At 46.1% G+C, this 121,300-nt stretch overlaps 3 protein-coding genes and 1 long non-coding RNA gene across 6 annotated transcripts; 2 read left to right on the forward strand and 2 right to left on the reverse strand.

Moving 5' to 3' along the window:
- The first annotated feature begins 10,547 nt into the window (after nucleotides 1-10,547).
- Nucleotides 10,548-45,302, forward strand: UBE2M (ubiquitin conjugating enzyme E2 M). Its single transcript, XM_030197656.1, has 6 exons — nucleotides 10,548-10,922; nucleotides 33,946-34,040; nucleotides 37,735-37,773; nucleotides 42,208-42,311; nucleotides 42,819-42,882; nucleotides 43,382-45,302. The coding sequence occupies exons 1-6, from the start codon at nucleotides 10,814-10,816 to the stop codon at nucleotides 43,520-43,522; spliced, it is 552 nt and encodes a 183-aa protein (XP_030053516.1). The 5' UTR covers nucleotides 10,548-10,813; the 3' UTR covers nucleotides 43,523-45,302.
- Nucleotides 45,303-56,010: 10,708 nt separating this feature from the next.
- On the forward strand, nucleotides 56,011-70,358 carry CHMP2A (charged multivesicular body protein 2A). Of its 3 annotated transcripts, none has more exons than XM_030197658.1 (7): nucleotides 56,011-56,146; nucleotides 58,482-58,513; nucleotides 62,140-62,322; nucleotides 63,194-63,373; nucleotides 64,638-64,768; nucleotides 65,237-65,298; nucleotides 68,296-70,358. In XM_030197658.1, exons 3-7 carry the CDS (start codon nucleotides 62,155-62,157, stop codon nucleotides 68,415-68,417), a joined length of 663 nt encoding a protein of 220 aa, XP_030053518.1. In that variant the 5' UTR covers nucleotides 56,011-56,146; nucleotides 58,482-58,513; nucleotides 62,140-62,154; the 3' UTR covers nucleotides 68,418-70,358. The 3 variants fall into 3 exon arrangements, with proteins under 3 accessions (XP_030053518.1, XP_030053519.1, XP_030053517.1); XM_030197657.1 differs by having other exon boundaries at nucleotides 56,012-56,146; nucleotides 58,482-58,521; XM_030197659.1 differs by lacking the exon at nucleotides 58,482-58,513.
- An 11,269-nt stretch (nucleotides 70,359-81,627) lies between these two features.
- On the reverse strand, nucleotides 81,628-83,396 carry LOC115464999 (CD9 antigen-like). The gene has a single exon (XM_030195396.1). The coding sequence runs from the start codon at nucleotides 82,765-82,767 to the stop codon at nucleotides 81,892-81,894; it is 876 nt and encodes a 291-aa protein (XP_030051256.1). The 5' UTR covers nucleotides 82,768-83,396; the 3' UTR covers nucleotides 81,628-81,891.
- A 4,199-nt stretch (nucleotides 83,397-87,595) lies between these two features.
- On the reverse strand, nucleotides 87,596-116,142 carry LOC115466445. Its single transcript, XR_003941554.1, has 3 exons — nucleotides 115,830-116,142; nucleotides 88,102-88,208; nucleotides 87,596-87,795 (listed from the first exon to the last, which is right to left on the reverse strand). It is a non-coding gene; the product is annotated as an uncharacterized LOC115466445 (long non-coding RNA).
- Nucleotides 116,143-121,300: the final 5,158 nt, after the last annotated feature.

Here is a 121,300-nt window from a genome sequence, read left to right on the forward strand (position 1 = left end):
AATCTCAGCGTCTTCCAGAGGATAGACCAAAGTCTACTTCCAGGCAGGGAGCCTCGAGGTCACGTTTCAGAAAGACGCGCCGGTATCACCCGGGGCAGTCCTATGCAACCTTTCAGCGTCCTCGTTTTGGGCAGCATTCTTCCTTTCGCAACGAGAAGCATCCGGCTGGACCCCCCCCCCCCCCCTCTCGTCAGGGGGCTCCTTCTCGGGCCTCCCAACGATGGGGCGCAGGTCCACTCGGGAGGAGAGCAGATCGGTAGTCGGCTTTCTCTGTTTCTTCCAGAGTGGGCCAGAATTACTTCGGACCAGTGGGTCCTCGATATGGTGCGAGAAGTTTACAAGCTAGAATTCTTATCTCCCGTCAGACTTTTTTCTGGAGTCCCACTGTGTATCACGGGCCAAGAGGACAGCGGTTCTGCAGTGTTTGCGAGACCTGCTAAGGATAGGGGCTATTGTGCCTGTTCCTCCTCTTGAAAGGCACACAGGCCGGTACTCCATCTTCTTTGTGGTTCCAAAGAAGGGAGGGGCTTTTCGGCCTAGTCTCGATCTCAGAAAAGTAAACCAGTTTTTGAGGGTTCGTCACTTCCGCATGGAGACATTAGGGGCAGTTATTGCTGCTATTCAACCAGGCGAGTTTTTGACGGCTCTCGATTTGAGGGAAGCTTACCTGCACATTCCCATTTGGCAGCTCCATCAGAGATTTCTCAGATTTGCGGTGCTGGGTCAGCACGTTTTCCAAGGTCATGGTGGTGGTGGCGGCATTACTGCGGAAGGAGGGGATTCGAGTGCATCCATATCTCGACGACTGGCTGATTCGGGCGACGACAGCAGAGGAGAGTCGAGTGGTCACCGACCGAGTGATTGCTGTGTTGCAATCCTTAGGTTACAGTTAGGAGTTATGGACTAAGAAAGGGATCTGGGTGTCGTTGTCAATAATACACTGAAACCTTCTCAGTGTGCTGTTGCAGCTAGGAAAGCGAATAGAATGTTGGGTATTATTAGGAAAGGTATGGAAAACAGGTGTGAGGATGTTATAATGCTGTTGTATCGCTCCATGGTGCAACCGCACCTTGAGTATTGTGTTCAATTCTGGTCGCCGCATCTCAAGAAAGATATAGTAGAATTGGAAAAGGTGCAGCGAAGGGCGACTAAAATGATAGCAGGGATGGGACGACTTCCCTATGAAGAAAGACTAAGGAGGCTAGGGCTATTCAGCTTGGAGAAGAGACAGCTGAGGGGAGACATGATAGAGGTATATAAAATAATGAGTGGAGTGGAACAGGTGGATGTGAAGCGTCTGTTCACGCTTTCCAAAAATACTAGGACTAGGGGGCATGCAATGAAACTACAGTGTAGTAAATTTAAAACAAATCGGAGAAAATTTTTCTTCACCCAATGCATAATTAAACTCTGGAATTCGTTGCCAGAGAACATGAAGGCGGTTAGCTTGGCAGAGTTTAAAAAGGGGTTAGACCGTTTCCTAAAGGACAAGTCCATAAACCACTACTAAATGGACTTGGGAAAAATCCACAATTCCAGGAATAACAGGTATAGAATGTTTGTACATTTGGGAAGCTTGCCAGGTGCCCTTGGCCAGGATTGGCCACTGTCGTGGACAGGATGCTGGGCTCGATGGACCCTTAGTATTTTCCCAGTGTGGCATTACTTATGTAATATGAACAAGAGTCATCTGGTTCCTACTCAGTCTGGAGTATCTTGGAGTGCAATTCGATACGAAGCGGGAGAAGGTGTTTCTCCCTGAGGGGCGAAGGATCAAATTGCTTTCTCAGGTACGGACCTTATTGAGTCGTCGCGCTCCCTGAGTGTGGGACTATGTTCAGCTCCTCGGTTCCATGACGGCAACCTTGGAGGTCATTCCATGGGCAAGGGCTCGCATGTGGCCTCTTCAGAATTTCCTTTTGAGCAGAGGGTCGCCGACGTCGCTGGATTATCAACGATGCCTTCCTTGGTCGAGCTGGGCCAGGGACAGTCTCGCGGAGTGGCAGAAGGATGATTCTCTGGCGTCTCCTAATTGGGTGGTAGTTGTGACGGATGCCAGGCTTGCGGGCTGGGGAGCCCATTGTCTTCATCGAGTAGCCCAGGGATCGTGGACCCCTCTCGAAGCGACTTGGCCGATAAATAGTCTGGAGTTGCGAGTAGTCGTGAATGCGCTGCGGAGTTTTCAGGACCTTCTTCAGGGGCAGGCAGTTTGTGTATTCTCGGACAACACCACGACGGTGGCCTACATCAATCGGCAGGGGGGCACTCGCAGTCTTCCCTTGGCAATGGAAGCGTCTTGTCTTCTAGTATGGGCGGAAGCGCATGTTCAGAATCTGTCGGCAGCGCACATTGCGGGTCAAGACAATGTTCAAGCGGATTTTCTCAGCCGGACTCTTTTGGACGCAGCGGAATGGACGCTGTCAGACTTGGCTTTTTGGCTGATCTGTCAACGTTAGGGAAGACCAGTAATGGATCTCATGGCCATTGCTTGCAATGCCAAAGTTCCCCAGTTCTTCATCCGCAAACGGCAGCCAGGATCCGCAGGATTGGACGCTCTTCTCCTGCCATGGCCGGAACAACAGCTACTATATGTTTTTCCTCCGTGGCCTCTGATAAGAAGAGTTCTTTGCTGCATTGGGCAGCATCGGGGGCCGGTTGTTCTAGTGGCCCCAGACTGGCCCCGACGGCCGTGGTATGCGGATCTCGTTCGAGCACTCTGAGCCACCATTGCGACTTCCGGTGACTCCCGATCTGCTGCATCAAGGGCCAGTTCAGATGGAAAATCCCTCCCGCTTTGGTCTTACGGCCTGGCTATTGAGAGGTGGCAGCTGAGGAAGAATGGTCTTGAAAATCCTGTCATTGCCACTCTTTTAGGGGCATGGAAGCAGTCTACTTCAGCAGCATACGCGCGAGTGTGGAAAGCTTTCTCGGCGTGGTGTGCTTTGCGTGCTGAATCGCCTTTTCGGGCGGACATTCCGGTTATTCTGGAGTTCCTTCAGGATGGTCTTCTAAAGGGATTGGCATATAATTCCCTTCGAGTGCAGGTGGCCGCGCTAGCTTGTTTTAGGGGCAAATTTGACGGTTCCTCTTTAGCAGCTCACTCTGATGTGGTCCGTTTCCTGCGCGGGGCTCTTCGGCCTCCTCTGCGTCCGTCGTGCCCGGCGTGGCATTTGAGTGTGGTACTGCGAGCCCTCCAGGCCCCCACCATTTGAGCCGTTCAATAAGGTTTCTGAGAAGGACAGTGTTTTTGGTGGCCATTGCTTCGGCTAGGAGGATTTCTGAAATTCAGGCTTTGTCTTCCAGAGATCCTTTTTTGCAGTTTTCTGAAGCAGGGGTGTCGATCCGGATGGTGCCGTGGTTTCGGCTTTCCATGTCAATTAGGCGGTTTATCTTCCATCATTTTGAAGAGAGGATTATCCGGGGGAGTTTGCCTCGCTACGTTTCCTGGACGTGCGGAGAGCTTTGTTTTGGTACTTGTAGATCTCTAACAAGTTTCGACACTCGGATCATCTCTTTGTGCTCTTGTCAGGATCGAAAAGAGGTGAGGCGGCTTCTAAGGCTTCCATTGCTCGCTGGATTAGGGAAGCCATTGGAGCGGCTTATCTGCTACAAGGGCGGGCGTCTCCAGTGGCCCTGAAGGCGCATTCTACTCGGGCACAGGCGGCTACTTGGGTGGAGGCGTCGGCCTTATCTCTGGAAGAGATTTGTCGGAAGGCTACTTGGGCGTCCCGTCATACTTTTGCAAAGCATTACAGGCTAGACGTGTCTGCTTGGGAGGATGCGAGGTTTGGGGCAGGAGTGTTGGCGTGGGAGCATCGGCTTCCCACCCTACTTAATTCCTTAAGTACTAGTGGGATGTGCTTTGGTACATCCCACTAGTTCCTGGATTCATCTGCTGCAAGTGACAAGGAAGGTAAAATTATGTCTTACCTGATAATTTTCTTCCTTTAACGCAACAGATGAATCCAGGATCCCTCCCTAGTTCAGCTGACGTTTTTTTCATTTTCTGCGCAGTGTGGCTATTTTTTCCTTCTGGGTTCTCTTTTGCAGAGTTCAGACAGATATGGGAACACGGAATGGATTCCGATTTCTGGATCAAGTTGCAGTTATTTCAAAGTTCTTATTTGGTTCTCTGTTTTTCATAGTGAGGATGGTTTCTGGTTGTTATTGGTTTCATATTTTTGGCCTTGGCAAATGCTTACGAATGACATACTACCTGAGGAAGGAGCTGGCTGTCTGCCATCACTACCTTTAGTTTGTTTATCTCTATCTCCACCTGCTGGTAGGCGGACTTAACCCACTAGTTCCTGGATTCATCTGCTGCGTTAAAGGAAAGAAAATGATCAAGTAAGACATAATTTTACGTTCTTTCTCTCTTTTAGGATAGCGTCCATGGGATGGGGATGGTGTGGGATGAGTTTTGTAGTATTGCAGATGTGTTTCTAAGGATGTTTGTAACATAGTAAGTGATAGCAGATAAAGACCTGAATTGTTCATCCAGTCTCCTAACACAGTCATTCTCAATTCAAGATTAAATCAACAGTGAATGTGATATTATATACTTGACCATGGTCTTCCTTGTTTCTGGAACATAGACCGTAGAAGTCATCACGGCTCTGTCGTATGTTCCAATTACTGGAGTTGCCGTCAAAGCCCACTCCAGCCTATCTGAATCCGTGTTGTAATTGGCGGGACACAAGCTGTAAAATTCTGGCCGGCACTGTCCTTATGTTCCAAATTACTGGAGTTTCTGTTGAAGCTCTCTACAGCCCATCCTAATCAGGATTGCTATATGCGGGACTTGGACGTTTGCTAAAGTCTCCAATGATCTGTTCCTGGCCAGATCCAAAGGTCTCTATTCTATCCTCATCCTTCTTGATCTATCTGCTGCTTTTGACACTGTTGATCACAGCATACTTCTTGATACGCTGTCCTCACTTGGATTTCAGGGCTCTGTTCATTCCTGGTTTTCTTATCTCTCCCAGCGTACCTTTAGTGTATTCTCTAGTGGATCCTCCTCTACTTCTATCCCACTGTCAGTTAGTGTACCTCAGGGATCTGTCCTGGGACCTCTTCTTTTCTCCATCTATACTTCTTCCCTTGGTACTTTGATCTCATTCCATGGTTTCCAGTATCATCTTTATGCTGATGACTCCCAGATCTACCTCTCCACTCCAGAAATCTCAGCTGAAATCCAGGCCAAAGTATCAGCCTGCCTGTCTGACATTGCTGCCTGGATGTCTCAGCGCCATCTGAAACTAAACATGACCAAGACTGAACTTCTCATCTTTCCCCCTAAACCAACCTCTCCTCCTCCCCCATTCTCTATTTCTGTGGATAACGCTCTCATCCTTCCTGTCTCATCAGCTCGTAACCTTGGGGTCATCTTTGACTCCTCCCTCTCCTTCTCTGCACATATTCAGCAGACTGCTAAAACATGTCGTTTCTTTCTTTATAATATCAGCAAAATTCACCCTTTCCTTTCTGAGCACACTGCCAGAACCCTCATTCACACTCATATCACTTCTCGCTTAGACTATTGCAACTTGCTTCTCACAGGTCTCTCACTTAGCCATCTCTCTCCTCTTCAATCTGTTCAAAATTCTGCTGCACGACTAATATTCCGACAGGGTCATTATGCTCATATTAGCCCTCTCTTCAAGTCACTTCACTGGCTTCCTATCCATTTCCACAAACAGTTCAGACTCCTCTTATTGACCTATAAGTGCATTCATTCTGCAGCTCCTCAGTACCTCTCCACTCTCATCTCTCCCTACATTCCTCCCCGGGAACTCCGTTCACTGGGTAAATCTCTCTTATCTGCATCCTTCTCGTCCACTGCTGACTCCATTCCTTTTATCTTGCTGCATCATATGCCTGGAATAGACTTCCTGAGCCGGTATGTCAAGCTCCATCTCTGGCCATCTTCAAATCTAGGCTAAAAGCCCACCTTTATGATGCTGCTTTTAACTCCTAACCCTTACTCACTTGTTCAGAACCCTTATTTTATCATCCTCACTTTAATATTCCCTTATTTCATGTTTGTCCTGTTTGTCTTTCCTAATTAGATTGTAAGCTCTGTCGAGCAGGGACTGTCTCTTCATGTTCAAGTGTACAGCGCTGCGTACGCCTAGTAGCACTTTAGAAATGATAAGTAGTAGTAGTAGTAGTACAAGCCAACCCAGCACCAGCTTTAGTTGATACAGCCATAGTTGCCATTTAGGCACCACTTGACATGCAAACACATATGCAACCCTTTAAGTTTTGTTTTTTATACCATTCATTTTCTAATTAGAGATCTTCTATGTTCATCCCATGCCTTTTTGAGTTCTACCAGTTTTTTTTTTCTCCACCACCTTCCTTGGAAGGGCATTTTTTAGGCATTAACCACCCTCTCTGTGAAAAAGAATTTTCTGACATTACTCCTACTGTTATACTGTTGCCATACCTATGTGTGTATGTTAATTAATTGATAAAAATGAAAATTTGAAAAACAAAATCCAGACCTTACTTGAGTTACTCAAGAGGGGCAGAAAACATTTGGGGGGCGGGATTGAGACTTATGGTTCAGCAGCGAGGGTTTGGTAGCATAGAATGTTGTTACTAATTGGGTTTCTGCCAGGTACTTGTGACCTAGATTGGCCACTGTTGGAAGCAGGATACCAGGTTAGATAGACCATTGGTCTGATCAAGTATGGCTGTTCTTATTTTGGTTTAATTTTCCTTGTAAATGTGTAGTTAAGGGACCCTCTTACCAGTGGCGTAGCAGCGGGGGGGGGGGGGCGGTCCGCCCCGGGTGTCAGCACAAGGGGGGGGGGTGATCCGCCACTCCCAGGCACCCCCTGCACCCAAAATCCCCCCCATAGGCGCCTCGTATAACAGTCCTTCCTTCCCGCCCAGAGCAGCCCTCCTCCTCCTCTCCGCACCCCCCCTCCCCGTGTCATAACCCTTTTACTTCCCGTGGTGGCAGCGACGTCAATTAGCTTATGAAGAAGACACCACAAGCTCCCCTCCGGCTCCAGCTTCTCCCTTCGCTAGTTCGCTCTTCACACAGTGAGTGCCCCGCCTTCGCGATGATGTATTTCCTGTTTCCGCGAAGGCGGGACACTCACTGTGTGCAGAGCGAACTAGCGAAGGGAGAAGCTGGAGCCGGAGGGGAGCTTGTGGTGTCTTCTTCGTAAGCTAATTGACGTCGCTGCCACCACGGGAAGTAAAAGGGTTATGACACGGGGAGGGGGGGTGCGGAGAGGAGGAGGAGGGCTGCCATGGGCGTGAAGGAAGGACTCAGAGGGATAGGGACCGTTAAAGAGAGCAGAGCTGCTTTGCTGCAGCAGCGCTACCCTGCGTTTTGTGGGGGCAGCTGTCAGGTGATAGGAAGGAAGGAAGGAACGGAGAGGGCAGGGGAGAGAGGAGAATGTTGGACATGGATGGAGGGGGAAGGGGCAGGAAGGAACGGAGAGGAGGGCTCTGGGGAGCTGAGGGAGGGCAGGGAGAATCGCTGGACATGGATGGGAGGAGAGGGCAGGGGGAGAGAACAGATTGCTGGACATGGAGAGAAGGGGAGGGCATGGGGGAGAGAAGAGAATTGCTGGACTTGGGTGGGTGGATGGATGGAGGGGAGGGCAGGAATGAACAGAGAGGAGGGCTGTCGGGGAGCAGAGGGAGGGCAGGGAGAATCGCTGGACATGGAGGGGAGGGCAGGGGGAGAGAACAGATTGCTGAACATGGAGAGAAGGAGAGGGCATGGGGAGAGAAGAGATCGCTGGAGGGGAGGGCAGGGGAGAGAGGAGAATTGCTGGACGTGGATGGATGGAGGGGGCAGGGGAGAGGAAATTTGCTGGATATGGATGGATGGAGGAGAGGGCAGGGAGAGGAGAATTGCTGGACATGGATGAATGAATGGGGGCAGGGGAGAGAGGAAATTTTCAGGATATGGGTGGATGGAGGAGACGGCAGGGGAGAATGGAGAGTTGTTGGACATAGATGGATGGAGGGGAGGAAAGTCAGGAAGGAAATGCACATGGATGGAAGAGAGGAGAAATGTTGGACAAGGATGGAGGGAAGGAAAGACAAAGGAAGGAGATGCACATGGAGAGAGGGCAGATCCTAGATGGAAGGGGCAGGGAGAGAGGGCAGACATTGGATGGAGGGGACAGGAGAGAGAGGGCAGACACTGGATGGCAGGGAGAGAGAAGGCAGATGCTGGATGGAAGGAAGACAGTGAAAAGAAGATGAGGAAAGCAGAAACCAGAGACAATAATCTGTAAATATATATTTTTATTATTTTGCTTTAGGATATAGTATTGTAGCTGTGTTAATACATGTTTATAAATAGAACATGTAAATAAGGTAATCTATATTGGACTAATTTTAATATATATTTTGACTAACTTTCGGAGAACAAAACCCCCTTCCTTAGGTCAGGATAGGATATTGTAAAAGCACTATACTGATCTGAGGAAGGAGGTTTTGGCCTCTGAAAGCTAAATGTATTAGTCCAATAAAATGGTATTATTTTATTTTCTGTTTCTGTGGTGTTGCATTGTATGCTCAGTCTGGTCTCTTGGGGGTTCAGTTTAATTTTTGTCTAAATAGAAAGTTTGATTACTTATTCTATTATCTGTGTTTGTGAAAAAGACGGCTTTCAGTTGGCATTGACTGTGCAGGATCGACGATCTGTACTATTCTGTCTGGTTATGTTTTACAATAGGTGAATTGATGTTCTAGTGCTCATTGTAGTGTTTAAGATGCTTTCCTTTTCTTTATGTGACTTGTAGAAATTACTGCTTATGGTATGGTAAAATTGTTCTAGAGATCCTGAGTGTTTTGTATTCTCGGTATGCCTAGTACTGGATTTTGGAGGGGGGTGTTAAAAAATGACCGGCCCTGGGTGTCAACTACCCTAGCTACGCCACTGCCTCTTACTAAAGCTTAGCATGCACTAATGGACAGAAAGTTATGCTGCTTTTGGACTTGTTTTTGTTACAAGTGGGTCTTGGACTGTATATTTATTTGTTACATTTGTATCCCACATTTTCCCACCTATTTACATAGTAACATACATAGTAGATGACGGCAGAAAAAGACATGCACGGTCCATCCAGTCTGCCCAAGAAGATAAATTCATATGTGCTACTTTTTTATTTGTACTGTCCTCTTCAGTGTACAGACTGTATAAGTCTGGCCAGCCCTATCCCCGCCTCCCACCACCAGCTCTGGCACAGACCGTATAAGTCTGCCCAGCACTATCCCTGCCTCCCACCACCGGCTGTGGCCCAGACCGTATAAGTCTGCCCAGTACTATCCCCGTCCCCCCCCCCCCCCCCCAACCACCAGCCCCAGCACAGACTATATGTCTGCCCTGCCTCCCAACCACCAGCTCTGCCACCCATTCTAGGATAAGCTCCTGAGGATCCCTTCCTTCTGCACAGGATTCCTTTATGTTTATCCCACGCTTGTTTGAATTCTGTTACCGTTTTCATCTCTACCACCTCCCGTGGGAGGGCATTCCAAGCATCCACCACCCTCCGTGAAAAATACTTCCTGACATTCTTCTTGAGTCTGCCCCCCTTCAATCTCATTTCAGGCTCAATGTGGCTTGCATAGTACTGGAGACGTGTTTGCAGACTCCGGTGTAAACAAATACAAAGTGATGTTGTGGTAAGATAAAGTTCATGTAGCACAGCCACATTTGGGAATCGTTCAATAGAAGAGTTGTATGTTATGTTCATTTCATACTTTAGGTTTGTTGTGTTGCAGAGATCAGGCACTTATGATGGATTGGTAGGGTGTGCCTTTTTAAACGGATTAGTTTTTTCCCCCCCAGAAGTTTAGGTGGTTGAATGTGGTTTAATAATAATATACTTATACCATAATTTCCACAGTATCTCTTATTGGCTGTATTGGTAGTAGCAGTTCTCTGCTGAGCATGGAAGATCCTGGATCAGGAAACAAATGTACAAACTCATGCAGAAGGACATGAAATGAAAGAGCCACCTCTGTTTTCTTTCCCATGCAAGAAAGAGCTTTGTTATTCCCAACGGGACTCAGGATTACCAGACCTCTCGCTGTAACCTATAACTCTGAAGGGGGGGGGGGGGGGCGTGAATGTGTGCACTCAGAGTAGTAGAACTGGGCTGTGAGACGAGAGTAGGTGTAGACAGTGTACTTAAGTACGAGATTTACGGTGTGACAACAGCGTAACTTTACTGGTGAGGTGACGAAGTGCTAGTAACGAGGACAGTAAGAGCTGTATCCGGGCACTTTTGCCAAGCCCAAGATGGTGGCCGGGCAGCAGCGGATATAGGGAAAGAAGCAGGTAGCCATCATTGGTGCGGGCGAAGCTAGGGCCGGATCGAGGAGAACGGGCGGAGCCAGACCTAGACAGTGCGGACGGCCATCTTGGACGCGGGAGAAGAGAAAGGGCGGAGCCTAGCCGCCAACGCGCCAGCGGCCATATTTGATACGGGTCAGTTAAAGAGACGGGGCCTGGTTTGAAAATGGCGGACGGCCATCTTTGACGCGGGCAAAGCCCCGGAAGAGGCGGAGCCTGGCCTAGAAAGCGCGGGCGGCCATCTTTGATGCGGGCCAAGCCGGGGCCGGGACGCGCTTTTGGCTGCAGCTTGGGAGAAAGTTCCGGCCCGGTGACGAGCTCAGCGTCTTGTTCTGTCCTTCCCGGTACCAAATCCAAAGAGCGGACGCTGTTCCCCCGCAGCGCCATCCAGAACCCCATAGAGAGAGGGAGAAAGAGAGCAGGATCGGGGGCTCAGGCCTCAGCCGCGGCTCCAGGCCTCCCCCCGGGGCTCTGGGAAAGATGATCAAGCTATTCTCGCTCAAGCAGCAGAAGAAGGACGAGGAATCGGCCGGGGGCACCAAGGGCAGCAGTAAAAAGGCGTCCGCCGCCCAGCTCCGCATCCAGAAAGGTAACCACCGGCAGGGTGGGCGCAGAATCTCTTCCCCCCCCCCCCCAACACCGCGCCCCTCCCTCGCTCTCCTACATCGCCGAAACGGTCCCCCTCTCTACCCTTGCGGCACCCAGCCTGGGCCTAGCTTTACCGTCCTTTCACCCAGCTCCGACTCCCAAACCCGGCTCTAACCTCGTCATATCCAGCCCTGGACCCAACTGAGCCCAGATGTGTAACTATATAGCTCCTAACATAACTTCTTTAAAACATCCCAAATAATACAACAGGTGACATATATATCATTAATAATAATAAGCCTAAAATTAGGTCTTGGTCCAAAGAGGAAATTCTGACCTCAGCATGTGGTTAATCCTAAAGATTTGTGTAGAAGGGACCTAGGATTATCATTATACCTCTATATTGATCCATACTGTGACTGCATCTTAAGTATCCTATGCAGTTTTGTTTGCTCCTTCTCAAAAAGAATGTGGAGTGACTGGAAGGGGAACCAAACGTTAAAGGGGAAGGAATAATTCATTTCTGAGGAAAGGCTGAAGCTTAGAGAAGAGATGACTGATAGGGTTTTCCAGAGCAGTTTGGAAAATCATGGTGGTGTAGAACAAGTTACTAGGATATAGTAATTAGTCAAGTAGAGTTGGAGAAAACCCATCACTTATCCCTGGGAATGAGTAACAAAGAATGCGTCCACTTTTTGGGGATCTTATGGGTACTTTGGGTGATCTGGATTGGTCACTCTCTAGAGATTGAATGCTAGGCTTGAGAACTTGTGGTCTGACACAGCATGAAAGAGCTTATGTTTTTCACTTGATTCCCGGACCCTCAAGTACTCAATTTGCCATCAGCAGGGGAAGTCCCTAGTTTCTCAGGGTCTAAGCCCTTTGCTCTGTAGCCAGTTCCAGCTGTATCCTTATTACATATGCTCTTAGCCCATAGATTTAACTGTTACCTATTTATACACAGATGTGACTCCAAAATTCAACTCTAATCATCCTATAGATGGTCATGACCCCTAAATGTAACTGTATGCTCCCTACACCTAGCTGTAGCCCCAAAGCCAATTTCTACCTTTCTGCCACCAAGTGTAGTGCTTAAGAGAACTTTGCCCTCTTTATTCACTTGCCATGTTCCGTTCAAGTGTAATCTTTCACACCGAAGCATAACTACGCAAACCTTAGAACCATTCAAATTTAGACTTCTGCACTGCAAACCTAGCTGTGAACCTTCCCATACCTTTGCATCCAAAACCCTAGCTTCCCAGAGTATTTCACCCAGGATCTAGCAGACTTTAGAATCCAGTTCATGGCGGTTTCTACAATGTACAGCATTAAGCATAAAATGTAATACCTCGTCTTCCCCCCCCCCCCCCCCACATCTCGCTATGTTGACTAACCTTCCTCAAACCCTGCTGTAGTGTACTCTCGAGTCCTGTCGTAACCTTGGTTCCTCCTCAGCGTGTTTCATTGTAGTCTGAACTGAGCTTATTTCTTTCTCAAACCCAAGCTCTTGTTTCCCAGCTTCTCCAGTCAAGGCTTAAGTTTTCCGTTAGGTAAATCTGTCAGTTTGGCTCTTGACTTGAAATGCGAGTGAAAAAGCCTGAACAGGCTAGATGGACCATTGGTCTGACCCAGTATGGCTACTCTTATGTTCTTAGCCTTCTGTCTCAGCTCAACATTTGCGTATACTCTGCTACTTCAGCCAATTACACCATCATCGGCTCAGAATGTATCCCAGTCACTGAATTCAATTTTTGAAAAACTTTTCTGTCCTAAAAAAAAAATTAAGTTCTGAAAACTCTTGTTTGTCTTAGTTCTCTCAAATTAAATAAAATGCACTTATCTTCAGTAATGCCAAAATAAGCGGAAGTTTTGCCTATTTTCCTTTATGGATTGTCTTAGGCTGAAATCCAACCATCCTCGACTCAAGACCGTAAATTTCGTTGCATCTTCAACTTCTTCCATGATGTAGAGTTTATGATGCTGTTAGGCCCTCAAATCAGTTGATAAGTCAATGAAACTTGAGGTCTTGAGTTGGCCATAGTTGGGGTTCAGCCAGAGAAGACTCATAAAGGAAGATGAGAAAACACTAGAGCGTCTGTTTCAGCATTATTGAAGGTAAGTGCACCTCATTTAATTTGTCAGAGCATTTTGAGTTTCTCAAGAACTGAATTCATTGATCTTGGGATAAGTTTACTTTATGGAAAACTTTTGAGTGGTCAAGACACTGATGATGGCATAATTGGCTGAAGGCAGCGACTCTTTTCACATAAGCAATCTACCCATGACTCGCCTGGCCTTTTCATCATTCCAAAATCTTTTATTTCAACTATTACTACTTCTGTATCTTTTATCGTTACTAACTAATGATCTTAAACGTAAATATAGATAGCTTCAACTTAGTTTTTCTGTTGTCCAGATCCACCACCTACACGGCGAATGAAGCTCTGCCTAGCTAAGCATGGTCTTTGTAGGTGGATCTGGATAAGAGAAACAAGCTACGTTGAAACTATTTGTATTTATGTTTAAGATAATTAGTAATTATAAAATGTATATAAGTAAGTAATAGTTGAAATAAAAGATTTTGGACCAGTGAGGAAGTAAGTGAGTCATGGGTAGATTGCCCATGTGAAGAGTCACAGCTGAGGTCCATGATAACATGTAGCAGTGGAATGCTGAGCGAGTCAGTGTATTTTTGTGGCCCCCACTCTTAAATAATAAATCTGATTAGTTAAAGGGATAATTGGCTGAAGGAGCAGTATGTGTGGTTGAGTATTTTTGCTTACTCTGATTTGTTCAATGCCATATTTCCTCTGGAATCGGGAGGAATTCTTCAGGGCCTGCTCGGCTTTTTTTCCATTCCTATGTAACACCACAGATCCTACCCAATCCCCAGTTTTAGCCGTTATATCTCTCTTGCTCCAACGTCCCCCTTGGCCTGTGATTTTGGCGCCTGCACCCCACTGCCCCCAAATTTACCAGAAGCATACCTGGTCATACTGAACCCCTCTTAGTTGAAGAACACCCTTTTTTATTAGAAATTGGGGATGAGGGAGAAACATTTAATAATAAAAAAAAAAATCATCCATATAAAGTCTTGAGGCTGACACTATCCACAACTGTAGGTGGGTAACAAACGTACACAAATACATAACCATATTAATGGTTAAAAACAACAATTAAGGAGATCCAAGATGGCGGCGTCCTGATAAGACGCAGTGAGTCGCGCTCTTCCTGAATTCAGCATGCCTAAATGAAGAGGGAAGATAATGGCCAGAGCCTCCCCACTGTCTTCCCCGTTACCTGGTCCAATTGATCGTTTTTTGCATCCACTGGGTGCTGGTCAAATTGGCGGAACGCCTCCGGTAGGGAACGCTGGCAGTCGGGAGATTTCAGCTTCCCCCGGCTTTGAAACAACTTTGAGCCCCACCATGCGCACTCCACCTCCTCAACCGATAGGCGCTAGCTCCTTCCTGTCGGAACCGACAGGGTCGCCCCAAGTGGGAGTTAAGGGCCCAGAAGAATGTCTGTTGGAGATGCCTGTAATAACAACGGAAGGAGCGGAGGGCAGTTTGCCTGAGGTGTCGCCACGGAATGAGGGGAGAGAAACTGAGGGACAAAGCGAGATTCATGGTCAGATCTCTGAAAGGTACGAACTTCCTAAAGAGTTTAGTCAAACCAAAGGAAGTAACAGATGCATTATGGGATCTTATGTCCACCTTGGGGCAAACATTTATTAAGCAGACTAATTAATTAGCACCGAGAGTAAAATCCTTGGAATTTGCTTTACAGAAGAGAGGGGAAGATATTAAGACTTTGGAAATTAAAATGGATAAAATAGATGAAAGAATTGTGAACTTAGAAACACTACAGCCAATGATGGCAAAAGATTTGACGAATCTCAGACAGAGAATGGAAGCGTTTGACAATTATACAAATAATCACAATCTGAGATTCGTTAATTTTCCCTGAGTATTAAATGTTGCTCCTCTTGATATGTTGAAACGTTACCTGCATGATGTTTTGAATATACCGGATCAGAATATGCCACCATTTTCCTATGCATACTATATCCCAGGAAAGGACACAAACTCTGTAAATGAACAACCTATAGACGTTTCTCTTTTGCTTGAAACTTCTGACTCTGAAATGGCAACTGCCGCCACCTTAGTGGCGACGGTTGCCTTATTGCCCGACAAAGATTGGATCTTCCGTTTGTTTTTTTTTGAAATAGGGACAAACCTTTTCTAGGGTTTAAAATATTACTTTTTCCTGTTGTCTCTAAGGAGACTAGACGACGGAGGAAACAATTTTTGCTCCTCAAGCCTCAAATCCTACACTTGGGGGGTACCTTTTTTTTAAGATACCCATGCAAGTACATAGTAAGGCTTGAGAGGGAAAAATATGTATTTACAGAGCCTGCTCATGTCTCAGCGCTAGTAAACTCAGTGAAAAAGGATAAGCGCTGAGATAAGATATCAACACCACTTTCCAGAGACACCATTATTTTGTCTTATGTTATGATTATTAACTAGCCGTTAAGCCCATTAAAACGGGCAAGATTTTTTTTTTTTTTTTTGCAAAATGTGATAATTCTCACCTCACAGAGACAGATCGTGTGTATGTGTGTAAGTGAGGGGGGTAACTGGGAGTGTGGGATCGAGTGTGTGAGTCAGAATGACAGGGGTGGGGTTGACCTGCATCAGTGTGTGTGTGAGAGTGACTGGGGCGGGAGTGGCAAAGTTGTAGAGATTGTGTGTATGTGTCAGAATGAGAGGGGGGCGGGGTGGTGAAGTGGTAGGGGTTGTGGTGTGTGGTTTATAGGTGTGCTGTATCAGTGTGACATTGACAGAGGGGTGGCAGGGCTGGCAAACTGGAAGGCTGCATGAGTGTGTGTCACACAGATAGATCTTGTGTATGTGTGTGAGAGAGGGGGTGGTAACTGGGAGTGTGGGAGCGAGCGTGTGTCAAAATGACAGAGGGGGGGTTGCAAAGTCGTAGAGGGGGTGTTCCTTGCCTCTGTCGGAGGGGGGGAGGTTAGCAGACAGAGCTAATGTGTCAGCTTGTGTGTGTGTGAACGATTGTGTCTGTGAATGACGGGGGGGGAGGGGGGTGTAGACGAAGGGGTACTCCTCTCTCTCTCTTTAACTGGTGTCCTCCCCTTGCTGTGCTGGTGAATGATTTTTGTCCTATGGCAATTTCTCTCCAACCCTCCCTCCCCTTTAGTTACACCTCCTTCAGATATGCAGAAAAGAAAAAATAATCTTTCCCCCTTGTTCTGCTGCCCTGTGAATAAAAAAATTAACCTGACAGGCTGGAAAAAACTCAGAGACCGGTTTTCTCCTTCCCCGAGCTTTCTTTTCAGTTTTTCGCTGGGGGGGGGGGGGGGGAACGGTACCACCGTTGTTGTTGGCTTCTCTTGTGGTTGGGTTCCCTGAGGATGAGGGGCGGGTCGGACGTTCTTCGGCGGTGCTGGCATCGGAGGGGGGGCAGGGTTGCGTCGGCATCGTGTTACTTTGTTTTGGGTGTTGCGGCCCTCATGGGGAGGGGGAGGGTAGCGGCGTCTCGTCTTGTGGGTGTGCCTCCTTGTGAAAGCGCTGATGCCTGCTCTCATGTCAGTGCTGGGGGCCCGATACAGAGGGGGGCGGGAGCAGCAGCGACGACGACATCCGGGATGGGTGGGTTGGAGGTTGGTGCGCTGGCGATGTTTGTTCTTTTTAACTTCCCAGGCTCCAGCGGCAATGGCAGTGTGCCCGACTCAGTTTCCCTCTCTGTTCCGCCCTCTGACGTCATCACGTCGACGTGAGGGCGGGACAGAGAGGGAAGTCTCTACTGCGCATTTGCAGGTGAGTCGGTCACTTGCCATTTATATGTTTGATTGTTCTCCCTATATTTTCCGAATTCTTGGATTCCAATTTATGGACTTGAGTGTCAGATTTCCATTGCTGAGTTAAATTTTTTTTTCCTTTAATTTTTATTCAAATACATAGTAACATAGTAGATGACGGCAGAAGAAGACCTGCACGGTCCATCCAGTCTGCCCAACAAGATAAACTCATATGTGCTACTTTTTGTGTATACCTTACCTTGATTTGTACCTGTCTTTTTCAGGACATAGACCGTATAAGTCCGCCCAGTACTATCCCCGCCTCCCAACCACCAGCCCCGCCTCCCACCACCGGCTCTGGCACAGACCGTATAAGTCTGTCCAGCACTAGCCCCGCCTCCCAACCACCGGCTCTGCTACCCATTCTAGGCTAAGCTCCTGAGGATCCCTTCCTTCTGAACAGGATTCCTTTATGTTTATCCCACGCATGTTTGAATTCCGTTACCGTTTTCATCTCCACCACCTCCCACGGGAGGGCATTCCAAGCACCCACCACCCTCTCCGTGAAAAAATACTTCCTGACATTTTTCTTGAGTCTGCCCCCTTCAATCTCATTTCATGCCTTCTCGTTCTACCGCCTTCCCATCTCCGGAAAAGGTTCGTTTGCGGATTAATATCTTTCAAATATTTGAACGTCTGTATCATATCACCCCTGTTTCTCCTTTCCTCCAGGGTATACGTGTTCAGGTCAGCAAGTCTCTCCTCATACGTCTTGTAACGCAAATCCCATACCATCCTCGTAGCTTTTCTTTGCACCTTGTGACTTGCTTATTGTCATAGCAAAAGCCAATTTTACTGGAAATTGTCTTCGACATAGTGTAAGTGGGAGGTCAGTGTTTGATGTGGCTAGTCAATATCTGTATGTAAGTAGGGCCTTGAAGGTCAAACAGGTTTAAAATTGGTTCTGTACTGTACTAGTAGCCAGTGAAGTTTATGCAAAAATGTGGTCCCATTGCTTACAACTTTCTATTCCTTAGCGTCCCTCCGGACCGGACCAGGATTGGACTGTTGGGTTGTGCCCGCCTACCAGCAGGTGGAGACTGAGAAAAACTCTGACTCTAGAGAGCCAATAGGAGCCCTGGCCATGTGACCTTAGCCCCAGTATTTTCTCAGTCTCTCAGCAGGTAGGAAGTGAGCCCATTAGTCTCTCTCTCTCTCTTTTTCTCTATAAGATATTACAGATATATTTATAATACTTCTTCTGTGCCTGGAATCGTAATTAGAGGCTTGACAGGGTTTCTTTTCTTTCTTTGACAGCCTCTGGGGTGTTAAACTCGGGTGTCTCGAGTCCACCCCCCTTCCTCCCCATCTCCCTGGCTTAGCAGGGAAGGGCCGTCCCTTTCTCTGGAAAGGTGTACCGTCTTTGGGAGAGGCAGCCACTTTTAATAGGCAGCTGTTTTTAAAGAATTAAATCAAGTAAAAGAAAATTAAAAGAATTAATTCAATTGAAAGGAATTTAAAGGAAGTAGTTTTTGCTTTCCCCAGGCTTATAATGAGCAGGTAGCTCTTCTATCTTATTCTGTTTGAATAATCTTTATTTTCTTTTCTGGCGGAGCTATTTAAAAAAAAAGAAAAAAAAGTGATAAGTCAGCGTCTGTGACTTTAATCGGCGTTTTTTTTGTTATCTTCATTATTTTTCCTCTGCTATCCGGCGTTGTTAGCGGCGGTAGTTGTAAAAAAAAAAAAAAAAGAGGCGCGAACTGTTAAGCGCGTGCTCGCTCTTGGATGGGTCTGTATAGCTTGGAAGCTGTATTGACGGTTCCTGTTCGGGCCAGAGGCTAAACCATGTTTTGTGCGGCATCGGAGGCTATCTGTTTTTCGGCGGCACGGATTTCCTGCTTCTTCGTCGGTCCGGTCAGTGGTTTTCTCCCCCGAACTTTATTCTTCTCATTTTGGTGCGCTTGGCCGCCATTGTTTTGCTTGCAGCTGCAATTTCCCTTGACGCGGCAGCATTTTTCTGCTTTTACTGTGTTTGGCTGTTTGTGCAATGGAAAGGAGATATTTTTTCTCCAGTAGTTGGGGCAATTGGTAGTATATTTGCCCCAAAATTAATTTTTACATGTATTTTTCAAGCTATTAAAAAAAAAAAAGAAATGCTACGATACGAATGGCGCTCATTTTGTTTTTCCCTCTGTTTTTTCTCCGTCGGGGACTTTTTGGTTGCTAGCAATGTTGTGAATTAAAGTGCAGCTCAGTCGGAAATTCTCTGTTTTTGACAATGGGGCGAATTAAATTGTATCTCAGCTCCAAAATAACCATTTTCCTATTCCTTTCCCTTGTGTGTGATGTTTGGAGGAAAGGTCTTCGCTATTGTCTAGCGCAGTTTTTATGGGGGTCCAGTGTACGTCACTCTGTGTCTTTCTCATTTCCTGGTGAATAGGACTACATTGTCTAATAGTCAATTGATTAGTACTTTACAAATCTGGCCATAATATCTTAGTTCCTTTCAAGCATTTCCCTTCATGGCTATGATGTTATACAGTGTTTTTAAGAACTTAACAAACATTTTCTATGGCATAGGCTATCTGGTTCAGGTGCCATGTGGATAGAACTACATTGCCGGATAGTCTATTGTTTGGTACTTTACAATGCTGGATATAAGATCTTAATTCCTTTCAGGAAATTTTCCTCCGTGGCTATGTTCTTATACAGTGTTTTAAGATCTTAACAAACGTTCTCTAGAGTGTAGGCTGTATGGTTCAGATGCCATGTGCAATGAAATACATTGTCTGATACTCAGTTGTTGCGTACTTTGCAATTCTGGAAATAAGGTCTTACTTCCTTTCAGCAATTTTCTTTCATGGCTATGCGTTTTCTTTGGCATAGCAGATGACAGCTGCATAGGCTACATGGTTCAGATGGTTCTCATATTCTAGGAGACTTAGTCCTGTCTACCGAGCACCCAGTTTTCTCAGCTGCTTTAGAAGGCATGTTTTATTCACGTCTTCTCTACTTTCCAACTGTCTTGGAGTTTCTCATGTGTTATCTTAGTTTTTTTCTAGGACTTACAAGATATATGTCCACTTAGGGAGTAAAGTTATCCGGTCAATTTGCATTTTCTCCCACTTAAGGATAGTGGGAGGTCCTCATGCCATCTTCTTGTATTTTTGTTTCCTCTATCTATTCAGCCTGGGCACATGGTAAACATTCTGGTTTTGTCCAGTATGACCATCCATAACATCTGCTATCCCTTTCTCTTCCTTACAGATTTTAGGGTCTTGTTTCAAGCTTTCTTGACGTCAGGTACAGTCTTGTCTCCTGTGGCACAAATTCACCACCTTTTCCGTAATAGATATTTTCCAAGTCTATTCCTTTTCATTTTCATTTTATTCTTCCTCTCTCCAGAGTTTTTTTTTTTCTCTTGGAAGGAGATTCACTCATTTTCTGTGCATTTTTTGCCATAAGGGCATAAGTGTTGCCATAATGGGAAAGGCCAAGAGTCCCCATCCTGTTTTCAGATGGTGTCAATCCAGATTACAAATACCACATTCATATCTCGTGAGTGTGCATCTGTTCATCTCTGTACATCTCATTGAGGAAGGAGGCATGACATGATACGAGGTTTGGGGAGATCCGGTAAAATTAAAGGCCAGTGTGTCTCAGTCCACGCTCAACATATGGTGATCCTTTCATTTTCATTCTATACGTCCTCACTCCAGACCTTCCTTTCAATTGGAAGGGGATTCTTTCACTTCCTGTGCATTTTTGCTATTAGTATACGAGTATTGTCATACGGGGAAAGTCTAAGAGTCCATTAAGCCCAGCATCCTGTCCTCAGTTGTGGTCAATCCAGGTTGCAAGTACCACATTCATTTCTTATGGGTGTGGGTTAGTACATCTCAGTATAGGAGGAGTAATGTCCACGATACGAGGATGATGAGAAGGTCCTCATTACCAGTTTTCTTGCCCTGCTCTTCGGTCTTGCGTCGGCTCCGCGCACTTTTTTCTTAAGTTATGGTCGTAGTAGCAGCAGCGCTCATGAAACAACGTTTCCTCGTTTCATCCTTTCCTAGATGTCTGGTTCATTACAGACAGTCTTATTGGCAGAGTTGTCAGGTCCAGCAACGGGTGGTGCATTTCGGGCACACTCTAGGTTGTTACGGGGTGCATGTAGCCAGGTCTCTCATTTGATCTCTCTTTTGAGCTCTCATGTGATCTCATTAGATTTTGTAGCATGTCTCTATTTTTTCTCTCTTTGTTTAGTCAAGTTGGCGCAGACTGTTTTTGTCTTCTCTACAAGCGTCCCACTTTCTGTTTTCTCTGGATGTTCTTGGGCCTTCAGCCATTACCTTGCTCTATTTTGCAGAGTAAAATTTTACTTTCTAGCTCCCAAGAAGGAATTTTTTCTTCATTCTCTTTGGAGTCTCGGTAGTCTTTTTTGGCAGCTTTTCACTCCGTCAATTTCGTGACCATTGGAAAAAAAAAAAAAAAAAAAACTTCTGCGAGTTCTCAGTGGATAGTACCTTAAGGGGAGGTCCCAGTTCTAGAACTGTTTCTTTTCGATCTGAGCTTCCATGTGCCTCGCTTACTCTCTTGCTAAAAAGACTTGTCAGCGGCAGAGATAGATGCCCTCTCGTATCCAGATATTTATCTCGGATGGAATTCCCTCCGCTCAGTTGGCCTCTGTATTCTCACTAGTGCAGCACTTGGGTCTGGTGGTTGAGATTGAGCATTCTTCCTGCAAGTATGCCGGGAGCATATACACAGTGAGCAGTTTTTTGATGGCTGCATCTGTGAAAATATATATGTATATTTATAGTTCTACTACATAAGTACATATTTAATTCCACACTGGGAAAAGCTCAAAGGTCCTATCGAGCCCACCTATCGGTCCACGGCCAATCCAGACCATGAGCACCTGGCTAGATTCCTAAACGTACAAACATTCTATACATGTTATTCCTGGAACTGTGTAGTGTTTTATGGACTTCTATATGTATCTAACAGATGAAAGGTACTAACAAGTGTCTACTGTTGATTTATTCCCGTTTTCACTAATTGGGGTCTATGACAAGAGTCTCAGGTGATCTGCTTGCAGAGGCAACAGCTACAGATGATTCTTTCTCTCTCATTTGAATTGCGCTCTGAGATATGTTTTCTTCATGTTGGGTAACTGCAGCGGCTGTCAGTTTATTTGGACCTTCAGTGTAGTTTGCAGCAGGGATTTAGGTACCTTCTTCTTTTGCATAGTATTTAACTGCATTCTTGTTTTTACCTATTTAGCTTCTAGTGATCAGGTACTTTCTCACTGACAGGCTTTACATACTTCCAATCTGTTGCTAGGTCAGCAACAGTCTACGATATCTGGAGTATTGTACTTCAGGATCTCGGTTTCCACTTTCTCAGCTGAGGTAGATTCATTGCAGTTTTTTGTTTCCAGGCGGTTCTGCTTCTACCTTTGCCATCTTTCTTTCAGTTGTTTTTTTTTTTTTTCTTGAGTCTCTCTGTCCTTTGCGCTGCACTGATAGTGCGATAGGGGACATTATATAGCGGCCACTTGGTAGGGGACAATGTTCAGCGTCGCTTGGACTTTTCAGCTTTTTTTGCTTTGTAGTCATTCTATTTAGTTTATTGGCGGTTCTTGGATCGTCAAGCTTTTGGCTTCGTATTCATCCTAGTTTGGGTGTTTTCAGGAACTCTACCGCATTCTCAATGTCTGTCCCTCCCGTAAGATTACTGCTTTGGTACTTCCCAACAGTCCAATCCTGGTCCGGTCCGGAGGGACGCTAAGGAAGGAGAAATTAGATCTTACCTGCTAATTTGCTTTCCTTTAGTCCCTCCGGACCGGACCAGGCCCCTCCCATGTTCTATCAACTCTTTAGATTCTTTTATTAAGTTTGGAAGTGGAATGTTTCAAAAAACAAACCAAAACAGATGATACTGTATATATATTTAAAAAAAAAAAAAAAGACTTTGCGTGGTCCATACCACTTCTCTGGTGGTTGCTGGTGAGCTCGGTTGCTGGAATATATATAAAACCTTAAATATGTCATACCACTTCTCTGGTGAGGGTTGCTGGTGAGCTCGGTTGCTGGAATATATATAAAACCTTAAATATGTCATACCACTTCTCTGGTGAGGGTTGCTGGTGAGCTCGGTTGCTGGAATATATATAAAACCTTAAATATGTCATACCACTTCTCTGGTGAGAGTTGCTGGTGAGCTCAGTTGCTGGAATATATATAAAGCCTTAAATATGTCATACCACTTCTCTGTTGAGAGTTGCTGGTGAGCTCAGTTGCTGGAATATATATAAAGCCTTGAATATGTTATACCACTTCTCTGTTGAGAGTTGCTGGTGAGCTCAGTTCATGGAATATATATGAAACCTTAAGTGAGTCATACTACTTCTCTGGTGAGAGTTGCTGGTGAGCTCTAATATGAATGGGCCATGCCACTTCTCTGGTGAGAGTTGCTGGCGAGCTCTAATACAAATGGGCCATGCCACTTCTCTGGTGAGAGTTGCTGGCGAGCTCTAATACAAATGGGCCATGCCACTTCTCTGGTGAGAGTTGCTGGTGAGCTCTAGTACTCGGTTTTGCCAAGGAATTTGTGGCTGCTAGGATTCCATACGGCACAGAAGTTCTTTCTTTCTTTCCTGCTTTGTTATTCAAATACTGAGGCTAAGGTCACATGGCCAGGGCTCCTATTGGCTCTCTAGAGTCAGAGTTTTTCTCAGTCTCCACCTGCTGGTAGGCGGGCACAACCCAACAGTCCAATCCTGGTCCGGTCCGGAGGGACTAAAGGAAAGCAAATTAGCAGGTAAGATCTAATTTCTCCTTAGTTTTGCTGCAGCATTCTGAATCAATTGGAGCTGGTGCAAACTCTTTGTAGTAAGACCAGTGGCTAGTTTGTACCACTGTGCACTATCAGGGAGCTGAAGGAGTTCTTTAATATCATTAGCTGTCCAATACAATTAAAAAGGTACAAAAGTGCAATAGAAGCATTTAGAGATATGAATGGATACAGCTGGTGGTGCTGCTTACAGTAGTGGCTGGAGCTGGTATGCAACAGTTTTGACCTGTGTCAATGCACAATACCAGAATGCGTTTCCCACACAAGATGTTTCTTGTACAATAAAGTTGAAATAAATAAATAAAAACAACAATTAAGCTTTAAAATAATGAATAATCTTTTTTTAACTTTCTCCCTGTTGGCTGTGCTTTTAGGTGTAAATCCAGCCCTGCAGAAGGAGCTGTTGCTTCAGTAACATTAGTGATGCCCAGTGGCACATCTTCTTTGTAGAAATCGAATCAATTGTTGTATACCGCTAGCAACCCCTTTCCAGGGTTCAGTGCGATTTACATTCTAGGTGAGGCAAAAGCTGATAATGTTAGTGTGAGAACAATTAGAGACCATTGGTGTAATGCATGAGACCAAAAACGTTATAGGAAAGGATAACGGATGATACTAGGAGGTAGAAGTCAGTGGATTGTTACGAAGCAGTCTTTGGGAAGAGAGGTATTTAGTTCTTCCTGAAGTTAAGGTTGCTGTTTTTTGTTCTGATGGTAATAGGTAGAGAGTTCCATATTTTAACTCCAAGTGCAGGGAATAGAGAGCTGAAAATCTTCTGATTTCGAATTGTCTTTTGAAACGGTGACACTGGCATCAGTTGTTCTTTTAGTCTGTTAGACTGGACCAAAGGTAGTAAAGTGGTCTTAGCAGTTCAGAGGTGAACCCCTGTAAGATTTGAAAAAACTAAACAAGAAACCAGAGCTGCGGAGTCGGTACACCAAATCTTTGACTCTGATGCCTCTATTTTTCTACTGTCTTGACTCTAAGAGAAATTTGATTAATTACAGAAACATAGGATATTTATGTACAAAATTAGGATTAATACATATATTTTAAGTTTGAACAAAGTGCACGAACAAAAAAATGCTGTCATAAAAATATGCAATACAGTTCTACACACTTAATATTTTTTATTTATAAGCAATTCAAAATAATAAACAAGCAAAAATGAACAACTTATACAGAAAAGCTGGTATTCAAGGCAAAATGGCTTGACTTCTACATTTTTTACTTGTGTGTTTTTTTGTTCAAAAATAGCCTGAAAAGATAAACGCACAGAGAACAAAACCTTGTTCCAAATGGTATTTTTGAAAACAGAGATAGATGTTTTGCTTTTTTGAAAATGGTTACATTTACTTTTCGGATTTGGGACGTTTAGCGCAAAACGTCAAAAGTCCAACTTAGACGTCATATGGAAACTTCCCCTCCACGTAACGTATATCTTCATAATAATCAAAAGTTTTACACTATTGTAATATATCCAACTGAAGCCCACAAATTGGGGAATCCAGTAGCGCACAGGAAAAAATTTGTAATAAATCTTTGTTGAATGTGTCCCCGGAAGAAGAATCTCCTCAGTCAGATCCTTCTTCATGGATACCTTCAAATTTGATTTAATTATTCTCAGAGCAGAGAACAACCTCTCAGCGCTAACTTGGGTCAGTGGTAAAGCAGTAACCACCAGAGCAACATCTCTAAGAATGTCGGAATGAAGGGATGGCTTTTTGCACTGTTAGTTTTGATGAACGATCACATATTTCAACTTTAGTGCAAGTGAGACATTCAGTTGAAATGTACTCAATTTGTTCTCTGTGTTTGGAAGAATCCTTTTCTATGTGGAGATGCTTTGCATGCTTTTTCTTACTCAGGTATTTATCAAAATCAAATTCATCCTTAGCTGATGTTAGTGCCGCATTGTCTTCAGTCTCCTCAACTTCTTCCTCCTGACACTCCTGCATCCCATTTATCCTCACACACAGCACCTTTTTCTGTAGTCAGCTGTTCATCATCCAGAAGAATCTGGTGCATTGAGTCTATATAAACAGCTACCAAAAGAATCTTATTTTTCTAATAATTATGCCTCTCTTCGTTTCATTGAAGCAAAAATGCCATCTGCAGTTAACCCTCCTTTTTGAGACAGATGGCACATCGGGTTATGTTGTCAGTTCAAGGCGGGTTACAAAAACTAAGAGATCAGGTCCAAGCTTTCTGGGAATTACCGTAAGAAATTCAAACACTAAAAAACATACACCCTGCAGATACAATTAAAGTTCGGTTCGCGGAAACAAAAGTTCTTTCACTCCTTCAACAGTATACCTGGAGTTAAATCCTCAGCTTGTAATTTTTTAGTTACTGTAAATAACTGTCACCCTTGTCCACTGACTCACTTAGCATCACTTTAGGGTTGGCCATGTCCACAAGAAAGAGTTTTGGATCAAGCAAGCGCTGATTAAGTAGGTACTGCCCCAGCGTATGGTTTGATCAAAAATTGCCACTTTTCTGGCTCATCTCTTCAAATTAGAATCAACTTTACGTGTTCCAAGAGCAATAACTACTTTCCTTACATTGGCATCGTAGCATCTGGGTCCTGTGTCATACACTGATACTCAGAACATTTTCTATAATGCTCAAATACAGCTGACTTTGTGGGAAGCTTCTTTGACATTATGAATTTTATACTTTAAAAGATCGTGCAATAAAATTCCAAGTATGTCGTCTCCTGTTCCTTTCATTTACAAGCTGAAGAAGCTAATGACTGATTGTGGTAGGTGATGGTCTTACATACGTCATCAATCAATCAGAGAACGTGTTACATCGGATTGGTGAATTCCTATTGATTAACGGCCCTGGAAAAAGTGAATTGATATTAGACTTCAACAGGACAAAATAATATGTAAGGATTAAAATGATAACTTTAACTGTACATTATACATTTTTTATTTTGAAGATGGAGTCAGTACATTTTTACAGACTCCACCCAAAATTGATTCAGACTCTACAGCGCTGGTAGAAACACTTAGAACCTATAGGATTTGACCCACTTCAGTATTCTGCACAGTTTTAGTTCGCGGGAAGCCTTGTGCAAGAGCATGAAAGGGTGTGTGAATGCTGGTTGGCTGGCAGTAAGACATGATTTCATTGGTGATCACTGTTTAACAAAATGGCTGTCTGGCACATGCAAGGGTCAAGCTGGGTCTGTATAGTTCTGTTTCTTGCTGGAACTGCCTTCCATGGTCCTCATACCACAGACTTGGGTTTAAATAGCAGACGACATCCTTGTAGCCCCTGTTTTATAATGTACTTCATAGTCCTTTTCTGCAGGGCTCTGAATGGATCTCAGCCTTTAAATCAAGGCCAGGTTTATACAGATATGGGGTAAGTTTCTTCTAGAATTTCCCTGCTTCTTCCTTCCTGTTCCTTGACTGCTGAGGGTGTTTGCTGTTGCAGCATACCTGGTTCTTCCCTTCCTGGATTGTAAACCACTTTGACACTTCATTAACCACATTTATGAAGTGAGTCATCCAAGGCGGTGTATAGAAGGTACAGCTTTGACTTAAAAACTACCTGCTTTGTTAACTGCATAATGGTGAAATGATCAAAACATAAATCAATGAGGTAAACTTTAAATTGAATCTTAGAAATAGGAGTACTGTAGCAGAAATATACACATTGAACGGCACAGCAGAACAATCATATAATAAATGACAGCAGAGCATAAAGGATACCTGGAAAGAACATTCAGATTACATGTAAGTAATCGAGCAGATAGTTATCATTCTCCGAGGACAAGCAGGCTGCTTGTTCTCACGACTGGGTGACGTCCGCGGCAGCCCCCACCAACCGGAAATAAGCTTCGCGGGACGGTCGACACGCAGGGCACGCCCACCGCGCATGCGCGGCCGTCTTCCCGCCCGTGCGCGACCGCTCCCGCCAGTTACTTTTTTTCCGCGACTGAGAGAGTTGTGTTTTCCCCTCTCTCTCGTTTCAGCCGCCGGATTTTTTCGACCGCGTTTACGCGGATCGTCGCTTTTGGCCTGTTCGGCCTCTTCTTCTTCTTCTTTCTCTTTTATTAAAAAAAAAAAAAAAAAAAAAAAAAAAAAGAGAGAATTTTGCGCGTGTGGAGCACGCGCTCCTTCTTTTCCCTCGCTTTCTAGCGGGGACGCCTCGTTGCGGCCTAGTGGCCGCTCGGTCGGTTTCAGTTTTCGTGGTGTGATTTTAGCCACCATTGCCGACTTTGACTTCGCCGACGCGATTTTTCCGTCGATGTCCTCGAAGGTCCCGAGTGGATTTAAAAAGTGTGGTCGCTGCGGCCGGCCGATCTCGCAGACCGACACCCACGCTTGGTGCCTCCAGTGCCTCGGGCCGGAGCACAATCTCAAGTCGTGCGTTTTGTGTCTCGGTCTCCGGAAACGGACTCAGGTTGCGAGGCAAGTTCTGCGGGACCGTCTTTTTGGAACTTGCGCCGGCCCCTCGACGTCGACCTCGACGGCATCGGTATCGAAGACCGGTTCTTCGGTACCGGTATCGATGCCCGAGACATCGGCACCGATGGCAGCGACCCCAGGAGAACAGGTCCCGTCGGCCCGCCGGTCCGCCGGCGAGAGTGGGGTAGAGAGACCGCGTGGGCAGTCGGCCCCGGTCACTCCCTCAACTCGTGAGCCACGGGACCGAACCCTGTCGGACCCGGTACCTCGAGACCGAGGGGGATCGACCTCCTCCTCCTCCATGCCCTCCGGCGCCGGTGACGTGCACCGGAAAAAGGACAAGAAGCGCCGTCACCGGAGCCCTCGGTGCACCCTGAAGGGGAGTCGACGCCGAAGCGTCATCGTAGAGAGGAGAGATCTCCGTCGGTGGTGGAGGTACCGACGCGTCGGGGTTCCGGCACCTCGGTGCCGTCTCCTGGCCCCCAGCAGCTTCCGGCACCGACACCCTTACCGGCCCCACCGCCTTTCCCGGCAGCGGGCCTGGACGAGTGCCTCAGAGCCATCCTTCCGGGGATCCTGGAAGGGCTGATGCGCCAGGCTGTGCCGGCGCCGGGGTGCTTGCGCCCTCGGCGCCGATGACTGTGGCGCCGGCGAGCTCTAGCCCGGCGCCGGGGCAGTCGACACCGCCGCCGCTTGCGGTGCCGGTCTCGACAGCCACGCAGGTGGAGTCCCCGTCGACGTCGATGGAGGGAGCTCCGTCCCCGCCGGCGCGGGAGTCCACCGCTCGACGACACCGAGACCTCGGTGCCTCGACGTCGAGCCGGGCCCGGTACCGGACGCAGCTACATGAGCTAATGTCCGATACCGAGGATGAGGACTCGTGGGGGGAAGAGGAGGACCCGAGATATTTCTCCTCAGAGGAGTCTACGGGCCTTCCCTCGGACCCCACGCCGTCACCGGAGAGGAAGCTCTCACCTCCTGAGAGTCTCTCCTTTGCCTCCTTTGTGCGGGATATGTCTATAAGCATTCCCTTTCCCGTGGTCTCTGTGGAAGAGCCGAGGGCCGAGATGCTCGAGGTCCTCGACTATCCATCACCACCTAGAGAGTCCTCCACGGTACCGCTGCACAATGTCCTGAAGGAGACGCTGCTCCGGAACTGGGTGCGACCACTAACTAATCCCACCATTCCCAAGAAAGCAGAGTCCCAGTACAGGATCCACTCTGACCCAGAGCTCATGCGGCCCCAGTTGCCCCATGACTCAGCGGTCGTGGATTCTGCTCTCAAGAGGGCACGGAGTTCGAGGGATACCGCCTCGGCGCCCCCGGGGCGGGAGTCTCGCACTCTGGACTCATTTGGGAGGAAGGCCTACCAATCCTCCATGCTCGTGACCCGCATCCAATCTTACCTGCTCTATATGAGCATCCACATGCGGACCAATGTGCAACAGCTGGCGGACCTGGTCGATAAGCTCCCGCCGGAGCAGTCCAGGCCTTATCAGGAGGTGGTCAGGCAGCTGAAGGCGTGCAGAAAGTTCCTGTCCAGGGGGATTTTTGACACCTGTGACGTGGCATCTCGTGCTGCGGCCCAAGGTATAGTGATGCGCAGGCTCTCATGGCTGCGTGCCTCTGACCTGGACAACCGCACCCAGCAGAGACTGGCTGACGTCCCTTGCCGGGGGGATAACATTTTCGGTGAGAAGGTCGAGCAGATGGTGGACCAACTGCATCAGCGGGAAACCGCTCTCGACAAGCTCTCCCACCGGGCGCCTTCAGCACCCGCCCCCACGGGTGGGCGTTTTTCCCGGGCACGGCAGGCTGCACCCTATTCTTTTGCGAAGCGTAGGTACAACCAGCCGGCCCGAAGGCCTCGTCAGGCACAGGGACAGCCCCAGCGCGCTCGTTCTCGTCAACAGCGTGCGCCTAAGCAGCCCCCTGCGCCTCCACAGCAAAAGCCGGGGACGGGCTTTTGACTGGATCCACGGGAACATAGCCGCCCTACAAGTGTCCGTACCGGACGATCTGCCGGTCGGAGGGAGGTTAAAATTTTTTCACCAAAGGTGGCCTCTCATAACCTCCGACCAGTGGGTTCTCCAAATAGTGCGGTGCGGATACGCCCTGAATTTGGCCTCCCTGCCTCCAAATTGTCCTTCGGGAGCTCAGTCTTTCAGCTCCCTTCACAAGCAGGTACTTGCAGAGGAACTCTCCGCCCTTCTCAGCGCCAATGCGGTCGAGCCCGTACCACCCGGGCAGGAAGGGCAGGGATTCTATTCCAGGTACTTCCTTGTGGAAAAGAAAACAGGGGGGATGCGTCCCATCCTAGACCTGAGAGGCCTGAACAAATTCCTGGTCAAAGAAAAGTTCAGGATGCTTTCCTTGGGCACCCTTCTGCCAATGATTCAGAAAAACGATTGGCTATGTTCCCTGGATTTAAAGGACGCATACACTCACATCCCGATACTGCCAGCTCACAGACAGTATCTCAGATTCCGCCTGGGCGCACGGCACTTTCAGTATTGTGTGCTGCCCTTTGGGCTCGCCTCTGCCCCACGAGTGTTCACAAAGTGCCTCGTGGTGGTGGCGGCGTATCTCCGCAAGCTGGGAGTGCACGTGTTCCCATATCTCGACGATTGGCTGGTCAAGAGCACCTCGGAGGCAGGAGCCCTCCGGTCCATGCAGTGCACTATTCAACTTCTGGAGCTGCTGGGGTTTGTGATAAATTACCCAAAGTCCCATCTCCAGCCTACTCAGTCTCTGGAATTCATAGGAGCGCTGCTGAATACCCAGACGGCTCAGGCCTACCTTCCCGAAGCGAGGGCTACCAATCTCTTGGCCCTGGCTTCGCAGACCAGAGCGTCTCAGCAGATCACAGCTCGGCAGATGTTGAGACTTCTGGGTCATATGGCCTCCACAGTTCATGTGACTCCCATGGCTCGTCTTCACATGAGATCTGCTCAATGGACCCTAGCTTCCCAGTGGTTTCAAGCCACCGGGAATCTAGAAGATGTCATCCGCCTCTCCACCAGTTGCCGCACTTCACTGCTCTGGTGGACCATCCGGACCAATTTGACCCTGGGACGTCCATTCCAAATTCCGCAGCCCACGAAAGTGCTGACGACGGATGCATCTCGCCTGGGGTGGGGAGCCCATGTCGATGGGCTCCACACTCAGGGTCTGTGGTCCCTCCAGGAAAAGGATCTGCAGATCAACCTCCTGGAGCTCCGAGCGATCTGGAACGCACTGAAGGCTTTCAGAGATCGGCTGTCCTGTCAAATTATCCAAATTCGGACAGACAATCAGGTTGCAATGTATTACGTCAACAAGCAGGGGGGCACCGGATCTCGCCCCCTGTGCCAGGAGGCCGTCGGGATGTGGCGTTGGGCGTGTCGGTTCGGCATGCTCCTCCAAGCCACGTACCTGGCAGGCGTAAACAACAGTCTGGCCGACAGACTGAGCAGAGTCATGCAACCGCACGAGTGGTCGCTCCATGCCAGAGTGGTACGCAAGATCTTCCGAGCGTGGGGCACCCCCTCGGTGGACCTTTTCGCCTCTCAGACCAACCACAAGCTGCCTCTGTTCTGTTCCAGACTTCAGGCACACGGCAGGCTAGCGTCGGATGCCTTTCTCCTCCATTGGGGGACCGGCCTCCTGTATGCTTATCCTCCCATACCTTTGGTGGGGAAGACCTTACTGAAGCTCAAGCAAGACCGCGGCACCATGATTCTGATCGCGCCCTTTTGGCCCCGTCAGATCTGGTTCCCTCTTCTTCTGGAGTTGTCCTCCGAAGAACCGTGGAGATTGGAGTGTTTTCCGACTCTCATTTCGCAGAACGACGGAGCGTTGCTGCACCCCAACCTCCAGTCTCTGGCTCTCACGGCCTGGATGTTGAGGGCGTAGACTTCACTGCGTTGGGTCTGTCTGAGGGTGTCTCCCGGGTCTTGCTTGCCTCTAGGAAGGATTCCACTAAAAAGAGTTACTTTTTCAAGTGGAGGAGGTTTGTCGTGTGGTGTGAGAGCATGGCCCTAGAACCTCGTTCTTGCCCTGCACAGAACCTGCTTGAATACCTTCTGCACTTATCAGAGTCTGGCCTCAAGACCAACTCAGTAAGGAATCACCTTAGTGCGATTAGTGCTTACCATTATCGTGTGGAAGGAAAAGCCATCTCTGGAGAGCCTTTAGTCGTTCGATTCATGAGAGGCTTGCTTTTGTCAAAGCCCCCTGTCAAGCCTCCTACTGTGTCATGGGATCTCAACGTCGTCCTCACCCAGCTGATGAAACCTCCTTTTGAGCCACTGAATACCTGCCATCTGAAGTACTTGACCTGGAAGGTCATTTTCTTGGTGGCAGTTACTTCAGCTCGTAGGGTCAGTGAGCTTCAAGCCCTAGTAGCTCATGCTCCATATACCAAATTTCATCACAACAGAGTAGTGCTCCGCACCCACCCAAAGTTCCTGCCGAAGGTGGTGTCGGAGTTCCATCTTAACCAGTCAATTGTCTTGCCAACATTCTTCCCCAGGCCGCATACCCGCCCTGCTGAACGTCAGTTGCACACATTGGACTGCAAGAGAGCATTGGCCTTCTACTTGGAGCGGACACAGCCCCACAGACAGTCCGCCCAATTGTTTGTTTCTTTCGACCCTAACAGGCTAGGGGTCGCTGTCGGGAAACGCACCATCTCCAATTGGCTAGCAGATTGCATTTCCTTCACTTACGCCCAGGCTGGGCTGACTCTTGAGGGTCATGTCACGGCTCATAGTGTTAGAGCCATGGCAGCGTCAGTGGCCCACTTGAAGTCAGCCACTATTGAAGAGATTTGCAAGGCTGCGACGTGGTCATCTGTCCACACATTCACATCACATTACTGCCTCCAGCAGGATACCCGACGCGACAGTCGGTTCGGGCAGTCGGTGCTGCAGAATCTGTTTGGGGTGTAAATCCAACTCCACCCTCCAGGACCCGAATTTATTCTGGTCAGGCTGCACTCTCAGTTAGTTGTTCTTCGTAGGTCAATTTCTGTTGTTTCCTCGCCGTTGCGAGGTTCAATTGACCTGGGTTCTTGTTTTGAGTGAGCCTGAGAGCTAGGGATACCCCAGTCGTGAGAACAAGCAGCCTGCTTGTCCTCGGAGAAAGGGTATGATACATACCTGTAGCAGTTGTTCTCCGAGGACAGCAGGCTGATTGTTCTCACCTTCCCTCCCTCCTCCCCTTTGGAGTTGTGTATTTCATATTTTTTGCTAGTCATTCAACTGGCGGGAGCGGTCGCGCACGGGCGGGAAGACGGCCGCGCATGCGCGGTGGGCGTGCCCTGCGTGTCGACCGTCCCGCGAAGCTTATTTCCGGTTGGTGGGGGCTGCCGCGGACGTCACCCAGTCGTGAGAACAATCAGCCTGCTGTCCTCGGAGAACAACTGCTACAGGTATGTATCATACCCTTTCTTTGGGCTTATAACATATCATTGTAATATAGTAAATGATATAGTACGCGAATTTCGGCATCCTGGCAGCAGTGGGATTCAAGCCCATGTCCCCAGAGACTGGAGATGGCCTATTAGGAGGATTCAAGGAAAGGAAAATAACAGGTAAGCTGAAATTTCACCATCTTAAAGTGCTTGGCCACGCATCAGTAAAGTTTGTAGAGCTGAGAAATATAAATCTGATTTTTATTTTTATTGAATGTTTTACTTTTGTGTTTTTGTTTTTAAAATGCTCTTTGTCTAGCTGGTCCTCATACCTGGTATTACTTTCTGTGGTTAATTGAGCAGCCCACTCCAAACAATAAAGAGGGTAGGGGGCGCATGTAGCCTTTCACAGACAGGCACAGCAATGGTTTCTTGACAATGCTTGTGAGCAGAGGGAGAGAAGTTGTGAACTTGGTCAAGGGACGTGGATGGATGCTCACCTTTCTCCTGTGTCCTTTTTTTCCAGATATTAACGAATTGAATTTGCCGAAAACATGTGAAATAGACTTCTCCGACCATGATGACCTCCTTAACTTCAAACTAGTCATCTGCCCTGATGAGGTGAGTGGCGTGCGCAGGTCACCCATAAATTTATTATTTATTAGGATTTATTTACTGCCTTTTTTGAAGGAATTCACTCAAGGCGGTGTACAGTAAAATTGGCAAGTCTGCATTACCTGGGAGGAGTGGAGTTTGGGGATCCTTGGATGGGACTATAAGCTGGGCGGAGAGAAACAAGGTTGATCCTGCTCGCTTTGCCAGTGAGAGGAGATGGTGTGCTGGGAGCAACTTTTTCACCCCTTCACAATTGTGCTGTGTAACATAATTGCTTGCACAACCCTTGGTATGGAGCTGCCCATGATCATGTCTGCACACTTCCCTCTATACCACTGACCCACAGAAAGCGTACTGCGCTTTTCCCCCTTACTCTTTAGAAAGGTAAAGTTGGGGACGGAGTTATGGGTGAGACGGTGGTTAGAGTCCATGATTAGTTGAAGTTTATATGGGGATAAGTTGAATCCCCAGGGAATTGTTGGAGGGCTTAAAGCCTGTCACAGCTTAGAATGGATGGCTTGAGGATAATAACAGAGAAAACAGAACCTGTCACATCCTTGACTAGATGACTGAGGGGGTGAGTTCCTAGATCTAGAGCTTGTTACCTTTAGGTGTGGATGATTTAAATGAAGATCCCCAACCGGTGTGCTGAAAAGCTTAGGGACAGCTGGCTGAAAACAGCACAGGCTGTAGTGTGCACTCTTTCCCCCCCCCCCCCCCCCCCCCCCCCCCCCGACGATAGCCAACAGGAGTCGTCAACGTTCAGCACTTCTTACCTGCTGCCGCCGCCTCCTTTTCCAGCCGCCTTATGACTTTGGAACCATACGGGGGCCTGTGCATTTCTTGAGACTATAAGAGGTCCTGTGTGGTTCTGACTTGGTAGACCTCAATTTTTGGGTGGGCAACTGACCCCCCCCCCCCCCCACCCAATCAAACTTAAAATATTAAATTCCTCAGCTGGTGAGGGTTTCCAAGCCCCGCCAGCTGAAGACATTCTTGATAGCACCCTAAATTCTACTACTACTTGACATTTCTAAAGCACTACTAGGGTTACGCAGCACTGTACAATTTAACATAGAAGGACAGTCCCTGCTCAAAGGAGCTTACAATCTAAAGGACAAATGTACAGTCAGTCAAATAGGGGCAGTCTAGATTTCCTGAAAGGTATAAAGGTTAGGTGCCGAAAGCAACATTGAAGAGGTGGGCTTTGAGCAAGGATTTGAAGATGGGTAGGGAGGGGGCTTGGCGTAAGGGCTCAAGAAGTTTATTCCAAGCATAGGGTGAGGCGAGGCAGAATGAGCGGAGCCTGGAGTTGGCGATGGTGGAGAAGGGTACTGAGAGGAGGGATTTGTTCTGTGAGCGGAGGTTACGGCCGGGAACGTAAGGGGAAAAGAGGGTAGAGAGGTAATGAGGGGCTGCAGACTGAGTGCATTTGTAGGTAAGAAGGAGAAGCTTGAACTGTATGCGGTATCTGATTGGAAGCCAGTGAAGTGACCTGAGAAGAGGGGTGATATGAGTATATCGGTTCAGGCGGAATATAAGACGTGCAGCAGAGTTCTGAACAGATTGAAGGGGGGATAGATGGCTAAGTGGGAGGCCAGTAAGGAGTAGGTTGCAGTAGTCAAGGTGAGAGGTAATGAGAGCGTGGACGAGAGTACGGGTGGTGTGCTCAGAGAGGAAAGGGCTAATTTTGCTGATGTTAAAGAGAGAGAAGCGACAGGTTTTGGCTATCTGCTGGATATGCGCAGAGAAGGAGAGGGAGGAGTCGAAGATGACTCCGAGGTTGCGGGCAGATGAAACGGGGAGGATGAGGGTGCCATCAACTGAGATAGAGAGTGGAGGAAGAGGAGAAGTGGGTTTTGGTGGAAAGACGATAAGCTCGGTCTTGGACATGTTCAGTTTCAGGTGGCGGTTGGACATCCAGGCAGCAATGTCGGATAAGCAGGCTGATACCTTGGCCTGGGTCTCCGCGGTGATGTCTGGTGTGGAGAGATACAGCTGGGTGTCATCAGCATAAAGATGATACTGGAAACCATGAGATGAGATCAGTGAGCCCAGGGAAGAGGTGTAGATTGAAAAAAGAAGGGGTCCAAGGACAGATCCCTGGGGAACTCCAACAGAGAGCGGGATGGGGGTGGAGAAAGATCCATGAGAGTGTACTCTGAAGGTGCGGTGGGAGAGATAGGAGGAGAACCAGGAGGACAGAACCCTGGAACCCAAATGAGGACAGTGTGGCAAGAAGTAAATCATGATTGACAGTATCAAAAGCAGCGGATAGATCAAGGAGGATGAGGATGAAGTAGTGGCCTCTGGATTTGGCAAGGAACAGGTCATGGGAAAGAAAGCCAGCAGATCAATGTCACAACAAAAAGATTTTATTGAAGATACCGTGTATGAACAAATCGCCCGACACAGGCCGTGTTTCGCCCACCTAGGGCTGCGTCAGGGGCTAATTTGAAACCTTTGTAAAGGGGCAAAGTCAAGAAAAAACCAGCTAAAACGGGAATCCCTAATTTGAAACCTTCGTAAAGGGGCAAATATGGTGCATAAAAGTCAAGAAAAAACCAGCTTCAATAATGGTGTGTCCATTTGTATATGCTAGAGACCACAGGATTCCCGTTTTAGCTGGTTTTTTCTTGACTTTTATGCACCATATTTGCCCCTTTACGAAGGTTTCAAATTAGGGATTCCCGTTTTAGCTGGTTTTTTCTTGACTTTTATGCACCATATTTGCCCCTTTACGAAGGTTTCAAATTTTCCCCTGACGCAGCCCTAGGTGGGCGAAACACGGCCTGTGTCGGGCGATTTGTTCATACACGGTATCTTCAATAAAATCTTTTTGTTGTGACATTGATCTGCTGGCTTTCTTTCCCATATTGGATTTTGCAGATCGTTTGCCTTGTTGTTTTTAAGGAACAGGTCATTACAGACTTTAGAGAGTGCCGTTTCTGTCGAGTGTAGAGGGCGAAAACCGGATTGAAGTGGATCGAGGATGGCATGAGAGGAGAGAAAATCAAGGCAGCGGCTGTGAACAGCACGCTCAAGTATTTTGGAGAGGAAGGGTAGGAGGGAGATGGGGCGGTAGTTGGAGGGACTGGTAGGGTCAAGTGATGTTTTTTGAGGAGAGGTGTGACTACGGCGTGCTTGAAAGTGTCAGGGACAGTTGCAGTTCCTCCAGTGCATCTCGGCAATCGGCAGCAGTTTTTCCGGTCTGTCAGAAAACTCTGCGTGTGTGAAGACAGAGCATGCGCTGAGTGCCAGGTAGTACGGGAAAGCTACTGCCAAATGCCAAGCTGCGCTGAGCTCCTTCGAAGATCTCTTCAGCGGGCGGGGCTTGGGGATCCCCACCTGGTGCAGTAAGGTAAGGGTTGTGCCACTGCTGAGTGGGCCTGGACCCCCTGTGGCTATATGCTACTGCTGGACAGGGAAGCTAGCAGAAGAAGTGGTGGCAGCAGCAGTAGTTAAATACTGGTAGCTCGAAACCTCCCACCTGCCTTGCAGAATGAGTTAATCTCATTACAGCAAGCTTCCTCACTATCACTTCTCATTATCTTGCTAATCTTGTGTCCTCCTGCACTGGCTTCTATTGCGGTGTCTTGATACCCAACGGACAGAGCTTTCTGGTTCACCCAGAGCTCGCTCGCTCACTGGTAATCTGGGACACAAGTCCAACTTTCTCTCTGTTTTGTCTCTCTTGCAGGGCTTCTACAAAGCTGGCAAGTTTGTCTTCAGTTTTAAGGTAAGTTTTGGACCCGGGTTTTAAAGTAATCATCCCCATGCGAGCATAACTTTTTGTTTTAGTATTGTAAACCATGCAGTAGCCTTGTTGGATACCATGTGGTATATCAAACACCTGGAAATAAATAGTTGCAGTCTGGTGTGGGGGGTGGGGCAGAAGGAAACAGTTATTTAGCATTTATGTTGGAACCGGCCCTTACCCCCACTCATGTTGCTTCACAAAGCGCCAGGTGCTCTGTATTTATGAAATCTGTGATAATTTAAACAATGTTTAGCCTACACTATCAGCTCCAAACCATCTGCCGTTCCAGGTAGGTAACAATAAAAGCCATAATGCAAAACGTACAACAATGTCATACGTGCTGCAACAATATACCAAGAATCAATCGTGCTTTTATCATAATCATAAAACAAAACTTGTGGCAGGAGCGACTTTTTTCTGTTTCAGGGATGTTTGGTTTGTTTTGGGGTTTTTTTTTTTTTGTTCATTTCTTCTTCTCTCCTGCCACAGATCCAGCACCTCTCCCTTACCACTACCCCCACCCTCCCTCCCAAGCGTAGCACATAGTCCTTGTCCTCTATCAGTGCCTCCCCGGGCCACAAAAGCCTGAGTCTTTTGTGGGTCCCAGCAGTGGCAAGCTGTCTGGACTAACCCAGATCTTTCCCTGTTCAGCATACTACCTGTGCATAAACAGGAATTTACATCAGAGGAGCAGGACACTTTAGAGGGAACGATTCGGTTCAGCCCAAAACAGCCTGTTACCACTGCCAGCACCCACAAAGGACTCGCAGGTTTTTGTTGACCAGGGAGGGGCTGAGGGAGGATTTGCTAGACTCATGGGAGGGGAGAAAGGTGGCATGTTAGATTGTGGGGACTGGGGGAAACGTCAGACCATGGGGAGAGGGAAAGAGTATGAGAGAAAAATGCTGGATTGCAGGGGAAGGAGAGGGGAGATTCTGCTACACAAACCCCAATGCTGTGCTGCATCATAGAGGGAAAGGGGACAGGGGATTGCTGGATCATAAGGGAGAGGAGACAGGGAGGGAATTGTTGGACCACAGGAGTGGAGAAAAGGAACAGAGCCCTGGACCATAGGGGTGGAGGGGAGGGAGAGGGACAAGGAAACACTGGACCATAGGGGGGGGTAGAGGAGAGAGAAGAGTGGGCAGACAGAAAAGAAAGAAAGAGGAAATATGTCAGAGATGGATGTATTGAGGGAATGGAAGAAGATAGGAAGACAATGGAAAAAGGACAAATGACAGTACATAGTGGAAAGAGAGCAGAAGGCAAAGCAGAAAAGAGAAACTAGGACCAACATGCTTGGGAAAAATAAAATGCCCAGACAGCAAAGGTAGGAAAAACGTGTCAGCTTTAGGAAATGTGCATCATGGATAATTTTTGTTAAGTTGGAAATACATTTCTGTTTCTCTTATGATACATGACTTCTTTGGCTTCCCAGTTCAATTTTTGACTTCATATTTTGTATTTCAAATCTGTGATTTCTTGTTCTGTGTTTGTCACATACAACACAGACAGACCTTAACCAGAGGTGTGGTATTTTGTTTGCATGTAGTTTCTTGTAGAACTCTGTAGCAGTTCCACTTATTCTATTTTACTAGTAGATATAGTGGTGTTCTAGGACCCCGTGTAATGTTTGTAGTGCTGCCTATTTATAGGTAGAGTTAATGTTGTTTAAATTATGGGAATTAATGCTACTGTTATCTGGTAGGTTTGCTACATGTATGTTTTCAGGTTTTGTATTTCTCAGTGTGCCTAGTACTATTTATATACCACCTGCAAGGCTGAAAGCAATCGAAACGGTGTAAATTCAGTAGGGGAGAGATTTACCATATTTTCACAAAAATAACACACGTTATACACTTTTTTTTTTTTTTTTTTACAAAGCGCAAGACAGCTGTGGGGTATCTGTGTGTGCTCTATGCATTCTTTTTTTCTTAAATTTCAAACAAATGAAATAAGAAGCTGTAGCTTGTAATGTGCGAGCTATTTATTTAATAAATCTTTAAATTTAACCAGGGTTGATTGAATATAGGCCTGGGTATTTCAGTTCAATTGTTATAAAGTCTTTTGGAAGCAATCGTGAAAGTTTTTAAATAAATGTAAGCCACTTTGAGCCTGCAAAGAGGTGGGATAAGGTGGGATACAAATGCAACAAATGAATAAAATAAAAATAAATAAATATAGACCATTTCCAGTCCAAGCTTCATCAATCGTCATCATCTGACTTCTCGAACCCTTTAAAGTCCGTTCCCTTACCGCTGTTGTCGTTGAAGTATCTAAGAACTGCCTGTAGATGTTCTGTAATTTCTGAAGTGATAATCAAAATACATAATGGACATAACACAGCTCTCCCGATGTACAATTCCCAAATGTGGCTGTGCCACATTAACTTTATCTTATCACAATATCACTTTGTATTTGTTTACACTAGAATCGGCAAACGCCGCTCCGGCACTATGTAAGCCAAATTGAGCCTACAAATAGGTGGGAAAATATGTGGTACAAATGTAACAAATAAATATCATCGTTACTTCTATTGCATCGGTATCCGAATGTGTCTGGATCCAGTTGGCAGCCTTAAGTTAAATACCTATGCAGCAGGAATACTGTGGATCCTCTTTGGAGGCAGGGGATGGACTAGATGGGGTTTTTCTCAGCCTTCTCTTGCCAGTTGGGTTTTCAGAATTACTACAGTGAATACACTTGAGATGGAGTTTGCATAGAGTTGCTTCCCAAATTGTGGATCATCCAATGGAGCACATATGGGACCCAACCTTGGAAGTACATAGCCACCTCATTTTGATGTGCCTCGGTGGGGGTCACTACAATGGCTGCGATCATGGGATTGTAGCCTGAAAAGGTTTGGTAAGCTCCGATACAGTAGATCTTGGCTCTGTGCAGATTTTTCTCATGTACATATTCATTGTGGTAATCCTGACAACCTGATCAGCAAGGTGTGCTTCCAGGAGAGGGTTGAGGCCTTGTGAGATCCCTTCCAGCTTCATGGTTTTTGTGACCGAAAAGGCCAGTTCTAATGTTGCTGTGCTGAATGCTCTCCCTACACCCTCCCCCCCCCCCCCCCCCCCCCCCAATTCCCAGGATTTTATCACCTTTAGCATAAATAGACTGACCATACTGTATTATGTTTGTGGTAGGAATGATTGACCTTCTGGTGTATATCTGGTAGGTCTTTCCTATACTAATGAGTTCTTTTATTCTAGATTTAAATGTTTGAATTTGTTTGTAAACCGCCTAGATCTGAAAAGGTGTCAGTTATATCAAGTTTTAAATTATGACAAAGACTAGGTTTTCTAGCTGGCTCCTGCTCCAATTTGTTGCAGACCTACAGTTGTATCTGTAACTTCCTGATCGTGAAGTCCTCGGGGCACCCCTAGCCAGTCAGGATTTCAGGATATCCCCAAGGTGTACGCAGGAGACTTGCAATCACTCTCTCTCTCTCATGTAAGCAAATTTATTTAATAGTTTCGCTAACATTTCCTATACCGCCTTGTCCGACCAAATGGGTTTAGGCTGTTACAAAGTAAAATTTCGGTTTTTAGAAAGGAATTAACAATATCTTGCTAAAAAAGAAAGTAAGCGTACACATACGCTAAATCATTCATACCACAAGCATTAAACCAGAAAAGAAAAAAATGTAAAGTAAAACAAAAGTACAATAAAATGAATCTTATTACAATAAGACAAATGAAACATAAGTACGTAAATATTGCCACACTGGGACAGACCAAAGGTCCATCAAGCTCAGCATCCTGTTTCCAACAGTGGCCAATCCAGGTCACAAGTACCTGGCAAGATCCCAAAAAGTGCAAAACATTTATGCTGCTTATCCCAAAAATAAGCAGTGGATTTTCCCCAAGTTCATTTTAATAATGGTCTATGGACTTTTCCTTTAGGAAGCCGTCCAAACCTTTTCTTTTTCTTTTTTTTTTTAAACCCAGCTAAGCTAACCGCCTTTACCACATTCCCTGGCAACGAATTCCAGAGTTTAATTACACATTGAGTGAAGAAAAAGTTTCTCCGCTTCATTTTAAATGTACTACTTTGGATTAAATTACTTCCGCAACTTAAACAGCAGGTCACAATCAGATCTAGTTTCTCCGCTCCAAATGCCAGTGTGAAAAAAAAAAAATTCAGTCCAACCTTACAATTCTATCCTGAAGACCTGACTAGCTGAGCGTGCCCCGAGGACTGGATTAGGAACCACTGCTTTACGACACCGAACCTGGTACCCACCATGCTCAAATCCAGCCACCCAGATAGAGGAGCTAAAAGTCTGGTCACAAACAGGTTGATTGTGGACCTTGGGGTGGGGATGGGAGGTTTTTATTGTCGCCTCATGAAGGTTTCTGTCAGTTACCATATGCCAACAACCTTCTTTTTGTGCACTTATAGGTGGGACAGGGTTATCCGCACGACCCCCCGAAGGTGAAATGCGAGACCATGGTTTATCACCCGAACATAGACCTAGAGGGCAATGTCTGTCTTAATATCCTCAGGTAAGACGCCATGTGGCCAGAAGAGGTAGAAGGGATAATCCTACAGCAGCTCTCTCCCATGTGTGGGTGGAAAAGATGATCTACTGGGCAGTAAAAACCATTTCTCTGCACCTAAAAACATAAGCAAAACTGTGGCCAGTCAGACCAAGGTGCATCAAACCCATCATCTTGTCTCCAGCGGTGGCTAGTCTGGAGCACCCGACAGTTCCCTAATATTAAAAAAAAAAACAGATCTGCTCATAGTTAATTTCCAGGGACGAACTATGGCTCTTTCGAGTTTTTTTTTTAATGGATTTGTCCACACTTCCTCTTTAGAATCCCACTAGTTAAGTCGCCTTGACCACATCCTCCGACAGCAGGTTTCTGTGGCTTAATTACGCACGGAGAGGTGGCAAAGGCAGCCAAGTCTCTTCACCTAGAACAGAACTTGTCCTTTCACATAGCAAGTGCACCACCACCATTGGTCTAATTTTCTTCTTTTTTTTGTGTGTGTGTTTCAATCCACAGAGAGGACTGGAAGCCTGTACTCACGATAAATTCTATAATTTATGGTCTTCAATATCTGTTTTTGGTGAGTATTGGTGGGCTGATTGGCAATTATAGCGACAACATGGCTGTGTTAAGGTGGGATATCTTTGCATCATATTGTGGCTTCCGGTAGTTTCTCCGGCCCTATTCAAAGCCAGGCTAAAAGCTCACTTTTTTTGAGGCTGCTTAACTCTTTATTCACCTGTTCAGTCCTCATGTTTGTTTAATCATTCCCAGAATAAATAAAACTCCCTAAACTATTATTTCTCAGTTGAGCAGAGACCATCTCTTATGTGTTTGTGTACAGGCAGTGATTGCCAAGCCTGTCAGGTTTTCAGGATATCCACAGTGAATATGCATGAGAGAAGTGTGTGTGTAATGGAGGCAGTGTATGGATCGCGTGGATATCCTGAATACTAGGATAGCTTTGGGAATTGCTTCTGCACAGCGCTGTGTTCATCTTACAGGATTATTCTTAAATCATGCTCTTCAGTCATTTGCTGTGTTCTTTGTCCTTCCCTCCTCTCTCCTCATAATGATAGGAGCCAAATCCCGAGGACCCGTTAAACAAGGAGGCGGCCGAGGTCCTGCAAAACAACAGGCGTCTGTTTGAGCAGAACGTCCAGCGTTCCATGCGGGGCGGCTACATCGGATCCACCTACTTTGAACGTTGCCTAAAATAGAACTGAACAGCTCCGGAGCGTGGGAGACCACCACCCTTTACCCTCTCTCGCCCGTCCACCTCCCCTTGCCCTATCTTCGAGAGACTGTTCAATGCCTTTGCTAGTCCTGGTGGGGTGGGCCGGAGCAGCTGGGGCAGCTCTGCTCTTTTTTCGCAGGTCGTATCCTTAGCATGTCTGGAAATTCCCCCTCCCCCGGATCTCTCCAATTGTTTGGTCTGTCTCCAAACTCCCCTCCCCCGCCCTTACTTATTTTCATGCAGAGTGAGAGTTTAACTGAAACTTTTTGAAGTATTTGTTTTTCCTTTTAAGTGGCTTTTTGCTTTGTTTTATCTGGGGTGAGGGTGGTTAAATGCTGACTTTCCCACCTTCTTTCCCCTCACCTAGATAGCACCTGTCCTAGACTTTTGTTGCAGAGAAGGGGACGGATCCTGAGGCAGGATCAACATTCCTTGAATCTGGAATTTTCTACCATCCCTCCCCCCCCACATTGTTACCACTGAAATGTTCTTGATGGCTACTAGTCCCTGCCTGTGTGTGAAGACCAACCTCAGGAAGATGTCTAGGCTGCTAACACCTTTATTTATTGTTCCAAGTTCCTGGCTCTTAGCTGAACAGATTACATTTAGTAAGTAAGAGGGGGGTGGGGGATGGCAGCCGGGCCCGAGGCTAAACTCGCAAGCAGTGAGAACTGTCCTTGGATGCCAGTCCTGTCAGTAGCTGTCTAGTGCTGCCGTACCTTATTTAACAAGCACAGTATGGCTCCCACTCCCACCCTGAGGAAGGGCAGCAGCTCCTTTTCTTCTTCTAGCTTTCAGTTGGGGCCAAAAGTGACCAGTTGGAAAGTGACCTGCATATTGCTTGCCGAAGAAGCCATCGCAATGAGCAAAACGGGCTTCTCTCTCCTCTAAAAGCACATGCTTTAGGTGTTGCTTATGTCTTTAAACTGAGAAAAGCATTTTGGGAATACCTGGTGTGCCATTGGGTAGCACTAGCCATCTTCACTGGCAGAGTGTCGGCCATGGACTATCTGCTTTGGGTGGGTAATGCTGCTTCCCCAGCAGAGAGAAGCTCCTGAAGAGTTCCTGTGGCTTACACTTTTGCTTGCAGAGGGCTCTTGTAGCATGTGCTGAGAAACCAGCCTCATCTTTCAGTCCCCCTCTTGGGTAGGGGTCTGCAGGTTTCAGGGTTGTCGGTCCTCTAGTCATGGGGAGGGGGGAGCTTATTTTCAGTCATTGCCTGTTTACTTACCCCCTTTTCTTTTACACCTCCCCCCCCTCTTGTTTTGTTTTTGGTTGGTCACCCAGACTTGGGTTAAAGGCACATATTTATTAACGAGCAATTTCAGCTGTTGTACAGGCAATGTAAAAACTATACTAGGGACAGCTTTACCCCACCGGAGCAGAGCAGGGAAGCGAGAGCACAGAGGGGGAGGTGACATCACTCGCTACTAGTGATGATTACAGCCTGTGGCGGCTCGTTAGCCAACCTTGCCTGCTGGCTTCGCGTCCATGTCTTTCCCATCTGTGCCAGAGATGCCCGGAAGGGACAGGGGAAGAGACTCGACTGAGCCCGTTTCAGTTTTAGAGTCAACACGTATACTGATGTGTCTGGTTTTAAAAGAATAAATAAATACATTGTAAGTGAATCTGAATCTCACAGGCCCTGATGATGTATGTTTGTTGGGTTTTTTTCATTAATACTGCAGGATGGGAAAGGATGTTGGAGGGTAAATTTGCTGTAGTTCTCTCAATGTCAGGTTATTAAAGGGGGAACATCGTCACTGTCTGCATTCTGGCGTGTTGCTTTATCTTTCAATATGCCTCATACTCTCAGGTTATGTAGAAGATCAACGGATTGGTATGTCCTGTCTTGGAGACATATCAGGATCAGTAAAATGAAAATTCCATATCATCAAGTAGATCAATCCATAGACTGGTGGGTTGTGTCCATCTACCAGCAGGTGGAGATAGAGAGCAATCTTTTGCCTCTCTATATGTGGTCATGTGCTACCAGGAAATCCTCAGTATTCTCTCTAGCAGGTGTGTGGTCACACGCAGCAGCTCTGGCTTGGTCTCCACGCCTATTTACTTAGGCTTTGTTGAGTACCTGGGGTTGAGGGCTCTTCGTGAACAAGTGCAAACCTGGTGGTGCCAGGTCCCTCCTTTTCTCCCCCCTCCCACTGGCTCCGTTAAAAAAAAAAAAAAAAAGAATCTTGAAGCAGAAAACATTTTCCTTGCAGCTGCTCACTGGGACACAATTTGTTGTAGCACGGAGCAAGAAGCAGGTAATTTTACCTTTTCCTAGCAGGCAGGGGGTTCCCCCGAACGTTTCCCTTGTGGATCATGGTGTCGGATGGTAAAGGCGTGAAAAAGCGCTCCCCGGACCGCGATCGCGCGGCTAGTGGGGAGGCGCGGGGATTGGAGGCAGGGAAGCCCTTTTTGGGCGCCCTTCCGGACTTTGCTGATTTAGCCGGTTTTTCCTCTGCTGGGGCGTTGGCGGCTTTTCCTGCCTTAGGCGCCCATCCCCCAATGTCTGCCCTTCCGACTTCAGCCGCCCATGCCGCTCGGACTGCCTCTGGTATGGCCGCCTTTGAGTTGGGCGGCGGTAAGAAGATGTCGAAGTTTAAGCGCCGTGCTTCCTGCGCGGCTCCTTTGCAGAGTGATGCGCCCGGACGCCATTTTGGATGTGCAGCGCGCCTCTCCCCCGCTGTATGGCGTGGAGGTTGAGAGAGTTCCTCTAGGGCAGTGGCCCAGGTTACAGAGGTGCACAAACAAGGGTTTCTCTCCCGAGTTTATTTTGTTGCTGCATCAGGCCTTTCAACTGCAAAATGCTGCTCCTGCTCCCCTGTCAGATATGGGGGAAGAGGCTTCCCTGATCAAGCGCCCTCGGGTGGATCCTTGGGGGACTCTGTCTCCTCTGATGTAGATGAGGGCAGCGTTTCTGAGTTCTCCCAAAGGTCCCTTGGGGATTCTTTTGAGGAGGCTGATCCTCGCCCTGATGGGGGTGATGACCCCTCTTCAGCGCGGCTTTTTCGCTCAGAGGAATTGCCTAACCTGTTAGTTCAGGCTATGAGCATCTTGAGTATTTCCTCTCCGGAGGAAGGCCCTCCTTCAGCCTCGGCGGGTTCCGCTATTATGTTGGGAACCAAGCGCCCTTCCAGGACCTGCCACATCCATGAAGCCATGAAAACTCTATTTTCGGCTCAATGAGATTCTCCAGAGGCGAGCCTCAAGGTAGCAAGGGCCATGACTCGTCTGTACCCTCTGCCAGAGCGTGAACAGGAGGCCTTGCGCTGGCTGGCAGTGGACTCTCTAATCACTGCGGTGACGAAAAAGACGGCTTTACCGGTGGAAGGTGGCTCTGCCCTTAAGGATTCACAGGACAGGAAATTGTAAGCGGCCTTAAAGTTAGCCTTTGAAGGAGCTGCATTGAGTTTGCAGGCCTCGGTTTGTGGCTCCTATGTGGCCAGGGCATGCCTGATGGTGATGCAGCGGGCCTCCCCCTCGGATCCTTCCTTGAGGGCAGATTGGCCGGTCCTGGAGTTGGGCTTGGCTTACTTGGCAGACTTGCTGTATGATGTTTTGAGAGCCTCGGCTAAAGGTATGTCTCTCAGACAGTCTCTGTCCGTCGATGGCTATGGCTTCAGCATTGGTCAGCTGACCATGCCTCCAAATCCCACTTAGCCAAGTTGCCTTTTAAGGGCAAGCTGCTCTTCGGGGATGAGCTGGACAAGATCGTGACATCTCGGCAGTTCTAAAGGCAAGAGGTTGCCAGAGGTCAAGGCAAGGGCCAGTGGTGCTCGTCCTGGTTCCTCTAAGGGCCGTTTTCAAGAGGCCCGTCAGTATCGCCCAGGCAAGTCGGGCTTCTCCTCCTCCTTCAAGCAGAGGTTCTCCCCGAAGCAGCATTCCTTTCGCAGAGACCGCCGCTCAGGAGGTTCTTCCTCCGGTCCTCCCCCAGGGTCTCGTACCCAATGACGGGGCCCTGGTCCATGGCCCAGAGCAGATAGGAGGAAGGCTGTCCTCTTTTCTGGGCGAGTGGACCAGGGTAACTTCAGACGCTTGGGTTCTAGAAGTCATCAGAGACGGCTACAAATTGGAGTTCTGCCGGCCCCTGAGAGACTGGTTCGTGAACTCTACCTGCAAGTCTCCCCTCAAAGTGGCAGCAGTTCAGCAGACTCTGGGCAACTTGCTCCGCCTTGGGCCCAGTGCCCGTAGAGCAGCATGGCACAGGACATTACGCCATTTACTTTGTGGTGCCAAAGAAAGGAGGCTCTTCTCTGCCTATTCTCGACCTCAAGGGAGTCAATCGGGCCTTGCGAATACGGCATTTCCGTATGGAGACTCTCCGCTCCGTGATTGCTGCGGTACAAGAAGGAGAATTCCTGGCATCCTTGGACATCAAGGAAGCTTATCTGCACATTCCCATCTGGCCGCCTCATCAGCGCTTCCTGCGCTTTGCAGTGCTGGGCCGGCACTTCCAGTTCAAAGTCCTCCCGTTCGGGTTGGCTGTGGCTCCGTGGACCTTCTACAAAGTGATGGTGGTCATTGTGGCTTATCTCCGCAAGGAAGGAGTGCAAGTCCATCCCTACCTGGACAACTGGCTGATTCGAGCTCCCTCCTTTGCGGAGTGTGGGAGAGCGACGGACAGGGTCTTTGCTCTTCTGAGCTCCCTGGGATGGATCATCAACCAGGAGAAAAGTCAGCTGTGCCCGTCTCAGTCCCTGGAGTATCTGGGTGTTCGGTTCGACACCAAAGTGGGCAGAGTGTTCCTGCCGGACAGCCGGAGCCTCAAGCTTCAGGCCCAGGTGGGCCTGTTCCTAGACTCCTCAACTCCTCGGTCTTGGGATTATGTGCAACTGTTGGGCTCCATGACGGCCACGATGGAGGTGGTGCCCTTGGCCATGGCCCATATGAGACCACTATAGCACTCTCTTCTGCGGCACTGGACTCCGGTTTTGGAGGATTACGCAGTTCGCCATCCCCTGGACCCGGCGGTGAGAAGGGCGCTAAGTTGGTGGCTGATGTCAGACAAGTTGTCAGTCGGTATGCCTCTCATGTCCCCAGAGTGGATTGTCGTTACGACGGACGCCTGCTTGACGGGCTGGGGAGCCCACTGCCCAGGAAGGACAGCGCAGGGGATATGGTCGCCGGTGGAGGCGAAGTGGTCCATCAACCTCTTGGAACTTCGGGCCATTTGGTTGGCGCTTCAAGCGTTTCTTCAGGTACTGATACTGAAGCCAGTTCGAATCCTGTCGGACAGTGCCACAGCCGTGGTCTATGTCAATCGCCAGGGAGGTGCCAGTGAGGCCATGAAGTTAAGCCAGTGGGCAGAGGCGAATCTGGACCAGCTGTCGGCGGCTCACATTGCAGGAGTGCTGAATGTTGAGGCGGACTTTCTCAGTCGCCATACCTTGGATCCCGGAGAGTGGCAACTGTCTGTTCAGGTGTTCTTGGAGATTATGAAGCGCTGGGGCATGCCGACCTTGGATCTGATGGCGACCTCAGCCAATTGCCAAGTGCAGCGGTTCTTCAGTAGAAGACGGGACCCTCGATCTCTGGGGGTCGATGCTCTTCTCCAGCAGTGGCCGGTACAGGAGCTTCTCTATGTGTTCCCGCCTTGGCCTATGCTGGGCAGAATTCTCGGCCAGGTGGTGAAACACCCAGGCCAGGTGATCCTGGTGGGTCCAGACTGGCCCAGATGCCCTTGGTATGCGGACCTGATCCGGCTTTCCGTAGACAGTCCTCTGCGGCTTCCAGCGGAGCGGGGCCTCTTACATCGGGGTCCCGTGGTGATGGAGGATCCGTCCCCCTTTGGTCTTACGGCCTGGCTCTTGAGCGGAAGCGGCTGAAGAAGAAGAACTTCTCGGACAAGGTCATCGTCACTATGCTGAGAGCACGAAAGCGCTGTACTTCTACGTATGCCAGGGTATGGCGTACCTTTGTATCATGGTGCGAGGCAGAATCCCTGTCTCCCTTCACGGCGCCAATTTCTTCAGTGTTGGCGTTCCTGCAAGAAGGTCTGGAGAAAAGCCTGTCGCTCAGCTCTCTTAAGGTCCAGGTAGCAGCTGTAGCTTGCTTCAGGAGTCGCCTGAAGGGTGCTTCCCTGGCTTCTCAGCCAGATGTGGTGCGTTTTCTTAAAGGGGTTAATCACCTACGCCCTCCTCTGCACTCGATAGTGCCTACGTGGAATCTCAATCTGGTGCTGCAGGCCTTGCAGAAGCTGCCCTTTGAGCCATTATCGCGGCTGTCTCTGAAGGACCTGACGTTGAAAGCGGTCTTTTTGGTGGCAATCGCTCCAGCCAGGAGGGTTTCCGAGCTCCAGGTGCTCTCGTGTAGAGAGCCATTCCTGCGGTTCTCGGAGGCAGGAGTGTCTCTTCGCCCAGTGCCTTCCTTCCTGCCCAAGATTGTTTCTCGCTTCCATGTGAATCAGCAGCTTTGTCTACCCTCCTTCCATAGGGAGGATTATCCAGAGGAGTATCGTGCTTTCAGATGCCTGGATGTTAGACGAGTTATCTTCAGATACTTGGAAGTGACAAACGATTTCCGGAAGTCGGATCACCTGTTAGTGCTGTTCGCGGGCCCCCGTAGGGGTCTGCAGGTATCTAACCTACCGTGGCACGATGGGTCGAGGAAACTATTGCGGCAGCTTATGTGGCCGCAGGGAAGGTGCCGCCTATCCAGCTGAAGGCTCATTCTACTAGAGCACAGGCGGCTTCGATGGCAGAGTCTAGGTCCGTTTCCTTGGAGGAGATTTGCAGATCGGCGACTTGGGTATCGGCACATACCTTCTCACGGTATTATCGCTTGGACGTGGCAGCACGGGCCGAGGCCCAGTTTGGGGCTTCAGTGTTGCGTTCTGGGATTTCCATGTCCCACCCTGGGTGAGTACTGCTTGGGTACATCCCACCAGTCTATGGATTGATCTGCTGCTTGATATGAAAGGTAAAATTATGTATCATACCTGATAATTTTCTTTCCATTAATCATAGCAGTTCATTCCATAGTCCCTCCTGGATATCTGTGCTGTTTGTTGTAGTTCAGTTATATTTCAGGTTCAAGTTTAGACTTCAGTTCCTGTTCAGGAGGACTTCGAGTTCAAGTTCTTCCACTTGGATTTCCCTGGAGTTGGGACAACTTTGTGTTACAGTGAGCTGCTGCATCTTTCCCCCCGTTTCGACGGTGGTTGGATTCATAACTAAATTATGCCAGTGCTCCCTCCCGCTTCGTGCGGCAGCAGGGTAGCTTTGTTTCCCTCTCGCTTTGGGGGTGATGGGTTAAGCCAGCTCCTCCCGCGGTTGCAGTGGCAGGATATGCCAGTCCGTCTCCCCCCCCCGCTTCGGCGGAGGTTGGGTGGCAAGAGTGTCCCTTTTGGGGTGTAATTCTCTTATGTTTGGTGATTCCTGCGGATGGAGCTTTGATATCGATTATACTGAGGATTTCCTGGTAGCAAATGACCACATATAGAGAGGCAAAAGATTGCTCTCTATCGCCACCTGCTGGTAGATGGACACAACCCACCAGTCTATGGATTGATCTGCTATGATTAATGGAAAGAAAATTATCAGGTATGATATATAATTTTACCTTGTCATATGCGTGTACAAGCAGCACCACAAACATCAAGGCTATTCTCAGTTACCTGCAGCCAAAGTTTGGCATAGCTGTAACAATTCAAAATGGACCTGAAATTTCCACGTGTTGGTTGCTAAATAAACCGGTGTACCAACTTTATCAGTTGAGGCTTTATTCTGAGTTACATGGATTATATTGGCAAGCAATGAGAAGTCACAGGTAAGGGAGACGGTGTACAGCAAAAATGAGTTCTCAAAAAATCCAATACAATTAGGCCTTGTGATAGCTGCTTTACCCTGCCCCCCCCCCCCCCAATACCGCTACTGTTTTATATTTATTTTTATTTAAAAACTGTATTCTGCCTTAGAACTAAGCGGAGTACAAAATTTACATTCACAACTATGAGTTATGTTGCTTTGCTCACAGTGCAGTGTGCTCCTCTGACGCTGTCCCAGATTTAAGTGTGAAAACAGACGGTGCTTGGTTTCATATTTAAACCTGCGGGGCTGATGGCCATGCAGGAAGAGCCCACCGACAGCAAAACACACGCTTGTTAAAAGGCAGCCTTGAATGGTTCATGTATTTATAGACCTAACCCTGCAAATCATACTGGCTAAACTAAGCAATAGAGATGGATGTGGGGTACAGAAATGAATGATGATCAGACTGTTCTGGGAACCCCTCATGGCAAAGCCAAGGGTTTATTGGAACCTCTGTCTCATATTCATGTTCTCCACTATCCTTATCACAGATAGAGACATCTGACAGTGTTAAAAGAGCTAAGTGAAGTGTATTTAAGATCATGTAATGACTACATCATAACAACACTCTAAGCCACATTGAGCCTGCAAAAAGGTGGGATAATGTGGGGTACAAATGCAATAAATAATAATAATAAATATTGCATGAATAGGCTGGTGGTTACTATAAGCTTAAATTTGAGCTGCATTGTCTTAAATATTAACTGTCTCTTCAAGTAATCCAGTCCTTTGGTTGTGCTTTACTAGTTAGGTTTTCATGATACTACTACTGGGTTTGTTTGAGAGAGATTTGCATGCACTGTGTCCACTGTATGCAAGTTTATCTCATGTTGGATATCCTGAAACAAGCCTGTGTGTCCTGAAGACTGGGTTGAGAACCCCTGGGCTAAGGGTAAGAAGCTGATAAAATCAATCCAGCCACATTACCTTAACTATAATTTGCTGATCACCTGGTCAAAATTTGATCTGATGTTTGGGACTTAATATGGTAATAAAAAAAGCATGCTGTTTTAGGTCCAGCAGTCCACTAACTTCATGTCCAGTTATTTTTTTTTCACAAGCAAGGAATGACACCCATCCCCTCTTTGTGTGCGCTCAGTGTCTGGAACAAATGGGACGACTTAACGTAGTTTCAAAATACTTTGCAATTGTTTAACTTAGGTTAGCATAAGAAGGGTTTTTTCCTCCTAATTTGTGTACAAAGTGATCTCCGTTAATCTTGGCAAATTCATAAAGTCTGTGATGCCACTGAGCTGTTGGCTCAATGAAGTCTGGGGTGCCATTAATTAAGGGGGTCTTTTAATAAAGCTTAGCTCGAGTTACCTGCAGCAAGGCCCATAGGAATCAAATGGGCCATGCTGTAGATAACTTGAGCTAAGCTTGTAAAACACCCCTTAAAAGCGCAAACTGTTTTGCAAGCTTGATGGGCTGGAGCTCCATCCTATTGAAAAATAAAAGTACTCAAAAACATCTCGACTTTCAAGCAGACGTTTCTGCTGCAGTAGAACATTTTTGGGTTGTTTTTTTTTCTAGATAACCATGTAGTGTACCAATTTGGAAAATAATCTCTATACTACAACGGCGGTTGTATGCTAAAATGGGGGTGAAACTGCAGATACATGCCCAAGTGCATGGCAGCTATACACTAGAACTTTTAGCTGCCAACATAACAGGAGTAGCCACACTGGGTCAGACCAATGGTCCATGTAGCCCAGTAGCCTGTTTCCAAGAGTGGCCAAGCCAGGTCGCAAGTACCTGGCAGAAACCCAACTCATGACATCATTCCATGTTACTAATCCCAGGGCAAGCGGTTGGTTCTCCATGTCCATCTCAATAGCAGACTATGAACTTTTCCTCCATTGAGTGAAAAAAAATATTTCCTCCTATTTGTTTTAAAAGTATTTCCATGTAACTTTGAGTGTCCCCTAGTCTTTGTACTTTTGGAACAAGTAAAAAATCGATTTACTTCTCGTTCTACACCGCTCAGGATTTGTAGACCTCAATCATATCTCCCTTTGTCTGTCTCTTCCAAATGCTGAAGAGCCCTAACCTCTGGCCTTTCCTCATATGAGAGGAGTTCCATGCAAGGGGGCATGGGTGGGCTATGGATGTGTCACCAAACAATGTTCACAACTCAGTACTGTCAGTTGTGCATGCAGGATGCTCTGGATGTTGCAAAATGTTGGCATGTAACTGCTAGCTTACACACTAGTATTCTGTAAAGCACAGATGCTGTGCAACATGTCTGTTACAGAATAATAGCTTAGGGCTCAGATTTTTGGCACAAAACATTTAGCAATCTTTATCAAATTGCACTCTATCTGATGTTTTCCATCATCCTGTCTGTTATGCCTTTATAAAGAAGGCCTGTATCTACCCTTGGTACTCTAGGTCAGGACCTGGGAATAGCATCCAAAGTGGCAGAATTTTTTGTTCTGGCAAATCAAATAATTACCTTTTTGCTGTATGCTGAAATGAAAGTGTAGCTGTCAGCATCTCTTATAGTTTATTAGAACTTTATATACTGCCTGAGCTAATGTGCAGATCTCGGCGGTTTACAATTAAAAGTAACAAAATTCCAAAAGCAGGAAACTACAATGGAAACAAGAAAGAGTAGCATGTATAACTTCAGGGAAAGGGAATGGGACTTGACATACCGCCTTTCTGTGGTTTTTGCAACTACACTCAAAGCGGTTTACATAGTATATACAGGTACTGATTTGTACCATGGCCAATAGAAGGTTAAGTGGCAAAAATGGGGCTGGCACGCGCCCAAAATATACGCTTATGCAGCTGTGGGACACTTTTTACTGTGGCTTAGTAAAAGAACCTCTGAATTTTCTGGCAGAGTTACTCAAAATTGTTAAATCGCAAGAGGATTGTGAAGTTTTACAAGAGGACCTTACAAGACTGGGCGTCTAAATGGCAGATGATGTTTAATGTGAGCAAGTGCAAAGTGAAGCATGTGGGAAAGAGGAACCCGCATTATAGTTATGTAATGCAGGGTTCCACAGGAGTCACCAACCAAGAAAAGGATCTAGGTGTCATCGATACATTAAAACATTTTGCTCACTGTGCAGCGGTAGCTAAGAAAACAAATGGAATGTTAGGGTTTATTAGGAAAGGAATGGAAAACAAAAATGACGTTATAATGCCTTTGTATCGTTCCATGGTGTGACCGCACCTTGAATACTGTGTGCAAGTCTGGTCCCCGCATTTCTGATATAGTGGAATTAAAAAAAGGTACAGAGAAGGGTGACAAAAATGATAAAGGGGATGGGACGACTGCCCTATGAGGAAAGGCTAAAGCGGCTAGGGCTCTTCAGCTTGGAGAAAAGATGGCTGAGGGGAGATATGATAGAGGTCTATAAAATAATGGAGTTGAGCCGGTAGACGTGAATCGCTTGTATACTCTCCAAAAATACTAGAACTAGGGGGCACACAATGAAGCTACAAAATAGTTCTTTGCTAGAGTGTGGTGGAAGCTAGTGGGTTTTAAAAAAGGTTTGGATAGCTTCCTAAAGTCCATAAGCCATTATTAAAATGGACTTGGGGAAAAATCCACTTCTTATTTCAAGATAGGCAGCATAGAATGTATTGTACTGTAAAAGTGACAATATCAGAATAATACTCTAATCCCAGAATGACTCGGGTTTGTTGAGCGTTTCGTGATTTTTGATACTTATGGGGATTTGCTGAACGTTTATATAAAGCTGGGGTTTACTAAGTTGCTAGCATGGCTGGCTGTGCACTGGTGCGACTTAGCACAGACCCCTAAATGTTTTTTGAAATTTTAGCTTTAATGTTACTTGAGTTTGAAATAAGGGATATTTAGTAGCAACAAATATTATAGTGCGATTTAGCTTGATTGTTGATCTCTTAGAATAAGCAGTCCTATATGGCGGACACAACGAATATACACGAGATGGATCTGCATATAATGAAAGCAGTGTGTGCATATTCATTGAAAATATCCTGGAAACCTGACTGGCTAGGATTGGGTTGAGAACCTTTGTTGTAATATTTTTCTGTCACCTTCTTCTCTAGCTTCCAAATGGCAATCATCAGTTTGAGAACAGGACTCATCACCCTTCCCTTCGCCCCCAAACTGTGAAACGCAATTTTAAAATATTTGAAAAAAAAATATTTAATTGTTGGCAAGAATTGTTTATCAACGACTATGAAGTTCACATTTCAAACCTCAACAAAGAATTGCAAAAACAGAAACAGCAAAAATAGGTGGGGTAGCAAGAAGAATGAGTCTTAGAACGCACAGATAAGACTCCATTGGAGCACCAGAATGAGGCTCGGAACACAGAGCGAGAGGGGCTATTGCAGCACCAAAAATCCAAAATGAGGCTTGAAATATCCCGGGGGGGGGGGGGGGACGCTATTGCAGCACCAGAATAAGGCTTGAGATATCCTGGAGGGGAAACCATTGGAATTCCAGAAAGTCCAGCAATGACTCACCACCCACAAAAAATTTCCCGCAGCCTAACTTGCCGACAAATCCGATGAACTCGCAGTTCCTGTGACACTGTGTCAGTCAGTCAACCTATCCTGTCGCCTGACCGTTTATTGTGAGGTCACGGTGGTACTGGTACTAAGATAGTGGCGCGTGACGCGATGATGCTTCCGAACTCCGCCCTCTCTACGCTGATGGACGGCGCGTTGACGTCACCGACAAGGCAAGGGGGAAACAGGAAGCGAATTAGCGAAGGAAAATAGACCAGGAAGCAAAACACGGAAAGGAGTAAGAAGAGCAAGAAGAATAGAAGAGACGTGGAGAAAGGGTGAGACCCCGGCACTGAAGGGAGGAGGAAGGAAAGAGACCTTGAGATTTATGGGCGAGGGGGTGAGGGAAGGGGGAGCCCCCCTAGGGCAAAGCTGCCTAGGTACTTGGTTCCAGCAAGGTGCTGTTCAGCCAGTTGGGGATTTCTGATGACTTCTACTGGCTGGACTTGTTTCAGTGGGTAGAATCGGGAACTACAACGTATACTGTTTTGGGATGTAAGTTCAAAACCAGAACTGATCAAAAAGTCCACCTTGGAAACTTGAAAGGGGTGGGGTATTTCTGTGGATAACACTCTCATCCTTCCTGTCTCATCAGCTCATAACCTTGGGGTCATCTTCGACTCCTCCCTCTCCTTCTCTGTACATATTCAGCAGACTGCTAAAACCTGTCGTTTCTTTCTCTATATCACTAAAATTCGCCCTTTCCTTTCTGAGCATACTACCAGAACCCTCATCCACACTCTTATCACCTCTCGCTTAGACTATTGCAACTTGCTTCTCACAAGTCTCCCACTTAGCCATCTCGCTGCTCTTCAATCTGTTCAAAATTCTGCTGCACGACTAATATTCTACCAGTGTTGTTATGCTCGTATTAGCCCTCTCCTCAAGCCTATCTGTTTCCGCATACAGTTCAAACTCCTCTTATTGACCTATAAGTGCATTCACTCTGCAGCTCCTCAGTATCTCTCCACTCTCATCTCTCCCTACATTCCTCCCCGGGAACTCCGTTCACTGGGTAAATCTCTCTTATCTGCACCCTTCTCCTCCATTGCTAACTCCAGACTCCATTCCTTTTATCTTGCTGCACCATATGCCTGGAATAGACTTCCTGAGCCAGTACGTCAAGCTCCATCTCTGGCCGTATTCAAATCTAGGCTAAAAGCCCACCTTTTTGATGCTGCTTTTAACTTCTAACCCTTATTCACTTGTTCAGAACCTTTATTTTATCATCCTCACTTTAATATTCCCTTATCTCTCGTTTGTCCTGTTTGTCTGTCCTAATTAAATTGTAAGCTCTGTCGAGCAGGGACTGTCTCTTCATGTTCAAGTGTACAACGCTGTGCACGTCTAGTAGCATCATAGAAATGATAAGTAATAGTAGTAGTAGGGTTGGGTGGAAGAAGATACAGAAGGAAGGAAGGGACGGTGGGTGGGGGGAAGAAGACATACAAGGTTCCATCTTTGCTTATACCCTTCACTGTCAATTAAATGTTCTATTGTGTATTGTGTTGACATTGTACATGGTATACTACGAAGAGCAAGAAAGGAGTGGGAACAGAACCAGGCTGTTCAAAAAAACAGACCGGAGACAGTCAAAGTTTGAAATACAATTTATTGAAGACTCTACAAGGTACCCTGTTTCGGCACTACAAGTGCCCTCCTCAGGAGTCTTATTGCTTTATCTCTAATAAAGGTATCTGACAAAGCGTAACAGAGTCACTGGGTGTAAATATCTTGGTCTTGAGAAAGACCATTTGGAATGCTGTGAGTCGTTTAAAAAAAAAATGCTGCTGGTGCGCTTTGAAAAGGTGCCGAAACAGGGTATCTTGTAGAGTCTTCAAGAAATTGTATTTCGAACTTTGACCGTCTCCGGTCTGTTTTTTTTTTTAAGAGCCTGGTTCTGTTCCCACTTCTTTCTTGCTCTTGAGATTATTCGTGGGACACCGTGGTTCTTTGCCCACTCCGATGGTCTTGTCTCAAGTAGTACATTATGCCATACTTTGTATTGTTATTTGAATACTTTTACTGCTGTAATTGCCTATTGCTCATGCTTGATCTATTCTTATTGTACGCTTTGAGTGAATTCCTTAAAAAAGGCGGTAAATAAATCTTAATAAATAAATAAAAGGGGGGGGGAGAAGATGCAGAAGGAGAGAGAGGGGGAAGGGAAAGGAAGACCCAGAGAGATAGGGGGAAGGGGAGGACCTGGAAGGATAGGAGAGAAAACACCAGGAGAGGGGTAAGGGGAAAAACATGTTGCCAATCAATTAACATGTCTTTGCCGAGGTTAACAATTCTAATCTTATAGGAGATCAGTGAAATCATAAGTGGTGCATTAATACCACCCACTCCTTAGATCAAAGTGTCTGAGTATGACCTGTTACATGTATGAGTGTGTGTGTGTGTATATATATATATATTTTTAAATGCATTGTTTTCAAATATATATATTCTTTGATATCTCACAGAGATGAGAAGAGGCAAAAAGGCTTGAGCTAATATTACAATTATTTTATTTTGCTTTAGAACTTGTTTCTAGTGCTTATACGTCTTAGCCTTTTGGTCGCTGATTGCATTGACCAACTTTGTTTTTGTTTTTTCTTTTTGTTTCAGAAGCAAGAGAACGAGTCTTTGGTTGTCTCAAAGTGAGTAGGTAGGTCTTAAATCTAAACACTGTATTTAATTAAAAGATTTATTGTCTTCGCTTTCATCCAGCAGATGTATAAGGTGAATTTCCATCTCTGGGGTATGGCAACAGAGGCAAACAGTCACAATTCTAGTAGAATAGGAAGTGTTTAAAGTGCTGTTTAAGAACAATTGTGTTGTCATTGCATGAGTTAGTCTAGCAAACTCATTTGGTGGTTAATTTTAGAAGCAGATGAGCTGTGTGACAAACTGTGTTGTTTTTGTTTTTAATTTTTTGCAGTACTCCATTTTTGCTATTGTAAACTGCTATGATGGAGTTCTCCCTTGGCAGGATATCAAAGGACAAACTTGAAACAGGCACAAAGTTGTTTTAGCTTGATTACCTATAGATAAATAATCTTATAAAGAATCTGACTGTATGTCTGTTCCCTATTACCCCATCCAATTAATTTTGAACCCTTCATCTAGTTTAATGTAATTTTGTCATAGATATTAGAACAGTGCGCCCAAATCTTTTTGTGGCTGTGACCCCATTATTGTTGCCCAATAAAATTGTGTGACCCCACTGGAGGTGCAGAATAATGATGAACGTATGAAGAGCCCACATAGGTTATAATGAGAGCATAAGTATTGCCATAGTAAAACATACCGAAGTCCCATCAAGCCCAGCATCCCAACTGTGGCCAGTCCGGGTTACAAGTAACTGGCAAGATCCCAAAACAGTACAATACATTTCATGCTGCTTATCCTAGAAATAAGCAGTGGATTTTTCACAAGTCCATTTTAATAATGGCTTATGGACTTTTTTGAAGGAAGCTATCCAAACTTTTTAAAAACCCTGCTAAGCAAACTGCTTTTACTACATTCTCTGGCAATGAATTCCAGAGTTTAATTACACGTTGAGTGAAGAAATATTTTCTCAGATTTGTTTTAAATGTACTACTTTGTAGCTTCATTGCGTGCCCCCCTAGTCCTAGTATATTTGGAAAGAGTAAACAGGCGATTCACGTCTACCTGTTCCATTCCACTCATTATTTTATAGACCGCTATCAAATCTCCCGTTAGCTGTTGTTTCTTCAAGCTGAAGAGCCCTAGCCACTTTAGTCTTTCCTCATAGGGAAGTCGTCCCTTCCCCTTCATCATTTTGTCGCCCTTCTCTATAACTTTTCTAATTCTACTATACCTTTTTTGAGATGCGGTGACCAGACTTTTACACAGTATTCGAGGTGCGGTCGCACCATGGAATGATACAAAGGCATTATAACGTCCTCATTTTTGTTTTCCATTCCTTTCCTAATAATCCATAACATTCTATTTGCTTTCTTAGCTGCTGCCGCACACTGAGCAGAGGGTGTCAGTGTGTCATCAATGATACCTAGATCCCTTTCCTGGTCAGTGACTCCTAGTGTGGAACCTTGCATCACGTAGCTATTGTCTTTCCCACATGTATCACTTTGCACTTTCTCACATTAAACGTCATCTGCCATTTGGATGGGAGTCTCCCATTCTTGTAAGGTCCTCTTGTAACTTTTCACAATCCTCTTGTGATTTAACAACTTTGAACAACTTTGTGTTATCAGCAAATTTAATTACCTCACTAGTTATTCCCATCTCGAGATCATTTATAAATATGTTAAAAGGCAGGTTTTATGATCCCATTTGCGGTCCTGATCCACAGTTTGGGAAGCTCTGTATTATAGCATCTTGTGAATGACACCACCACCACCTTCACCATCACCACCCTTCAAAAGTTTCCCATGTTTTCAGTACCTCTAACACTTACCAGCATATTTTCAAAGCATTTAGCCTTCCAAAGTTCCATAGGTTTCTATGGAACTTTGGAAGGCTAAGTGCTTTGAAAATATGCCTCTGCGCATCCTTATTTCTCTTTCTCTAGAGAAATGACCCGATTCAGTTCAGCTGAGTTGACATCTCAGAAAGGTTAGAGCACATTGGGTTGCTGCTGAGTATTTTTGAAGCTGCCTTGCCGTTGATTAGTGCATGTAGTTGTCATCTTGTGTTGGGAAAACACATTTCCTAATGTTTGATGAAAGAGAAAGGGGTACTTGCCATGCCCCCACCTTGAAATCAGTGATAAAAACTTGGAATATCTCTCAATCAAGAGTGCGATCTCATTGCTTAGCTTTAAACCTCCATTAGGGGGATGGAAGGAGGAGGGCAGTGGTTTCTCCTCTTACCTGTTGCACAGAATAAACATCATAACAAACTGCAAATGTTTGTAGTAAAGAAAGAAGTGAGGTGTCATTTTCTTACTACTTTCTAATCTGGAAGACCGTGGGCCTGATTATGGAGCGAGCAGTTTTGATATTATTTTCAGGGTTGGATTGAAGAGTTTGGGCCAAAAAAATCAAAACCCTGCAAATTGTTTTGCCTGTGTGGCTTTGAAAGGCAGCTTCCTTATTGTCCCACCAGACCAGTCCAGACACTTGGATTATGCTATTCTTCCAGCAGGTGGAGACTCAGAACTGCTAACTGTGATGTCATAGTTTAAGAGTCCTGTGCAGTCCTCTGGTAAATCAGCCTCCAGCAGGTGGTAGGTCAGCTCCCTGTGCAGCCTGGAGTGCTCTGGTAGGATTGAGCCTTATTTGTTTGTTGTCTGTTTGGCCATTAAAATAATAAATACATTAGTATGCTGAGTTGATCAGAGGGAACTTTACTTGGCCAGAACAGGTCTGCTGTGACAACCCAGGCTGGGGTGTTACACCTGGGAGTACCCCAGGTTCCCTCCCTCCCTCCCTCCGACCACACAGATTGTTGAGTCAAAGGTTGGTGTTTTTGTTTCTTGGCCACCACTATATGTAAGCAGAAAGCATTATGTACCCAGGACAAAAACAATTCTCCATAACAGCTTTCAGCCCATATATATGTTTACTTCTGTATTAAGTTCTGTGGTACCTGTTTTGGGCTATTTTGCTGTTTGTGTTTCTTGTTGGGTAGGCTAAAGAGAGAAAGCATGTTACCTGTATTGATTGAGCTACTTCGACTCTCTGTATTATCAAGAGTGAAGTTTAAAATTGTGTTATTGATGTTTAATGATTTGAAAAATGATAGCCCCCAATATCTAAGGTCAAGATTGATTAGGCCTCTTCCAAAACATACTTTAAGATCAAATCAAGATTGTCTGCTGGAGGTTCTAACTGTAAGTGAGATAAAAGTGAGAAATATAGATTGAGAATGTTCTCAGTTATGGTGGATCAGTTTACCTAGGGAAAAATAATGTTAAACAGTTTAAGAAACTGTTGAAAACCTGATTTTTATCAGTATGTTTGGCTATAAATGTCCCAGAGGTCATGCAGTTGGTTTGTAGAGTTTTATATTTTATTTTTAAGTGTGTTGTATATAATTTTTATGAATATGATATTATGTACACCACTTTGGGTTTTATTTTTTGTAAAGTGCAAATTCTGTTTCTGGCCCCTGGCGGAAGTCTACAAATCAGGTTGCATATCCAGTTTTGAAAGGCTGCGTCTTTGGCCCATGGGCAGGGAGGGGGAGAGATCCATTGGAAAAAATTATACAAGCAAAATCTTGTTGTTCTAAAGCTTTTCTAAGTCTAAAGTTTGGGTGAATTACTAAGACTTTAACCCCACCTCCTCTTTTTCAGATTTTACCAATCAGAATGGAGTTCCTGTTCGGTCGCCGGAAGACCCCCGAGGAGATGCTGAGACAGAACCAGCGGGCCTTGAATCGGGCCATGAGGGATTTGGACCGGGAAAGGCAGAAACTTGAACAGCAGGAGAAAAAAATCATTGCAGATATCAAGAAAATGGCAAAGCAGGGGCAGATGGTGAGAGAGATGGGGAAGGCAACAGATGCGTAGACATGAAAAGGGGTAAATTGAAGACCAGAGATGGGATGGAGAGAAAAAGCGAGTTGAGATGGAGACTGATGGGATTGGATAAAGGAGGTCAGATGCTTCATCTCAACATTCAAGAAACCCTCTGTCATGAGGGAAGAGGCAAATGGGTAGAGACAGGAAGAGCGCAAAATTGAGTCATGTAGGACCAGGAGGAGTAGTTTGAGAATGAGGGAGAAATACTGTACTGCGGGTGGGAAGGAGATGGAGAGAAACATGCTGGACCTGGGTAGAGAAGGAGACATGACAGACCACGAAAGAGAGAAAGGGTCCAGAGTCCTTGACTGCATTTGAAGAGGGGTGTTTGGCATGTGAGGGCAGTCAAATGCATGTGACTTGATATCTCTGTGAAGGGGGGAGGGAAAAGACCCAGAAAGAAGTAAGGGGGGGAGGAGAAAAGACTAAAAGGTGACGAAGTAAAGACCAACTGGAGAGTAGCAGGGGAAGGGGACAGATAGGAACAAAATAATGGTAAAAAAGTGTGGACAGAGAAACAGCAGGTGATAAGAGGTACCTAAATACTGGGAGGAGTAGATATAGAGTGGAGTGTGCATGACGAGCAGTGGGTGCAAGCTGGAAATAGAGAGGGAAAAATGATTGCTGGTGATAGAGCATCAAGTGATGGTGAAGGAGTGCATGATGAGGGCGAGCCACCAAGTGGGTATGAGAGGGAGAAGAGTGGATGCGCTGTAGGTGAAGAGAAGATTAGGAAGAGGGCAGACTGTTTTATTTTCAAAGGGGGAGGGGATGGTATTGGTCTTGGAGCAGGTGAAGGCTGTGACTTTTTGCTTCCTTTTCCCAGGATGCTGTGAAGATCATGGCCAAGGACCTGGTGCGCACCCGGCGTTATGTGAAGAAATTTATCATGATGAGAGCTAATATCCAGGCCGTTTCACTAAAGATTCAGACGCTGAAGTCCAACAATTCAATGGCTCAGGCGATGAAGGGGGTCACCAAGGCCATGGCAACCATGAACAGACAAGTATGAAGGGGCAAGCTCGCTCTTAGCGAATACTCATCCTGCCTAGCCCTCCTCCTGTCCCAAGTACTTGATGCTCACCCTGCGGCAATTCTACACCATTCTACACCCACTCATTCAATCATTCTTCCTATCTGCCCAACCCAACCCAATCATATTCACCTGCTATCCATTCCATCACCTTTCCTAATCACTTTCACTCAGCCTTCCAGCGCTCGCGCACTCACCCATGTTCCAATTCTCTCTGCTGTAAAAGGCGATATATCAAATAAACATACTAGTCACCAGCATTTTTAGTGTCCATTGGTAGTGGTGGCCTTCCTACCTGCTACCTGATCTTTTTCAAACAGACAGCGTCTGGCTAGTCATAACTTATGTTTAATGGTTGCTGGCTATTTTTCTAGACTGTCTGACTAGTTCTATTCATATAGATTGTGAAGATACACTCTGACCCCTGAGGCAGGCGTTTGTGCGCTGAAACGCGGCCAGTGTCAGGTCTTTCTCACAATAAAGGACGGCACTTATCTCTTTCTTGAAGGCCCAGTGTTGCTTTTTTTTGTCTTTGTTGTATGCTGTATTACCCTCTCTTTTGTGACTGCCTTCCTACCTGCTAGACAGAAACAGAGGTGATGATCTACAGCAATGAATACCAAAGATGAAGTAGACCAAGATTCAAGTTTCAACAGCTTTATTGTAGGATAACCACAGAGGTCCAACTGTTCTAAAAGCCACAATGTAAAAAAACTTCAGTGCAACTAACTAAGCATCAGTCATCAATATACACCAACTTCATATTCTGTCAGATTACAATGTACTGGAGTAAGGGTAGCTCTCTCTCAAGAAGCAAATCAGATGGGTTTCTGTGGTTGTCCTTCAATAAATATTGAAACTTGAATCTTGATATACATCATCTTTGGTTTCCTACCTGCTGCCCTGTTATATTATCTCACCTAACTTTCCAGCTAGCTGTCCATCTGTACACTTAAGCTTTCTATTACCTGTCTATTCTCAGACATCTTGTGTTCTCTCATCCTTTCCCAAATCCCACTCCTCCCATAGACTTCTTAGTTTGATACGTGCCTGACCCTGTAGCCTCCCTTCATGATTTCAAGGCTATATTTGATGGGGATTTGAATGTCTTACTGTGATTGAGTGAGTGTATGGGGCAGCCACAAGCAGCAATTACCAGAGCTAAAGCAGAAGCGTCCACCATTTCCCGCGTCCTGTTAAGGAAGGGTTGATGACGCCCAGTCTATTACTCTTCCAGCTCAAGTTGCCGCAGATCCAGAAGATTATGATGGAGTTTGAGAAACAGTCAGAGATCATGGACATGAAGGAGGAAATGATGAACGATGCCATCGATGATGCCATGGGAGATGAAGATGATGAGGAGGAGAGGTATTGGTTTGCTTTGAAGTAACATTGAGAAGGAAGGAGATCATAAGATCTGAGAGTTTCCAGAAGGAGCAGGCCCAGGGGTAAACTAATGGGATGAGTGAGGCCTATGAGGGTCTCTGAGGCAGGAGGAGCTGTCACTGTGGGCAAGCATGATAGGATGAATGAGATCTATAAGCATCTCTAGGGCATTGCAGAGGAATGAATGAAGCCTTTGAGTGTCTCCAGAGCAATAATAGAGCTGTATATCACTTGTGATATTACTTATGTATTTTCTAATATTGAGTGATAGTGCCTCCTAATTAGTGTGCAACTTCCTTAGAATTCCAGAAGGTTCTCTCAGCTGATCCCAGATTTAGAATCCCATTGGCTGTTGCACAACGGGGCAGTGGCAGGTGATGCAGCATCCCTGCCTTTCAGCTATGGATGAACCTGTAAGCTCATTCATTCTCTCTCTCTCTCTCTCTCTAGTGACGCTATTGTTTCTCAGGTGCTGGATGAGCTGGGGCTCACGCTGACCGATGAACTCTCCAGTAAGTGTTAACACCTGCATGATCCTTGTACTCCATTGAAAAAAAATAGTGCCTATCCTTTGCAAGCACTGTTGAATAGAATTCATGACTTAACAATGGAACCCCTTCCACCTCCCCAACCACACCCTGAATTGTGGAGGGACTTTACCTTTCCACAAACCTCTGATTAGTTATTTTTGTCTCATCAGAGGAGCCATGACGAATTGATAACCCCAAACATCTCCCCATGTGGGAAGCAATCTGAATTAAACACAACTGCAAATTTGTAAAGGTTTATGAGGTACTGAGGGTGAGCAAGAGTTAAATGGATGGTGTAGTCTGTGGCCTTACAACTGGATGTTATAGTTCTGAAGTTTCATTTTTTTAAAATTTATTTTTATTAACATCAACACAATACATGCCATTATATTACCAAGGGTTTTAAACTACCCCGGTTCAACACAATTTCAGAGCATTTAACTCAGCAGTGAACAGATGCTCCTCCAGTAAGGCATGGCTGCATTAACATTTTCCATTTTACCCCTTCCGAAAGTGTCCCTCAATTTCCCCTAATAACCCCCTTACACCTCTCTATCCAGAAAAAAAAATCACACTTTCCACTAACATTCAACATATATATTCCCTGATCCTAGCCTCGTACCCACCCTCCCCCCCCCCCCCCCCCCCCCCACCACCCCATGCCTGTGTTTGTGTTCAAGACCTTGGGACCGTACTAGCTCCTCGAACTGCTGCCATAACATTGCATATTGTTTATTCTCTATTTTTGGGGACTGCTTATACAAAGAATGTTCGTATTGGGCTATGACTTTCGTTTTTGCCAGCCAACATGTGTACGGTACTGGACCCACACTTGTCCAAAATTGCGAGATAGACATTTTAGCAGTCAATGTTGACATATATAAAAATCGCCTCTGCGGCGGGGATATCCCTTGTTCAATTAAATCCGACTGATCCCCCAACAGCTGTTACCTGCAGCACTTCATTGAGCACCCCAAAAATTTTGTTTCAGAGACTCAGCTTAGAGCACTCCAAAAACGTATGCAGAAAAGTGCCGATTTTATTAGTATACTGCCCAGTCAGAAGATGACCATGGAGGCAGTTTACAATCCATAAAAAAATTTAAAGTAAAGAAGAGAGGAAGGGAAATACAATAACACAGGAAACTTAAAATAATTCAGATTGCATGCCCACAGTCTTTTAACCATGTAAGTTGCTATAGTGGCAACAGACTAAGCAGTCAACAGGCAGGCTTTTCAAAAAGGTAGGTGTTTAGTCCTACTTTAAATCTTTCGAATGAAGGTTCTTGCCTCATGTTTAGTGGGAAGTTGTTTCATACCATGGGACCCATGATACTAAAAATAGAGGAATGGATTGTGTTGAAACATCGGACAAAATGAGGGAACCACTAAAAGTTGCTGTTGAGATGAATGTAAAGAGTAAGTGGCAAAAAGGGAAGACCTGCTGTAAAAATAGAATATTCTGGACTTATGATTTTATAAGGAATCCTAGCTGAAATTGGTAGACAGTGTTCACTTTTAATGGACTGGCATGATCCTATCATTTAACTGCTGTCTTTTCATAACTTTCACATGAAAACCAGAAAAAAAAAATGAATTGCAGTAATCTAAATGTCTTAAAAGTAGTGCATGCAGTACTTTCCAAAGAGCAACTTGATCAGAAAAAGATCTAATAGAGCAGATCTGCTTTAATTTGAAAAAAGCATTTTTGTGTAATTGATATATATGTAGGTGGCTACTTAATTGATCATAGAGAACGAGTCCAAGATTTTTAGTGAACGAACAGAATTTTCAGTCAGTTTGACGGCTGAATTGCCCCTCCACAAGGTGTACTACCATGTGGGCGTCTGAGCTGATGTTCAGCTGCGGTTGCAGTCATTGGATGCCGAGTTTTTTGTACAAAAAAATGCAGGATAGAGTTTGAAAGTTAGCATCTAATCTGATCTATATACTGCTTAATCCCAAAAAGAGGTTCTGAGTGGGTTACAAACTAAAGAGCCAGTGTATTCACTGGGAATCACGGTATAAAAAATAGCTCCCTAATAAATATTTCTGAAAAAGGTAAGTCTTTAAATGTTTTTGCTTTACCTTCCATAAATGTGGGAGGAGTGGCCTAGTGGTTAGGGTGGTGGACTTTGGTCCTAGGGAACTGAGTTTGATTCCCACTTCAGGCACAGGCAGCTCATTGTGACTCTGGGCAAGTCACTTAACCCTCCATTGCCCCATGTAAGCCGCATTGAGCCTGCCATGAGTGGGAAAGCATGGGGTACAAATGTAACAAAAAAAAAAATCAAATCTCTACAGTCGTATATTTTATTTCATTCTAGATAGAGGCCGCCTGAAAGGGAAAAGCATTATCCCATGCTTTTTTTTAGAGCAAAGACCCTTGAGATAAGGAAACAAAACTGATAATGCAAACATGATGGTCTACTAGAGATCTCCCCTTTTTCAAAACAGAAAAATAAAGGCAGTTAAAGACCATCTGGCCTAATCATTCTGCCTATCCATACCATCCCTTCCTCTCCCTTAGAGATTCTATGAACTTGTCCCGAGCTTTCTTGAATTCAGATACTGTTTTCATCTCCACCAATTCACCCAGTGGCCATTCCATGAATTTGCCACCCTTTCCGTGAAGAAGTATGTCCTCAGATTACTTCTGAGTCTGCTCCTTTTTACCTTCATCCTATGCCCCCCCCCCCATTCCAGAGCTTCTTTTGAATTGAAAGAAACTCGCCTCCTGTGCATTCTTCATATTGAGAACTTTGATCCCCATACACTTTATGACGAAGACCACTGACCATTTTAGTAGCCACCTTACTCCTGCCCACCCTGAAGGACATAGCAGCATCCTAATTTTCTGAAAGATCTTCCAGTAGGAAAGTGTAGTAGGTCTTGTAGGGGAACTGTACATTGGACCTTGAAGAGATTGAGCACCTTTATATATACTAACCATCCTTCTTTGCTATTTCTCCTCTTCCAGGCCTGCCATCTACTGGCGGTTCGCTCAGTGTGGCCACGGGGAAACAGGCAGAGGCATCAGCTGCCCTTGCTGACGCAGATGCTGACCTGGAGGCACGGTTGAACAACCTTCGCAGAGACTAGAGGGGAGCATCTCTCGCCTCCTCCCCACCATTCCCCCACTCTGGCCTCTAGATTTCCATGTGTTCAAGTTAATGAGGAAACGATTGGATTGGTGGGGGAGGGAGGGTGAAGACCTGCCAGAAGGCCAATCCCGAAATTAAAGCTACAGATAAACCTGCTGCATGCCCACACTGGCCACGTGACATGGAAGTGTTTGTTATTGCAGCTCCCTCCGTGGCTGCCCTGTGCTTGTGTGGGGGCTGAGCTGTTTTTGCTATAATTAGACAAGAGTTTGGGGGGGGGGGTCTCTCTGCTCTCCTTCTCACCCTACATTGCTCCCTGCTGCTTAGCTGCAGGTTTTACAGGACTCAGTGGTTCTAGGTTGAGGTGACTCTCTCTGGCTGCCTTCATTTCCTACATCCACAGGTTTCAGAATGTGTTTTTTATTGTTTGTTTGTTTTTTAATTTTGCACAGAACAAAATTTTTGACACTTTTGCAGCATTATGGTTGCTGCCCCATGAGAAAGGTCCCTCTTTGGATATGCAGAGATATCCTTTACCCGGGTACTTAAAGCAGCAGCACTGCCCCCAAACCTAAAGCAAAATTCCTGAAATTGAACATTCATCTCTGAGCTCCTTTTGTTTCTGTCATTCAAGAGAAGGTGGCTGTTATTTTTTTTTTTTTTTTGCCCTCCTGTCTCTCCTGCTGCCTGCTCACACCTGGCATCTGAAAGCAGTCCAGGTGATGATTGTTCCTTCGGTTCAGATCCCGGGGTTTTTCCTGTAGGTCTTTGGACCACTGACTGTTGGAGAGAAGTAGTGTGTCACACTAGTTATCCAGGTTTTAGACTGTCTCTGACTGATTCTGAATCATTTATCATCATACCCAGACTTGCAGGGTTTCCAGCTGAATTTCATTTAGCCAGGCTGTGCTAACTATGGATTTTACCTCTGACTGGTAGGTCCGAGTCACCTGATAAAACCAGAGGGTATAATTTATAGATGAGAATGGTAAAACTTGCTGCAAGACCAAATGAAGCATGCTGGTTTCTTATTCCAGCATATGACGTGTAAGGGGAGCGGGGGGTCAAGTACCGTCTTCACCCTTCCCACAGAAGGAAATTTGTGATGTCAGGTAGTGGCCCTTGAGCTCTCAGGCTAGATACCCCTCTACATCTTTCTCACCTTGCTGTATGAGAGACTGATTTATGTCAGTGGCATCTTTGGCAGGGGGAGAAAGGGGGGAGGGGAACATGAAAGGCGTGGTTTGAATTTGTGTCATTTTGTACTTAACTCTGCAAGCAAATGACTTTGTTTTTCAATGGCCATCTAACCGGCAGATGATTTAGTTACTAAGAGGAAGTGATAGGGGCCTTGTGGTTGTAGGTCTGGGTAAAGGGGACCGAGATCATTGTGCATGGACGGGTCTGACAATGATTTCTGGGGCAGGAATGAGCTATCGATGCTCCACAGCACTGGAGCAGTCTGGGCATTGTCTTTCTGGTAGGGTGGGGGTATTTATGCTGCAGGACATGACATGAGTTATTGAGCATGCACTGCATTTGACAGACCTACTTTTTTGGGGGTGAGGAGGAGGGAAGGGTTGCTGTAGAAGTGTCAGTATTGGAGAGGCCTGCTGGATGTGAGATAATTGAAGCAGTCCAGCACTGGTAGGACCTTGTCGCTTTATATCTGGGGTGGGGGTGCTGTGGAGGTTGTGCAATCTTGACAAAAGCTGGTGGTAGCTTCAGGGGGAAGATAATTAACAGTGTACTGCACTACACGTTTCCTGTACAGGTATCCTTCAGTTAAGCTTTATGTACAGTGTACGAGGAGATGATCCGGTGAGTCTGATAGAAGAAGAATATTTAAACAAAGAGAGAACTTTGGGCTGTTTGTACATCTGTAATTTAAAACTGTAATTCCTTTATCTGCTCTAATAAACCACGTAGATTTGTATTAGCCTGTTAGTCTGTTTTCCCCTCATTCTAGAACCTGCCGCGGCTTCAGTTGCCTGTGTAAGTTCTAGAATTCTAAAATGTGCGTGACTTAACTACATGTGTAAGTGAGAGCTGCAGATTAAAATAATACAATTTACCGCTTAAGGCCTTATTCTATAAAGGTTATGCTCCTAAATTTATTAGCATAATTTGCGCTCCTAAATTTCTCCAGACTGAAAGGTTTTTTTTCACATTTTGTTTTTAGAGGGTATGTCCTTGAGACAGCTTTGTGCGAAACAGGGCTGCCTGCCCCTTTTGATTTCATTGAATCAAACAAGATGGATAAAAATATGTATTCCTCCACGACCCTCCAGACCGGTCAAGACGCATGGGTTATGTCCTCCTACCAGCAGAGGGAGACTGAGAAACACTGAGCTTTTGAATACTGTATATATAACCTGTGCAGTACATCCACTAGCCAGTATTTTCTCAGTCTCAGCAGAGGTAGATGGACAGCCTGTGCAGTCTTCAATAGTCTGGTGAGGTAGTTTGATTATACAGTTAAGGGGTTTCTTTTCTTATTCCCATATTTATTGGTTTGGATTATTCCCTGTACGTGGTAAAAAAAAAAAAAAAAAAGTGCTTCGGGGCCCTGGGTCCGGTGGGGCCCAGTTTTCCCCCCTGGGGTGTTACACCTGTGTTCAGGTCCCTCCCCCTATGCTGCTCTCTTTGGAGACGCTGGCAGCTTTGTGCCTCGGCTGCTTTCTATGATTGGAGCCTTGAGAGCCCCCCACTTTTCAGCTGCCAAAAAGAAATTGGGTAATATCTCCTTAAGAGCCGTCTGCAGCTTTGTGTGGTAATATCTCTTTAAGAGCCGTCTGCAGCTTTGTGTGCATAGGATCGGATGGCAGGTCCGTTCCTATTACAAGCGAGAGAGAGAGCAGAGTGGATAATTGTGGGGAAGCTGTGAGAGCGAGTGTTTTCGCCGGTCAGCACAGCGGGTGGTGTGCTTTCAGGTTATGGCAGGCAAACTTCTCCGCTGTCGCGTGTGCTCGCGCCGAGGTATAGAGGCGCCGGGAGGTCAGTGCCGGCTGTGCGGCGAACCGAAGCAGGCCTCGCCGATGGCGGCACCCCCGGTGTTGATAGCGGAGGTCCCAGCTAGTTCGGGGGTGTCGGGGGCAGCAGGGGTACCGGCAGCGCCTGTTTCAACGAATTTAGTTTTGGCGGGAACGTCCGCCATTTTGGATTCCGCGCGTCCCGCGGAATCAGCTGTTTTTGGCCCTGCTGCTCCCGGATCGGCTCCGAAGGTGGCGCCTGAGGGTACAGGAGGAGTTGGTTTTCCTCCGGATTTCGTATGGACCCTGTTTCAAGCCTGGAAGGCGGGACCCCCACCTTTAGGGGAGGGGGCTAGTGCGGCACTGGCTAAGAGGCCTCGGTTTGAGTGGGACGACGAGGAGGGATTCTCCCCTGTAGGGTCTGAAGGTGCTTTGAGTGATATCGCGGATCCTGAGGGGTTTGAGGGTCCGCAGGATCCGGAGTTGGTGGTCCCTGGGGAGGATCCCTCTGTAGTTAGAATTTTTCACAGGGAAGAGCTTGCGGAGCTCATTGAGCAGGTTTCTTCCACCCTTAAGTTCGAACAGCCAGAGGCGGTTTTGGGGGAAGCTAGACAGGTGGACCCCTTGGTTAAGGGGATTCAGCGGCAGGCTAGGTCCTTTCCCATGAATAAGGACATCCGGGATATGGTGTTTCAAGAGTGGCATTCGCCGGATTCTCCCTGTAAAGTGTCTAAAGCGATGTCTAGGCTGTACCCGCTCCCACAGGAAGATAGAGATTCCTTTAAGGCTCCCACAGTGGATGCGGTGGTGACAGCAGTTACAAAAGCCACGGCTATACCGGTGGACGGGGGGGACTGCTCTCCGGGATCCCCAGGATAGGAGGCTTGAGGCCTTCCTCAAGCGGAGTTTTGATTTGTCGGCCCTGGCCCTGCAGGCCTCGATTTGTGGGGGGCTGGTGGCAAGGGCGTGTTTCTGTTGGGCCGAGAAACTGCTTGATGACTCGGTGGAGGTTGGGACCTCCGGGGTACAGGAATTAGCCAAATTGGAAATGGGATCGTCCTTTTTGTCTGATGCGCTTTATGATTTGCTCCGTGCCTCGGCCAAGAATATGGCTATGCTGGTGGGGGCACGTAGGGCACTGTGGTTGCGAGGTTGGATCGCAGATGCGGCCTCCAAAGCTAAGCTTTGTTCGCTTCCGTTTAAGGGGTCCATGCTTTTTGGTGAGGATTTGGATAAGTTGGTGAAAGGTCTCAGCGATGCCAAGGCCCCTCGTCTTCCGGATTTTCGGCCTAAGGCGGCGTCTAGGGGCACTTCCTCCCGAGGTCGGTTTAAGGAGGCTCGCCGGTATAGGCCCGGGAGGACTAGTGGGGCCTTTAGAGGTCGGTTCTTCCAGCGAACACAGTCCTTTCGGGGGAATCGGCGCGGAGGCCGTGATTTCTCCGCGGGAGGATAGGTCTCGGGGCGTAATTCACAATGAAGGTGTGCGGGTCCAGGCTCTGGTTCGGGTAGGGGCTCGGCTGAGTCAGTTTTACCAGGACTGGGCCCAAATCACATCGGATCAGTGGGTTCTCGAAGTGGTGCGAGACGGATACGCTCTGGAGTTCGACGGCTCGCCTCCCGAAAGGTTCCTGGAGTCCCCTTGTCATTCGAGGCTCAAGCGAGCAGCAGTGCGAGACACTTTGGCGCGGCTGATCAGTCTGGGGGCAGTGGTACCGGTTCCCGCCGCTCAGCGCCGCTTGGGCTGCTATTCAATCTATTTTGTGGTCCCAAAGAAGGAGGATGCCTTTCGGCCTATCTTAGATCTGAAGGCAGTCAATGCAGCCCTCAGAGTCCCCTCTTTCCGCATGGAGACATTGAGGTCGGTCATTGTCGCGGTGCAGGAAGGGGAGTTTCTCACGTCTTTGGATTTGACGGAGGCTTATCTGCACATCCCCATTCGGGCCGCCCATCAGCGATTTCTGCGCTTTGTGGTTTTAGGAAAGCATTTTCAGTTTTGTGCTCTGCCTTTCGGATTAGCAACGGCTCCGCGAACCTTTTCCAAGATCATGGTGGTAGTGGCGGCGGCCTTGCGGAAGCAGGGTGTTCTGGTGCACCCGTATCTGGACGATTGGTTGATTCGGGCCAAGTCCCAGTCGGAGAGCGAGGAGTCCACTGCTCGAGTGGTACAGTTTCTTCAGTCGCTGGGCTGGGTAGTGAACTTCGGCAAGAGTCACCTGGGGCCGTCGCAGTCGCTGGAGTACCTGGGAGTTCTATTCGATACCAGGAACGGTCGGGTCTTTCTGCCGGGCCCCCGGATTCGCAAGTTGCAGAGTCAGATTCGGCTATTTCTGTCGGAGGCGGCTCCGACGGCCCGGGAGTACCTGCAAGTCCTGGGGTTAATGGCGGCCACCATAGAGGTAGTTCCGTGGGCCCGGGCGCATATGCGGCAGCTGCAGTCAGCTCTTCTCAGTCGGTGGGCGCCTCTGTCGCAGGAGTTGGATGTACGCCTTCAGCTGCCGGTAACCCCACGCCTCAGTCTCCAGTGGTGGCTAGATCCAGGCAATCTGGACAAGGGAATGCCGTTGGAGGCTCCGCAGTGGGTGGTTCTTGTCACAGACGCCAGTCTTCTGGGCTGGGGAGCTCATTGTCTCGGTCAGGTAGCTCAAGGACGCTGGTCTCAGGTAGAAGCTCAGTGGTCCATCAATCGTTTGGAAACCCGGGCCATTCGTCTAGCGCTTCAGGCGTTTCAGAGGGTGCTGGTGCGGAAAGCAGTCCGGGTGTTTTGCGACAACGCCACCGCCGTGGCTTATGTCAACCGTCAGGGGGGCACAAAGAGTCAGGCAGTTGCGGAGGAGGCGGCGCTGTTGTGTCAATGGGCGGAGGTTCATCTTCTAGCGCTCTCCGCGGCACATGTGGCGGGGGTAGACAACGTGGAGGCAGATTACCTAAGCAGGCATGCTCTAGACCCCGGAGAGTGGTCGCTTCATCGGTCGGTGTTCAATCGCATTGTGTCGGTCTGGGGACTTCCCGTGATGGATCTCATGGCAACGGCCCGCAATACTCAGGTTCAGAGGTTTTTCAGTCGCCGGAGGGATCCTCGAGCGGAAGGCATAGATGCGCTCCTAATGCCGTGGCCGCAGGAGTTGCTGTATGTGTTTCCCCCATGGCCGTTGGTCGGTCGGGTGATTCAACGCATCGCTCGGCACCCCGGACAAGTGATTTTGTTAGCCCCGAATTGGCCGCGTCGGCCGTGGTACGGAGATCTGGTACGGTTGGCGATAGCGGATCCTCTGCCGTTGTCAGATTCAGGGGCGTTGTGTCAGGGACCGATAGTTATGCCAGATCCGGATCGGTTCTCGCTTACGGCCTGGCTCTTGAGAGGCACAGGTTAAGGAAGAAAGGTTTTTCGTCCAGAGTTATCGATACGATGTTGAGTTCGCGTAGGCAGTCCACTTCGCTGGCGTTTGTCCGGGTCTGGAGAGTTTTTGAGCATTGGTGTGCAGGTAGGCACGTTCTTCCCTTTCGGGCGTCGGTGACAGATGTTTTGGAGTTTTTACAGGATGGTATGGACAGGGGTTTGGCCTTGTCCTCTGTGAAGGTGCAGGTGGCGGCGTTGTCGTGTTTCCGTGGGAAGCTCCAGGGAAAGTCGTTAGCTTCTAGTCCTGATGTGGTTCGATTTTTGAAGGGTGTTAAGTTACTGCGCCCGCCCCGGCGGCGGATGGTGCCTCCGTGGGATTTGAATCTCGTTTTGGATACTTTGGTGAGGCCGCCGTTTGAGCCCTTGGTTTCTGTTTCAGATAAGGATCTGTCCCTAAAGACGGTGTTCTTGGTGGCTATTACTTCAGCTCGGCGGGTGTCAGAGCTTCAGGCTTTGTCTTGTAGAGAGCCCTTTTTGTCTTTTTCCAAGGAGAAGGTTTCGTTGCGCCCGGTGCCGTCCTTTGTGCCCAAGGTGGTCTCAGAGTTTCATGTGAATCAAGTGATTTCCTTGCCAGTTTTGGGTGACTTGGCCGGGGATGCAGAGCAGCGCCGACTGGCCAAGTTAGATGTGCGAAGAGTCTTGCGCTGTTACATTTCCAGAACTCGACACTATAGGCTTTCTGATCGTTTGTTCGTTCTCCATGGTGGTGCAAGGAAGGGCGCGGCAGCTTCCAAAGCTACGATAGCTAGATGGTTGAAGGAGTCAATTGCTTCGGCGTATTTGCTGAAGGGCCGCGTGGTCCCTAAGGAATTTTCGGCTCATTCTACCAGGGGAATGGCGGCCTCCTGGGCGGAGAGTAGTATGATTCCTCCGTTAAATATTTGTCGAGCGGCGGTTTGGTCGTCATTGCATTCCTTTGTTAAACATTACAGGATTGATGTGCATGCCAAGGACGAGGCAGGTTTTGGAGCTGCAGTGTTGACCTCGGGCCTACGTGGATCCCGCCCTTAGGATATTACTGCTTGGGTACGTCCCATGCGTCTTGACCGGTCTGGAGGGTCGTGGAGGAAGGTGAAATTAGATCTTACCTGCTAATTTTCTTTCCTCTAGACCCTCCAGACCGGTCAAGGCACGCCCTGTCTGTAATGTAGGCCGAGAGGTCTGTTGTCTGTTGTCAGTTGTTCTATCTTGGCAGCTGTTGAGTGTGGTTTCTATGGTTTCAGACTTTGTTTGGATAAGTCTGGTCAGGTGTGACCGTGTTTGATAGTCCACCTGTGGAAGCACACACAATACGAAGGGCACAATGAAAGATATGAAGAAAGTGTCCAGTTGGCAGTGACCACGTACGGGGTTGTTAGTTCTAGTTGGTGTTTTGTTTTCTCTGCTTTGTCAGGGTTATACTGGCTAGTGGATGTACTGCACAGGTTATATATACAGTATTCAAAAGCTCAGTGTTTCTCAGTCTCCCTCTGCTGGTAGGAGGACATAACCCATGCGTCTTGACCGGTCTGGAGGGTCTAGAGGAAAGAAAATTAGCAGGTAAGATCTAATTTCACCTTGATGAAAAAGACACAGACCAATGACAAATTTAGCACATAATTCTTGAAGCATGAAGACTTACAGCTTTGAATTGCACTACTGAGCTCTATGGAGGGCTTCAGTGCAATTGCATTATGTAATAAATTGGCCTCTGGTTTATTTAATCTTAGTTTTGTGACTAGTACTATGCAGGGCTGTGATGCTGCTACAGCCTCTCTCAACCTCCCTTGCCCTATGCCATTAATCTCTGTTTCTCAAATCTTTCCTACCCCATACCTCCAGGTTCTCTGAAACCCCCTCACCATGTGCCACTGCTTTCTCTTCTGTCTCTCCCCCCCCCCCCCCCCCCCCCCCAGCACTTTTTAAAACTGGAAATGTGCATGTTATAATAAACAGTGATGTGCTTTGGAAGCCCAGGGCTTTCCAGGAGTTTATGTTCTAACTTATTTAAACTTGTGAGAAAAGAAAGACAACCACAACAAAAGGAGCAAAGCAGGGGAAAACCCACTGATAAGAAACTAGAAAGCATATCTCAGGGGCTAGAGTGTTTAATAAAGGAGTTATATGCAGTGTGTTAAGGTAAACACAAAATGCTTTCCTTTTTAATACACCAGAAACAATTACATCTTCACCTGAAAATGAACAGCTTCGATCAGAGTGCATTAAAAATCAGAGAATAATGCTACCATTACCATCTGTGTATAGGTAGGATTAAGAAAGACACAGGGAAATTGCATGATTTGTGCAAACTCTTCTTTCAGTCCCATAAGCTGCTGCAGTTGTGGGCTCTCCAGAACAGCTCTGGTATCAGGTGCAGGAGCAATTTCAGGGCAATGGCTTCTGAATCCACTGTGCCTGTGTCAGTGGACGTCACAGTAACATCTTAAGCCAGGGCCAGGTATAGCATCAGGCAGTTGTTTAGGGTGGCACAATTTTAGGGGCTGCAACTTCTCCCACTCTCCTCTGCGATCTGGGATCTCTCCCTCTCCTAATCCCTGTCACTCACAGTCTAGGTCTCTCCTTTCACTATCATCACATGATTCATAAGTCCCCCTTACCCTCTTGGTGTACCTTCAAACTTGCATTTACTTCTAAATATCACTTGCAGGCAGCATTTACACATGTTACCTGCAGCCACTCCAGAGAAGTGCCCTCTGATATGCCTTGCCGGAAACAGGAAGTTATGTCAGAAGGAAGGCTCCGGGGCTGCGCAGTGTGTGTGTCTTTCTGCCTGTTACTGCTGGCGATATTTAGAAGTAGATGCAAACTTGAAGGTACACTGAGGGGGAAAGGGGGCCTTACCAAATCACAGGAGGAGAGTGGAAGGAGAGATACCAGGATGTGGGTGAGAGGAATGAAAACATAAGAATAGCCATACTGGGTCAGACCTGTGGTCCATCTAGCCCAGTATCCTACATCCAACAGTGGTCACAAGTACCTGGCAGAAACCCAAATAGTAGCCACATTCCATACTACCAATCCCAGGGCAAGCAGTGGCTTCCCCATGTCTATATCAATAGCAGAATATGGACTTTTCCTCCCGGAATTTATCTGAACCTTTTTAACCCCAGATACACTAACTACTGTTACCACACTCTGCCAATGAGTTCCAGAAATTAACTATTCATTGAGTGAAAAAATATTTCCTCCTATTTGTTTACAATTATTTCTATGTAACTTCATTGAGTATCCGTCTTTGTACTTTTTGGAACAAGTAAAAAATCAATTTACTTCATTCTACACCACTGATGATTTTTTAGACCTTATTCATACCTCCCATCATCCGTCTCTTTTCCAAGCTGAGGAGCCCTAACCTCTTTAGCCTTTCCTGATAATTCTGTTGTATCTTTTTTTGAGATATGGTGACCAGAATTGAATGCAATAGTCATGGTGAGGTCACACCATGGAGCAATATAAAGTCATTATAATATTCTTGGTCTTAATTTACAATCCATTTTATAATAATTCCTAGCATCTTGTTTGCTTTTTTGGTCGCTGCCACTATTGTCTACAATGACACCTAGATCTTTTTCTTGAGTGCTGACTCCCAAGATGGACCCTAGCATTAGATAACTATAATTTGGGGTTGTTTTTTTTTGTTACATTTGTACCCCACGCTTTTCCCACTCATGGCAGGCTCAATGCGGCTTACATGGGGCAATGGAGGGTTAAGTGACTTGCCCAGAGTCACAATTTGCTGTCTGTGCCTAAAGTGGGAATCAAACTCAGTTCCCCAGGACCAAAGTCCACCACCCTAGCATTTCCCAATGTGCATCACTTTGCATTTGTCCATATTAAATTTAATCTGCCGTTTGGATGTCCAGTATTCCAATTTCCTAAGGTCTCCCTGCAATTTTTCACAGTCTGCATGAGTTTCAACAACTTTGAATAGCCTTGGGAGGGGCGGGAGAGATGCTAGACAATGGGATGGAGGGAAGAGAGAGGAAGAGATGTGGGACCACAGGAGGTGGCGGACTGGGGAACAGACTAGGGGATTCTGACATGGAATGGGAAAGAGTGGGGAGATGCTAACTATGGTGGGGGTAAGGGGAGGAGAGATTCCGATTATGGCAGGAACGAGAAGAAGGATAGAGAGGGAGGGAGATTATGCACTGTTGGTGGATTGGGGAGATGGGATAAGCTGTACTGTTGAAGGGAGAGGGAACATGGAGATGCCAAGCTACAACTGGGGGGGGGGGAGAGAGAGACTGGATGGGGGAAGACAGAGGAAGAGATGCTGGATCCCAGTGGTGGGATGGGGGAGGAGACCAGTTTGGGTTTCCGCACACTGCATCTTTGCATGTACAGTTCAATTTCTCATTGGAAAATGGGACTACAGCAACTGAAGTAGTCTGAAACTAAGATCACTAATGAGTGATGCCCTTTAGCACTACCTATTTGGCAGAAGGTGCATAAAATGATACAGTCCAGATGTGTATCTAACAAGCAAAAGTCGGTCAGGAGGTAGCTTGAATAGGTCACTGTCTGACCTCTCATGTCTTCACATACTTTTGAGGAAAGCAAATCTGCTAAACAGTTTATACCTGTATCATAGGGCTATACTATATGCCAGGTATTGTACATAAATTTACAGTATAGTCAACTAATTCTTAATGGGCCAAATTCCATCAATGATGCCTTAAAAATCAGCACTGAAAAACCATGCACTTAGCGTGATTCTATAAATTACGCCTAAAGTTAGATGTACTTTATAGAATACTAGTGGAACCCAGCCCATTTCCTCAACAATGAAACGGGCCCTAGGAAGGCTCTCTTGTAAGCAATTTTTTGTCTCTCCCTTGCCCTCCCCTCCATGTCCAGCGATTCTCTTCTCTCCTGTCCTCTCCTCCCATCCCATCCATGTCCATCGAGTCTGCTCTGCTCTGCCCTCCCCTCGATGTGCCACGATTCTCTCTTCCTTTGTACCTCATTGTTTTCTGGCTGACTTCCCTTCCGTTGGTAACATCCTGACATCAGCTCGCCTCCAGTGTTCCCTTCCCTCTCACTGTTCCGCCCTCTGACGTCATTACATTTTGACATGAGGGCGGGGCAGTGAGGGGGAATGGAACGCTGGAGGCTGGCTGACGCCATGAGATGTTACGAACCCAGGCAGCCAGACAGCGATGGAACGTTGGAGGTGCAAATTATTATATAGGATGCGCACACATCGTTCTTGTGCTTAAAATTTAGACACGGCTATTTAGGCCACCTAAAATCAGGCCTCAATACCTGCACCTAAGTAAGGTGCAGATTGGGTGTATTCCATAATAGTGTGTATAGTTTTTTTGAAATGCCCACAACCTATCTATTCCACGTCCATATCCACACCTCTTTTTTGAATGTGCGCATTAGAATTTACACACACCACGTTGTAGAATACGCCTAGAAAGCTGTGCATGTAAATTCTAATTAAAGCCAATTAGTGCTACTAATTGGTTAAGTACCAATTATCTGTGCTGATCGGCTTGTTAATTAATTTGTGTATATGATGCATAGGGACAGGGTGTGTGTGAGTCATTAAGTATACTTCTTACCGAGCTAAAAACACATCTTCAAGCTGAGTCCCATATCCATCCTCCGTCTATAGAAGAGCCCACATTCCCCTGAGTACAGCAGAGACACAGAGTTTCACATTCATCCCATGACCACAGTACTACAAAGGAGCAGGGATTGTCTCAATCTGATGTAACAGTACAGTGCTGTGTACACCTAGTACTGCTATAGAAATGTTCAGTGTTAGTAGCGGTGATTCCACCCCATATAGCTGAGGGGCCAAGTGCAGATCTGACTGGGACTCTCAAGGCAGTGTACAACTGGCTTCTGAGCGCCCCTTCCTACCCCCCCCCCCCCCCCCCGGTCCTGGTTACTGATTCTTTCAGTGTCACACAAAGCTTCACAAAGACCAAGACTTGACATCCAGTGCAGTTACTTTCAGTTACTCTCAGGAAATATCATCTCTTTGTGGATTCAAATACTTTTAACTTTTATGATAGCAGCTGAAAAAACACATTCTTAACTTTGACTATACTTTTACTCTGCAGTACCAGAATACAGATCTATATCTATATATAGAATAAAAATATGTATTTTTAATTAGTGAACTGATCAGACGCACATCAAAAATGAAATTACCGCCCAGGCCACCCGGTTGCTGGGCAGTAGTTCAAAATTAATGCGCATAGGACGTGCGTATGAGCTATGCGGCTTAGTAAAAAGGCCCCTAAGATTCCTCCACTTTGGCTAGGGGAGCAAATAAATTCTCATATTATGCAACTCAACGTCAACACTCTCCCTCCCCCTTGTTTTTTTCTCACCACCTACTTCCATATCCATCCAAAGCATGCTGAAATGTCTAAAAAAAAATCCACCCTTCCCTATCTCTTTCCGGTAAGCCATTTTTTTTCTTTAATGCTTACATTACCAGTACTTAATCCATCATCCTTAGCTATACAACACATTCTTTGTATATAAAGACAGATTGAACTCCACAAGGCTTTCAACCAGTTAAAAAGAGGTTTAAACAAATTCAGCAGAGGTCATTGTATATCATGGGCGTGGAAGAGTGGCCTAGTGGTTAGAGTACTGGTCTTGCAATCCAGAGGTGGCAGGTTCAAATCCCACTGCTGCTCCTTGTGATCTTGGGCAAGTCACTTAACCCTCAATTGCCTCAGGTACAAACTTAGATTGTGAGTTCTCCTGGGACAGAGAAATATCTAGTGTACCTGAATGTAACTCACCTTGAGCTACTACTGAAAAAGGTGTAAGCCAAAATCTAAATAAAATAAATAAATAAAATGACTGATATATGGCAAATAGATCACAACAGCCTTCATCACTGTGGTAAGTTCAAAAACATCAAGTGTGAGGTGCATCAAGGTGCCAGTCCCTTGCAGTATTCCCAGGATCTTTGCTGAAGTCAGTTTTAGCACAGAAAGACAGTTCTTTGATAGATGAATTCCAGGTGTGTTTGGTGTTTTGCAAGAGAAACAGCACTGTTTGGAAGGGGAATTGGTCTTGCCTTAAGAAGTTCATCCCGTCCAGGGCGGTATGAATACCAGATCATGCTAGATTTTGTTTGACTCTTCGTCACTTTCATAAGGTGGGCATGCTTCCTCACAAGGTGGGTTCGCTTCCACAGGTGTGGTTGGGATGACCAGTGGGGTGCAGTGCTGCTGCTGCTGCTGCTGTGGGTACGCCCAGGCGGTGGTCATAATGATGGGCTGGGTGCATTGCTCTGGCTGTTGTCTGTTCTTTTTTATCTGTGCCCAGAGCACCTCAGTCAACACCATTGCCAGAATGATCACCACACATAGTCCAATGCATTCTCCCAGGATGATGCTGCCATTCATATGGAAAATGGAAGTGATAGCAGATGGGCAGGATCGCACCCTTAAAATGCCCAGTTTTGACTGTTTGGGGCAGATGTCAGTCACGATCTCATCCACGACATCTGTCATGCCACAGCAATCCAGCCTATGATGCAGGCTATTCAGGGTTAATTTTGGAGACAGACTCCTTAGGATCTGGGAAATTTTCAGAGATGCCTTCTGTGCCTCTTGGAGCTTGAGGTATGCATCAGCATACTGATTCTGAAGTCTAGTGACCACCTCATCCTGGTGGATGAAGATCATAGCGACCGCAGACACCTCGATTGCCAGAGCAGCCATGAGGAGGAGCATATATGCTGCCAGCATACCTGTGGACTCCCGATCTGCACCAACAGACCCCAGAATCCCCAGCAGCGTCACAAAGGCACCAGTCCACATCAGAATGTACATGGCATCACAGTAAGTGGTGTTAAAGAAGTCCTTATCCACAACTACCATGTTCAACCACAAACAGAAGCCAGAAACTAAGACCAGCAACCCACAGAGGACCAGAATTGAAATAAAGACCACCAGAAGCATTTTAGCGCAAGTGGTCCCTCCTTGGACAACCATGATGAGGATCCTGGGGGGTGAATTATCAGCTTCTGCAAATGTTTCTTCTGAACTCTCCCCCTTCCTTTCTAAAAAGCGTTTTGGCGGGAGTGTCAGGAAAGTGTAATTCTTCCAGCGTGGGTCTTGCTGCACAGAGCACGGATCTCTCGTTCTGTGGCTTTATATTTAATATTGGTTTCCTTTTCTTGCTGGCATCTTTCATCATCACTTCCTGTTGCGGTCTTAATACACTGCTCCCTCCACAGTATCAGATGAGAACAGGGACTGTCTTTCTTCATGTTCAATTGTGAATTATGACTGGTAGCGCTGTAGAAATGATTTGTAGTAGTAGAACCAGCCCGATCTATTCTCCATGCAGAGGTGGAGGACCTGGGCTCAATTCACAGGTGAGAACTTGCACTTCCCAGGTTAGGCAAGGGTGAGGATGGTGTGGAGGCAGTTTTCACAGTCTTTGGGGGACAGAATCCTAGTTATTACATCACCTAGAGGGCAACTCTAGAAAGAAGCACCTACTCTCTCCGTCATGGAATATTAGCATAACCAGGTATATAAATGTGTACAGTTTAGGTGCAAGCATTTAATTATTCAAAATATTTATTACCCGCACTATCCATAAAATCTAGGCAAGGTACAATTAAAACACATAAAATCAGATTAAAAATACAATAAAACACAATTAATATAAACTATATGATACAAATATAGCAGCAAATCCAGCCATGATATATTCCTATATTGACAAAGTACAAGTAACATAACATCATTTATTTATATACTGTGCTATCCAGGAGTCTGAAACAGTTTACAAAGGACTAAACTATTACAACAATGAGAAAACAATGAAAAGAAAACAGTTAACAGTAATTCTTTAGTTTTAATCTTTATTTTTTACTAGTAAAAAAGGCCCGTTTCTTAACGCAATGAAGCGGGCGCTAGCAATGTAATGAGTTCCTGCCATTAATGTTTCCACTTTTGTATTCTGAATATAATTGTTGTTTACATGTGTAAGATTTCTTTATATACAATAGTTTTTGTGTAAACTGTGTTACAATGTTGTAAAAGTTTTCCTTGTTCAGGCCCTTCAATCAGTTTAACAATCACATCAGAAGAGCTCCTTACTCGTGAGAATGCAACATACAGTTGCCCATGTGAGAGACTGAGAGTGACAGTGTGTTTTACAGACAGTGTAAGAGAGAGATACACAGAGTGATTTTGTGTGTGTGTGTGTGTGTGTATGTGTGTGAGATGTGTGTGAGTGACAAAGTGATTAAATGTTTGTCTTCCCTTCCATTCTGTGCACTTGCCTCCACTGATGTTCATACCTCCCTGTATATGATTGTTTGTTAGAGATTCAATCCACTCCACTTCCCTCCTCCAAGTTCCGTTCTGTCTGATTGGTTCTTTGTTCCTGTGATGTCGCGTTTGTTTGCTTGGCAACTATACAGCGTTCCGTTTCCTCGACGTGAGGGCAGGGACAGTGAGAGCCAATGAAACGCTGAACTACAGACTTACGAACCCTACACTGCCACAGTGCCACGGAATCAGCTTCAGAATGTTGGAGGTGCTTTTTATTATAGGACTAGTAAAAAAGGCCCGTTTCGGAAAGAAATGAAACGGGCGCTAGCCAGGTTTTCCTCGTAGTGTGTAGAAGCGCTGCCGGGCCGCCTCCTCTTCCACATTGCGCCCTCTCTCCCGCCTCCTCTTCGTCGTTCCGCCCTCTCTCCTGCTTTCGGCTACTGATTGGCTCCTTGAATGTGCTCCGCCCTCAACGTCATGACGTTTGACGCGAGGGCGGGGCCCACAGACTGTGCTACAGAGCTTCGAACCCGCCTCCTCTTCGTCGTTCCGCCCTCTCTCCTGCTTTCGGCTACTGATTGGCTCCTTGAATGTGCTCCGCCCTCAACGTCATTACGTTTGACGCGAGGGCGGGGCCCACAGACTGTGCTACAGAGCTTCGAACAAACGAACTGGCTTCATTGACGTCAGTGGTCAATGGAACGTTGAGAGTGGTTTTTATGTCCAGATGGGGCGTGGCCTAGGGCGCAGATGGGCGTGGCTGAGTGCGGGAGTCCAAATAGCCTAGGTCAGGAGCCACAGTTGGAGTGAGGTGAGCTTCAGAACGTCTGAGGGGGATTCAGAATGTCTGAGGGGGATTTTATTTATATAGATTAGAAATTTTCATTTTTGACAGTTTTTAACAGTCATAGGGACCCTTTTAGTAAGCTGTGCTCAAAAGTGGTCAGTGCTATCTCCAGCACGGGGCTTTCCTGCTTGCTGAGGCCACTTTTAGCATGATAATAAAATTGGCCCCATTTTCCATTATGCCCATTAATGGCCACACACTAATTTCCCCAATAGCGTGTGGCCATTAGTGCATGATCACTTACAGACAGTTATTTTCTAGTTGTAAGGGCTCAGGCGCTAAACATGTACTCATCTGTTGGTGCGCTGATGTAGCTGTGCTAACCAATTAATCCAGAACACAGCTACTTTCTGCCTCCCGTACACACCCCCAATTCTATTTTTTAGTGTGTGCGCTGATCTGAATCTGTTATTTGCCAGACAAAACCAATAGGGAAAGAGCAATATAAATCCACATGACCTCCTTAAGCTGTGCCTCCAGTACAATCTAGAACAATATATACTCCCCTTCTTAAAGTCTAAAGTAAAACAGTCCAAATACAATACCAAACAAAAGACTTATAACTGATACTGCCAGACTGTAGACTCTCCTTACTCCCAGCACATTTGTAAGTGGTAACTTAATGTTAATGTCACCAATTAGTGTTTGAAAAAGCCCTCAGTTTTCACCACCACTTTCAAAGCAATATCATATAGTTTTTTATTGCTTGGTGGGATAGCATCTCTTTCATTGGGCAATTTTTTTTTTATTGTTACATTTGTACCCCTGCTTTCCCACTCATGGCAGGCTCAATGTGGCTTACATGGGGCAATGGAGGATTAAGTGACTTGCCCAGAGTCACAAGGAGCTGCCTATGCCTGAAGTGGGAATTGAACTCAGTTTCTCAGGACCAAAGTCCACCACCCTAACCACTAGGCCACTCCTCCATTTCTAATATGTGCATGTATGTGCTATTGTAACAGTCCAACTGTGCTACCCAAAATGAAAATAAAAAAATATAATAATAATAATACACGGTGCTCAATAATCAATCAAAACTTATCTTTTAAGATGATTCATAGGCCAGCTCCCTCTCTCAGTGTGTTGATTTGAATAAATTTTTTGTCCGCTTTTTTTCAAAAAAATGGTGGAGCGCCCCGATGTTCCTCAACTGCCAATAACAAAAGTCCAATAGAATTCCCCTAGTCGCGCCCGACACCACGGGTTTCACTACTTTCTTCAGGGACTCGGGTTAAATATCATGCTGTCTCTTGTGCTTGGCATGAACTACACCGCCATACTCGTTTTTGTGCACAAAAGCCCATCCCCCCCCTACCTGTAACACTTGTGCTGGTAAATGGGAGGCCTCCAAAACCCACTGTACCCACATGTAGGTGCCCCCTTCACCCCTAAGAGCTATGGTAGTGTTGTACATTTGTGGGTAGTGGGTTTTGGGGGAGGGAGGTTGGGAGCTCAGCACCCGTGGTAAGGGAGCTATGCATGTGGGAGCTTTTTCTGAAGTCCTGGCATATCAGGGAGGCCAGTGTACTACCAATCCTGGCCCCTCCCACGACCAAATGGCTCGGATTAGGACGTTTTGAGCTGGGCGTTTTTAGTTTCCATTATCGCTAAAAAAAACACGCCCAGCTGAAAAACGTCCATTTTTTCAAAAATACGGTTCGACCCGCCCCTTCACGGACCCGTTCTCAGAGATAAACGCCCATGGAGATAGGCGTTTGCGTTCGATTATGCCCCTCTTTGTCTACTAATTTATGGTCTCTCAAAAGTTTAGAAGTGTTTAAGAAATCCTTAAAACATTTTTATTTCAGCAAGCTTTTGATGGTATTTGATATTCTCTTTTTTTTTTTTTTTTGTTTAGATGGATGACGTGGTAACAGCATTTTAAAGTTAAGTTGCAGTGTTTTTTTATGTTATTTGATATTTTAATGATATTTTAATTGCATTTTATTTTGTCTTGTTTGGTTTCTGCTTGATTTTGTTTGTTTGTTTATTATTATTGTGTATGTTATTGCTTGTCCCCCGCCTAAAACTTTTGGGGTAGAGTAGGTTATATATTTTTTTAATAAATTCCTGAAATGTAAAAATTTTAAAAGTTTTCAAAATAGCAATAAATCACGCTCTAAGGCGCCCCATATAAGAGGCTTGGGAAAACCGTGACCTTCCCCTGCCTCCTCTGTCGGTACCTCCTGCCCTCCTCGAATTTGGGGCAGGAACAAAAAGAAATTGTATCTTCCTGAGAGCGCCCACCCCCTGCTCACTTCTTTTCTTACTCGGCCACCTGCTTGACTCGCTACCTCCCTGAGTTCTGAGCACTGAAAAAAAAAAAAAAGAACTGCCACTTTAGAGCCAGGTGCTGCAACACTCACTCACAGGCTCACAGCCAGTTCTGCCAGAAACTCCCACTGTGACACACTTCCTGCTGCCCTTACGGCAGAGCCTGGCTGTGAGCCTGCTGTGAGTGAGTTGCAGGCCGTGAAAGACTAGATGACTTGCTCAAGGTCATACGGAGCTGCAGAGGTTAATTGTACCCAGTTCCCCAGATCTACAACCCAGGGCAGCCAGGGACTTCAAATCTATCCTGGAGGTACTGGATATTTCTTTAATCTCAGTGTGGGGGTATAGAGGAGAAACAAGATTACTTCAGGTGATTTGGAGCCACCTTGGACCAATAAATACCAAGAAACAGTAGTAGCACAGAGTTTTATTTCAATACATGGTACAGACATCCTTGGAAGAGCACCCGTAACTCTGGGCCCATGCTTGTGAGGTGTTGTCATTCATACAGAAAGAAAACACGGGCCAGAGCTCCTGAGTATGGCCTTCAGACCACTCATCGCGATTTCCCTCTTGATCCCTTGCAGTCATCAACAGGAAATGGCCCTTGCCTGTAGAGGAGAAAAAAATAATGGGCTAAAAGGAAAATTTGAAACAAACAACCAATAGTGATAAACTGAACTGGAAGAGAGAAAACAGACCACTAAAGAACGTGAGAAATAGAATGGATGGAGGGTACTTGTGGGATGCAGCATGAAAGCAGAGGAGAGGGTCGGAATGCTTTTGGGCAGGAGTATGGTTCAGAGCTGAAGGCCTACCTGTAGGAATGTGAAAAATGTCTGAGGAAGTGCAGGAAAGACAAAGAGGCTTGCTAAGCTGTGTAAAAGATTGATGTGGGCTGTCACAGAATGTCTCACCAAGGGAAGGGTCTCACAGCTGTCACTCTTTGATCCTCAGAGATTTCATGCAGGCTTGGTAGGCCTTGATGGCTTCCTGGCAGCTCTTTTCACCTTTTCCTGTCATACTGGGGGGGTGGGGGGGGGGGGGGGTGGAGGGGAGGGGGATAAAAAGACACAATGAGCAGGTACAGCTTAAAACAGTTTTTTTTGGTGGGGGGATGGGATATTAACATAGAGCCCTAATTTAATCGTCCTCTCTATCCATCCACACCTTATATGAGACAATGGTTTGCATGGTAGTAATTATCTTGTTATAATCATTTACCCATCAGATATTTGTTTTAGTTCATTCTGGGAGGTATGTTTGCTCCCCATTTCTCCCTCTGTTTGCAATCATGGCCAGCTTTGCTGGAGTACAAACTCCCCTTCCAATCCTATTGCCATGTGCCGACCCAGACTGGACCAGGGTAAGTGTACCAGGCACCCTAGGCAAAGCTTCAAACTTGTGCCCCCCCCTATCATTTTCAGACCTTTCAGTCCTCCCCGAGATGTTCATAGTTAATCTACAAAGTCGTATCACCCCCTAATACCATCCCTCTCAGAATGATCTTATAAAATCACGCTGTTGAGCATCATACTTTCTATATGAAACAATATTTAATATGTATCATGAAGGCAGTTTGAAAAAGTGATAGACACCAGTAAAGGGGTAATTTGAAGACTGTTGCCCTCCCTGAGGTACAAGTTCTTTGAATTTGTGTGGCCGTCAGGATCTGGTGCTTTTCTTTGAGTAAAGCTGCTCTTTATTGCCCCCACCCCCCACTGAGGCTTTTGTAGCAGGCAATTGCCTAGTCTTCCTGATGGTTAAGAGGTCTCTGCCCACACCCATTTCCTTGCAGATCAAGGGGAAAGGCAGTGCTGACAATGAGTTACGGATAACCTAAACAGAGGCAGATTCTGAGCTAGCAGGCATTCTAAAGGAGCAAGAAGAAACAGGACCACCAAAAATCTAATGCATGTAATAAGCCACAAATGGCATGAACTATCATCGATGCCCTATTGCCAGCTCTGGCCAGAGAGGATACTTCCTGGGCAAGTGGTGGACTTTCTACTGGTTAGCTCCTTGCTTTCTAAGCCTCTTCCTTTCCCTTACTATGGAGTCAAGGCAAGACTACATCACTGAGAATGCATTGCAGTGTTAGGCCATTGCCAGATCTCAGTGACTTGGTCTGGGGGAGCCAGGGCAGGATCTCTCAAGGACCTGTGCACTCGATTGTTTCTGGAGCTGTGGCCAGAGGAGCATCCAGCATAGCGGAGATGGTTGTCTCATGACTCAGTAGACAAGGCAAGAGGTCTCTTGTACTCCAGTTTGACAACCCCACCCTTATCATCTCCAGCCAAGGAGGCCTAACCTGACTCAGCAGTCCCTCCAGCAGCTGGCACACAGCATAGGGTACGGCAGTGTGCCAAGGCTGCAGATAAGCTGGTACTTCCCCGAGACAGGGAGGGAGAGGAGAGGAGAGGAGACAGGGACAGTAGACCAGGGGTCGGGAGGTGAATTTAATTAGTGGGGGCTGCAGAGCTAAGACAGCCCAAGGCTTTTGCCTTAATACTGTTCAGCAACTGGAAAGATATCACGTCTACATTCAATTGTTTGGTGGAACACAGTTTGTACAGTCTATAAATATGAGCCAAGAGTATCTGAAAAATCGTAAAGGAATATGACTATCATGAAAATATAGAAAGAAAGCAGTAAAAGACTATTTCTCTCACAATATTAATCCACTCATTTAATTTGTTTTGTCGTATATAATTGTTTTCTTTTCTTCCGTATAAGTCTGCCCAGCACTAGTCCCGCCTCCCAACCACCAGCCCCAGCACAGACCGTATATGTCTGCCCACACTAGCCCCGCCTCCCAACCAGCAGCTTAGCCTAGAATGGGTGGCAGAGCTGGTGGTTGGGAGGCGGGGCTAGTGTGGGCAGACATATATGGTCTGTGCTGGGGCTGGTGGTTGGGAGGCAGGACTAGTGCTGGGCAGACTTATACGGTCTGTGCCGGGGCTGGTGGTTGGGCGGCGGGGATAGTGCTGGGCAGACTTATACGGTCTGTGCCAGAGCCGGTGGTGGGTGGCAGGGATAGTGCTGGGCAGACTTATACGGTCTGTGCCAGAGCTGGTGGTTGGGAGGCGGGGTTGGTGGTTGGGAGGCGGGGATAGTGCTGGGCAGACTTGTGCGGTCTGTGCCAGAGCCGGTGGTGGGTGGCAGGGATAGTGCTGGGCAGACTTGTGCGGTCTGTGCCAGAGCCGGTGGTGGGTGGCAGGGATAGTGCTGGGCAGACTTATACGGTCTGTGCCAGAGCTGGTGGTTGGGAGGCGGGGTTGGTGGTTGGGAGGCGGGGATAGGGCTGGCCAGACTTATACGGTCTGTGCACTGAAGAGGACAGTACAAATAAAAAAAGTAGCACATATGAATTTATCTTCTTGGGCAGACTGGATGGACCGTGCAGGTCTTTTTCTGCCGTCATCTACTATGTTACTATGTTACTATGTTTTCTTCCGTTCATGCTTGTATGAGTCAATTATTTTCTCTGTACACTGTTCATATTCAAAATAATTAAAATGTTTGAGCTAAGAAAAATAAGATTCCAGCCCTATCTGTCCCTATTCATGCATGAACATTTGTGTACCACAGGGGTTTATTATTCTGGTCCTCAGGACACAATATCCACAATGAATATGCATGAGATAGATTTGCATACAATGGAGGTAATGCATGCAAAATGATCTCATGCATATTCATTGTGGTTATGCTGAAAACCTGACTGACTGTGTTTCGAGGACTGGGTTGAGAACTACTGGTCTATTGTGTTTATTCAACTTTTGTGTGTGTTTTGGTATGTGTGTGCACCTAATCTTGCCTGATGGTTGATCAGCCCTGAGCAGGGGCGTAGCCATGGGTGGGCCTGGGTGGGCCCAGGCCCACCCAGTTTTGTTTCAGGCCCACCCAGCAGTGGAGGCAGTGGAGCGGAGGGAGCAGGCTGAGCTCCGATCCCGCATCTGCCTCCCCAGCCCGCCACTGCCCCGCCCCCCGCCGTACCTTTAAATATTACAGTTTTGCTGGAGTCGCGGGCAGCCGGCATTGAAGACATCGGCAGGCTTACGCCGGTTCCAGCAGCCTTCCCTTCCCTCGTTGCAAGTCGGATGATGGCTCCGCCCTCTTCTGACGTATTTCCTGTTTCTACGAGGGCGGAGCCATCATCCGACTTGCAACGAGGGAAGGGAAGGCTGCTGGAACCGGCGTAAGCCTGCCGATGTCTTCAATGCCGGCTGCCCGCGACTCCAGCAAAACTATAATATTTAAAGGTACGGCGGGCGGGCGGGCGGAAGGAAACAGGGCAGACAGGAGAGGAGGGTTGCTGCACATGGTGGAAGAAGGGGAGAGGAGGGTTGCTGGATGGAGGGAAGGGGAGAGGAGGGTTGCTGGACATGGTGGAAGAAGGGGAGAGGAGAGAGGAGGGTTGCTGGACATGGTGGAAGAAGGGGAGAGGAGGGTTGCTGGACATGGTGGAAGAAGGGGAGAGGAGAGAGGAGGGTTGCTGGATGGAGGGAAGGGGAGAGGAGGGTTGCTGGACATGGTGGAAGAAGGGGAGAGGAGGGTTGCTGGATGGAGGGAAGGGGAGAGGAGGGTTGCTGGATGAAGGGAAGGGGAGAGGAGGGTTGCTGGACATGGTGGAAGAAGGGGAGAGGAGGGTTGCTGCACATGGTGGAAGAAGGGGAGAGGAGGGTTGCTGGATGGAGGGAAGGGGAGAGGAGGGTTGCTGGACATGGTGGAAGAAGGGGAGAGGAGAGAGGAGGATTGCTGGATGGAGGGAAGGGGAGAGGAGGGTTGCTGGACATGGTGGAAGAAGGGGAGAGGAGGGTTGCTGGATGGAGGGAAGGGGAGAGGAGGGTTGCTGGACATGGTGGAAGGAGGGGAGAGGAGGGTTGCTGGATGGAGGGAAGGGGAGAGGAGGGTTGCTGGACATGGTGGAAGAAGGGGAGAGGAGGGTTGCTGCACATGGTGGAAGAAGGGGAGAGGAGGGTTGCTGCACATGGTGGAAGTAGGGGAGAGGAGGGTTGCTGGATGGAGGGAAGGGGAGAGGAGGGTTGCTGGACATGGTGGAAGAAGGGGAGAGGAGGTTGCTGCACATGGTGGAAGAAGGGGAGAGGAGGGTTGCTGCACATGGTGGAATAGGGAAGGGGTTGGATGAAGGGAAGGGGAGAGGAGGGTTGCTGGATGAAGGGAAGGGGAGAGTAGGGTTGCTGGACATGGTGGAAGAAGGGGAGAGGAGGGTTGCTGGATGGAGGGAAGGGGAGAGGAGGGTTGCTGGACATGGTGGAAGAAGGGGAGAGGAGAGGGCAGGGGAGAGGAGGGTTGCTGGATGAAGGGAAGGGGAGAGGAGGGTTGCTGGATGGAGGGAAGGGGAGAGGAGGGTTGCTGGACATGGTGGAAGAAGGGGAGAGGAGGTTGCTGGATGGAGGGAAGGGGAGAGGAGGGTTGCTGGACATGGTGGAAGAAGGGGAGAGGAGGGTTGCGGGATGGAGGGAAGGGGAGAGGAGGGTTGCTGGACATGGTGGAAGAAAGGGAGAGGAGAGGGCAAGGGGAGAGGAGGGTTGCTGGATGAAGGGAAGGGGAGAGGAGGGTTGCTGGACATGGTGGAAGAAGGGGAGAGGAGGGTTGCTGGATGGAGGGAAGGGGAGAGGAGGGTTGCTGGACATGGTGGAAGAAGGGGAGAGGAGGGTTGCGGGATGGAAGGAAGGGGAGAGGAGGGTTGCTGGACATGGTGGAAGAAAGGGAGAGGAGAGGGCAGGGGAGAGGAGGGTTGCTGGATGAAGGGAAGGGGAGAGGAGGGTTGCTGGATGAAGGGAAGGGGAGAGTAGGGTTGCTGGACATGGTGGAAGAAGGGGAGAGGAGAGGGCAGGGGAGAGGAGGGTTGCTGGATGAAGGGAAGGGGAGAGGAGGGTTGCTGGATGAAGGGAAGGGGAGAGTAGGGTTGCTGGACATGGTGGAAGAAGGGGAGAGGAGGGTTGCTGGATGGAGGGAAGGGGAGAGGAGGGTTGCTGGACATGGTGGAAGAAGGGGAGAGGAGAGGGCAGGGGAGAGGAGGGTTGCTGGATGAAGGGAAGGGGAGAGGAGGGTTGCTGGATGGAGGGAAGGGGAGAGGAGGGTTGCTGGACATGGTGGAAGAAGGGGAGAGGAGGGTTGCTGGATGGAGGGAAGGGGAGAGGAGGGTTGCTGGACATGGTGGAAGAAGGTGAGAGGAGGGTTGCGGGATGGAGGGAAGGGGAGAGGAGGGTTGCTGGACATGGTGGAAGAAAGGGAGAGGAGAGGGCAGGGGAGAGGAGGGTTGCTGGATGAAGGGAAGGGGAGAGGAGGGTTGCTGGACATGGTGGAAGAAGGGGAGAGGAGGGTTGCGGGATGGAGGGAAGGGGAGAGGAGGGTTGCTGGACATGGTGGAAGAAGGGGAGAGGAGGGTTGCGGGATGGAAGGAAGGGGAGAGGAGGGTTGCTGGACATGGTGGAAGAAAGGGAGAGGAGAGGGCAGGGGAGAGGAGGGTTGCTGGATGAAGGGAAGGGGAGAGGAGGGTTGCTGGACATGGTGGAAGAAGGGGAGAGGAGGGTTGCTGGATGGAGGGAAGGGGAGAGGAGGGTTGCTGGACATGGTGGAAGAAGGGGAGAGGAGAGGGCAGGGGAGAGGAGGGTTGCTGGATGAAGGGAAGGGGAGAGGAGGGTTGCTGGACATGGTGGAAGAAGGGGAGAGGAGAGGGCAGGGGAGAGGAGGGTTGCTGGATGGAGGGAAGGGGAGAGGAGGGTTGCTGGACATGGATGGATGAGAGGGAAGGGAGAGAGAAGAAATGCTGGACATGGATGGAGGGGATGGAAGAATGAGGAAGGAGATGAGATGAGGGAAAAGGAAGAGAGGAGAAAAACTGCACATGGATGAAGAAAATAGGCAGAAGCTGGATCCACTAGACAGTCAAGTCTGCAGAGGACCCAGCTTTTACTTATGGATATAGAGCAAGAAATGAAGAAGAAAGGAGGAAAGTAAAGAAATAAATGGAAAGGAAGCCCTGGAAACGGAGTTAAGAGGACAGATAGCAGCAGAATCGGATACTGGGCCAGCATGATCAGAAAAACAGTCACCAGACAACAAAGGTAGAAAAAAATCATTTTATTTTCATTATAGTGTTTGGAATATGTCCACTTTGAGAATCAGGTGCTCAACATTAAAAGTTTATATTTATTTACTTATTTATGGCATTTTATCCCACATTAAACATGAATTAAATTGGAACCTGGGATCATTTAATTTTTTTTTCCTGGAGACAGTAATGCATTGCCCCCCCCCCCCCCCAGGCTCTCTCCCCGGCTATAGCCAGCTCTGCAATTTTTAAGGGGAGGTGGACGGGCGCAGAGGTGGACCGGGGAGAGAGCCTGTTGTTAAACATTTACCAGCACACCACTGTCTAGTGCCCACCCATCCAACCTGTTGGCCTACCCAAAAATTGACTTCTGGCTACGCCACTGGCCCTGAGGACAAGTGTCCAAAGAGCATTATTCTGGTAGCAGGGTGATGGGGTGGAATTTTGTGTATATGTGAGACTGAAAGATGCTGCTAACCACTATGTAGATAATGATGAAGATAAAGCAAATTTGCTAAATAGATACTTTTGTTCTGTTTTCACAGAAGAAAATCCTGGAGAAGGACCGCGATTGACTGGCAAAAGTACATATGAGAATGGAGTGGATATAGCACCGTGCACGGAAGAGAGTGTGTATGAACAACTTGAAAATCTAAAGGTGGACAAAGCCGTGGGACCGGACGGGATCCACCCCAGGATATTGAGGGAGCTCAGAGAGGTTCTGGCGGGTCCTCTTAAAGATTTGTTTAATAAATCTTTGGAGACGAGAGAGGTTCCGTGGGATTGGAGATCAGCGGATGAGGTCCCTCTTCACAAAAGTGGTGATAGGGAAGAAGCTGGAAACTACAGGCCGGTAAGCCTCACTTCGGTTATTGGAAAAGTAACGGAAGCGATGCTAAAGGAAAGGATAGTGAATTTCCTGGAAGCCAATAAATTGCAAGATCAGAGACAACATGGTTTTACCAAAGGGAAATCGTGCCAAACGAATCTCATTGAATTCTTTGACTGGGTGACCAGAGAATTGAATCATGGACGTGCTATAGATGTAATCTATTTAGATTTCAGCAAAGCTTTTGACACGGTTCCCCACAGGAGGCTCTTGAATAAACTTGACAGACTGAAGATAGGACCCGACGTGGTGAACTGGATTAGGAACTGGTTGACAGACAGATGCCAAAGGGTGGTGGTTAATGGAATTTGCTCGGATGAGGGAAAGGAGAGTAGTGGAGTGCCTCAGAGATCGGTGCTGTGGCCGATTCTATTCAATATACTTGTGAGTGACATTGCCGAAGGATTAGAAGGTAAAGTTTGCCTTTTTGTGGATGATACTAAGATTTGTAACAGAGTGGACACCCGGGAGGGAGTGGAAAACATGAAAAAGGATCTGCGGAAGCTAGAAGAATGATCTAAGGTTTGGCAATTAAAATTCAATGCGACGAAATGCAAAGTGATGCACTTAGGTAGTAGAAATCCACTGGAGACGTATGTGTTAGGCGGGGAGAGTCTGATAGGTACGGATGGGGAGAGGGATCTTGGGGTGATAGTATCTGAGGATCTGAAGGCAACGAAACAATATGACAAGGTGGTGGCTGTAGCTAGAAGATTGCTAGGCTGTATAGAGAGAGCTGTGACCAGCAGAAGAAAAGAGGTTTTAATGCCCCTGTATAAGTCGTTGGTGAGGCCCCACCTGGAATATTGTGTTCAGTTTTGGAGGCCGTATCTTGCTAAGGATGTAAAAAGAATTGAAGCGGTGCAAAGAAAAGCTACAAGAATGGTATGGGATTTGAGTTACAAGACGTATGAGGAGAGACTTGCTGACCTGAACATGTATACCCTAGAGGAAAATAGAAACAGGGGTGATATGATACAGACGTTCAAATATTTGAAAGATATTAATCTGCAAACGAACCTTTTCGTAGATGGGAAGGCAATAGAACTAGAAGACACAAAATGAGATTGAAGAGGGGCAGACTCAAGAAAAATGTCAGGAAGTATTTTTTCATGGAGAGAGTGGTGGATACTTGGAATGCCCTCCCATGGGAGGTGGTGGAGATGAAAACGGTAAGGAATTAAAAAATGCGTGGGATAAACATAAAGGAATCCTGTTCAGAAGGAATGGATCCTTAGAAGCTTAGCGGAGATTGGGTGGCAGAGCCGGTGGTGGGAGGCGGGGCTAGTGCTGGGCAGACTTCTACGGTCTGTGCCCTGAAAATGACAGATACAAATCAAGGTAAGGTATACACAAAAAGTAGCACATATGAGTTTATCTTGTTGGGGCGTCCCTGATGAGCACTTGGCCGACTTTACTTGGTCCATTTTTTTTCATGACCAAGTCGTGAAAAGATGCCCGAACTGAGCAGATGACCACCAGAGGGAATCGGGGATGACCTCCCTTTACTCCCCCAGAGGTCACTAACCCCCTCCCACCATAAAAAACAGGTTAAAAATACTTTTTTGCCAGCCTTTATGCCAGCTTCAAATGCCATACTCAGGTCCATCACAGCAGTATACAGGTCCCTGGTGCAGTTGTAGTGGGTGCAGTGTACTTCAGGCAGGCGGACCTGAGGGGGGGGGGGGGGGGTTGGGGGGGGCTCAGCACCCAAGGTAAGGGAGCTATGCACCTGGGAGCAATTTGTGAAGTTCACTGCAGTGCCCCCTAGGGTGCCCGGTTAGTGTCCTGGCATGTGAGGGGGACCAGTGCACTACAAATGCTGGCTCCTCCCACGACCAAATGGCTTGGATTTGGCCGTTTTTGAGATGAGGTTTCCATTATCGGCGAAAACCAAGGGCGGCCATCTCTAAGGTCGACCTAAATGTCAAGATTTGGGCGTCCCTGACCGTATTATCGAAATGAAAGATGGACGCCCATCTTGTTTCGATAAGGGTTTCCCCGCCCCTTCGTGGCGCCGTCCTTAGAGAGGGGCGCCCCCGTTCAATTATGCCCCTCTATGTTACTATGATGCGTAGGGACCGGGTGGGTGTAGGGGTGCTTGTTGGTCATTATGTGCATTTCCCATAAAGCAAAAACACATCGTCGTAGCTGTCTTTTGTAGAGCCCACATCCCCTGAGTGTAGCACAGACACAGCATTTCACATTCATCCCATGACTACAGTACCACAAAGGAACAGGGACTTTCTTAATCTGATGTAATAGAACAGTGCTGTGTACACCTAATGCTGCTATAGAAAAGGTCAATGTTATGATAACACCACCACGAAATGTTACGTGTTATTGGTAACACCACTCCCCTGATGTTACCATTAACAATCTACTACTACTACTACTTATCATTTCTATAGCGCTACTAGACGTATGCAATGCTGTACACTTGAACATGAAGGGACGATCCCTGCTCGACAGAGCTTACAATCTAATTAGGACAGACAAACAGGACAAATAAGAGATAAGGGAATTACTAAGGTGGGAATGTTAAAATATGGGTACTAAACAAGTGAGTTAAGGGTTAGGAGTTAAAAGCAGCATCAAAAAGGTGGGCTTTTAGCTTAGGCTTGAAGACGGCCAGAGATGGAGCTTGACGTACCGGCTCAGGAAGTCTATTCCAGGCATATGGTGCAGCAAGATAAAAGGAACAGAGTCTGGAGTTAGCGGTGGAGGAGAAGGGTGCAGATAAGAGAGATTTACCCAATGAACGGAGTTCCCAGGGAGGAGTGTAAGGAGAGATAAGAGTGGAGAGGTACTGAGGAGCTGCAGAGTGAATGCACTTGTAAGTCACTCCCCTGGTGTTACCACTAACAATCACATGTTTCCTTCAGTTCAGACCTGGGAGCCTTATGGCAGCATACTGCTGGCTTCTGAGCTCCTCTCCCTACCCCCTGGCCCTAGTTACTGATTTATTTAATGCCACATAGAGCATCACCCAGATGTGACATGAGATTCCATGCAGTCACTCTCAGGAAACGACATCTTTAGGTTATGGATAAAAGCACTTTTATAATAGCAGCTGAAGAAAACACATTCTTAGCTTTGGAATCCACTTTCAGTCTGCAGCAACAGTATTTTATAGACCTTTACCATATCTCCCTTTAGCCCTCTTTTCTCCAAGCTGAAGAGCTCCATTCCCCAGGTACAAAGTCCTAGATTATAAGCCCACTAGGGACAGAGAAAGTATCTGTATATAATATGTAAATGACAAAGGTGGTATATCAAATTCACCCTTCTATAAAGAAGCACCTACTTTCTATTATAGAATACTAACGTAACCAGTATATAACTTTAAATTTATTGTGCACAGCCGGAATTCTCTTGATGTTACAATGATAATTTACATGCAAAACTTCCATTCACATTCTGCACCAGGTTATAGAGTGGTGCCTAGCTGGAATATTAGCGTGAGTCCATGTTGGTACTCTGATCATTTCGACACATACTGGGTGCCTAAATGTTGACTCCTTACTTTTAGAATACCCCTTTAGAGGGTAAGCTGGTGTCTACTTTTTTGGTCTAATATTCAAGTGCGAGTTGAAGAAAATGCACTTATATTTGCTAGTAAATTCTATATAAGCACTCAAAATTGTGCATGCAAATTTAATTGACTAAGGAGCCAATCAATGCCAATAATTGGATGCAAACAATCATTTATTGGCACTAATGGGCAACAATTGGCAACAATTTGCATTTACGTGCACATCTTCCTAGTTGGTACTCTAGAAAGATGAGTGCGTAAACTTTTAAGCGCAGATTCAAAAAATGGTGCCCAACTCACAAGCGTCATTTATAGAAAAGCACTGAGTTTAACCCATGATGTGCGAACACTTACTCCAGCCCTATAGCTGGTGTAAATGTCCACACCTAGATGTTGAGCACTTGATTTTCATAACATGATGTCTGTTTTTGTTGCCCTTTACCAGGAGAAAAAAAACATCTCTGCACGAATATAACACGTGCTTGTGTGTCCCCTCAAAATGACACTGATTACGATTTATAATAAATTACTAAACATAGAAACATGACGGCAGATAAAGGCCACATGACCCATCCAGTCTGCCCATCCTCTGTAACCCCTAATTCTTCCTGTTCCTAAGCGATCCCACATGCTTATCCCATGCCTTTTTAAACTCTGGAAAAGTCCTCAACTCCACCACCTCCACCGGGAGGCCATTCCATGCCTCCACCATCCTTTCTGTGAAATAATACTTCCTTAGGTTACTCCTAAGCCTATTCCCTCTTATCTTTGTCATATGCCCCCTCATTACAGAGCTCTCCTTCAGTTGAAAAAGGCTCTCTTCCTGTACATAAATGCCCTTGAGATATTTAAACGTCTCTATCATGTCTCCTGTCTTCCTCCTCTCTTCCAGTGTATTTATTTTATTTTATTTATTGCATTTGCACCCCACATTTTCCCACCTATTTGCAGGCTCATTGTGGCTTACAGAGTGTTGTTATGACATAGTCATGACTGGATCTTAGATACAATCGGTAGTAAGCAGAAGATGTATGAGGGATTAGAGAAGGAGGTGTTAGATAGGGTGGTGTAAGAGGTGTATTTTGATACTTGGGTGGGTTGGGTGGTGATTTGTGTCATTAAGGGTTCTTTTTGTAGGCTTTGTTGAAGAGATGTGTTTTCAAAGATTTGCGAAAGTTGATTAGATTGTCCATGGTTTTCAGGGCTGTGGGTAGTGCGTTCCATAGCTGTGTACTTCTGTTTGAGAAGGTAGTGGTGTATGCCTGCTTATATTTAAGTCCTTTACAGCTGGGGAAGTTCAGATTGAGGAATTTGCGGGCTGATCTTTTGGCGTTTCTGGGCAGTAGGTCCACTAGGTTTAACATGTAGAGTGGGGCATCTGCGTGAATGATTTTGTGTACGGTCATGCAGATCTTGAACTCAATGTGTTCCTTGAGTGGGAGCCAGTGAAGTTTCTCTCTTAAGGGTTTCACACTTTCGTATTTGTTTTTTCCAAATATGAGTCTGGCTGCGGTATTCTGGGCTGTTTGGAGTTTTTTAATAGTCTGTTCTTTGCAGCCAGCGTGCAAAGTGTTACATTAGTCCAGATGACTTATTACCATTGACTGTACCAGGGTGCGGAAAATGTTTCTCGGAAGAAAGGTTTTACTCTTTTGAGTTTCCACATCAAGTAGAACATCTTTTTCGTCGTGTTCTTCACGTGGGTATCGAGTGTGAGGTTTCGATCAATGGTGACTCCAAGCATCTTCAGATTTTCTGAAATGGGAAGAATGCAGTATGGTGTGGTTATGGTGGAGTAGTTGGTTGTGTTGTATTGGGAAGTGAGTACTAGGCATTGAGTTTTTTCTGCATTGAGTTTTAGCTGGAATGAATCTGCCCAGGAGTACATGATTCGGAGGCTTTGGTTGATCTCGTTGGTGATTTCGTTTAGATCATGTTTGAACGGGATGTAGATTGTGACATCGTCTGCATATATGTATACATGTTGAGGTTCATAAGCCTGTCCCTATAATTTTTGCATTCAAGACCGCTTACTAATTTCGTAGCCGCCCTCTGGACCGACTCCATCCTGTTTATATCTTTCCGTAGGTGTGGTCTCCAGAACTGCACACAGTACTCCAAATGAGGCCTGACCAGAGATTTATACAATGGCACTATCACCTCCTTTTTCCTGGAGGTGATAGTGCCGTTGTATAAGTCTCTGTTTTATTATATGAAAAGTTATTCCGTTATTATACTTCCTCTTCGTACAGCCATATGCTGAACAAGCCGCCATGTTTGAAAATATAAGTGAGATTAAATAAAAATGCTACCAACAATAAAGAACGACAACGTGGATGCTTTGTTTTGAGTGTACTGCTGCATGGGGAAGGGGAAACATAGACTAAATTAAATGGCTTCAACTGTTTCCTATTCTCAACCTCCTTGGCCCTGGTGCACACAGAAATGTTTCTTTTCTGTAATCTGGAGAAACAGAAAATTCTAACTTTCATTTTCTCAAAGCATCTGGGAGTAACTTCCTGCCCTTTTGTTGGCTGGATTCTGATTTGGCAGAGACAAATGAAGTTTTTTGGATTGAATCATAAGAAACAGTCTGTTTTCTTTCCCCTTTTATCCAGTGGTGCCTTGTACCAAACGAGCATGTTGAAAAGCTGTTTTGCATTATTGTTGTTATTCTTTTATGATGAGGTGTTTCTTGTGATTATACCCGGGGGGGGGGGGGGGGGGGGTTATAATCACTCACAAAGCCAAATTTTACTCCAGTTTGCCATGCATAGCTCCAGGTGACCTGCGTAGAGCATTGCAGGTCACACAGAATACAACTGGAAATGTTGGTGTTTTTAGGTATAAACATATTTCACCTATATTAATGCAGTTGCAATGGCTTCCTGTCTTGTGGAGGATTTGTTATTTATTTATTTATCTGTGACATTTATATCCCACATTATCCCAAACAAGTTTGAGTTCAATGTGGCTTACAATAAACAGTGTAGGATAATGCATAAGAAAGTAATTTGTTATAAAATTGTGACTGTTTTATAAAGCTTATATTGAACAATATCCACAAAAAAGGAGAACTAGAGTATGAAATCAAACACAAAATTACTTACAAGTACTCCAGTAATAAGATTTTTAAGTAAATAAATAGAATAAAAACTGATCATCTTCATACTGATAAACAGTTTGGGGACTGGGGTTGCAGTGCCTTAGCTGGGAATCAATAAATCTAATCTAATCTAACCCAAGCTTTTGTTAATCACCTATTCCAATAGGTCATAAGCAATATAATTCAGCAAATAACATGCATAAAAAATACATCCAGCAAATAATACAAGATCCATATAACTGGAAACAATATAAGCGATATAATAAATCAAATAAACATGAATAAACATGCTTAAAATTAAGAAAATTCAATAAGATACTTTTGAAAAAAAGAAAAATAACATGGGATTCCTTTGTAGAAACCTTTATAGCCAAGATTAAGATCTTAAATGTAATCCGATATGATTATAGGTAAACAATGGGGTAACAATGATTGTCCTTGTGCTGTGGCTGGAATGAAACAGCAAACTATTTGTTTTGCGGATCTCAGTGTGGGGATTGAACGGCTGTTACATTTTGATGCTATATCAAATCGTCCAGTGTCGTCACTGGTTCTTATTAATTATTTATGCATTTAAACCATTATTTATATTGTTCATAGTGGAAGGATCTTCCTTCTTTCAAATCTTCACCATTCAAAAATAACAATTATTATAACTTTATGCCAATCAACTTAGCTTTGTAGTGGTTTCGGCTACGGAGGGTCTCTTCAATCCGACATGAGGATGGTGAAGATTTTGTCAGCATGTATGGCTAGGCATTAAACTTAGGGGGTGTTTCCTTGATACAGCTGCTAGTCGGCGAAACATGATTCATGTTGGATTTCCTTGTCTCCTGGGAATCATCCTTTTTCCTGCATAGAACTGGGCAATTTACAGAAGCCCATTTTATATTGGTAAAAATACGTTGAGAATTGCCCTCAAAGGATCTTTGGCAAAAATACTGCAAAGGAATGTACACCTTATGGGAGAACGTGTTTTCAGGAAGTGACATCAGCTTATCAAATGATCAGGATCCTTTGATATCAGTTCACAAAAGTTAACATCCTGGGCTCAAAAATCTGTTTTTATTTTATTTTAAAAACTGCACTGGCTCCCAATCAAGGAACGTATCACCTTCAAAATCAGCACCTTGGTCCACAAGATTATCTACGGTGAAGACCCAGGATATATGGTCGACCTGATCGATCTCCCAACCAGAAACAAACCCAGAGCGTCACATACCTACTTGAATCTCCACTACCCAAGCTGCAAAGGACTCAGATACAAATTAACCTATGCATCCAACTTCTCCTACATAGGCACAAAATTGTGGAATGCACTGCCAAAGACTGTGAAAACAATCTATGACCATCTAAACTTTAGGAGATCATTAAAGACCTACTTATTCAGAAAAGCATTCCCCACCGACATAACTTAGATGTCTCAACTCTGCAACACAGTAAAACCATAGATTGTATTGGACACTATCCAGCTTATTTTCGAAGGAGATCGCCAGCCATCTTCCGACACAAATCGGGAGATGGCCGGCGATCTCCTGAACCCGGCCAAATCAGTATAATCGAAAGCCGATTTTGGCCGGCGCCAACTGCTTTCCGTTGCGGAGCCGACCAAACTTCAAGGGGGCGTGTCGGTAGGGTAGCTAAGGCGGGACAGGGGCATGGTACGAGATGGCCGGCTTCGCCCAATAATGGAAAAAAGAAAGCCGGCCTTGATGAGCATTTCACCGGCTTCACCTGGTCCCTTTTTTTCAGGATTACACCACACTAAACTCCAACTTATATATGCTTCAAAAAGGTGCCCCAACTGACCACCGGAGGGTATCACCTCCCCTTACTCCCCCAGTGGTCACCAACCCCCTCCCACCCAAAAAAAAGAAAAGAAAAATATTTTTTTGCCAGCCTCTATGCCAGCCTCAAATGTCATACCTAGCTCCATCACAGCACTATGCAGGTCCCATGATCATGTCGGGTCCTAATGTGGCTATTTGATTTCCTATTGAAAAATGAACCCGAGAGGGAATTCATCATTTACAAGTTAACAGTTGACTTGATCTGAAAAGTGACAACTGGAGTCCTTGCCCGTATGGGTGTTGATGACTAAACTTTGGCACAATTAAGGATTTGTGAGTTAAGAGTACATCACTCCGGTAGGAGAATTCTGAGACTGGAGCTTGTGCCATAGACTTTGTGCTGATCTGATGTTTGGAAACAGAAGTGAAAGAATATTTCATTGAAGATTAATAAAACAAGACTTTGATGATGCTGATGATTATGACTACACAGATTAGTATTGATATGTATTCAGATAAAAGTCCTGTTATACCTTTTTGAGTTTACATTGGAATGTATGAGTTGTATGAATGAGAATGAATGCTTTTGGGATGTAGACGATTGATTGCACAACAGTGTGAAAATTAAGAAGGAATTATTATTGTATATTTTGATAAATTAAAAAAATATATTTTTTGCATTACAAACGGTTGTTATATTTTTGTATGTTCAATTAGGTACAACCAGTTATTGAAAGTAAACCATTATTTGTATTGTGGTTCATGCTATTTTAGCACAGATCCCATTTTATGCAATGAGACCTAGTTACAATTAACGGGGGTTATCAGTAATATAACATGTCTTAACGGCAGCCCCTCCTTAGCCTGTTAAATGGGTAAGTGCCCGTATAAAGTTGGGACTGCAAGACCTTATCTAGGTGCTTATCCAGGCACAGAGATGAATATTGAATGATAACCGGTATAAGTGCCGGGTGGCTGAACATAGCTAGATAGTCAGTGCTGAATCCAGGTAAGCTCTGGCGCTGAATAATATGGGTATAAAAAGCCCATAGCAGCTGGCGTTTAAATAAAACACTGACAATTGCAGCCTCAGAATCGCTGGTACACATTTATTTGAGTCTGCTCTAAGACATGTACACTTTAATTAAAAAGAGCTTCTAGTCTGCACGTTCATCCAGCAAGGAATACAAGGTGGTTTATAAGAACACAAAGTAATATAAAGTACTGTACATAAAATAAAACATATCAAACACATAACCAGTACATAAAAACAGAACCTAAAAACAAACAGTAGGAATTGATATTTATAGCTAGATATCTGGGCAGCAGCAACACCCAGAGTCAGTGCTATTATCTGGGTACTGCCTGGCCATAATTAAAACAAAGGACACCCCACCAGTAATTAGTTCTGAGGGAATTGACCAAAAAAACCCAAGATATCAAAGCACAGTGAAATCTCAGATAACTGGATTCTGATTTGCTGACAACACCCTAAGCTTTGCAGCTCTGGGACTTTTAAACTCTCCAAAAACAAACAAACAGTAAAAAAAAACCCCAACAAGTAATATATCAACGTGAAACACTACAGGGCTCTTAACAGATGAAAAAAATGGGAGTGGCAGCTTGTTCAGGGACACCATTAGTGCAATCCTGTAACGGGTGCCATGTGTCAGGTGCCCTGATGGCGTGCACTGAGAGCTAATTCTATAATGCTGCTATCAAATACTAATATAACCCACCATCGGCATATCATATATTTATGTCATTGGCCAGTGTAACAGATACTGCATAGGTGCAGCAATGGCAAACACAACATACAGTATTCTGTAGGTAACAAATATAGGGGCCATTTTACTAAGCCGTGTTAAAAAGTGTCCTGCATTCTTTTTAGTGCATGGTCTTCCCGCGGGCTGAGGTCAACTTTTGGCACAGCTGTAAAATGGCTGCCAACTCTTTTTTTATTAATGGCCACATGCTAATTTCCCATTAGCACATGAACTCTTACCGCCATCTATTTACTGGGTGATAAACAGGCTCATTTTTGAAAGAGAAGGACGTCCATCTTTCGATATAAAACGGAAGATGGACGACCTTCTCCCAGAGACGTCCAAATTGGTATAATCAAAACCCGATTTTGGACATCTCCAACTGCAGTCCGTCGCAAGGACGTCCAAATTTCAAGGGGCCGTGTTGGAGGCATAGCGAAGGCGGGACTTCTCCTACTAACCTACAAATGCACTCGATCTGCAGCCCCTCCTTACCTCTCTACCCTCATCTCCCCTTACGCTCCTACCCGTAACCTCCGCTCTCAAGACAAATCCCTCCTTTCAGTACCCTTCTCCATCACCGCCAACTCCAGGCTCCGCCCTTTCTGCCTCGCCTCACCCCATGTGTGGAACAAACTCCCTGAGCCCATACGCCAGGCCCCCTCCCTGCCCATCTTCAAATCATTGCTCAAAGCCCACCTCTTCAATGTCGCCTTTGGCACCTAACCACTACACCTCTACTCAGGAAATCTAGACTGCCCAACTTGACATTTCATCCTTTAGATTGTAAGCTCCTTTGAGCAGGGACTGTCCTTCTTTGTCAATTTGTACAGCGCTGCGTAACACTAGTAGCGCTCTAGAAATGTTAAGTAGTAGTAGTAGGGACTTGGGCGTGCCTAACACTTGGACGTCTTTGACCCATAATCGAAAAAAGCAAGGACGTCCATGACGAACACTTGGACGTTTTCACCTGGACGTGTTTTTATTACGAATAAGACACAAAAAGGTGCCCGAAGTGACCAGATGACCATCGGAGGGAATCGGGTATGACCTCCCGTTACTCCCCCAGTGGTCACTAAACCCCTCCCACCGTCAAAAAACATCTTTAAAAATATTTCGTGCCAGCCTCTATGCCAGTCTCAGATGTCATACTCAAGTCCATGACAGCGCATGCAGGTCCCAGGAGCAGTTTTAGTGGGTACTGCAGTGCACTTCAGACAGGCGGACCCAGGCCCATATCCCCACTATCTGAACAGCAAGCTCTCCAAAACCCACCACAAACCCACTGTACCCATATATAGGTGCCCCCCTTCACCCATAAGGGCTATGGTAGTGGTGTACAGTTGTGGGTATTGGGTTTTGGGGGGGGGGTTGGTGGGCTCAGCACACAAGGTAAGGGAGTTATGTTCCTGGGAGCAATTTATGAAGTCCATTGCAGTGCCCCCTAGGTGTCCGGTTGATGTCATGGCAAGTCAGGGGGACCAGTGCACTACAAATGCTGGCTCCTCCCATGTCCAAATGGCTTGTATTTGGACGTTTTTGACATGGACGTCTTTGGTTTTGAAAATCGCTGAAAGTCAGAAACGTCCAGATCCAAGGACCTCCAAATTTAAGAATTTGGACGTCTCTGATGGTATTTTCAAAACGAAAGATGGACATCCATCTTTTTTCGAAAATACAGGTTTCCCGGCCCCTGGATTTTAATGTTTTGCAAAGACGTCCAAATCGCAACTTGGACGTTTCTTTCGAAAACGCCCCTCAAAGGCTCCCACACTGATGCTGCACTAATTGGGTGGTGCACAGCAGTGTACCCATACTATCCAATTAGGACAGAGCACACCTACTCTCCACCTCCAAACACGCTCCTGCGCTAAAAAATAAAACCTATTTTGTAGCGTGTGGGTAGCGTATGCAGATTCCATGCCTTTTAGTGTGCAGTAAGCACGCATTAGTGCATACCACCGTTTAAAAGAAGGGCACCATAATTTGTCATCCGGCCCATGGCCCACCCCTGTCTACAGCCACCTTGCACTTACACGTGACGTCATGTACTCACAAGCTTTCGGAATAGCGCTTAGCAAACATATGTATTGGCATTATTTTTTCTCAACATTAATGCACGTACATTGCGCAAAGATTCTGGTGCCTTGTTATAGAATTGTTTTCTTAGTCAGCTGATCAGGCTACTGGAAGAAACCACAGAAGTGAAAAGTCAAGCTTGCCATGGTTGTGTTGACCAGGACAACACAAAATTATAGCGGGAAGGTTACAGTATGCTAAAGAAGGATGAGAGGGCAGACGGCTTGTGATCTAGAACCCTAAGGGTTATGCAGATGGTAAAGCTTGAAACCTGGTGGAACGCCTCAACTGGGAAGTGTCATGTGATGTGTGGGTTCCTTGCAGTAGCCAAAGTCATTTGCTGAATCTAGTTTCAATTTGATTTAAAAAAAAAAAAAAAAAGAAGATGTTTGAATCACTATTACACCTGCATGAACTATCCCAGATGGAGACTGGATGAACAGTGGGATGATCTCGCCACTGGGATGTGGAAATTTAGATGATGGGAATGATGCAGTCCTTTAGCTGCTTCTTATGCCTCTGCTGCTGAGGATTCTAGATTGGAGCGTTCCAGTGAAAGCCAAGGTGAGAAATGTCAGTACATATAGCCCAAAGTAAGCTAACTTGATGGCATGAAAATGCATCATAATTGTGGTCATGATGGCAGGTGGGCAGGGTTGGAGCTTGAAAACACCCAGTCCTGACCGGTAGGGGCAGGTGTCGGTGACAAGCTGGTCCAGGACTCCTGTCACACCACAACAATCCAACACATCGTGCAACACCATCAGGGTCTGTTTAAGAGGTGCCTTTCCAGTCTGTAGAAATATGGCATAGATGTAACCATAGAGATCCTGCAGCATGGTGATTGTCCATTTAGGGTTGTCAAAGAAGTCGAGTAACACATATCCTTCAACAAACACAGCGACCAGGAGGCAGTAAATATACTTGTCCAGTAAGTCCAGTGAATCTTGACATGCACCATAGGATCCCAGGGCCCCTAGGACCACCATGAATACACCAGTCCCTATCAGGGTGTAGACAGTACTGTAGAAGGTGGTTTTGCTTAACTCATGCTCCCAGAACCACAGCTGACCACTACTGATCCACAACCAACAGCCAAACAGCAGAAGCACCATCCCACAGAGCCACAGGAGAACATTAAAGACCACCAGAATCCATTTAATGCATGCGATTTCTTCTTGGGCAGTCATGGTGCTAGTGCAGGGCGGGGTGGGGAGGTGGATTTTCCCTCCTGCTAATGCTTTCTCTTCGCTGTTTAAGATATATTCCCCTCCTGAGCACCGTCAGCTTCCCTTTCTGATGGTTTTTCAGTGGAAGAGTTAGGAAAGCTCCGTTCTGCTTCTCCACATTGTCCCTGGTGCACACAGAAACAATTTTTCATTCGTGTGGGGAGCAACAAAGAATTCTAAGTTTCATTTTCTCAAAGCATCTGGGTGTGATTTCCTACCCTTTTGTTGGCTGGGATCTTGATATAATTATTTGGCAAGATGTCAGGCAAAGATGTGAAGTTTTTGGGATTGAATAGTGTAAGAGAAATAGTCCGTTTTTTCCCCTATTTTATCTGGCGATACCTTGTACTTAACGAGAATGGCTGACTGCAAATTTATTTATGCCTCATGAAAAATGAACATTGATTGAAAAGCTGTTCTGTATAATTGTTTTGATTTTTGGATGACTAGGTGTTTCTTGTGGTTTACAGGGGATGGGGTCATATCCACCCACAAAGCCAAAATCTACTCTGGGTTGCCACACATAACTCCAGGCCATCAGGAACAGGCCCAGCCAGTTCTGTTTTTTCTCTCATTGCATGCTGGGACTTGTAGTTTCCCCCATCTTAGATTTTACCTAGGATGTTTGCACTTTTTTTTTGTTTTGGGGTTTTGTTTTGTTTTTTGTACTTGGTTTGTAAGATTTATATTTTTTATGTGTTAATTCTTTTAAAATGTTTGTTCTTCCTTATTGATTATCTGCAAATTGTTTAAATTGGTCCTAGCTTTGAATACTGGAAAAAGAAGTTATAAACTCAGTAAATCCTTTCTGATGCCACCTCACCACAAAGCTCCTTGGAGAGCAAATCTCGTCCTGGATTTATCCCATGACATGCAGAGACGTGTTTCTCTGCTCCTGCTGGGCACTGCAATGTGAAAATCAGAACACCAAATCCCCAAATGCAACAGGGAGAATCATAGACCTCATCAGCCTTTTGGGTAGGGGTGACATGGTATTCTCACCATAGAGTTCATGGCCAAACCTTGGAAGTAACTGCAGCGAGTGAGAAAATGAGGCTTTCTGCTTCCTCTCCACTTCGCAGGTTATACTGAGCTGCTTTCCTTAATAAGACCTATTCTTGCATCTTGATCCCAGGGCTGGCCCAATCATTCGGCAAACTAGGCAGTTGCCCAGACCAGCAGCTTCTGGAGGGCAGCAATGAACAGTTGTTGTGAAAGCAAAACAACAGCTTTGAACCAGACAAACTTAAAGAAGAGAAATGGAGAAATAGAAAATGATTGCAGAAAAAAACCATGTGGCCTATCATGTCTGCCTATCCATACCATCTACCATCTCTTCCTCTCCCTTAAAGATTCTATGAGACTTGTTTCTTCCCCCTCAGATCAAAATTGAGTTTGTATTGCATCACATGGACATGAACTTCTGACTATCATAGGTTTTCAAGCAATTGCTTTTTTGCGATAGATCAGCATTTTGTTTTACATAAATTGAAGGTTATCCTAGAAATAAGCAGTGGATTTTCCCGTCCACCTTAATAATGGCTTATGGAGTTTTCTTTTAGGAAATTAGCCAAACCTTTTTTAAACCCTGCTAAGCTAACTGCTTTTACCACATTCTCTGGCAACGAACTGCAGAGTTTAATTACACGCTGAGTGAGGAAATATTTTCTCCGATTCATTTAAAATTTACTACTTAGTAACTTCTTTGCATGTCCCTAGTCCTACTATTTTTGGAAAGTGTAAATAAGCAATTCACATTCACTCGTTCCACTCCACTCAGTATTTTATAGACCTCTATAATATTTCCTCTCAGCTGTCTCTTCTCCAAGTTGAAGAGCCCTAGCCACTTTAGCCTTTCCTCAAAGGGACGTCGTCCCATCCCCTTTATCATTTTCATCGCCCTTCTCTGCACCTTTTCTAAATGAGGGGCTCATAGGGGATGATCCCATCTCCAAGAGGAGTAAGGAGAATAAAGATGCTAGTAATTCCACATCCAACATGGGGAGAAGGACTGCAGACTGGATATCTGTATTTATTGGAGGTAGGACCCAAGTCCTGGGGCCATCCTGCCTGCCTAGTCCAGAGAGGTGGATCATATGGTGAGAAGAGAGGAGAATCATCCCCAAAAGGGGAGATGGGGATCCCCTAAGTACAGAGCAACTGCATAGACAGGAAAGAGAAAGAGCAAGGAGGAGAGGTCAGGGTTTACAGAGAGGTCAGGGTTTATCTCTACCCAGGGGTGTAGCCATGGATGGGCCTGGGCTTAGGGTTACCATATGACTCCAGAAAAAGGAGGACACATTGATTCAGTCCGAGTTTTGCTTCCATTGAAAGCAATGGAAGAAAAACCCAGACTGGCTCAATCTGTCCCCCTTTTTCTGGAGCCATATGGTAACCCTACCTGGGCTGGCTTGGACCCATCCATCTTTGCTTCAGGCCTACTGAGCAACCAGGTGCTCCTTTCTGTAGCTGGCATGGATCTAGGGTTGTCAGATGGCTCTAGATTTACCCAACAGGGTAATTCCAGTCCAGAATGTTTTACCCTGTTGCATGCAGGGACCTGTAGTTCTCTTGGGCAAATGCATTTCAACTAAAACTAAACAAAGAAAAAACACACTGTCGCATCCTCTCATCCCTACACAGCGTGGATAACCCCACAATTATCAACACCCTAGATTACACCCTCCCTATCTCAGACAGCCTGAAAATCCTCGGTGTTACAATGGACCGTAACTTAACACTAGAGAGCCAAGTGACATCCACAACAAAGAAAATGTTCCACTCAATGTGGAAACTCAAACGCGTGAAACAATTCTTCCCAAGGGGAACATTTCGCAACCTGATACAATCAATGGTACTAAGCCATGTAGACTACTGCAATGGAATTTATGCGGGATGCAAAGAACAAACCTTAAAGAAACTCCAGACCACTCAAAACAAGGCAGCTAGGCTTATCTTCAGAAAAACACAATTTGAAAATGCAAAACCCCTTCGCAAAAAACTACACTGGCTCCCAATCAAAGAATGCATTGCTTTCAAAATCTGCACTCTAGTTCACAAAATTATCTACGGTGAAGCTCTGGGATACATGACAGACTTGATCGACCTATCAACTAGAAACACATCCGAATCAATACGAACGTACCTAAATCTGCACTACCCAAGCTGCAAAGGACTCAAATATAAATCAACTTACACATCCAGTTTCTCCTACTTAAGCACACAATTGTGGAACGCATTACCAAAAGCCTTGAAAACCATGTATGACCACCTAAACTTCCGGAAAACATTAAAAACTAACCTGTTTAAAAAGGCATACCCTACCGATCCAACATAAATGCCTGATCTCTGCAACATAACAAAACTAAAGAACGTAATGGACATAACACAACTCTTCCATTGTACGATTCCCTAGTGTGGCTGGGCCACATGAACTTTATTTTACCACAACATCACTTTGTGTTTGTTTACACCGGAGTCTGTAATGCCTCTCCGGTACTTATGTAAGCCACATTGAGCCTACAAACAGGTGGGAAAATGTGGGATATAAATGTAACAAATAAATAAATACATTTCCAAACTGGATTCCCTAAGAAAAGCAAGACTAGAAGTTCCTGAATGCAATGGGGTAAACCTTAAACTGGATTAACCCTGCCATATGGATCTGGAACCAGTTGGCAACCTTATGGGGATCCCCAATCTCTGCCAACTGTAGAAATCCAGAGCCTGCTTGATCACTAAACCACGGCTGTCAGCGGCTCAAAGTGCCACCACCGCTGCTGGTACTATGAGCATGCTAACTGCATGCACACACTCAGTTCATGCACAAGGACTCGGCATGCTCACAGTGCCCCTATCAGCAGCAGCACTTTGAGCCACTGATAGCCAGAGTTTAGGTGATTAGGCGGGCTCTGGATTTCTAGAGCTGGTTGGGATTGGGCATTCCCACTAGCTAAGATGTTGTTAGTTTTAATTTAGGAAGGGGCAGAGGGATGGAGGGAGGGAAGAGAAGAGGAGTGGGGTGCCTAGTGCCCACCATGTGCACTGTTGGCCTCTCAAACTCTTGGTTCTGGCTACACTACCCCCTCTGACCCAGTACAAACACAAGGAATAAGGAAGGGGAAGATCAGAAGATGCCAACAGCTCCACCAACAAAGAGGAACTTCCTGAGGAGCAGAGAGGGAGCAAAACCTATCCAATGGAGGACAAAAGAAGCAGAGAGGTGCAAGACAGCAGAAGTGGCAGCAAACCCCAAAGGAGACCAAAGGACATCAATGCCTTTCTACTGTTTTCATGGACTGCGGAGCAGTGGCGTAGCCAAGGGTGGGCCCGGGTGGGCCCAGGCCCGCCCACTTTGGGCTCAGGCCCACCCAGTAGCAGCACATGCATGGATGTGGCTGGCAGGGATCCCCAAGCCCCACCAGCTGAGAACTCACAACAACTGTCCCTCTTGCATTCCTTGTAAATAGCAGATCTTCGCCTGCAGCAGACAGTGACAGATACGTACTGCTCGCATCGGCCCCACAGCCTTCCCTCTGATGTATTCCTGCCTATGCAGAAATAGGAAGCTGCATCAGAGGGAAAGCTGTGGGGTTGGTGTGAATAGTACGTATCTGTCGCTGCTCGCTGCAGGCGAAGATCTGCTACTTAAAAGGTATGCGGGGGAGGGGAAATGTTTGAGAGACCATATGGCATGCAGGCAAGAAAGGGAGAGACCAAATCACTTGTGGGACAGGGTAGAGTTTGTATTTATTTATTTTTATTTAGTTAGTTTATTTGTTACATTTATATCCCACGTTTCCCCACCTATTTGCAGGCTCAATGTTCTTTTGCCCACCCATCTTGGGCCCAGGCCCACCCAAAATTCGGTGTCTGGCTACGCCCCTGCTGCGGAGGTAATTCTGTAAATGAATGCCAGATATTCGAGGAGGAGTGGCCTAGTGGTTAGGGTGGTGGACTTTGGTCCTGGGGAACTGAGAAACTGAGTTTGATTCCCACTTCAGGCACAGGCAGCTCCTTGTGACTCTGGGCAAGTGACTTAACCCTCCATTGCCCCATGTAAGCCTCATTGAGCCTGCCATGAGTGGGAAAGCACGGGGTACAAATGTAACAAAAAAATATATAGGCACCACGGGAAGAGGCTAGTGGTGGAGATTCTGAGATTATAACCATAGACACCCAAATATAATGTGTGCTCTTGATCCTAATGTTAATGGACTACTGGCAGCTCCTGCTCTCCCCTTCAATACTACCTGTGCTTGTACAGTGAACTAACCAACTACAGACCAGTAGCATCCATACCCTTAATAACCAAACTAATGGAAGGGATGGTAACCAAACAACTCACAATCTACTTAAACAAATTCTCAATACTACACGACTCCCAGTCAGGATTTCGGTCTAACCACAGCACGGAAACAGTACTAGTTACTCTCATTAATAAATTTAAACAAACGATTGCAACTGGCAAGAACATACTACTGCTACAATTTGACATGTCTAGTGCCTTTGATATGGTTGATCATGGAATACTATTACATATACTCGAGTATTTCGGAATTGGAGGAAATGTTCTCAACTGGTTCAAAGGGTTCCTAACCACACGATCATAGCAAGTGACATCTAATTCGACTACATCAGCTACATGGATACCTGAATGCGGAGTTGCACAGGGATCCCCCCTCTCACCGACTCTATTCAACTTAATGATGATACCCTTGGCGAAACTACTATCAAACCAGAACCTTAACCCATACGTATACGCAGACGACGTAACGATTTACATTCCATTTAAACAAGATCTAAAGGAAATTTCCAATTACATCAACCAAAGCCTACATATCATGCACACATGGGCGGATGCATTCAAGCTGAAACTCAATGCAGAAAAAACCCAATGCCTAATACTCACCTCACAACACAATACGAACAAATTCACCACCATTGACACACCAAAACTGAATCTTCCAATTTCGGACACCCTAAAAATTCTTGGAATTACCATCGATCGACACCTAACACTTGAGAGTCACGTGAAAAACACAACCAAGAAGATGTTCCATTCAATGTGGAAATTAAAAAGAGTAAGACCTTTCTTCCCAAGAACCGTCTTCCGCAACCTGGTACAATCACTGGTACTCAGCCACCTAGATTACTGCAATGCACTCTACGCTGGCTGCAAAGAGCAAATAATCAAGAAATTTCAGACAGCTCAGAACACTGCAGATAGACTCATATTCAGTAAAACAAAATACGAAAGCGCTAAACCCCTACGAAAAAAGATGCACTGGCTCCCACTCAAAGAACGTATTACATTCAAAATATGCACCCTAGTTCATAAAATTATTCACGGAGACGCACCAGCCTACATGTCAGACCTGATAGACCTACCACCCAGGAATGCTAAAAAATCATCCCGCACATTCTTTAATCTTCACTTTCCAAACTGTAAAGGTCTCAAATACAAACTAACGCATGCGTCAACCTATTCCTACCTGAGCACACAATTCTGGAATGCGCTGCTGCGCAATTTAAAAATGATCTATGAACTAGCTAACTTCCGAATTCTACTGAAGACTCATCTCTTTAACAAGGCATACAACAATGATCAACAAATATGAACTCCTGTACACATATCCAGAACTACCTCCACAATATCTACTTGCCAAAATATTAACCTGTTTTTTCATTATCATGCTACCCAAGATCCTTTTGCTATTACTAAATGTATATTTTCTTATATAATTCTTATATATTTCTTATTATGTTTGCTTGTTAAAATACTATCGTGTTCTATCATTATCATGTTACCCAAAATCCTTCTGTTATCACTAAATGTATACTTTCTCATGTATTTCCACTACTCATGATGTATTGTAAGTCACATTGAGCCTGCAAAGAGGTGGGAAAATGTGGGATACAAATGCAACAAATAAACAAATAAATAAATAAATAAAATCTCCCCTTCCACTTATTTTACAATCATCGCATGTGGTGGGCACATAGTCTGGCATGCCCATCTAGTGCCTAACCCAGAGGCGGGGTTCCATGGACCCTCATAGCCACCAGTCACTTTTCATTCATGGCTGGTTCCTCTGACCCAAAAGAGCCCGTTCCCTTCTCCTCACTATTGTGTCAGCATATTTAGAAGGAGATGGGGGAATCACTCACCATTTCTCCATGGCTGCCTTCATTTCTGCACACGGGGTCTCTGCCCCTGTTGAGCCATGTCCTTTGCTGGCCTCTGTCGGCCCTTCGCTTGGGTTGTCAGACATGGTGTGTCCAACTGTCTGACCTTGCATGTATCTCTCTGTCCCCCTTTCTCTTTCTTCTCCTACCCCCCTCTGGTTGTGTGTGCCTGTCTCTCTCACATGCCTCCTGTCTGCTGGACTGAATTTGGTTAGAGGCACTGACAGACCTGCCCAGTCAGGGAGGGGATCTCAGCTGGTTCAGAAAGTTATGTTAAACAGAGATAACACATACTGATGTGCTGTAGCTTGTGTCAGAGCTTCTGCAGAAAGACAGGAACTGCTGAATTTAACAGGAGAGGGACTATTTCCCCAAGATTATCACATCCCCCACACCAAAACGAATATTCAACCACCCAGTCCGCCTTCCAACACCCCTCCTCCAGTCACCAAACCTAGCCTCCACACTACAGTACCTATAAAGCACTATGTCTCCAAGAACAGCCTAAGCCCTGGTGTTAATCCTTTGCATGCCTTCTACAGTACCTGGATATTTGGTGCTGGTATCTGGGTACAGCCCAGCACTAAATATCTAAGTGTAACACAGTCATAAAAACATAAGAATAGCCATTCTGGGTCAGATCGATGTCCATCTAGCCCAGTATCCTGCTTCCAACAATGGTCTGTCCAGGTCACAAGTACCTGGCAGAATCCCAAAGAGTAGCAAGATTCTGGAATCCCAAACAGTAGCAAGATTCCAGAATCCCAAAGAGTAGAAAGAGTCTGGAATCTCAGAGTAACAAGATTGTGGAATCCCAAAGCGCAGCAAGATTTCATGCTACCAATCTCAGAGTAAGAATTTGGCTTCCTCCATTTCCTCCATTTCTATCTCAACTGACATAGACTTTTCCTCCAGGAACATATCCAAACATTTTTTAAACCCAGATATGGTAACCACTGTAACCACATTCTGTGGCAACAAGTTCCAGAGCTTAACTATTTGTTGAGTGAAAAAGAAAAATTCCTCCTATTCATTCTAAAAGTATTAGTATATACTTTCATTGACTGTCCCCTAGTCTTTGTACTTTTTGAAAGAGTTAAAAAATTGATTCACTTTTACACATTCTACCCCACTCAGGATTTTGTAGACCACTAACATTCCCCTCCCCCCCCCCTCCCCTAGCCAACTTTGATCAGAGTGTTAAATATTGGGAGTTAAGTGTACAACTTATCCAGATAGTGTCTGAATATTACTACTATCTGCATAATTTGTTTGCCTGTCCTCGCCCCACCCCATTTTATGTGGATAGTATCGAGTTGTTTAGTGATTTAAATAACCCAATAGAACTGTATCCACCCAATTCTATAATCTATTGTGTAAATCTGCATGCCCTATTGGCATAAAATGAGGTACAATGGATTATTACATTTATTTATTTACATTTGTACCCCGTGCTTTCCCACTCATGGCAGGCAATGGAGGGTTAAGTGACTTGCCCAGAGTCACAATTTGCTGCCTGTGCTGGGAATTGAACTCAGTTCCTCAGGACCAAAGTCCACCACCCTAACCACTAGGCCACTCCGCATTATCCCACCAATTGGTAGGTTCAATGTGGCTTACATGGAACAAAGGCGGGTACAAAAGGGTAGTTAAGAGAGACGGAGAGGGATTGACAGTTGTGGGTGGGGAAACAGCTTGTTTGAATCAGTTTGTGGAATTACGATGAAAGTCAATTATTATGTTATAGGCTGCATGTTGCCTATAGGTTCAGGTAAATGCATAAGGGAACGTCGATGCTATTCTATAAGGTAGCGCCTAACCCCCAGATTCTAAAAAAGATGTGCAGATTTCCATGCTCAAAATTGCATGCTATCCTGAGATGTGTGTGGTTAAGGAGCCAATTAGCGCCAATAATTGAGTACTAACAATCACTTATTGGTGTTAATTGGCAATATTTTGGATTTGCACATGCATCTTGCTACATGCTGTTTTATAAAGATCCGTGTGCCAATCTTATAGTGTGAAACTCAAAAGGGGGCATAGCCAAGGGATGGGCATGGACAGGTCAGGGGCTGATCCACGCCTAACTCATGCACCAGGATTTACACTGGGTTTCATTCGGTGTAAATTCTTGTGCCTGAAGTTTGGCACAGAAATTGTCTCTAAGTGCTATTTTATAAATGGTGCACAACTCAGAGCCAATCAAAGAACGACACAGATTCAGCAAACCTAAATGATTGCAAAACAAGTTTCAAAGCTGAAACAAAAAAAAAAATCTTATTTTATTTATTTATTTATTTGTTACATTTGTATCCCACATTTTCCCACCTATTTGCAGGCTCAATGTGGCTTACATGGTACCGTATCGGCGTTCACCAATTCTGGTATAACAGATACAAGGTGATATTATGGTAGAATAAAGATCGTGTATGATATACACATTGGGGATCTTAGAGGGAAAGAGTTAAGTATGTCCATTACGTGCTTTGGTTTCGTTGTGTTGCAGGTGTTCAGTCTTTATGTTGGGTCGGTGGGGTATGCCTTTTTGAACAGGTTTGTTTTGAGTGATTTTCGGAATTTTAGGTGGTCATACGTTGTTTTTATGACTTTTGGCAGTGCGTTCCATAGTTGTGGGCTTATGTAGGAGAAGCTGGATGCATATGTTGATTGTGTTTTTTATCTTTTTTTTTAATATCGTTATTAGCCCATTATTCACACTGCATGCAATATATTCTAACAGAGGGAAAAAGACCTCAAAAGTCTTGGCACAGCAGCAAGTATAATTTCTTTATGCTGGCACTTCAAAGACTCCGTTCATATCATCGGTCAAAAACACCTCCACTGATTTTAACTTATTTTAAATTGCCAAACGTTCTATTGTATCCTGATATAGAATGGATGAAGACACGTAGCTTTATAAATTGCCCAAAGGGGCTCTCCGTTTCACCAGTGCCGTAGCGAGGGCTAATGGCAACCGGGGCGGGTCGCCGCTGTGCACACCCTCTCCAGGTGCAGCACGGCACGACCCCCCCCTCTGCGGCGCACCCCCCCGGAGCGCATTCTTACCTGCGGGAGGGCTGATCCGCCCCGAGTGCACATCACTCAGAGCTGCATCGGCTCCGCTGGTTCCCTGCTCTCTCTGCCCCGGAACAGGAAGTAACCTGTTCCGGGGCAGAGAGAGCAGGGAACCAGCGGGGCCAGCACCCCCTGAGCGCGTGCACCCGGGGCGGACCGCCCCTCCCGCCCCCCTTCCTACGCCACTGTGTTTCACTCTCTGTCGAGGCTTCCTCAGGGGACTGTTTCTTTACATCTTAGCTATAGAAAAAATACCATGTCATCCACAATCATTATCACCAATCCAATAGCAATGCAGTGAAATCCCTTACTTACTAATCTATCATTGTCCATTACACTTCAAAACAGGGGCATAGCCAGACTTCGGCGGGAGGGGGGTCCAGAGCCCAAGGTGAGGGGGCACATTTTAGCCCCACTGGCGCCGCCGACCCCCCCTGCCATTTTGATCCCCCCCCCGCCGCCACCACCACCTTTGACCCTGCAGCACTAACCTTTCGACCCCCTCTTCCTGCCGCCGCCAACCCTCCCCCGCCGCCACCGTTGGGTGCCTTTGCTGGCAGGGGGTCCCCAACCCCCGCCAGCCGAAGTCCTCTTCTCCAGCGTGGCTGTGTTGCTGATCTTCAAGGGCAGGCTTCTGTTTCTGTGAGTCTGACGTCCTGAACATACATGCAGGACATCAGACTCGGTCACTTCACTCCCCCAACCCTTCCAGTATCTTTAAATTCTTTAGATCTTTGCCAGCAGCGAACAGTAACTCATTTCCCAAGCCCTCCCTCTGATTCAACTTCCTGGTTCTGTTTGGGGCATCAGCCCACTAATGTTTAAGAGCGTAATGATTCTCACAGCTATTTCTACCTTTTCCCTCATCCTACGCATGTGGTTTTAATCATTTTTAAAGCACAGGGTACATAATTTCCACTGTACCCTCCCCTTCTCCACAAAAAACCCCAAATGCTGCGTTTACAGTTCATCAGTTGTGTGATTCATTATACAGTGCTGTATCACATGGAGCTTTGTTTGAGGTTAAAAGATACTTTTCTAGAAGCTGATAACCAACAGAATCCAGCTGCACCAAATGAGGGGAAATCCATCATGAGCTTCTTAGAAGTGGTCAGACCTGGGTAATTTGGATCAAATTAGAGTTGACACAAACATCTGACTATCCAGAGGTCTGTATTAGGAAGACAGTACAAACTGCTGAAGAGAGGTCTCAGGGGAAGAGAGAGCAGCAGCCTGGAACACCCAGACCAAGAATGAAGCACAGATAACTGAAGAGAAAAGTTAGGAGGAGGACACAGCAGTAGACACATGCCTCTTCATTCTATAACACCATGGGGTAGATTCGAAAAAAATGCATGTTGAACGCTATTCTATAAGCGGTGCTTTAAATTGGGCCCAACTTGGAGGCACAAGAATTTACACCACCTGAAACCTGGTGTAAATCCTGGCGTGTAAATTAGGTGCGGATTCCCCGAATTCTATGATACTGTATGCATCTTTAGTGAACGCCCCTGATCCACCTGTGCCCCTCCCATGGCTAAGCCCAATTTTTGAGTTACGCGCTAAAGGATTTGTGTGGCAAATCTAAACTGTTGTCAATTAATGCCAATAATTGATTGTTAATAGCCAATTATTGGTGCTAATTGGCTCATTACTTAAATTACATGTGCAAATTGGGTATGCACCCAATTTTGCATGCACAATTTTTAGTGACATATATAGAATTTGAGGGCATTATGACATCACACCATTAGTTCAGGTTACCAGAGACTGAAACTCTTTACACTAAGAGGGGAAGTTATCAAAGTGAGCTACCATTAAGATCGGTTAGTTTACAACTAACTTGTGTTATTTCAGCACAGGTCCCATTTTATGCAATGAGACCTAGTTACTAATAATTGGGGTTAACAGAAGCCCACATTGACAATTTCCCTCCTTAATTAAAGAAAATAATTCTCTAGAAATCAAAATCATTAATAAATCATTACTATGTAAGCCGCATTGAACCTGCTTTAGTGGGAAAGCGCGGGGTACAAAAGTAATAAATAAATAATGCAATAAAAGTGAGCCAAGTATAGGACAATTAGGTCATTGTGACATCACTGATGAAGTTGGCTCTTATTGAGGCATTATGACATCACAATCTCAGCTCTATCACCAGAGACTAGGGGAACTTAACGTCTGCTACCATTGTGACAGGTTATTTTACCACTAATTCATGCTATTTTAGCACAGGTCTATTTTATGCAATGAGATCTAGTTACTAATAATTGGGGTTAACAAGAGCCCACATTGATAACTTTCCCCACTTAATCAGGAATTAGACATGTGTGTGTTTTGATGAACTCTCATTACCTGTTGTACTTCCTTTTCCTTCT

This window comes from Microcaecilia unicolor, chromosome 3 (assembly GCF_901765095.1).
Source record: "Microcaecilia unicolor chromosome 3, aMicUni1.1, whole genome shotgun sequence".
In the NCBI taxonomy this organism is placed as follows: Eukaryota; Metazoa; Chordata; class Amphibia; order Gymnophiona; family Siphonopidae; genus Microcaecilia; species Microcaecilia unicolor.

Coding starts and splice junctions, on each gene's coding strand:
- LOC115464999 (XM_030195396.1), bottom strand. CDS start 82,767: ATGGTTGTCCAAGGAGGGACCACTTGCGCTAAAATGCTTCTGGTGGTC.
- CHMP2A (XM_030197658.1), top strand. CDS start 62,155: ATGGAGTTCCTGTTCGGTCGCCGGAAGACCCCCGAGGAGATGCTGAGA. Junction 63,374..64,637: donor TGGCAACCATGAACAGACAA/GTATGAAGGGGC, acceptor TTACTCTTCCAG/CTCAAGTTGCCGCAGATCCA. Junction 65,299..68,295: donor GCTGACCGATGAACTCTCCA/GTAAGTGTTAAC, acceptor CTCCTCTTCCAG/GCCTGCCATCTACTGGCGGT.
- UBE2M (XM_030197656.1), top strand. CDS start 10,814: ATGATCAAGCTATTCTCGCTCAAGCAGCAGAAGAAGGACGAGGAATCG. Junction 34,041..37,734: donor TAGTCATCTGCCCTGATGAG/GTGAGTGGCGTG, acceptor TCTCTCTTGCAG/GGCTTCTACAAAGCTGGCAA. Junction 42,312..42,818: donor GTCTGTCTTAATATCCTCAG/GTAAGACGCCAT, acceptor TTCAATCCACAG/AGAGGACTGGAAGCCTGTAC.